The following is a 114659-nucleotide window of genomic DNA, read 5'->3' as shown; positions in this document are numbered from 1 at the left end:
TGAGCAGGGTTTTGGAATAAGAAATGAAAGGAGAAAAATGTAATTTGATGGGTGTTGATAACCTATCTCACTTGTTTTATTAGATTAATAATCAAATAATTCTCCATAAAATTAGGTTTTAAACTGGATCAAAATGATTATTAATGTATCTTAAAATTTTAACCAAACATTAGATAAATGTTTGATTATTGATCTAATATGGTTTAATCCATCCAACCAAACACACCCATATAGTATAGATATTCTTATTGAATTTCACAAGTAGACACACACTCCAATCCAATTATTTTATTAACAAATTAACAAATTGATTATAACTTATATTTAACAATTTCATCCACAGCGTAACATTTAGAAGATATGAACTGTTAAGTACTATATTTCATGATACGCAAACACTCAGCTTGAAAGAGACAATAATACAAAGTTTCCACTTATGATAAGATACAATAACAAGGCCGAATTCGACCAGTTTCCCAGCTCTGAGGGATATCTATAATATTTCCCAGAGAGCACAACGTCAACAAGAACTATATAATATTATTTGATGCACCTCTAATCTGTATAAACATTGGAGGTATTGTATCTGACAATAGATTATATCAACACTGTAATCTATAATTGAAGCCAACAATTTACATTATGAAAGAGAAGTTTTCGTGTTTCCAGAATTTTACTGACAGACATCAAGCACTGAAGCCCCTATGGAGAGAACTCCAAGAATTGGAAGGAAAACTGGTGCAGGCTTGAGCTGAGGCCTCTGCCATCTGTTCTATTTTCACACCAGCATTGCAGATATTGGCAATCGAGCGCATGTGCTTCATCCCATACTGAGACAGCGCTCCACAATGAGTCTCAAAGCTTCTAACCTGTACAAAAGATAACAATAGGATCATTTCTAGGATGTAGATCTAAGATTGACAGCTAGATGATCTACACAGAATTAATTATGCTAAATTTAATTTGTGTATATTGTTTTCGAGGGAAACGCCAGTCATTCGGAATTGATCTTTACTATCAGAGCAAGACCTGGAAAAGAACTAAGATGCACATCAATCAATAGAATCAAAGCGTTGATTCAGCATAACTGTTCAGAAGTATCAGAAAAAGTATTATTGAGTTGTCATTTTGGGTTACAGAAAAAGCAAACTACGCTTAGGGAGTGAGGACTTGAGAAGAACATTTTAACGGACTCCTGACACTCATAATTGACAAATTTTCTTACAGGGACATAATTATGATATTAAGTTACCATTGATCTGAGGCAATCCCAGTCATCAACAAGCGGCTGCCCAGCAGGTCGAAGGGTCTTCAACATTTGAGGACCCTTGTCAATTCCGAAAAGAAGTTTTCCAACAAGTTCGATACTGTGGTCAATATGACTTCGGTGTCCCATAGCTTCAGCCAGCTGCTTTTGAGCTGAAACTTTCCGAGCAGAGTCTACAGGAGCTTTGCGATACTGTCACAGGTGAATTGAGAAAAGCAGTCATAAAAACAATTATAGCCCGAGAAAATTATTCTTAGGTTCTAATCTTGCCATGTCTATTGGCTCTCACAGTTTTGGGCCTACCTCCTTCAATTTGTTACGAGTTGTACGCGTACAGATTGCTATAATTATATATCCATCAAATCCAAGTATAAAGGTAGGCACTTCAAGTGGCACAATTTATTAAATGATGGGCTTAACATTATTTAATCAGCTATTCAGTCATAACTGCAGCTTAATTGCTCTACAACAATCTCCAGATGTAGTCACAAAAAACAAACTCACCATGATAAACACATTCACTTTCACAAAAGTTGAATATACCTTATGCCAAAAATGTAGAAGATCGGCATCTCGCTGATCAACAGCTTTTGAAGATGGCCGAAGAGAATTTTCATCAACAAAAGTGAAATTATCATTTGCAGGATCAGTACCCAAGTATGTGTAAAGATTACCCACACTTAGCTTCAGATCACCATATTGCATCACATGGGAGCCATAGTAAGAATTCTCATTAGCAGTTCGTGTCTTAACCTGCACATATCAACATATATATTCATTCCAAAACGATACGAGGAAAAACACGGAACGTTTAGGATATGATACACAAAATATCATAAAACCAATTTAACCCCATATTTGTAACGTCGCATTCCTGAGATCATGTGAGTCCATAATAAAAATACATGGAAAGTTTGTGCACAGTTTTTGTATGAAAATGATGAGGAGTTCAACATTGTTCTATCAACCAACAGACTAGTTCGATTGTTTAGTCCCCCTTCCTAGTTTCTTACAGTTTATAGTAAGAGCACGCCCAGTGTGGCGTTTTTTAAAAAAAGAAAAAGAAAAAGAAACAAAGAACATACCAGTTCGATATGATTGCTCAATGTAAAGACAGTTTGGTGAGATCTTACCAGTTGATATTGTTGTCTTAAGGTTTCAGTCCGAAGGTTGTGGATATCACTGTTCATCGTCACAAAACGAAAATCAATAAAAAAATATAAAATATGACAAGTGGAATTAGAAGTAGGTATAGGTTCATTAATGGAACTGCTTTTGAGTGGGTAATTAGCTTCAGTAAAGTAGCCATTGAAAATGAAGGTAAACTTTGCTGAGTTTGCATATAAGCTGATGCACTTCAAGTTCAAGTCATACCCTGTCAACCATAGAAGCCCAAAAAGCAAAAATTAATGCATACCAGTCCTCCATCCAGGAAACACTATACAGGTCACCCAAGCAAGTTTCGTATTCTGGGGGAGGATTGGGATATTCTCCAGGGCAATAGGTTCCCCAGCTACTCTCTTCCGCATTTGATGCAGTGGTTGCATAAATATTCAGGCCTTCAGGAAGAAGACCCTCAAACATACTTCCAGATTCACAAGCTTCAAGGTAAAATACCTAAGAAAGTAGATATATCAGCTGTGCAAGATCTTTAATCTCGCTCAACAGGTAAACATGAAATAAAATCCAGAATCGTTACCAAGCTCCTATATGTTCCAGAGGCATGTTTCTGCTTCAAAACGTTGATCAGATTGTCCGCATATAGATAAGGAAATGTAGGCATCCCTGAGCATATAACATAGCACACCGAATAAGCAATCAAATGCTTACACAACATGCATAGTCAATGAATAAAACATGGAAAGAAGATATAGAAAGTGGTGCTATCAGATCTAAATACTGTAAGCTTAAGTTTTTCAAAAGTACGGTAAATATATGTTAATAGTAGCTCACTAACCAAGCACCCCAGGACCACCATGATCAGAATAGAATATGAATATATGATCATTTGGACCACTGTCGACAACCTTCCCGCTACCTCCTCTAACAGCAGTTTTATTCCCAAGAAGCACGGCAAAAAAGTTGTCCACAGTTACATCATCTCCAATATAATCCTGCCTCAGGAGAGTGAGAAAAGAGAAATAAATTTCAACTGTCACTATGCAAATTAGAGACACGGGAATAAGACAAACCTTTGGAACTCCCTTATAGACATCCTCACCATGAGGACTGTTAATGATGACCCCTGGCCTTGGGTTTTCTACATTGAAAGCAATGTCATCATACATGAAAACCACAATATTTTCATCCTTGAGACCACCTTTTTTTAGGATTTGATATGCATGGCATACATCAGCCTATCACAAATGTAAGGCCTAGTATCAGTGCCAGTTGACTGAAGGAACATCAAAAAGTCAAAATGCATATCCTGAACATAAAGGGCTTCATTTTTTCAAGACATATATCTTGAAGCTGGACTGCATAGTACTGGTAGATGTATACTTTTCATAGTCACTTTATTTTCTTCTTCTTTGCAGAGTAGATAGAATATTTCTTTTGGTATTAGAGCATCCTAATCTTCAAGTAGAGTTCCATCATCAACTTTAATTTTGCTTGGCTATTATTAGCCTGTAATTACATTCTCTTAATAAATAAAAGTATACTTTAAATTTTCCTATTTACACTTATTTGTGAAGGTTGCTTCGCACATGGTTGAAGTTAAAACAAAAATACCAATTGACATTCCCCTAATATCCCCTACAAAAATCAATCAATATGAAAAATAAAGATGCTTCGAGAAAAACGTGTTCACATGAGATCATAATTGACTAGGAATTTTACATTTAGTCGCAAATGGCCTATATCATTTAGAATATATATACAATAGATATATCTTAAACATAGGAAAGTTTTGTAACATATAGAAAATGAGCTTCTTCCCTGTGCTTCTCATCTCTAGTCCCTCACATTCTAGTTTGTGTATCATTCCCTTCCCTACTATTCACCTTTCTTATCTTCTTTCTTTATTTTTAAGAAGCCTATTGCAGACACTCATTTGAAGAGTGTGGTCACACAACACGATCGACTTAGACGGTAATAATGGTGTGTAACAAGTAGTTTATTGAATAGTTTAGCTCGATTGCAAGAAATTAAGCTCAAGCTCATTGAGTTTTGTATAGAGGAGCAAGCATAAGCTAGAGATTGGTCCATGAGTTGGCTCCCTAGTCCAGATTATGTTTAACGAAATTTGTTCATGAACTTATTAATAAGCTCGGATCATGGGTTTGACAGGCGAATTTGAACTTGAAGCTAATGGATGCATTCATGGACTTTATACATAAAATCAATATTCGATTTACTTTATATCACAAAAATATCGAAAATGTTTAAAAATGATGATTAAGCTTGTGCACGTTCCAAGCCCCAGCCACCCATAGACAATTCCTCAGCCGACAAGAGACTGGTGGAAAAAAATCATGTGGTCAAGATCCAAAAAACAATTATGTTGTTCAGCGGGGCCCACCTGAGTAAAATCCCAGCGAGCTAACCGCCACCCAATACAAAACTAAATACTAGTAACATATGTGGACATTCTGCTTATATTACAATGCTCCAATTATTTACTGGTACGTCAATATCTGGCAAATTAGATTATCTATCATATACTTCATTTCATAGATTATTAGAGTTAAATTTTGTAAAACCTCTGCGAAGAATCGAAGCTAAGTGAAACAATACTTTTAAGAATGGAAAACATATATAATTATAATATAAATATCTGAAAATCTAACACGCTAGACAAAATTATCGCGAATTTCATAAGAAAAATAGAAAGGGAAAACAAAAATTAATAATCACAGGTCATTAATTCATAAATTCGGAGCTCAAATTATATACAAGAATCTTTAATATATTTTGTGTAGATGAATAAAACCTTATAATGAATAAAAATTAAGCAATTTAAGAGGGCCGTAATCACCTGATGGCGGTAATTCCAGTAACCAGAGGATCCGGCCAACAAGACAGCCCACCTGATCCCCACGGAATCGTCCTCAGCTCCGCCGGTTACGTCGAAGAATACGCGTGCTTCCTCAGAGGGAAGCACGATAAAGCCATCCCGGGCATCGGCGATGGCTACTATGGAGAATAAAAGGAGGTATAGCGCACAGGCGGAGCGATTCGTCATGACTGCTCTTGCGATGATAATACAAGGAGCCCGATAATCTTTACTTTTGAAATAAAAAATAATTATTGGTATTTCACAAACAATATACTAAAACAAATAAGTAAGTGATAATAAATCCGAACGGCTGAAATTATGAGTGGGTCTCATGTAAGACCGTCTCACATATCTAAATTAATGAGACGGCCGATATTCATTTACAATAAAAACATTAAAAAAGAATTGATCCATTTGCTGATACTACAACAACTACTACTACTGCTGCTACTCTATACTACACTGGATAAAAGATTTTTGTCTGATTTAATTAAAAAAAAAAAATCAACATATATAATAAGATATAATAATATATTAGTTGGCATATTAGTTTATTTTAAAATCAAAAGCTCCTTTCCCGGACATGAATTGTCAGAGTTACTACGAAATTGATTTATAAAGAATTCAATGCTCTCTTGAAGATATTATTTGTCAGACAAGTTTTTAAAACCTAAAATTTTTATTCGATTTAAATAATAGAGAGACGTGTACCAATTGATAGCCATATATATATTATGTATTTCCTAATTAATTGAATTGACATATTCATCGTGTCTAAGCACTCAAGGGTGTTTTTATTTCGGTAAATTTCCAAAAAAATATCTCTGTCAATGTTTCAATTAAAATTCAGTATCTAGCCATTATTTTTTAGAAATCAGTACCTGACAGATCTATATATTTAGTTTTAACTACCCAAAAAATAAACTTTACATTTTTACCCTTTATTATTTAAATAAATATATTATTTTATACACAAAAATTATATTATTTTTCTCCATTTAAAATATAATTTTAACAAAGTATTGTTTCTCAATTATCATGGAATAAAAGTAAATACTTATTTTGACATACCAAGTACCTATTATGGGGTTTCAGATACTTGATTTCGCTCTTTGAGTACTCTAAATATATAAGAAAATACTATATTTTCGAGCATTCACCATAAATTCAGTCATTGTTGGTCTTTTCATGAAAAATGCATTAAGATGACTTATTCATGTCATTTTATTTTTTTAAAAAAACATAGGTCATCACTCATCATGAAATAAGATTAAATATTTATTTTCACTTAAAAAATGCTTATTTTGGAGTTCCAAATGCTTGATTTTATTCTTTGAATACTCCAAATGTGTAAAAAAAATACTGGATCTTCGAGCCATCACAATAAATTCAATAATTGTGGGTATTTTCATTGAAAATACATTAAGATGACTTATTCATGTAATCTAATTTTTGAAAAAACACAGTTTCTCACTCATTGTTAAATTAGAAAAATTACTTATTTTGATCGATAAAATACCTATTTTCGGGTTCCAAATATTTGATTTGGCTATTTGAATACTTCAAATGTGTAAGAAAATACTTAAGTTCCAAGTAATATTAAGTGACTTTTGATTGTGTCATTTGTGAAGTTAAAATGTGATACTTAAATTGGTACAAAGAGTATCTGATTAAAGTATATAAATACATGATTTTACCCCGTAAATACTCATATCCAACTATTTGAGGATGCCAAAATATAATTTGAAGTTAATATTAAGTGACACCGATGATGATATTCGTAAAGCAAAAATGTGATGCATAAATTAATACAAATAATATATAATTCGAGTTCACAAACACTTGATTTTACCTTTTAAATACTCAAATTCGATTGAGTATGTCAAAATATATAATTTGAAGATAATATTGAATATTTTTTGATGATGAGATTTGTAAATAAAAAACGTGCTACCTAAATTGGTACAAATGGTACCTAATTTGATTTCACATATACTTGATTTTACCCTTTTAAGGCTAAATTTTGATTATTTTGGGATATAAAAAAATATAGTTTCAAGTAATATTGAGTGACTTTTGATGTGTCATTTGTGAAGTTAAAATGTGATACCTAAATTAGTACAAAAAATATCTAATTCGAGTCTACCTATACTTTATTTTACTCCCTAAATGAGAAATATTTTAATTTGAGTTTTCAAATACTTGATTTAGTAAATGAGATACTCACAATATGTATTAAAATACTGGATATTCGAATAAGCAACGTAAGTTCATCAAGTGTTGGTATTTTTTTGGAAGATATATTTAGATGACATATTTATCTCATTTAATAATTTAAAAAAAAAACAAATTCTCAACTAATCATGAAAATTTTAAAGTACTTAGTTTTACTTGAGAAGTACCTAATTTGAGTTTGCAAATACTTGATTTCGTAAATGAGATACCCATAATATGTATTAAAATACTAGATATTCGAATAGGCAACGTAGGTTCACCAAGTATTGATATTTCCATGGAATAAGCATTTGGATGACATATTCATATCATTTAATATTTTTTCTGTAAAAGAAAAAACTAATTTCCAACTAAGCATAAAATTTTTAAAGTATTTGTTTTTATTTGTGAAGTACCTAATTTGATATTGTAAATATTTAATTTGTTACATGAGATACTCATAATATGTAATAGAATACTGGATATTCGAATATGTATCGTAAGCTCACCAAGTGTTTATCTTTCCTTGAAAGTGCATTTAGATGACATATTCATCTCATTTAATATTTTTTTTGTGAAAAAAAAAACAAATAACTAAGTATTGAAATTTTAAAATACTTATTTTTACTTGAGAAGTATATAATGTGATACCTAAATTAATACAAATAATACCTAATACAAGTCCACAAATATTTGATTTTACCATTTAAATACTCAAATTCGATTATCATTTGATGGTGTCAATATTGAGCTTTGAAGATGATAAGTAAGTCTGAGTGCTCAAATCGACGTTCGTATATAGGAGAATGTAAACGTTGTTTCGGTAACCTATAAACGTCGTTGATCTTGTGTATTTATAGAAGTCTTGAATCCAACGTCTATATATGAAACGGCTTCTTTGACATCTGATAGGATCAGCTTTATTACCTAAAAAGGTTCCTGCAAAAAGCTTCAGAACAATAAGTCTTGTTTCATACCACATTTGGTAAAACGTATTAAATGACTTTGTTCAGCATTACTGATGCATTTAATACTCGTACTTGGTAAAGTAACGGTAGCATTTAATATATGACCGATAGGTTTTGATTTAGCAAAAGTCAAGTTTGCTTCTGTTTTTCTAATATGATAAGTACACGAAGAGTACTGCTCTGTTAAGACGATACGAGAACTTCTGTTTTTATATGTTCTTCTGGTTTACTAACGAGATCAACTGGTTTTGACTATCAACACCACAAAATTTTTTATATGTTTTTCCTTTTATAAAAAAAATGTTAAATGAGATGAATATGTCATCAAAATGCATCTTTCATAGAAAAACCAACACTTGGTGAACTTACGTTGCATATTCGAATTACATATTATGAGTATCTCACGTACCAAATCAAGTATTTGCAATATGAAATTATGTACTTCTCAAGTAAAACTAAATACTTTAAAATTTTCATGTTTATTTGAGAATTTGTTTGTTTGGTTTTTTTTTTTTACAAAAAATATATTAAATGAGATAAATATGTCATCCAAACGAACCTTCCATAGAAAACCAACACTTGATGAACTTACGTTGCATATTCGAATATCCAGTATTCTATTACATATTATGAGTATCACATGTACCAAATCGAGTATTTGTAAACTCAAATTAAGTACTTCTCATCCAAATGCATATTCCATGGAAATACCAACACCTAGAGAATTTATGTTTCATATTCGAATATCCAATATTAATATATATTATAAAGATCTCATTTAGGAAATCAAGTATTTTCCAACTCAAATTAGGTATTTCTCAAGTAAAATTTAGTACTTTAAAATTTTCATGCTTATTTGAGAATTTTTTTATTTACAAAATATATATTAAATGAGATGAATATGTCATCCAAATGCATCTTTCATGAAAAGCCAACACTTGGTAAACTTACGTTGCATATTTGAATATTCAGTATTCTATCACATATTATGAGTATCTTCTATATCAAATCAAGTATTTACAAACTCAAATTAGGTACTTATCATCCAAATGCATATTCATGGAAATACCAACACTTGGACTCTTTGAGAACTTACGTTGCTTATTCGAATATCCAATTACGACATCAAGTATTTGACAACTCAAATTAGGTACTTATCAAGTAAAACTAAATAATTTAAAATTTTCATGTTTATTTGAGAATTTTTTTTACTAAAAAATATTAATTGAGATAAATATGTCATCCAAATGCATTTTTCATTGAAATACCAATACTTGGTGAATTTACTTTGTCTATTCGAATATCTGTTGCGTGTTTTCACTACCGCAAGTATACGGTGTCAAGTTTTAGTACTGTATGAGTACAGATATCGATCCCACGAGGAGTAATTATTCAAAGTTGTATATTAATTACCATAATTGACATAGCTCAACTTTATTTAGACAAATCGAATGGTTGGTTTGTAATCAAGTCAAATAAAATAGTAATTACTGTAATTCTAGCACGCCGAATAGAATTCACTGAAGAAATAAATCTAGAGATATGATTTCGTCTGGCTTCTCCTATGCTAAATCGGCATTAACTGACATGTTATTAAATTGCATCGCATTTATAACCAAGAACTCGCCTTGTTTCTACTCCCTCTGTCGAGTGATAAATAGAACTGTATTACCTATTACCGATTTTAATATGTCTATTCAAAATCAAGCAACACGTAATAAATGCAACCAAGGTCCTCTTATGGATTCGTCAGAGTTATACGTCTTTTGCACGTTATAAATATCTAACGATGTGATTTCTCCTGTCCTAATTTCAATCCCCTCTTTCGAGTGTTAGATTTTAATTATTCAATCAATCGAATTATGGCCAGTAATCCTGTAGTGACCCGTTCCAGAATCACCTACTAGTCAAGAACTAAGCATACAACTAACTTAATTAATTATAATCAGAGATAACAGCGGAAATATGGCCAACAATAATAGTTATACAACCCAAACGAAATCGAAGTCTAGACTAACTCAAAATGAAATATCCAGTACAACCATATCGAAATCAAATGGAAAACACTGAAAACTAAACCAACCAGCTACTCAACGTCCTCCTCCTGCTCCTCCTGAGCCATCCAACCTGAGGCCTGCCCCGTGGGAAAGGGGTGTCCAAGAATAAATAAAACCGAGGACGTGAGCGATAAGAACGCCCAGTACAAAAATATGAGTATACAAACCTATATGAAATGCACATGCTATGATATGATACCAGGGTAGTCAAGAAACAGGAATCACAAAGGATCTCAAAATGCTCAGTCTAGAGGCGCCAAGTGGATAGTGCCGCGCGGTCCAACCTCTGGGTCACTGCATCCACTACAAGACAGACGTGGACCTAAAATGTCCCGGACCACCGAAGCCCTCCCGACCCGTCGGCCACTGTGTACTCTCGGTGTCCATGCGTCCACAAGACAGGGCTGAGCGGCCCCAAGATATAGCTTATCTCGAAAGAGATACAGCTCAACAGTAAAGGCTATCTCGAAGGAGATACGGCTCAACATGATATGCAATATGCATCATAACTCGTGACATAATAGCATGCATCATATGACATATAACAATGCAGCAAATACTCATGCAACACATATATGAATGTATACTCAACCAGGATATCTCGGATAGTACTTTCGTACCTCTATCACAGCAAGCCTAGCCTTACGCAACACCGCTAATCAGGTTTAGCACAAGCCTACGCATCAAAAGCATACTCAATCAATACTACCATGCTCGACTAGCAAAACCAGTACTCCCTAGTACTACCAAAGGTTTAGGGTTTACCTTCGTCCGTCGACAGCCCTTTGATGTCGATTGCCTTGAAACTCAGGCGCCGCTACGCTACTACTCCTGGCAGCTCTTGGCTATCGCTCGACCAACAACTAACCCTAGAAACCTTCCAAACTCTCCAAAATGAGAGAAAACTCAAGAAATTGGCAAGTCAAAATGAGGAAATCCGAGCACTATTTATAGGCCATGTTCGGATCCTCCGAACAACACTTCGGAACGTCCGAACGCTACGTGTCCATTGGCTCTTGACAGCTCATGATCGGATCCTACGATCATACACTTTGGACCGTCCGAACATGCATGGAAAATGACGTGTCGATCAACACTTGACACCTATGATCGGATTCACCGAACTACACTTCGGATCGTCCGAACTCTTCGGTGCTTCCGAACCCTCTTCGGTCCGTCCGATCATGACCATAGCCAAAATTACATCTTAAACCTTCTTAATCACCATTACTCCGTTAATTACCCAATTTGGAATTCGGGCTACTACATTCTCCCCCCCTTAAAAGATTTCGTCCTCGAAATCAGGCATAGAGAATGAACAAAACGAAATAACAACATCATTAATACATCTCAATTGTTGTTGAATACAACTGATACTATGATTACAACTGAAAACACAAACTTATACAAAGCACAACTCAAAAGAGCTCTGGATGCTCCGAACGCATACGACTCTCTAACTCCCAAGTGGCTTCTTCAGTGCCTCGACGCTGCCACTGCACTAAGACAAGAGGAATGATCTTATTCCGCAACACCTTATCTTTGCGATCTAGAATCTGAACTGGTCGCTCCACGTAAGACAAATCCGTATCAAGTTGAACTTCAGATGGATGTAAGATGTGCAACTCATCTGCTACATAACGTCTCAACAAGGATACGTGGAACACATCATGAATACTTGATAGGTACGGCGGCAACGCAAGTCTGTAAGCTAAATCTCCCACACATTCCAGTATCTCGAATGGACCAATAAATCTCGGAGACAGCTTACCCTTGAGACCAAATCTCAAAATCCTGCGAAAAGGCGAAACTCGGAGAAACACCTTCTCACCTGGTTGAAAATGAAGAGGTCGACGCTTTGTGTTCGCATAACTAGCCTGTCGATCCTGAGCAGTCTTAATCCGCTTCTTGATTACTGCAACCTTATCTATAGCCTGCTGGACTAACTCCGGTCCCTCTACCTGTCGTTCCCCGACTTCATCCCAGAATAATGGAGTACGACAACGTCGCCCGTACAACGCCTCAAATGGTGCCATACCAATACTACGATGATAGCTGTTGTTGTACGCGAACTCAATCAAAGGCAAATGATCCTGTCAAGCGGGTCCGAAATCCATAACACAGGCTCGCAACATATCCTCAAGCGTACGGATAGTCCTCTCTGATTGACCGTCAGTCTCCGGATGATAAGCAGTACTCAGACTCAGTGTAGTACCCAAAGCTGACTGGAAACTACCCCAAAACCGTGAGGTAAAACGAGGATCTCTGTCACTAACAATACTGACAGGCACTCCATGCAAACGTACAATCTCCTGAATGTACAATCGAGCCATACGATCGAAAGTGAAATCACGATTATACGGCAGAAAATGAGCAGACTTGGTGAGTCGATCCACCACTACCCAGATAGCATCGCTGTTCCTCGAAGATAATGGCAAGTGAGTAATGAAATCCATCGTAATATGCTCCCACTTCCATTCTGGAATAGGTAAGTTCAACAACAATCCTCCCGGTCGACGGTGCTCTGCCTTAACCTGCTGGCAAACTAGACACTTGGAGACAAACTGATACACGCTGCGCTTCATCCCTTTCCACCAAAACCGCAGCCTCAAGTCTCTATACATCTTGTTGCTTCCTGGATGAACACTTAACTTGCTTCGATGCGCCTGAGACAATATCTCGTCCCTCAAAGTGTCATCCTCTGGTACTACAACCCGATTAGATAAGCACAGAAGACCATTGGACTGATAATGAAAATTACTATCACCACCAACTAACCGAGCTAATCTCTGAGTCTTGAGATCAGACATCTGAGCTTCTCGAATCCGAGTGAACAAATTGGGCTCAGATAAAATGGTAGCAACACGAATGCTCTCCATACCTTTCCGATGCTTGAAGTTAAACCCCAACGAGCAACTATCCTGGATGGCACTAGTCATAGCACAAGTCTGAAGTGCAGAGGCTCTCACCTTGCGACTAAGCGCATCAGCTGTGAGATTCGCAGAACCTGGATGGTACTTGATCTCGCAATCATAATCCTTCAGCAAATCCATCCAACGACGTTGCCTCATGTTCAACTCAGCCTGAGTGAACAGATATTTCAGACTCTTATGATCAGTAAAGATTTCAAACCGAACACCGCTGGCGCATTCGTCAATCCGAATGGCATAACTAGAAACTCGTAATGCCCATAACGAGTACGAAATGCAGTCTTGGAAATATCATCATCTCTGACTCTCATCTGATGATAACCCGATCGCAAGTCGATCTTGGAGTAAACAGAAGTACCCTGAAGCTGATCGAACAAGTCATCAATACGGGGTAAAGGGTACTTGTTTTTTATCGTCACCCGATTCAGCTGGCGATAATCAATGCACAACCGCATCGATCCATCCTTCTTCTTGACAAACAAGACTGGAGCTCCCCAAGACGAAACACTCGGGCGAATATAACCCTTATCAAGAAGATCCTGCAATTGCTGCTTCAGCTCTCTCATCTCTGACGGAGCAAGACGATAGGGGGCACGAGAAATCGGTGCAGTCCCTGGCATTAAATCTATGCCAAATTCCACCTCTCTAACCGGAGGAAAACCAGGAATCTCATCTGGGAAAACATCAGGAAATTCGCAAACCACTGGAATATCCTCTAGACCAACACTACCTGTGGATGAATCAATCGCATAGATGAGGTAGCCTTCCCCGCCCGACTCTAAAGCACGACAGGCTTTCAGAGCAGATACCACTGGCATCGGAGGTCGCGCTCCCTCACCATAGAAAAACCAACTAGAGCTTTCAGTCGTACGAAACTGAACAAGCTTCTGGTAACAATCCACAGTAGCTCGGTAGGTAGTCAATAAGTCTATACCCAAGATACAATCAAAATCTTCCATCTCTAGGATCATAAGATTCGCAGTCAACTCGTTACCCTCAAAATCTAAGGGACAACCCATCACTAGACGCTTCGCTAACACCGAATGACCCATCGGAGTAGAAACAGAAAGAATGACGTCTAGAGAAACATAGGGTAACCTATGACGCTTAACAAATCGTGCAGAAATGAAGGAATGAGAGGCTCCTGTATCAATAAGAACAAAAGCAGGAATACCGCATAAATGAAAAGTACCTGCTATGACTCTCTCCGTCTCATCTGCAGCCTGATCCTGGTTCAGCGCAAAAACCTGACCTTGGGCACGAGGTCGAAGATTCGAACTACCCACTGCCTGACCCTGCCTCCTCTGCTGAACAGTCGTCTGAGATCCAGAACCGGATCCTGCTCCACCTCGCAACTGAGGACAATTCTTCTTAATATGCCCCATCTCTCCGCACTGATAACAAGCTCCTGCGGCTACTCGGCATTGCTCCGATGGATGGTTCTTCCCACAATGCGCACAAGACTCCTTCTTCTTACCAAAGCGGAAAACACCACTAGATCGAGATCCAGATCCAGAAGAAGATGAACCAGATTTCTTGAATGACTGAGATCGAGGCCTCAAAGTACTCGGAGGTCTAGAAGAAGAAAGAATAGCCCTACCACGCTGGAGACTGATCTCTGCCTGGCGACACCGGTTCACTAACCCATCATAAGAAGTAGGATTATCACAGACAGTGACTCGATCAAAGATCTCCTGATTAAGACCCTGGAGGAAATGATCATACTTGGCCTCAGAACTGCCACTGATATGAGGAGCGAAGGGTAACAACTCAAAGAATTTCTGCTGATACTCATCAACAGACATACTCCCCTGCTTAAGGTTCAGGAGCTCAATCGTCTTGGCTTGGCGAAGGGCTGGAGGAAAGTACAGCTGCATGAAAGCTGCACGGAAATCGACCCAAGTCACCCTACCTTGGGACTGGACTATCGGCGCAGAAGTTGATCGCCACCACTTGCGCGCACGGCCCTCGAGAAGAAAGCTAAGGGTCTCTATCTTCTGCTCCTCGGTGCACTGAAATGCACGGAAACAACTCTCCATGCGCTCTAACCAGTCCTCAACATCATCGGGAGTCTCACCACCAACTAAAGGCTTAGGCCCCATCTGAATAAAACGATGCAAATCGAAACGCCTAGGACCATCCCGACGATGACGATGCTCACGATGACGTCTATGATCGTCCTGGTCACCCCATCGACCTACACTCCCCTGACTACTCCCGTCATCAAAATGGTCAGCCATCGCTACAAGATAGAATAGGGAAAATGGTAAAATGGTCAACGGAAATCCCAAAACAGAATCTATATCCCAAAATCATACGCATGCTCTGATACCATAAATGTAGTGACCCGTTCCAGAATCACCTACTAGTCAAGAACTAAGCATACAACTAACTTAATTAATTATAATCAGAGATAACAGCGGAAATATGGCCAACAACAATAGTTATACAACCCAAACGAAATCGAAGTCTAGACTAACTCAAAATGAAATATCCAGTACAACCATATCGAAATCAAATGGAAAACACTGAAAACTAAACCAACCAGCTACTCAACGTCCTCCTCCTGCTCCTCCTGAGCCATCCAACCTGAGGCCTGCCCCGTGGGAAAGGGGTGTCCAAGAATAAATAAAACCGAGGACGTGAGCGATAAGAACGCCCAGTACAAAAATATGAGTATACAAACCTATATGAAATGCACATGCTATGATATGATACCAGGGTAGTCAAGAAACAGGAATCACAAAGGATCTCAAAATGCTCAGTCTAGAGGCGCCAAGTGGATAGTGCCGCGCGGTCCAACCTCTGGGTCACTGCATCCACTACAAGACAGACGTGGACCTAAAATGTCCCGGACCACCGAAGCCCTCCCGACCCGTCGGCCACTGTGTACTCTCGGTGTCCATGCGTCCACAAGACAGGGCTGAGCGGCCCCAAGATATAGCTTATCTCGAAAGAGATACAGCTCAACAGTAAAGGCTATCTCGAAGGAGATACGGCTCAACATGATATGCAATATGCATCATAACTCGTGACATAATAGCATGCATCATATGACATATAACAATGCAGCAAATACTCATGCAACACATATATGAATGTATACTCAACCAGGATATCTCGGATAGTACTTTCGTACCTCTATCACAGCAAGCCTAGCCTTACGCAACACCGCTAATCAGGTTTAGCACAAGCCTACGCATCAAAAGCATACTCAATCAATACTACCATGCTCGACTAGCAAAACCAGTACTCCCTAGTACTACCAAAGGTTTAGGGTTTACCTTCGTCCGTCGACAGCCCTTTGATGTCGATTGCCTTGAAACTCAGGCGCCGCTACGCTACTACTCCTGGCAGCTCTTGGCTATCGCTCGACCAACAACTAACCCTAGAAACCTTCCAAACTCTCCAAAATGAGAGAAAACTCAAGAAATTGGCAAGTCAAAATGAGGAAATCCGAGCACTATTTATAGGCCATGTTCGGATCCTCCGAACAACACTTCGGAACGTCCGAACGCTACGTGTCCATTGGCTCTTGACAGCTCATGATCGGATCCTACGATCATACACTTCGGACCGTCCGAACATGCATGGAAAATGACGTGTCGATCAACACTTGACACCTATGATCGGATTCACCGAACTACACTTCGGATCGTCCGAACTCTTCGGTGCTTCCGAACCCTCTTCGGTCCGTCCGATCATGACCATAGCCAAAATTACATCTTAAACCTTCTTAATCACCATTACTCCGTTAATTACCCAATTTGGAATTCGGGCTACTACAAATCCAAAAGCATTAATCACAAGAAATCACAAATAAATACGACGAATTAATTAGATGAAAAGTTAAAAAGTTAATAACATATCAACTAAGACTACATCAATCTCTAGAAAATGGAATTAGTTCATATTCGTGATTAAGTCAATACAAAACCTGTTTGTAATCATAAAAAACGTAAAAGTAGGAAACCGAATTAAGAACGTGTTGGCGAGAGGTGGAAGTGCGTCTCCGTGTCCGGATTCAGCGTCTTCTATCTTCGTTCTTCGCGTCCCGTACTCCTTGTGCTCTCGCTTTTCCTCTTTTTTTTTCTCGAGTGGTATGACGGCTGTGCTCCAATATTTCCGAATGCCCTTTAAGTCTGCGCGAAAACCTATTTTAATTTCAGACGTCGCGCCACGCGCATATGCGCGGCACAGACTCGCGCATATGCGCGGGTCTCCTGGAGTGGGCTTCCTTCTTGCGCGCATATGCGCGCCATGAGCGGCGCATATGCGCGCTGCTCTCTGGATGGGTCGCGCATGTGCGCGACCTTGGGTGGCGCATGTGCGCGATGCTGTGGACTCGCCTGTTCTCTTTCTCGCGCATATGCGCGCCATGAGCGGCGCAGATGCGCGCTGCTCACTGTATGGTTCGCGCATGTGCGCGCTTTGGGAGGCGCATGTGCGCGGGTGCTTCTGCATTCCATTGCTCGCTTGGCTCACATTTCTTCTACTAGGCACCATTTTCGCTCCTTTTCACGCCCTTTCAGTGGCTTCACCTAGGTTCCTGCGATCACACCAAAAATAACAAAAAACGCATAATTCCGCCCGGAAAGACTAACATCTATATGAAATATAGGACTAATATAAGTGCATAAAATGCACTTATCAAATCCCCCCAAACTTAAACTTTTGCTAGTCCCGAGCAAAAATAAAACTAAAAATAAGACTGCAGACTCAAGCAAGAAATAAGCACTAACAACTATAGTCATAGATATGCAAAAAATGACAGTGGCCTCAGATTCATTTATTTTTATGTGATTCATATTTACTTGAGAGTCACGTGTGTGTGGTATGTCAATGTTTATCTACCTCATCGAATGCTCAAATAGATTCACAGTGCCAAATCGCCTCATAAACTTAAGAAGTCCTCAGTTCGGTGCACTTTACACTTCATTAAAACACACATTTACTTACACAGATCACAAAGGACTTTATTGGTGATTGTTTGGCTCAAAAGATATTCATCACAAGTATACCAAAGCTAAAGTCACACAATGAGATGCTTACAGGCAAATGATTAAAGTCTATACTTATTAACTATGTTTATCAGGTATCCATAGGCTTGATTTGAAAAACTTTTCTCCACTAGTATATTGGATAAATGTGACAAGGTTAATAGGTCTTGTAGGCTTGTAACGTTAGGCTACGGCTCATGGCTACAAAAAAAAGTGTGGGGATCAAAATTTGAGAGAAATATTTGAATTCATCACTTTCACCCATTTATTGTTTTCTTTTCATTCATATCCATCATTTCCCACGTGCTTTCTTTCTCACCACTTTTGATTCATTCTTTTCATTGTTTTTTTTTCTCTCTTTATTTTCCCTTTTCTTTTTTTATTTCTTTTTTTTTTTCTTTGAACTCCTTTCTGTACATTCAATTTTTCTCCTTTTCTTTTCAAGGAGTGTTTGAATCATTCCAACACCAATGAACTTATTTCTCTCAAAACTTAGGTAGGATAATAAGTGTATAAGCTTCATTAGGTAGTTGTTTTGGGAAGTAGAATAAATACAAGTGGGGGCTAATTGTGTGTCATTGACACACACCACTTGATTTTTAGCAAGCTCAAAATGGGACACTAGGGATATTTCATGTTCGTTAGGTAGGCTCGAAGGCTTGAACGGTTCCAAAGATCGCCTAAATCATTCCTATGTCACATATTATCCGTATTTCGCCTCGAAAAGTGTCCAAACAAGTTCTGGATTCCGTCAATCCATTAGTCAACTCATACAAACCAGTCACATGCAATTTTCAATCAAAAGGATATATGATATAGGTGCACAAAGAAAAGTTAAGCATCTCAAAAATTTATTCGAAGCTCGATGAGCTAATAATTGATAATGAGCAAAGAATATAGGCCCCAAAGATATTGCGAAAGAATGCCTAGATCATTTCTGTGGTCGCAAAAGTGTCAGTTAATGTCATGTAAGGGTTACTAAAATCAGACTTCTCTTGTTTAATTGGCATCACAGGAACGCAAATAGTCTCTGAGCACCAACAATATCAACAAACATGACAGTGCAATAAAATGTGACTCCCAAGTAATAACGAATACATTCATGCTTCAGACTCTCGATTTTATTTTCATCATCGGCCTCACAATAGCTTATCCATGACTAGTCCTAACAATTCTAACATGTAATGAAAATAAATAAATGATATTTTTGTTTTTTTTGTTTTGTTTTTTTTTTTTATAACTACAAAAAAAATAAATGAACATCAAAACCAAAAATTAAAGCAGAAATTCAAAACAATCAACTCAGATCGACTCATCTCAAATCAAATAATCAAATCACCCCCCTAAACTTAAAACATGCATTGTCCTCAATGTATAATCAAGAAAAAACGGGACAAGCATACCTCACACGACGAGCGTCAGTGCTCGCCGTCATCATCATCAACGTCCTCATCCATGTGCTGGGGTGGGGCCTGCGGTGGAGGTCCTGGATACTGTGGTGGTGGATACGGTGGTGGCCAAACAGGTGTCTGGGGAAACATGGGATCATATGGACCTAAAGGCGGGAACCGCTGAGCAAGGACGGACGTGAAGTCCATCATATAACCCATGGCATAGTCTGTGCGGTACTGAAGCGAATCCAGCACCTGGCGCTGCTCAACTAGTAATCTCCTCTGATCCTGCATCTCAAGCTCTAGTCGTCTCAATGTGTCTCCCCTGCGCTGTCGGCCCCCCTCAGGTGGTGGTGGCAGTGGTTGAAGCGGTGCCTGTGGCAGGTCCTCGTCATCTGAATCAACGGGGGGCATATAAGGCGCAACGATGGGAGCCTTCGGTTTGAGAACTTGCTCATCGGGCGACCAAGCAACTCCGGCATGTCTGCATAGGTCGGTGACAATGTGAGGGCATGGGAGGGCGACCGCGGCTAATCCTGTGCCTGCTCTCATGATCGAGCCATATATCAATCTTCCCAAGTTCACAGATTTGCCCATCAAAATCGCAAAGACAAGCGCGACCTTGTCTTTGGTTACGTCGTGGTAATGTGAGGATGGGAGCACTCGAGCCAACACGAATGACGTCCACGCACTTGCATTAGGAGTCATCTCGGATTTCTTCAGTGAGATTGGACCACTCGCGCTCATCTTCCATACGGCGCCTGCCTGACATACAGTCCGGATTACCTCTGAATAATCGACCCCATCGTCTAAGAATGCACTGTACTCGTCCTCTTCAAGGCTCGGCATCTGATATATCGTATTTATCGTCTGAGAATCAAACGATACCAATTTTCCTCTCACAAGTACCTTTGAGTCATCATGCCGTATCCGCAGATTGGCATAGAACTCTCTGACGACAGAAATCACAGCGTCAAAAGGTGGTTGAGCAAATTCAACCCACTGTCTTCTTTCCAATTCTCGCTCAATAAAACCACGTAACGTCGATAAATTAAATCCCCTCTCTGGGATAATCGACCGAGTCATCGAGTTCTCGTACACCTGTTGAGCTTCTTCACTCCAAAATTTGTGCGAATCAAAGCTCAAAGAGGACGAAGCACCCTTCTTTGATTTCTTCTTTGGTGCCATGTCAATTCAATGATCAAATGCTCACAACAACACAATAACTCAACCAACAAACAGAAACCACAATCGAAGCTAATCGGACCCCCAATACTCAAACAATATAATTTCACTAACCACTAATCCAACAAGCAATGCACGTACACCCACTCACAAAATACTTCAATTTAGAGCATCCACTACACACAATCTCACCAATTTCACATATAGATTTACACCAATGTTAAGATTTGAGTCAAATAATCCGGATAAATTCTTGAGTTCACAAGAGGGTTACTGAAAATTGAAGTGTGGTTGGCTTTTAGAGGAAGGGCGGCGGCGGCGGGGCGGTTCGACGGAGTCGCGGCGGCAGATATGCGCGCTGCTCTCTGGATGGGTCGCGCATGTGCGCGACCTTGGGTGGCGCATGTGCGCGATGCTGTGGACTCGCCTGTTCTCTTTCTCGCGCATATGCGCGCCATGAGCGGCGCAGATGCGCGCTGCTCACTGTATGGTTCGCGCATGTGCGCGCTTTGGGAGGCGCATGTGCGCGGGTGTTTCTGCATTCCATTGCTCGCTTGGCTCACATTTCTTCTACTAGGCACCATTTTCGCTCCTTTTCACGCCCTTTCAGTGGCTTCACCTAGGTTCCTGCGATCACACCAAAAATAACAAAAAACGCGTAATTCCGCCCGGAAAGACTAACAATCTATATGAAATATAGGACTAATATAAGTGCATAAAATGCACTTATCAATATCCAATATTTTAATACATATTGTGAGTATTTCATTTACGAATTCAAGTATTTGCAAACTCAAAATAGGTATTTCTCAAGTAAAACTAAGTACTTTAAAATTTACATGCTAAGTTTGGAATTTGATTTTTTTTAAAAAAAAAAATTTTAAATGAGATGAATATGTTATCCAAATACACCTTTCATGAAAAGACAAACAATGACTGAATTTATGGTGATCGTTCGAAGATCCAGTATTTTCTTACACATTTGAAGTATTTAAAGAGCCAAATCAAGTATCTGAAACTTCAAAATAGATACTTTATATGTCAAATAAGTACTTAATCTTATTTCATGATGAGTGAAGAAGTATATTTTTTTAAAAATAAAATGACATGAATAATTCATTATAATGAAGTTTAAATGAAAACCCAATAATGATTGAATTTAAGGTGATTTTTCAAAAATATAATATTTTTTTACACATTTGTAATATTCAAATAACACAATCAAGTATCTGGAACCTCATAATATGTACTAACACTTTGGTAGATGGAAAACACACAATTAATTTGGTGGGTAAAATTATATCTTTATTTAAATAATAAAAGGGCAAAAAAGTAAATTTATCTTTTTAGGTAGTTAAAACTAATTTATAGTGTGTGTCAGGTACTGATTTGTAAATAAAATCATTTAGGTACTGAATCTTAAAGTAAATATGGACAGATATATTTTTTTCAAATTTACCCTTTTTATTTCCTGATTAAGGTTTATTTATTTTTTTTAGATTACATATTCGTTCATCATTATAAAATGTGTTCTTTAAATTGAACTCATTCAAAATTGAGGCTATATATTTCAAACGACATTATTTTCGTGACTTTGAATTTCACAACAGTCGTTAAAAAAACATATATGCTTAAATCAAGTAATTTCAAAATCACCTAATTTTAATTCATCCGAACAACATGATTTATGATTTCAAATCTATCCAACAAGTTTGTATTTGGATGTGGCTTATGGGAATTTTATTCGAATACGTATTCAGAGAAAGAATTTGAAATCATTTTTAATATTGACTCGAGTTTGAAATGCTTACTCAAAAAATAATTAGTTAATTGAGAATTTAAAATCATTTTTCTATTAAAATTTTCAAAACAAACTAATGAATTTGTAATTATAAACATGAAATCTTTAATTTTATTTGAAATCCTTGATCAAAATTAAACACAAGGAATAAAATTTAACGTATAGTTACAAGTTATTTTTGTAACATAGGCGTGTAGAATTAATAATTTTCTTGACAATGGAACATGCGAGAATTGAAAGTGCTTTATTTTGTGGGCTCCCATAATTTATTAATTGTACATGAACAAACTATCTAATAAAGAACCCAATAAATTTATCTAATTAATTATGGGTTTCCAAAGTATTAAATAAATTGTTATGGTCCACCTTATGTATAGAAACTCGGGCCAATTAGGCCTTCTATGACGAGTTCAAGAATGCTAAGGTTATATAAGGTTATGATCTCCAAGGTACAGAGAACATAACACAGAATACATACGACACACGTATTCTAGATCTCTCTCCTTCTCCCATCAAATGCAAGAATAAGGTGGTCGATTATTTGTTGTCTTGGAAGATCCATAACTCTGACGCTAGATCAATCAATGGATTCTGGTACGTGTTTACTGTTATTCATATTTTCTGATAATTCGACATGAATTCCTGACGTGTTGTGACATATGGATTTAATCACATGATTTATAGATTTATTTTATTAAATCTCCAACAAGTGGTATCAGAGCCACATTTATGTTGAATTATGAGAATTTTTGTTTATAGATGGATCGAAACAGAAAAGTATATTTTATTCTGAGATCTGAAACGATTTTCTTGTCTGTAAATTTTTTTTGGATTCAGGTCCGATTTTTTAAATTTTCTGAATTTGGATCTGAATTAATTCATGTTTTTTGGATCTACTATTTTCGAATTTTACATCCAAAATTCAGATTTATTTTCGAATTTTTTTTAAAAAAAATCGGATATTCGAATTTTTCGAATTTTGGGAGAGGCCGCCGGATTCAAGGCAATCGGGTGTTCGACGGCCAATTCCCGACTGTGAATTCTTAGCCATTTTTTTCGCCACACGATGGCGCTCTATAATCCTCAATAAATCAGCCATATAAGCCTCTGTACTGATCGTATTTGTGACCTGAATCTCGGAAACCCTAGGCGCGCGAATTCGCTCTGGTTTTTGAAGATTCCGATCGATTAATGGCAGATTGTTGGTTGGATATGGTAGGGTAGTGGTCGGCCTTTGTAAGGAGATTCTGGGTCATGGTCGCCATCAACTGTTTCGGCAGGAGGAGCTAGCGGCGGCGTTTTTTTTGTTGGGATTAGGGTTTAATGATTTGGGAATTTGGGGTTAATTTAAGGCCTTGTTTGATTATTTAATTTTGAACCAGATTTTACAGAATTTTGACCATTTATTAAATTTTGACTTCCACAATTCTGATTTGTGAAATTAAATTAGACATTTTCAAACTTTAATGACATGAAATAAAATTACTATGGAATTATTCCTTATTTACCGTCTTTGTTTATTTCGATAAAATATTTGTGGATGCATAATTATAAGGTGTACATATTTTATTTATTGCATATTTGGTCTTTATGTTTTATTTGGCCCGATAAAAGTAAATTAAATTTTCTTGTAAAAATTTAAGTTAAATTAATAATTTGGTTAAATTTAAATTACATGTTAATAAAATGATTTTTGGATATATGTAGATATCGTTCAAGTTCAAAATAAATTATGTTTCAATTTATGTGAAAAATAGTCGGCCTAAAGGAAGACTATTTTTTGGCCAAATTTCAAACACAATAGATGATTTTAAAGTGCATCTAGATCTAGGCGAAAATTAATCGGCCCAAAGAAGATTATTTGTTGGTCAGATTTTAGATTCAATATATCTTTTTCAAGTGCATTTATATCTATGCGAAAATTAGTCGGCCCAAATGGAAATTATTTTTTGCCTAGATTGCCGTCTTAAATAAAATTGTGTTTATATTTATGCAGAAAATAATCGTCCCAAATGAAGGTTATTTTTTGGTCAGATTATAAGCACATAATTATGTGGTCTTAAAACGTGTCAAAATTATGCAGAAATTAATCGGCACAAAGGAAGATTATTTTCTTGCCAGACTGTAGACACATTATATGATATTAAATTGTTAAATTTATGTGAAAAGTGAACGACCCAAAAGAATGTCATTTTCTGGCCAAATTTTAGCACAATATGTGGTACTAAATATGTGATAATTTCGGATTTATCCATGCATGCAATTATCGGTCCAAAGAAAGATATATTCTTGGCCGAATTTATTATCAATATTTATTAACCATGATGTTTGAGGGCACCGCTTACAAATTGTTATATTTTTTTCAAAAACTCAATATCAATGTTGTGCTAGGTATTTTTTAATGGGCCCACCACCAACATGCTTATATTATGTGATTTATTTAATTTAAATATATGCATATGGACTATATTTTATTATGAGTTTTTTGTTTTATTTTGTTATAGCATCTTCTATATCTGTCAATCTGAACAACATTTCAGTACTTAATGGCTCAAACTTCAAGAAATGGAAAAGCATGTTATGATAGTGTTCGGCTGCATAAATTTAAACTATGCGTTAAGGGAAGATCGCCCCGCACTTTTGACCAGTGCAGGAACTGCTGATCAAAAGGGTTCTTTGGAAAAGTGGGAGCGATCAAATCGCATGAGTCTGATGATTATGAAACATTTCAATCCAGATACTATAAAGGGTGCAATTCCTGAAGAAAATGATGCCAAAAATTTCCTTACTCAAATAGCAGATTTTTTCGCTGCAAACGAAAAGGTCGAAACAAGTTCTATTCTGAATAAACTTGTCTCAACGCGGTACAAAGAGAAAGGGAACATAAGGGAGTACATAATGGAAATGTCAAATTTTGTGACTCAACTAAAAGCATTCAAGTTGGAATTGTCGGAAAAGATAGTCGTGCATTTAGTCTTGATCTTTCTGCCTGCACAATTTAATCAATTGAAAAAAATTTATAATACCCAGAAGGAAAAAGTGGACTTTGAATGAGCTTATTGTTCAGTGTGTTCAGGAGGAGGAGAGATTGAAACAAGATGTGATTGAAAGTGCTAACTTGACATCTAACTATCAAGGTAATTGCATAAATAAGAAAAAGAAATGGAGCAATAAGGAAGAAAACTCTGAGACTTCGCAGCATATAGAGCAACAGAAACAAGATAAAGTGATCACTTGTTTCTTTTTCAAATGGACTGATGGGCATGTGAAGAAGGATTGTCCCAAATACGCCAATTGACGTGGAAAGAAAGGGTTGCCTAAGGATCCGATTGCCAACTGATGGTAAAAGATACATCTTATGGAAATTATAATAAAATTGTTGGTTTCTTTTTTTAAAAGCTTTATTTAGGAACTGAGTTTTTTTATTTTTTTGGTATTTGAAAAACGAAATTTGATTTTAGTTTCGTATTTGTACAAATCAATGTTTTTCTTTATCAATGTGGTATTTCCAATTTTTCGAAATTCAAATATGTTTGATATGAGTTCCTTGATTGATAAGCTTGATAAATTGAACATCAATATTTTAAATGACAATGACATTATGCATGCATGAAATTTTGAAATTAAATGCAAATTAATTTTGTATGTTGACTTTAGTGGGAGTAAGTAAATTGGACAGTCAATATTGAGAATAATATATTGCTGTTTATGTCCACATATATGATGGTATAATTTTATAATGTGGTAATCTCATTCAGATTTATAGAGAACATTGTTTAGATATTGTGAACAACATTAGAATATTGGGCAGATATATAAGAAACCCGACGTTGGATTATTAATCGGGTTATGCGGTACATAAAGTGAACTAAGGATTTTATGCTCACACATCGGAAATATGACATTTGGACTCCGAATAAAGTTGCGGGATTTTATCACCGGTATAGATCATTGGTCTAAGAAACCATTGATGATCAATTGTGATAATAAAGTCGTTATATTATATTTAAATAATAACTGAAACTTGTTAAAGTCAAAAGATATTGACATGAATTTTCTAGTTGGAAAGAAATAATTCAGAGTGGTTGTGCGTCAATTGATCATGTTATTGCAAACTCTATAATTGTGGATGCGTTTGTCATGGGTTGGTCACCCAAGATTTTCGGGCATATGACACATATTGGTGTTAAAATAATTTAGATATGATAGAAAAACAAATACAATCTGGATTTTGAGCTCAATCCAGTTTTTGCAAATAATTTCACAAATACAAATTTAAATACCATAGGAAAACAATTAGATAGGATAGAAAAAGAAATACAAAAACAACCCACAAATAAAACGGAAATTTCGAATACAGATAGTAAACTCAAAAATCCAAATTTTAAACCATATCAAATAACTGAAAATAGTGTTAAAAATATTAAAGAAAATAATTCTGAATTTATAAAAATAATACAAGATAAATTAAGTAAAATGGTAACAACAACCAGTAGTTCAAATCAACCAATGGATCAAACTGCTCCTGAAACACCAACATCTAATCTTAGAATAAATTCCTTAAATCATGATTAAGATATTAATGAAGCTTTAGAACAATTCCAAATCCTACAAATAAAATCAATCAAATAGATTGGAATCAATCTTGACAAAAGTTACAAATTATCCATGCTCCAGATTTAGGAATAATAAAACCGATAACACAATCTCGTTTTAATGTTTCTTCCGTTTATGATTGGAACATAGATGGAATGACTGCATATAATATTCTTAGTATTTTACAACAAATGACTATGACAGAAAATACCTATAAAACTCAAAAAAATACACAAGATAGAATCATAGCCGAACTCCTTATAGCTGTTTTTTGGCCAAATTAAGGTTGGTGGGACAATTATCTTACAAATCAACAACAACAAGATATTCTAAATTCTATAAAAATGATGAAGATGAGATATCAATTTTAGATGAAGATGAAAATCCCCAATAAGATGATGTACCTACTTTAGTTCTTTTTAAAGTGTTTTCTTTACAGAAAATTTAATATTTAATTTTAATTTTTGCGTAATAGTTTATTTATGAATTTTAGTGTAGTATTTTATTTATGAATTTTAGCGATGGTTAGTATATAAAGTTTTAAATGTTAATTATGAATTTTGTTTACATGTCAAATTTTAGAAGTAGATGATCTATTTTAAGAATGAATTCAAATAAAACGTATAAAAATAATTTTTTTCGAGAGAATAGATATGCATTTTAAAGTTGATATACAATGTGATATATTTCCGTTGATTGTATGAACTATTTATTTATTATTTTGTCTGAATTCAATTGAATGCGCTATTGGTTAAGTGAGAGATATAAAAAGCCCAAAACAGAAAATTTTGGTCCAACGCTATATGGCCCAATCATATAGAACCCACATCTCAAGCTGTGGGCTGTAACATCCCTTACGCATTGTTTTCCATACTCGCAGGTAGCTGTTGTTTTTCTCGTTCTCTTATTTTCTCTATACTTTCGTCTGTAGCTTGATTTTAAGTTTTCGGCTTTTTTCCTGGGAAAATTAGTCACTTCTATTCTGTTTTGTGGAATTCTGGATTTTGCTAGGGTTTATAATGATTTTTTCTGTGGCATGTGAACATATTTAATTTAATTTAATTTTTTTTATCGAGGTTTGCTTCTGCAAATTGTTAAATTTTACCTGTAATGGTTGCATCGATGAGAAAAATTATTACATCTGGCTTAATAATCCCTATAATGTTTTTTAATAATAAAGAAAATGTGCTTCCAAAAATATTCTTAATTTTTTTGCGCCTTTGGTCTTGAGATAGGTCGACTATTAAATTTAGCTGTATTGCGAATGTGAATTGTTCCCCAGGCTTGATCATTTGCAGAGGAATTTGACTATTAATGAAAATTAGGAGTAAAAATATACTTTCATTTTTGGTTTTATGTGGTGAATATCTGACTTTGAAACTTCCACAGTTTGCTGATTTCATGGAAGTAGGAGAGAGTGTGTTGGACACAATTTACGATGATGAATAGATATACATTTTAAAGTTGATATACAATGTGATATATTTCCGTTGATTGAATGAACTATTTATTTATTATTTTGTCTGAATTCAATTGAATGTGCTATTGGTTAAGTGAGAGATATAAAAAGCCCAAAACAGAAAATTTTGGTCCAACGCCATATGGCCCAATCATATAGAACTCACATCTCAAGCTGTGGGCTGTAACATCCCTTACGCATTGTTTTCCATACTCGCAAGTAGCTGTTGTTTTTCTTGTTCTCTTATTTTCTCTATACTTTTGTCTGTAGCTTGATTTTAAGTTTTCGACTTTTTTCCTGGGAAAAAATTGGTCACTTCTATTCTGTTTTGAGGAATTCTTGATTTTGCTAGGGTTTCTATTGATTTTTTCTTTGGCATGTGAACATATTTAATTTAATTTAATTTTTTTTATCGAGGTTTGCTTATGCAAATTGTTAAATTTTACCTGTAATGGTTGCATCGATGAGAAAAATTATTACATCTGGCTTAATAATCCCTATAATGTTTTTTAATAATAAAGAAAATGTGCTTCCAAAAATATTCTTAATTTTTTTGCGCTTTTGGTCTTGAGATAGGTCGACTATTAAATTTAGCTGTATTGCGAATGTGAATTGTTCCCCAGGCCTGATCATTTGCAGAGGAATTTGACTATTAATGAAAATAGGAGTAAAAATATACTTTCATTTTTGGTTTTATGTGGTGAATATCTGACTTTGAAACTTCCACAGTTTGCCGATTTCATGGAAGTAGGAGAGAGTGTGTTGGACACAATTTACGATGATGAATAGATATACATCTTAAAGTTGATATACAATGTGATATATTTCCGTTGATTGAATGAACTATTTATTTATTATTTTGTCTGAATTCAATTGAATGTGCTATTGGTTAAGTGAGAGATATAAAAAGCCCAAAACAGAAAATTTTGGTCCAACGTTATATGGCCCAATCATATAGAACCCACATCTCAAGCTGTGGGCTGTAACATCCCTTACGCATTGTTTTCCATACTCGCAGGTAGCTGTTGTTTTTCTCGTTATCTTATTTTCTCTATACTTTCGTCTGTAGCTTGATTTTAAGTTTTCGGCTTTTTTCCTGGGAAAAAATTGGTCACTTCTATTCTGTTTTGGGGAATTCTGGATTTTGCTAGGGTTTCTATTGATTTTTTCTTTGGCATGTGAACATATTTAATTTAATTTAATTTTTTTTATCGAGGTTTGCTTCTGCAAATTGTTAAATTTTACCTGTAATGGTTGCATCGATGAGAAAAATTATTACATCTGGCTTAATAATCCCTATAATGTTTTTTAATAATAAAGAAAATGTGCTTCCAAAAATATTCTTAATTTTTTTGCGCCTTTGGTCTTGAGATAGGTCGACTATTAAATTTAGCTGTATTGCGAATGTGAATTGTTCCCCAGGCTTGATCATTTGCAGAGGAATTTGACTATTAATGAAAATTAGGAGTAAAAATATACTTTCATTTTTGGTTTTATGTGGTGAATATCTGACTTTGAAACTTCCACAGTTTGCTGATTTCATGGAAGTAGGAGAGAGTGTGTTGGAAACAATTTACGATGATGAAGGTATTGAGGATGGCCAAGATGTTGAGATGCAAGATGTTGAAGAGGGTGAGTTACTTGAACCTATTTCAAAGGCTGAATCAGGAGTAAGCTGTAATGTAGAACCCGTAAATCAGTCTACGTATAAGCCATGCATAATTCTAGTATTTAAATTTAATTGACTTCATTGCATGATTATTTTAATGCATTTCTTTAAGTTAATTATTTTTTTATTTCATTTCAGTAGTTTGATTTTTCAGTTATTTCAGTGAGGCCGGACTGGAGTTGGAGTTTTGAGATAGAATTTAAGATTCGAGAAATATTTCCTGAAGTTAATTTAGCTAGCAAGTAAGTTCATTTAAGTTAGTAAGAAGGTTTGAGGATTTATTTTAATTACTTGAGGTGAATAAGAAATAAGTTCATTTAAGTTTCTTAATTAAATGATTAATTCACTAAATTAATTAAAGGATTAGTGAGGCTTTTAAGGGTTATAAATTTACTAGTTATAAAATAAATTCCCTTCATTTTTTAGTGATGAATTTTCGGCCCCTTAGTTGCTAGTTTATCCATTGCCAACTCAACACCTTTAACCCCTTCTTTGTATTTAATTAGTAGGATAATTATTTGATTTTTGGTTGCTCCATTTAATTAATCAACAAGCATTATCCTAACCTAGTCTAGCTAGAGAAATCGGCCATACCCATCCTTAATCCATTCAACCAATATTTGATAGCAACAAATATTCAAATTTCAAAAAGAAGGAGACTTGGTCATACCCTTTGTATCCCTTTAATTGTGGATCTCCCCTCACTATCTTAACAACCCTCTCCCATGTCCCTCACCACCGAATTCAGAGCCATTTTCAGTGTAAAAAACGTGAGTCTTAGCTAGAGAGAAGGAGAAAGAAACCGAGAGCAAAAGAAAGCAAGAGAAGCGTCCACTCCTCCGTGCCGCGTCGTCGTCGTTTCGTTCGTTTTATTTCAAAACGAAACCAGGTATGTCTAGATTTCTTTCAAACCTCAATCAAGTCATATTAGCAATTATTTTTCAGTACATGATCATGTTTTATTGAGCAAAAACCGAGATGCATGTCAAAACATTTTGAATCAAAATGCAGAATTTCGGCCCCCTCCCTCTTCAAGCTTCACGTTTTTCTTGTTGTTGTGGTTTCAGGTGGATGGATCGGTTCCAGGCTCCCAAGGCGACATCTATACATGTTCTAGCATGGATTAGGATCATGTTAGTCCAATGTTTCAGTCCCCATGATTGATGGAAATCGATAATGACAGCAGCTCTCCATCGGTGTCATTTTGAGTTTCATAGTTTCGGTTTTTGCTGTCATGAGGGATAGATCTGATCATGGCTGCCCCAAGGCATATAGCCATGGTTGGATCCCTTCCCTAGCATGTCTAAGACATGACTAAGTCGCCCTTTTGGTGGCTTGGTCCATGGTGCATCGGTTTTTAAATCAAAAGCAAGAACAACCCCTCCCCTCTCGGCCCTTCGGTTTTGGTACAGCATTTGTGTTTCGAGTTTGTGGAGTGGTATGGATTTTGGTTGGCCTAGGGCCCTTAGCCACGGTTCATACCATGCCCCTAGATGTCTAGATCATGCTATGGTCAATCAAATGGCCACTGGAACGACACGAGACAACAATCAATACAAAACACCTCACGCATACAAAGGTGTTCTCGGTTGGATCCTTCGGATGAGTTATGGTGTGATGCGAATTGTGGCTGGCCTAGGGCCCTTAGCCATGGTTCAAATCATTCTTTGGGATGTTGGTAAGGGTCTCTGGTCGGTGGTTCAAGCCCCAATGGCCGGGAGACTCGAAAACGACGCAAGAAGAACACATGTACAACTGCTGCATTTTTTGACAGCAACTTGCTGTGTTGGTTCGGAGGCTTGTTTGAGTTCTTGGTTGGCTTTTAGCCTATGGCCTTGGACTGGACAGTGCCTCATCGAGTTAGAAAGGTCGTGTTTTTGACCGTTTGTGATTCGGATCATTTTTGAGGTCGTACGAGAATTTACGGTGCGATGTGCCAAATTGGATCTCGAAGAGCGCTTCTTGTTTTGGCCTCCATTTCACCTAGGTTTTGACCCTCATCATTTTAGGAGCATTAGTTCATAATTTTAAGCATATTTTTAATCATGACTATACGTCGGGTCAGTGTTGGTTTAGTGTTGGTTCGGAGTCATGATTAAATACGAAGTCGTTAGATTTAATTGTCGTATTTTCAAACTTAATTGCATAGTTTGGTCAAGTATAAGCTATTGCATATTTTCATGGCATATTTAGGTTGCAGCGAGCCTAGGGACGATCCAATCCAGTTGGTAAAATTACAGGATTTTTCATTATGTCATTTAATTATATTACGTGCATGAAATAGGAAAATGCTTATTTTTGAGATTTATGCGATATTGCTTGTGGTCAATTCACTAGTTATGGGAGCACTATTATACTCGGTCGCCAGTGACCGATCAGTTCAGTTTGGTATCACCCGGTCGCCAGTGACCGGCCAGCTCAGTTAAGTTTTATACTCCCCGGTAGCCAGTTACCGATCAGTTCAGTTCAGTGCAGGGGCCACAGGCGTAGACCATAATCTCAACATAAAATTTTTACCAGTTATTTCAGTACAGGGCTCCAAGGAGCAAACATTTTTACTATGATTTCAGTTCAGTTATGCACGTATTATAATTGCTCAGTACAAGTTATTTTCAGTATGCCTCATGACCTGATATTTTATCTCATGCACATTTTACTTCAGTATTTAATCGTTACCTACGATATTTGCATGCTGAGTATTTAGGCTCACTAGACTTGATTGTTGTAGGTACTGATGAGGCCAGGGTCGAGGGTGGGGACCAGTGAGCCAGCTTGGGTCGGCAGTAGTGGCACCCGAGGACCTCAGTTCAGCATTTATTATTTTATTACGCAAACAATTTTTATCAGTTGTTGGATATTTTTAAATTGTTATTTTTGGCAAACTTTATTTTCTTCCGCTGCTATACTTTAAACATTGAACTTGATTTGTCAGTTGATTTTATGAATGAGGCAATCCATTTATTTTAAAAAGAAAAATTTTAATTTTTCCGCAAATTTTCAAGCAAGGAGTTTTAGGGCCTTTACATGTAATGTTGAAGTTAATCAGGTTTCCAACAAGAGGAATTCAATACGTAAGAAGAAGAAAAAGAAAAACAAGCAAAAGACAGACAACGATATTAGTCCATATGTTACTGATATCAACAGGTTTGAAACATTTTGAAGCAAGATTTTGTTCATTTTATAGTATCCCTTTGGCAGTATTTCTTTGTCGTATTTTTTTGGTTATCTATTGTCATTCATAGCTTTATGTTACACTATTTTTGTATGATATGGTGGCCTTAGAAGTTGCTATATCACTTATAGAGAGGAAAATAGAATTCTGTACCTTTTTGTGTTGATAAACGACACCATCACAGACGCAGACTGCTTCTTTATATTCTGGACATGTACTCTATAGTCCGCCTATTGACAAGGATTTATATTTTTTGATGCAGTGTTTTCTAACTTTGCTAGCTTCAAATTCAACATTTCCCTGTTTTTACGATTATTTTCATTTTTTGGTGACTATTTCCTTGGTATAAATATTTGTAGGTTTGTTTTAAATGCGTGTAAGCGTTTGAGAGAGAGGAAATCTTATCTTATGTATACTGTTGTTGGTGGTCTTTGCGTCTCTGCTTTGAGTGATCTCGTCAAAGAGGTAAGACTTTGTTGTGTTGTGTTGTTCTGTTGTACCACTTCATCTCTGGCCACCTATTGCTGATGATCTTCATTTTAAATTTACAAATTGTACTAAACTTGACTTTGACGGTTTGAACGGTGCTGTAGTTAGAGAATTTTGCTTGAATGATTTGCATGTTTATGATCTCTTAAATTGATTAAGTTACTTGAGGGAGTTATTGTAGTGACCCGTTCCAGAATCACCTACTAATCAAGAACTAAGCATGCGATTAACTTAATTAAAAACAATCAGAAATAATTGCGGAAAAGGCCAACAAACGATAGTTATACAACCCAATCGAAATCCAGAACAACTCGAACTAAAAGGAAATATACGGTACAACCATATCGAATCAAAAAGATACCGAAGAACTAAACCAACCAGCTACTCAACGTCCTCCTCCTCCTCCTCCTGAGCTGTCCAACCTGAGGCCTGCCCCGTGGGAATGGGGTGTCCAAGATAAACAAAATCGAGGACGTGAGCGATAAGAACGCCCAGTACAAAAGCATGAGTATACAAGCCTATATGAAATGCACATGCTATGATATGATACCAGGGTAGTCAAGAAACAGGAGTAACAAAGGATCTCAAAATGCTCAGTCTAGAGGCGCCAAGTGGATAGTGCCGCGCGGTACTCCTCTGGGTCACTGCATCCACTACAAGAACAGACGTGGACCAAAAATGTCCCGGATCACCGAAGCCCTCCCGACCCGTCGGCCACTGTGTACTCTCGGTGTCCATGCGTCCACAAGACAAGACAGGGCTGAGCGGCCCCACAAGATATATCTTATCTCGAAAGAGATACAGCTCAACAGTAAAGGCTATCTCGAAGGAGATACGGCTCAACATGAAATGCAACATGCATCATACAGCGTGACATAATAGCATGCATTATATGACATATATCAATGCACCACATAATCATGCAACACATATAAGAGTGTATACTCGACCAGGATATCTCGGATAGTACTTTCGTACCTCTATCACAGCAAGCCTAGCCTTACGCAACACCGCTAATCAGGTCTAGAACAAGCCTACGCATCAAAAGCATACCCAATGAACAATACTACCATGCTCGACTAGCAAAACCAGTAATACCAAAGGTTTAGGGTTTACCTTCGTCCGTCGACAGCCCTTTGATGTCGATTGCCTCGTAACTCAGGCGTCGCTACGCTACCAATCCTGGCAGCTCTTGGCTATCGCTCGACCGACAACTAACCCTAGAAACCCTCCAAACCTCTCAAATATGAGACACAACTCAAGAATTTGCAATGCAAAATGAGGAAATCCGAGCACTATTTATAGGCTATGTTCGGATCCACCGAACCTACTTCGGATCGTCCGAACTCTTCGGTGCTACCGAACCATCTTCGGACGCTCCGAACCCTCTTCGGACGATCCGAACCCGGTACACTTCGGACGGTCCGAACCCTGATCGGACGATCCGAACCTTGCATGACTTCCACGAGTACAGCCACCTGTCTCGGACGGTCCGAACCCACTTCGGATGATCCGAACTCTTCCACGTGTCCAGAACCCTTCCACGAAAATCCCAAAACAGAATCTATATCCCAAAATCATAAGCATGCTCTGATACCATAAATGTAGTGACCCGTTCCAGAATCACCTACTAATCAAGAACTAAGCATGCGATTAACTTAATTAAAAACAATCAGAAATAATTGCGGAAAAGGCCAACAAACGATAGTTATACAACCCAATCGAAATCCAGAACAACTCGAACTAAAAGGAAATATACGGTACAACCATATCGAATCAAAAAGATACCGAAGAACTAAACCAACCAGCTACTCAACGTCCTCCTCCTCCTTCTCCTGAGCTGTCCAACCTGAGGCCTGCCCCGTGGGAATGGGGTGTCCAAAATAAACAAAACCTTAGGTTTTATGACATCATTATCATAGACTAACCATGCTGCTATCATCTTTGACTACTTTAGTTCTAATCAGAGTCATGCTCATGGAAGACTCTAATCAACCATTTTGGAAAGAAAATTCCTAACAGGATTACCAACTTTTTTACGAAAAAAGGTTAGAAATAAAATTAGGGACGGTTATAGAATAAATCTAGAAAGTGACATTTAGCGACGGTTTTATTAATAACCGTCGCCAACTAAATTAAGCGACTCGGGACGACCACTGCTATTAGCGACGGTTTTATATAACCGTCGCCACTAGCGACGGTTGTTAACAAAGTGTCGTCGATTCAGATCGGCGATAGTTTGTAAAAACCGTGGCTATTGGCGATGGTTTGTCTCAACACCGTCGCAAAGGGCGACGGCTATTGCAAAAACCGTCGCTACGATTCTCTATATACCGAGGTTCGCGAACATTTTCTTCAGCGATTTTCGCCTTTCTTATCTGGTAGTAGCGAAACTCTGTCAATTTTTTCGCAGTTCCGGTTTTTATTACTTTTTTACTAACATTTTTCCGTATTCATTTTGTAGATTTGCTCGTCGGTGTGATCTTCCAGCGTTACGTGGATCTGCATATCTTCGCGCAAGTCAGGTTTTTAAAATGTTTTCTTTACAGAAAATTTAATATTTAATTTTAATTTTTGCGCAATAGTTTATTTATGAATTTTAGTGTAGTATTTTATTTATGAATTTTAGCAACGGTTAGTATATAAAGTTTTAAATGTTAATTATGAATTTTGTTTACACGTCAAATTTTAGAAGTAGATGATCTATTTTAAGAATGAATTCAAATAAAACGTATACAAATAATTTTTTTTGAGAGAATAGATATATGATAAGTGCATTTTATGCACTTATATTAATCCTATATTTCATATAGATTGTTAGTCTTTCCGGGCGGAATTACGCGTTTTTTGTTATTTTTGGTGTGATCGCAGGAACCTAGGTGAAGCCACTGAAAGGGCGTGAAAAGGAGCGAAAATGGTGCCTAGTAGAAGAAATGTGAGCCAAGCGAGCAATGGAATGCAGAAGCACCCGCGCACATGCGCCTCCCAAAGCGCGCACATGCGCGAACCATACAGTGAGCAGCGCGCATATGCGCCGCTCATGGCGCGCATATGCGCGAGAAAGAGAACAGGCGAGTCCACAGCATCGCGCACATGCGCCACCCAAGGTCGCGCACATGCGCGACCCATCCAGAGAGCAGCGCGCATATGCGCCGCTCATGGCGCGCATATGCGCGCAAGAAGGAAGCCCACTCCAGGAGACCCGCGCATATGCGCGAGTCTATGCCGCGCATATGCGCACGGCGCGACGTCTGAAATTAAAATAGGTTTTCGCGCGGACTTAAAGGGGCTTGGGAAATATTGGAGCACAGCCGTCATACCACTCGAGAAAAAAAAAGAGGAAAAGCGAGAGCACACGGAGTACGGGACGCGAAGAACGGAGATAGAAGACGCTGAATCCGGACACGGAGACGCACTTACACCTCTCGCCAACACGTTCTTAATTCGGTTTCCTACTTTTACGTTTTTTATGATTACAAACAGGTTTTGTATTGATTTAATCACGAATATGAACTAATTCCATTTTCTAGAGATTGATGTAGTCTTGGTTGAACCTATGTTATTGACTTTTTAACTTTTCATCTAATTAATTCGTCGTATTTATTTGTGATTTCTTGTGATTAATCTTTTGGATTACTGGCCATAATTCGATTGATTGAATAATTAAAATCTAACACTCGAAAGAGGGGATTGAAATTAGGACAGGAGAAATCACATCGTTAGATATTTATAACGTGCAAAAGACGTATAACTCTGACGAATCCATAAGACGACCTTGGTTGCATTTATTACGTGTTGCTTGATTTTGAATAGACATATTAAAATCGGTAATAGGTAATACAGTTCTATTTATCACTCGACAGAGGGAGTAGAAACAAGGCGAGTTCTTGGTTATAAATGCGATGCAATTTAATAACATGTCAGTTAATGCCGATTTAGCATAGGGGAAGCCAGACGAAATCATATCTCTAGATTTATTTCTTCAGTGAATTCTATACGGCGTGCTAGAATTACAGTAATTACTATTTTATTTGACTTGATTACAAACCAACCATTCGATTTGTCTAAATAAAGTTGAGCTATGTCAATTATGGTAATTAATATACAACTTTGAATAATTACTCCTCGTGGGATCGATATCTGTACTCATACAGTACTAAAACTTGACACCGTATACTTGCGGTAGTGAAAACACGCAACAAGTTTTTGGCGCCGTTGCCGGGGAGTAAACTATTTAATTGCATATTGATATCATTACTAATTAGTCTTTACTTTAGTTTAGACTTCATTTTATTTTGTTTTCTTTACTTTGTTAATCTATAGTCTTTTTGTTTTGCAGTGCATGCGAAAATATCAAAATCCCGACTTGCTAATTTTTGATCCTGAGATCGAAAGAACTGCCAGGAGATTAAGGAAAGCAAGGAGAGACGAAATTAAAGCAATGGCTGAAAACAGAGACAACCAGAATGAACTCCCTAGAGAGGTGCCAATCCGAGAACATTTCCGTCCTATCATCAACGCTCACTACTCTGGAATAGCTCGCGGAACCATTGCTGCTAACAACTTCGAGCTAAAGCCCGCACTCATTAACATGGTTCAACAGAACCAATTTGGAGGAGCAGCCACTGCAGATCCCCATCTTCACTTACGAACTTTTCTGGAGATCACGGATACGGTAAAAATGAACGGTGTTTCTGACAAACTTATTCGATTGCGCCTTTTTCCGTTTTCTCTTAGGGATCATGCAAGGAGTTGGCTTCAATCTCTATCGCTGGGAAGTGTTACTACTTGGGCAGATTTGGTTACGAAGTTTTTGTCAAAATATTTTCCTCCTGCTAAATCTGCTCAGCTGAAAATAGATATCACCAACTTCAGGCAGAGAGAATTTGAGGTATTATATGAGGCGTGGGAGCGATACAAAGAGTTACTTAGGAAGTGTCCGAATCATGGATATGCAGATTGGGTACAAATCGAGCTATTTTACAATGGTTTGGATGGGCCGACTAGAGGAAATGTGGATGCTGCCGCCGGAGGTACTATTTTTTCTAAAACACCTGATGAGGCTTATGATTTGCTTGAACAGATGACCATCAACAGTTATCAGTGGCCGAGTGAAAGATCTGGATCAAAGAAACCTGCTGGAGTGTATGCCGTAGATCCGATTACATCACTTACTGCACAGGTTTCGGCATTGACTACACAAATTGCAGCGATGAACAAAGCAAGCCAAGCTACGTCTGAAGTAGCACTGGTGACTGCTGAGGAAGAGCCAGTTATGGAGGAAGCTCAGTACATCAACAACCGTGGCTTTGGAGGTTATCGAGGTAATCCTCCCCCTAATACTTATCATCCAGGTTTGAGGAATCACGAGAATTTCTCTTATGCGAACAACAAGAACGTGTTGAATCCTCCACCGGGGTTCAATACACAGAAAGGGGAAGGAAAGCCATCTTTTGAAGATCTAGTGGGCACATTCGTGACTGAGTCTGGAAAGAGGATGGCGAGAACTGAGTCTCGTCTTGATAACATGGAGACACACATGGGTAATATGGGTGCAACGATGAAGTCCTTGGAGACACAGATAGGGCAACTAGCCAATGCTTTGAAAGATCAGAATCGAGGGCAGTTTCCCAGCAATACCGAGGTGAATCCTAGGGAGCAGTGCAAAGCTGTCACATTGAGAAGTGGTAAGGAAATTGGCATCCAAGAGCCGACTGAAGAGAGTGTAGAGATTCTTGTTGAGGAAGATGATGGAAAGTGTACAAGTGTTGGAGAAGAGAGAGTAGAAGAACCTGAGAAAGTACTTAAACAGCAGCCTTTACCGAAGGTAAATCTTCCATATCCACAGAGGTTCAAGAAGAAAGGGTTAGACGATCAGTTTGCGAAGTTCCTGGAAATTTTCAAGAAAATTCACATCAACATCCCATTTGCCGATGCATTGGAGCAGATGCCCAATTATGCTAAGTTATTAAGGATGTGATGTCCAAGAAGAGGAAACTTCAAGAATTCGAGACCGTAAAGCTGACTGAAGAGTGTAGTGCAATACTTCAAAGGAAACTACCCCAGAAACTCAAAGATCCAGGGAGTTTACTATTCCTTGTGTTATTGGTGGTTCTAGAGTAAATAGAACTTTATGTGATTTGGGTGCTAGTATAAATTTAATGCCTTTTTCTATTTACAGGACTTTGGAGCTTGGCGAGGTGAAACCTAGCACTATCACTTTGCAGCTGGCGGACAGATCACTTACATATCCACGAGGGATAGTAGAGGATGTGCTGGTAAAGGTAGACAAATTCATATTTCCTGCTGATTTTGTTATATTAGATATGGAAGAAGACCAGGAGACTCCGCTTATCTTTGGAAGGCCATTCCTAGCTACCGGGAAGGCATTGATTGATGTGCACAAAGGCGAGCTCACATTGAGAGTAGGTGGAGAAGAAGTCGTTTTCAACATCTACAACACCATCAAGGGACCCAATGAGGTAAGTACTTGTAATAGCATTGATATAATTGATTCATGTGTATCTCATGTTGGTGCAGGTAGGATGACAAAGGACTCTTTGGAGAGATGCTTGTTGGAATCAGCTTCTACACTGGATGAAGATGATTGGGACGTGCAAGAGGAGTTACATGCTCTCAATACACTACCTAAGGAAAAGTGTGATAACCAACTTGAAGAGTTACTTGAGGATGCAAGTAAAGAGGTACCAAAAGCATCTCCTGTATTGAAAGATTTACCGAGTCACTTGTGCTATGCTTTCCTTGACGAGGGGTCATCACATCCGGTAATTATATCTTCTGCTCTTACTAGTGATGAGAAAGATAGGTTGTTAAGGGTGTTGAGAGAATTTAAATCTGCTTTGGGATGGACAATTGCTGATATAAAGGGAATTAGCCCTACTGTTTGTATGCATAAAATTTTGATGCAGGAGTCCTATTCCCCCTGCGTTGATCATCAGAGGAGGCTTAATCCTGCCATGAAAGAAGTTGTGAGGGCTGAGGTATTAAAATTGCTAAATGCTGGTGTTATTTATGCTATATCTGACAGTTCATGGGTGTCACCAGTACAAGTAGTGCCCAAGAAAGGGGGAATAACTGTAGTCAAAAATGAGAATAACGAATTGATTTCAACTCGTCCAGTGACTGGTTGGCGAGTGTGTATAGACTACAGAAAATTGAATGATGCGACTAGGAAAGATCACTTCCCCCTTCCCTTTATTGACCAGATGCTTGATAGAGTAGGTGGTTATCATTATTATTGCTTTCTAGATGGCTATTCAGGTTACAATCAGATTGTTATAGCACCGGAGGATCAAGAGAAGACTACCTTCACTTGTCCCTACGGTACATTTGCTTTCAGGAGAATGCCATTTGGTCTCTGCAATGCACCTACTACTTTTCAGAGGTGTATGATGGCCATATTTTCTGACATGGTCGAAGAAATAATGGAAGTGTTTATGGATGATATTTCTGTGTTTGGCTCATCTTTTGATCATTGTTTGCAGAATCTAACGCTTGTTTTGCAGAGATGTCAAGCGAAGAATCTAGTGTTGAATTGGGAGAAATGTCATTTCATGGTCTCCGAAGGGATTGTGCTTGGGCATAAAATTTCAGCTAGAGGGATAGAAGTGGACAGAGCCAAAGTTGTGGCAATCGAAAAGCTCCCACCGCCGAAAAATGTGAAAGGAATCAGAAGCTTCTTGGGACATGCCGGGTTCTATCGTCGTTATATTAAAGATTTTTCTAAAATTAATAGACCTTTATGTAATTTGTTAGAAAAGGATTCAACATTTATTTTTGACGATGATTGTTTGCAGGCGTTTAACAGGATCAAGGCAGCACTGATCTCTGCACCCATCATGATAGTGCCTGATTGGAAGGAGCCCTTTGAGCTCATGTGTGATGCTAGCGACTATGCTGTGGGAGCAGCATTGGGACAAAGGCGAGACAAGATGTTTAAAGCCATCTACTATGCGAGTCGTACACTCGATGCAGCCCAACAGAATTACACAACTACTGAGAAAGAGATGCTAGCAGTGGTGTTTGCATTCGACAAATTTAGAACATATCTCATTGGCACAAAGGTAACGGTTTTTACTGACCATGCAGCTCTTCGTTACTTGTTTGCCAAAAAGGATGCAAAGCCCAGGTTGATACGATGGATACTCCTACTTCAAGAATTTGACTTTGAGGTCAAAGATAAGAAAGGTTGTGAGAACCAGGTGGCTGATCACCTGTCACGACTAGAGCTGGAAGAAAGAATTGAAGGTGGAGCTATCAACGAGTCGTTCCCAGATGAACAACTTTTCAAGGTAAGTGTTGCACATCCGTGGTTTGCAGATATAGCTAATTTCCTTGCTGCAGGAGAATTACCTTCAGATTTAACGTATCATCAAAAGAAGAAATTTCTTCATGATGCCAAGTTTTATCTGTGGGACGATCCGCTCTTGTTCAAGAGATGCGCTGATCAGATAATCAGACGATGTGTAGCAGAGGAAGAGGCGGGTATGATTCTAGAGCAGTGTCATTCCTCACCCTACGGTGGACACTTTGGAGCATCTAGAACAGCAGCTAAGGTATTACAGTCAGGTTTCTATTGGCCTAATTTATTTAAAGACAGTTATACTTTAGTCAAGTCATGTGATAAATGCCAAAGAGTTGGCAATATTTCTAGACGACATGAATTACCACTAACAAATATTTTGGAGGTGGAACTTTTTGATGTCTGGGGTATTGATTTTATGGGTCCATTCCCATCTTCTTTTGGTCAATCTTACATTTTACTTGCTGTTGATTATGTGTCAAAGTGGGTGGAAGCAATCGCCACCAGTACTAATGATGCTCGAGTTGTTGTTAAGTTTGTCCACAGGAACATCTTCACAAGATTCGGAACGCCTAGAGCCATTATCAGTGATGAAGGTACGTATTTCTGTAATAAAATTTTTAACTCACTATTGGCCAAATATGATGTGAAGCACAGGGTGACACTGGCATACCACCCGCAAGCCAATGGGCAAGCAGAGATATCCAACCGGGAGATCAAACAAATCTTAGAAAAGACAGTGAAGACAAACCGGAAGGATTGGGCGATCAAGCTAGATGATGCATTATGGGCGTACAGGACTGCATACAAGACACCTATCGGGATGTCTCCTTATAGGTTGGTCTTTGGAAAAGCTTGTCATCTCCCTGTGGAACTGGAGCACAAAGCATATTGGGCTGTGAAAAAGCTAAATTTTGATAAGGGAGCATCGGGCGAACGACGACTGCTGCAGCTGAATGAGATGGAGGAGTTTAGGAATGATGCATACGAAAATGCAAAGATATACAAGGAAAATGCCAAGAGATGGCATGACAAGCAGATTCTTCGCCGACTTTTTGAACCGGGGCAACAGGTGCTACTATTCAATTCTCGATTGAGGCTGTTCCCTGGTAAGCTAAAATCACGATGGTCTGGACCATTCACAGTGGAAGCAGTGTACCCACATGGGGCAATTGAGCTAAAATGCAAAAATGGTGAGAAATTCAAGGTCAATGGTCAGAGAGTCAAGCATTATTTTGGAAATGAAGTGCGACACATGGATAACATCCCACTGGGAGAACCAAAGTAGACTGAAGAAAGTCAGGCTGATGACGTTAAACCAAGCGCTGTGTGGGAGGCAACCCACAATTATTTAATTTTTGCATTCGTCTGTTTTTAATTATTTTTTTTCAATTCTTTAGTTTATTAATTCTAATTTTCTTGATTCAAATATTGAGTTGCATTGTGTTATTTTTGCAGGTATTCAAAAAAATAAATAAATAAATAAAGGGATCGAAAATTTATGAACAGGAGCATGGCGCACATGCGCGATTTATTTTCGCGCAAATGCGCGAAACAGGCAGTGGGTATGGCGCATATGCGCCATTTATGAACGCGCACAAGCGCGAATTTTCCAGCAAGGTCAGCGCATATGCGCCACGTTGTCCGCGCACATGCGCGTAATTTACAGAGAGTTTTGCGCATATGCGCCAATCAGGGCGCGCATATGCGCCACATCCAGCATTCAGGCCTGAAGCATCCGCGCATATGCGCGCGTCTAAGTATAAAAAAAAAAGGGGGGGCCGAGATCGCGATTTCAGAAAACAGATCACACCAAACCCTCACCGCCCCGCCTTCGCACAACACCGCCGTTCCTCCTTCAACCATGCTGCCGCCGCGACTCCGTCGAACCGCCCCGCCGCCGCCGCCCTTCCTCTAAAAGCCAACCACACTTCAATTTTCAGTAACCCTCTTGTGAACTCAAGAATTTATCCGGATTATTTGACTCAAATCTTAACATTGGTGTAAATCTATATGTGAAATTGGTGAGATTGTGTGTAGTGGATGCTCTAAATTGAAGTATTTTGTGAGTGGGTGTACGTGCATTGCTTGTTGGATTAGTGGTTAGAGAAATTATATTGTTTGAGTATTGGGGGTCCGATTAGCTTCGATTGTGGTTTCTGTTTGTTGGTTGAGTTATTGTGTTGTTGTGAGCATTTGATCATTGAATTGACATGGCACCAAAGAAGAAATCAAAGAAGGGTGCTTCGTCCTCTTTGAGCTTTGATTCGCACAAATTTTGGAGTGAAGAAGCTCAACAGGTGTACGAGAACTCGATGACTCGGTCGATTATCCCAGAGAGGGGATTTAATTTATCGACGTTACGTGGTTTTATTGAGCGAGAATTGGAAAGAAGACAGTGGGTTGAATTTGCTCAACCACCTTTTGATGCTGTGATTTCTGTCGTCAGAGAGTTCTATGCCAATCTGCGGATACGGCATGATGACTCAAAGGTACTTGTGAGAGGAAAATTGGTATCGTTTGATTCTCAGACGATAAATACGATATATCAGATGCCGAGCCTTGAAGAGGACGAGTACAGTGCATTCTTAGACGATGGGGTCGATTATTCAGAGGTAATCCGGACTGTATGTCAGGCAGGCGCCGTATGGAAGATGAGCGCGAGTGGTCCAATCTCACTGAAGAAATACGAGATGACTCCTAATGCAAGTGCGTGGACGTCATTCGTGTTGGCTCGAGTGCTCCCATCCTCACATTACCACGACGTAACCAAAGACAAGGTCACGCTTGTCTTTGCGATTTTGATGGGCAAATCTGTGAACTTGGGAAGATTGATATATGGCTCGATCATGAGAGCAGGCACAGGATTAGCCGCGGTCGCCCTCCCGTGCCCTCACATTGTCACCGACCTATGCAGACATGCCGGAGTTGCTTGGTCGCCCGATGAGCAAGTTCTCAAACCGAAGGCTCCCATCGTTGCGCCTTATATGCCCCCCGTTGATTCAGATGACGAGGACCTGCCACAGGCACCGCTTCAACCACTGCCACCACCACCTGAGGGGGGCCGACAGCGCAGGGGAGACACATTGAGACGACTAGAGCTTGAGATGCAGGATCAGAGGAGATTACTAGTTGAGCAGCGCCAGGTGCTGGATTCGCTTCAGTACCGCACAGACTATGCCATGGGTTATATGATGGACTTCACGTCCGTCCTTGCTCAGCGGTTCCCGCCTTTAGGTCCAGATGATCCCATGTTTCCCCAGACACCTGTTTGGCCACCACCGTATCCACCACCACAGTATCCAGGACCTCCATCGCAGGCCCCACCCCAGCACATGGATGAGGACGTTGATGATGATGACGGCGAGCACTGACGCTCGTCGTGTGAGGTATGATTGTCCCGTTTTTTCTTGATTATACATTGAGGACAATGCATGTTTTAAGTTTAGGGGGGTGATTTGATTATTTGATTTGAGATGAGTCGATCTGAGTTGATTGTTTTGAATTTCTGCTTTAATTTTTGGTTTTGATGTTCATTTATTTTTTTTTATGTTATAAAAAAAAAAAACAAAAAAAAACAAAAATATCATTTATTTATTTTCATTACATGTTAGAATTGTTAGGACTAGTCATGGATAAGCTATTGTGAGGCCGATGATGAAAATAAAATCGAGAGTCTGAAGCATGAATGTATTCGTTATTACTTGGGAGTCACATTTTATTGCACTGTCATGTTTGTTGATATTGTTGGTGCTCAGAGACTATTTGCGTTCCTGTGATGCCAATTAAACAAGAGAAGTCTGATTTTAGTAACCCTTACATGACATTAACTGACACTTTTGCGACCACAGAAATGATCTAGGCATTCTTTCGCAATATCTTTGGGGCCTATATTCTTTGCTCATTATCAATTATTAGCCCATCGAGCTTCGAATAAATTTTTGAGATTCTTAACTTTTCTTTGTGCACCTATATCATATATCCTTTTGATTGAAAATTGCATGTGACTGGTTTGTATGAGTTGACTAATGGATTGACGGAATCTAGAACTTGTTTGGACACTTTTCGAGGCGAAATACGGATAATATGTGACATAGGAATGATTTAGGCGATCTTTGGAACCGTTCAAGCCTTCGAGCCTACCTAACGAACATGAAATATCCCTAGTGTCCCATTTTGAGCTTGCTAAAAATCAAGTGGTGTGTGTCAATGACACACAATTAGCCCCCACTTGTATTTATTCTACTTCCCAAAACAACTACCTAATGAAGCTTATACACTTATTATCCTACCTAAGTTTTGAGAGAAATAAGTTCATTGGTGTTGGAATGATTCAAACACTCCTTGAAAAGAAAAAGAGAAAAATTGAATGTACAGAAAGGAGTTCAAAGAAAAAAAAAAGAAAAAGAAAAAAGAAAAGGGAAAATAAATAGAGAAAAAAAAACAATGAAAAGAATGAATCAAAAGTGGTGAGAAAGAAAGCACGTGGGAAATGGTGGATATGAATGAAAAGAAAACAATAAATGGGTGAAAGTGATGAATTCAAATATTTCTCTCAAATTTTGATCCCCACACTTTTTTTGTAGCCATGAGCCGTAGCCTAACGTTACAAGCCTACAAGACCTATTAACCTTGTCACATTTATCCAATATACTAGTGGATAAAAGTTGTTCAAATCAAGCCTATGGATACCTGATAAACATAGTTAATAAGTATAGACTTTAATCATTTGCCTGTAAGCATCTCATTGTGTGACTTTAGCTTTGGTATACTTGTGATGAATATCTTTTGAGCCAAACAATCACCAATAAAGTCCTTTGTGATCTGTGTAAGTAAATGTGTGTTTTAATGAAGTGTAAAGTGCACCGAACTGAGGACTTCTTAAGTTTATGAGGCGATTTGGCACTGTGAATCTATTTGAGCATTCGATGAGGTAGATAAACATTGACATACCACACACGCACGTGACTCTCAAGTAAATATGAATCACATAAAAATAAATGAATCTGAGGCCACTGTCATTTTTTGCATATCTATGACTATAGTTGTTAGTGCTTATTTCTTGCTTGAGTTTGCAGTCTTATTTTTAGTTTTATTTTTGCTCGGGACTAGCAAAAGTTTAAGTTTGGGGGGATTTTATAAGTGCATTTTATGCACTTATATTAGTCCTATATTTCATATAGATTGTTAGTCTTTCCGGGCGGAATTACGCGTTTTTTGTTATTTTTGGTGTGATCGCAGGAACCTAGGTGAAGCCACTGAAAGGGCGTGAAAAGGAGCGAAAATGGTGCCTAGTAGAAGAAATGTGAGCCAAGCGAGCAATGGAATGCAGAAGCACCCGCGCACATGCGCCTCCCAAAGCGCGCACATGCGCGAACCATACAGTGAGCAGCGCGCATTTGCGCCGCTCATGGCGCGCATATGCGCGAGAAAGAGAACAGGCGAGTCCACAGCATCGCGCACATGCGCCACCCAAGGTCACGCACATGCGCGACCCATCCAGAGAGCAGCGCGCATATGCGCCGCTCATGGCGCGCATATGCGCGCAAGAAGGAAGTCCACTCCAGGAGACCCGCGCATATGCGCGAGTCTGTGCCGCGCATATGCGCGCGGCGCGACGTCTGAAATTAAAATAGGTTTTCGCGCGGACTTAAAGGGGATTGGGAAATATTGGAGCACAGCCGTCATACCACTCGAGAAAAAAAAAGAGGAAAAGCGAGAGCACACGGAGTACGGGACGCGAAGAACGGAGATAGAAGACGCTGAATCCGGACACGAAGACGCACTTCCACCTCTCGCCAACACGTTCTTAATTCGGTTTCCTACTTTTACGTTTTTTTATGATTACAAACAGATTTTGTATTGATTTAATCACGAATATGAACTAATTCCATTTTCTAGAGATTGATGTAGTCTTGGTTGAACCTATGTTATTGACTTTTTAACTTTTCATCTAATTAATTCGTCGTATTTATTTGTGATTTCTTGTGATTAATGCTTTTGGATTACTGGCCATAATTCGATTGATTGAATAATTAAAATCTAACACTCGAAAGAGGGGATTGAAATTAGGACAGGAGAAATCACATCGTTAGATATTTATAACGTGCAAAAGACGTATAACTCTGACGAATCCATAAGAGGACCTTGGTTGCATTTATTACGTGTTGCTTGATTTTGAATAGACATATTAAAATCGGTAATAGGTAATACAGTTCTATTTATCACTCGACAGAGGGAGTAGAAACAAGGCGAGTTCTTGGTTATAAATGCGATGCAATTTAATAACATGTCAGTTAATGCCGATTTAGCATAGGGGAAGCCAGACGAAATCATATCTCTAGATTTATTTCTTCAGTGAATTCTATACGGCGTGCTAGAATTACAGTAATTACTATTTTATTTGACTTGATTACAAACCAACCATTCGATTTGTCTAAATAAAGTTGAGCTATGTCAATTATGGTAATTAATATACAACTTTGAATAATTACTCCTCGTGAGATCGATATCTGTACTCATACAGTACTAAAACTTGATACCGTATACTTGCGGTAGTGAAAACACGCAACAATATACACTTTAAAGTTGATATACAATGCGATATATTTCCGTTGATTGAATGAGCTATTTATTTATTATTTTGTCTGAATTCAATTGAATGTGCTATTGGTTAAGTGAGAGATATAAAAAGCCCAAAACAGAAAATTTTGGTCCAACGCTATATGGCCCAATCATATAGAACCCACATCTCAAGCTGTGGGGCTGTAACATCCCTTACGCATTGTTTTCCATACTCGCAGGTAGCTGTTGTTTTTCTCGTTATCTTATTTTCTCTATACTTTCGTTTGTAGCTTGATTTTAAGTTTTCGGCTTTTTTCCTGGGAAAATTGGTCACTTCTATTCTGTTTTGGGGAATTCTGGATTTTGCTAGGGTTTGTAATGAGTTTTTCTTTGGCATGTGAACATATTTAATTTAATTTAATTTTTTTTATCGAAGTTTGCTTCTGCAAATTGTTAAATTTTACCTGTAATGGTTGCATCGATGAGAAAAATTATTACATCTGGCTTAATAATCCCTATAATGTTTTTTAATAATAAAGAAAAGGTGCTTCCAAAAATATTCTTAATTTTTTTGTGCTTTTGGTCTTGAGATAGGTCGACTATAAAATTTAGCTGTATTGCGAATGTGAATTGTTCCCCAGGCTTGATCATTTGCAGCGGAATTTGACTATTAATGAAAATTAGGAGTAAAAATATACTTTTATTTTTGGTTTTATGTGGTGAATATCTGACTTTGAAACTTCCACAGTTTGCTGATTTAATGGAAGTAGGAGAGAGTGTGTTGGACACAATTTACGATGATGAAGGTATTGAGGATGGCCAAGATGTTGAGATGCAAGATGTTGAAGAGGGTGAGTTACTTGAACCTATTTCAAAGGCTGGATCAGGAGTAAGCTGTAATGTTGAAGTTAATCAGGTTTCCAACAAGAGGAATTCAAGACGTAATAAGAAGAAAAAGAAAAACAAGCAAAAGACAGACAACGATATTAGTCCAAATGTTACTGATATCAACAGGTTTGAAACATTTTGAAGCAAGATTTTGTTCATTTTATAGTATCCCTTTGGCGTTATTTCTTCGTCGTATTTTTTTGGTTATCTATTGTCATTCATAGCTTTATGTTACACTATTTTTGTATGACATGGTGGCCTTAGAAATTGCTATATCACTTATAGAGAGGAAAATAGAATTTTGTACCTTTTTGTGTTGATAAACGAACACCATCACAGACGCAGACTGCTTCTTTATATTCTGGACATGTACTCTATAGTCCGCCTATTGACAAGGAATTATATTTTTTGATGCAGTGTTTTCTAACTTTGCTAGCTTCAAATTCAACATTTCCCTGTTTTTACGATTATTTTCATTTTTTGGTGACTATTTCCTTGCTATAAATATTTGTAGGTTTGTTTTAAATGCGTGTAAGCGTTTGAGAGAGAGGAAATATTATCTTATGTATACTGTTGTTGGTTGTCTTGGCGTCTCTGCTTTGAGTGATCTCGTCAAAGAGGTAAGACTTTGTTGTGTTGTGTTGTTCTGTTGTACCACTTCATCTCTGGCCACCTATTGCTGATGATCTTCATTTTAAATTTACAAATTGAACTAAACTTGACTTTGACGGTTTGAACGGTGCTGTAGTTAGAGAATTTTGCTAGAATGATTTGCATGTTTATGATCTCTTAATTGATTAAGTTACTTGAGGGAGTTATTGCACTTACACTGCAGTGCGATGCAAGATTTACAATCTAAAAATGGGATAAAGTGCGTTTGATAAAAAGCTGACTTAGCCGACATTTGGCTTTCTCATTACAATGCAACGCGTTTTTTCTACATGGTTCCAAAACTTGTTTTGGTGACAAAATGATGCACGTGAATATTAGAACTTATCCCTATTTGGATGAACTTTGATATGTGTTTACTTGGTGGGGCAGCGTGCTTTAGGTTTTATGACATCATTATCATAGACTAACCATGCTGCTATCATCTTTGACTACTTTAGTTCTAACCAGAGTCATGCTTATGGAAGAGTCTAATCAACTATTTTGGAAAGAAAATTCCTAACAGAATAGGGACGGTTATAGAATAAATCTAGAAAGTGACATTTAGCGACGGTTTTTAGGTTTTATTAATAACCGTCGTCGACTTAATTTGTTAGCGACGGTTGTTTAAAACCGTCGCTCATAGCGACGGTTTTGTACAAATATATCCCGTCGCTAATAGCGACGGTTGTTAACAAAGTGTCGCCGACTCAGATCGGCGATAGTTTGTTAAAAACCGTTGCTATTGGCGACGGTTTATCTCGATACCGTCGCAGAGGGCGACGGCTATTAAAAAACCGTCGCTACGATTCTCTATATACAGAGGTTCGCGAACATTTTCTTCAGCGATTTTCGCCTTTCTTATCTGGTAGTAGCGAAACTCTGTCAATTTTTTCGCAGTTCCGGTTTTTATTACTTTCTTATTAACATTTTTTCGTATTCATTTTGTAGATTTGCCCGTCGGTGTGATCTTCCAGCGTTACGTGGATCTGCATATCTTCGCGCAAGTCAGGTTTTTAAAGTGTTTTCTTTACAGAAAATTTAATATTTAATTTTAATTTTTGCGCAATAGTTTATTTATGAATTTTAGTGTAGTATTTTATTTATGAATTTTAGGGTTAGTATATAAAATTTTTTAAATGTTAATTATGAATTTTGTTTACACGTCAAATTTTAGAAGTAGATGATCTATTTTAAGAATGAATTCAAATAAAACGTATAAAAATAATTTTTTTTGAGAGAATAGATATACATTTTAAAGTTGATATACAATGCGATATATTTCCGTTGATTGAATGAACTATTTATTTATTATTTTGTCTGAATTCAATTGAATGTGCTATTGGTTAAGTGAGAGATATAAAAAGCCCAAAACAGAAAATTTTGGTCCAACGCTATATGGCCAAATCATATAGAACCACATCTCAAGCTGTGGGGCTGTAACATCCCTTACGCGCTGTTGTTTTTCTCGTTCTCTTATTTTCTCTATACTTTTGTCTGTAGCTTGATTTTAAGTTTTCGGCTTTTTTCCTGGGAAAAAATTGGTCACTTCTATTCTGTTTTGGGGAATTCTGGATTTTGCTAGGGTTTCTATTGATTTTTTCTTTGGCATGTGAACATATTTAATTTAATTTAATTTTTTTTATCGAGGTTTGCTTCTGCAAATTGTTAAATTTTACCTGTAATGGTTGCATCGATGAGAAAAATTATTACATCTGGCTTAATAATCCCTATAATGTTTTTTAATAATAAAGAAAATGTGCTTCCAAAAATATTCTTAATTTTTTTGTGCTTTTGGTCTTGAGATAGGTCGACTATTAAATTTAGCTGTATGGCGAATGTGAATTGTTCCCCAAGCTTGATCATTTGCAACGGAATTTGACTATTAATGAAAATTAGGAGTAAAAATATACTTTCATTTTTGGTTTTATGTGGTGAATATCTGACTTTGAAACCTCCACAGTTTGCTGATTTCATGGAAGTAGGAGAGAGTGTGTTGGACACAATTTACGATGACGAAGGTATTGAGGATGGCCAAGATGTTGAGATGCCAGATGTTGAAGAGGGTGAGTTACTTGAACCTATTTCAAAGGCTGAATCAGGAGTAAGCTGTAATGTTGAAGTTAATCAGGTTTCCAACAAGAGGAATTCAAGACGTAAGAAGAAGAAAAAGAAAAACAAGCAAAAGACAGACAACGATATTAGTCCAAATGTTACTGATATCAACAGGTTTGAAACATTTTGAAGCAAGATTTTGTTCATTTTATAGTATCCCTTTGGCGTTATTTCTTCGTCGTATTTTTTTGGTTATCTATTGTCATTCATAGCTTTATGTTACACTATTTTTGTATGACATGGTGGCCTTAGAAGTTGCTATATCACTTATAGAGAGGAAAATAGAATTCTGTACCTTTTTGTGTTGATAAACGAACACCATCACAGACGCAGACTGCTTCTCTATATTCTGGACATGTACTCTATAGTCCGCCTATTGACAAGGATTTATATTTTTTGATGCAGTGTTTTCTAACTTTGCTAGCTTCAAATTCAACATTTCCCTGTTTTTACGATTATTTTCATTTTTTGGTGACTATTTCCTTGGTATAAATATTTGTAGGTTTGTTTTAAATGCGTGTAAGCGTTTGAGAGAGAGGAAATCTTATCTTATGTATACTGCTGTTGGTTGTCTTGGCGTCTCTGCTTTGAGTGATCTCGTCAAAGAGGTAAGACTTTGTTGTGTTGTGTTGTTTTGTTGTACCACTTCATCTCTGGCCACCTATTGCTGATGATCTTCATTTTAAATTTACAAATTGTACTAAACTTGACTTTGACGGTTTGAACGGTGCTGTAGTTAGAGAATTTTGCTTGAATGATTCGCATGTTTATGATCTCTTAATTGATTAAGTTACTTGAGGGAGTTATTGCACTTACGCTGCAGTGCGATGCAAGATTTACAATCTAAAAATTGGATAAAGTGCGTTTGATAAAAAACCGACTTAGCCGACATTTGGCTTTCTCATTACAATGCAACGCGTTTTTTCTACATGGTTCCAATACTTGTTTTGGTGACAAAATGATGCACGTTAATATTAGAACTTATCCCTATTTGGATGAACTTTGATATGTGTTTACTTGGTGGGGCATCGTGCTTTAGGTTTTATGACATCATTATCATAGACTAACCATGCTGCTATCATCTTTGAACCCTTTCCGACTTATCTCGTACTGCTAACTAATGAAAAGTATTAGAATCTGTCACTAGTACCGTACTGTTTTGGTAAAACCTGGAATTGCCCCTTGGTATTGTGATTAAATGTGAGATTCTGGTTAACCATCTTTTTCTACAACTTTTAGGGATATAGTCTACTTCCTTCCCCCTCCTTAGTTCTGATTCTCAGTATTGTTTTCCCTCAATCGCAGATTCTTTTGGCTGAAGATTTTCTTGCTATTGTTCTCCTGAAACTTTGATCTGAGAATTGAGATAGCTTCTTGATTAACGACTCATAAATTTTTTTATGAAGGTTGATATTTTTGAGCTTATAACCTGTGAATGGCTGAACATCACTATTGACCTTTCGGTTTTTTCAAGATCTTAGTTCTCCATATTGATAGGATTATTATTAGTTTCCTTTTTCTCTGACTTTTTTTTTTATTTCTCACGCATCACTGAAAAAAAATGTTACATTGAACATGAACGTGCAGGTTGATGCCATTCAGGCCTGTGGAGGTCAGAAGACTGCTGATGGTGGCCGTTTTCGTAATGGTGGTGGCATATTGTGGAATATCATCAAAGCTCGTGATCCAAATGCTTACAAAGAGATCATGAGAAAGGGGAAAGAATTTGAGGTGCACTTTCTACACTTGTATTCTATTTATTTATTTGACCTTTTACATATGCACTCACTTTATGTGATTCAAGTACTAAATTGCTTGCTTAAAACCAATTTCTTCATCACTATTCCTACCGGTTTGCCATTGACAATATTTGTATTTTATTACGGTCTAATCATGATTTATCTGTTTGTTTTCCCTCGTATATCTGCAACCAATACATGCATCACATAGACTATAATCGAGTTAGTAACAATTTGGTATGATACTTGTTGCAGAAGCAATTCAAGCAGCATCATCAAAATAAGCAAGCACATGCACAACAATCAGAATCTTCTTCTGAAAGAATGGTTCTCAATACCGTTAACCAGATTAAACCCAAGATATCGAATGGTCTGGAGCTTTTGTCACATGATCAGAACCAGCTTGAACAGTCCTCTACCGAAGAGAAACGTACGTCTGTTCATAATCGAATACGAAGGCCAGTTACATACGACGATCTTCTCGAAGGAGAGGATCCCAAAGATGGATAGAACTTGTGATCGAACCATTTTAATTTGAAAGTCCGTGAACTTCATCCGAATCCTCTTTCTACACCTTTTTTGGGAACTAGGTCTATTAGTGTTGATTATTTTCCTTTTCACGCCTCTTGGATGGAGGAATGACCAGAAACATGAAGGTTGGCTTAATGCTTGTTTCTTCATGTATTTCAATTTTTTGGGGTTATACTATGATGATTCTCGTTACACTTTCTTTTGTTTTTAAAAAAATTCTACTTTATGCATGTGTACATGATCCTAAAATAGACGCCAATAAACTATTATTATTATATAATCGTTTTTCATCTTTCAAAAACATTACAAACACCAGCAACGACCAATATTCACTTCCAACTCTATCTTACTGTCATAGAGTACGTTTCAGGTTCTAATGAGCAAGTTTTGTCACACCCAAGTGACCAATGGACGATAATGAGCTAGAGAACTAACTATGCATACTCAAGAATCTGAACTCTCAAATTTTATCATGCATTCATCTTATCCAAGAAGAGGCAAATGACAGTGCAGTCATCTCTCTTTGAGTTCGGAAACCTACGTTTCCATGTAGCAATTGTTGCATCCACCACTGACTTTGCTGCTACCTCTTCGCTATGTGCAGCAGAAACTATTGCAATAACATCTTCGTTACTTAATACGTCCCACACCTGAAAAAAAAAGTCACAAATTTGGTAAATTAGTTCAATTATATTTCGATTTATATCATCGTGACCGTGATAACTTATACATAAGGTTTTATATGATATGTGGTAGAAAGTAAGAACCAACAACTTTTTGATACATTTTTAATGCAGAAATTAGTTTTGTATTTTGGTGGGTTTTTTGTTTTTACCCCATCACTGGCCAGAACAAGAAACTGATCATTTGGAGATAAATTGATAAGAGATATCAGGGATTGCAATTATGCCATGGTACTTGAGCACAAAGTCTCCAAAAGCTCGCGACATGGCAAGGCCTGGAGAGTCATCATGAGGAAGCCATACTCTCTGAATATGCGGTACTTCTTTCAGTTCCAGTACTCTGCCGTTGCACTTCCTTATTCGCTCAGCTTCGGCTGGAAAACAAAATTTTTATTTGGTAAATATTAGCATCGTTGATACACAAGCAGAACCGTGTTGCGTAGATATTTTCGGGGAAATTCTGTCTAGCATACATCTTTAGATCGATTCAAGGGTGTTTACTGGATCGAAACCAAAATGTCTACGTTGGCAAAAACCTACTTTTTATTGGGTTTCTTGGTTTATATGCATTTATTTTTTTTTATCATTTCTATCATGGAAAAGAATCTTACAGGGTAATCCTGGCTTGAAATCAGTAGTTAACTGAATCGCCGCAATCCCTTTCTCGGTTTTTGTTCCTAAAACTGCCCTCGAATCGCCTAAATTCGCAATAATTATATCTTCACCCTGTAGGGGGGAAAAAGGGAATACCATGTAATTCCTCCAAACATTAATCAAATACCTCTAATTTGTCCTACGCATTCAGATAATATTTGTTTACAATACCTGTTGGACAGCAACAACGGCGGTAGTTCCACTGCAAGAACAGTCCAAACTGTCAAGAATCTTGACTTCCTTATCCATTGCTTTGAATGCACTCAAACATGCCTCTTTCCATTTAAAGAAATTCTTAGTTGGTTCTGATTTATCATAGATCGTTTTGAGCAATATTTGTTGGAGACGAGGCGATCTTTGCTATGGCATTTCTCTGGTTTAGCAGCAGAGAAGGTAACCTGTTTCTCACTAGCTTGCTTACCATGTGTCCGTTTTTTCCATGTCCATCAAAAACTCCACAAAATGCTCCATCTTCAATGCCATAGCCCTGCATAAGTGCCACGAAGTTTAGTATCGCTCCAGCGTTCAACTAAATTACACCATATATTCACCTGTTAATTAGGATGGATTAGAATCTCATTTGATAATATTAAAATCTTCACAAATGGGATTAGAGAATCAACAGCCTCTCAAGTCTCAACAAACTGTTCAGTTCAAACTATATGTATTTGAAAACATGTTATAAGACTGAAAATTCCATGTATCCAAATCATCTTTGGAATATACTTAAATGAGAAACCAGTGGACTAGGCGATCGAACAAAGACAATCTTCCCCTGTAACATACAGAATTTTCATGGCCATAAGAATCATCATGTATTTCTGATGAAGAAACAGATGCACAGATTCCCATTTTTTGTTTTTTCAACGCTCGAAAGTTTTCTTCTTGTGCATATACTTTAGAATCCAACAAATGGAGGAGAAGGCCCCATATATAGGGAATTGTGGACCATGGAATATACAGATTTGTATACTTGAAAGAGTGCTAGTGGCATTTAATAAGTTTAAAAACCCAATCTTTTTCAATAATTGATAGTTTTTAATTATTTATGAGTAACCCGAGATTCATTTCAAAGGGCATCTTAGGTGTACTTGTGTAGGATTCATCAGTTTGGGGATGTAATAACCACTAGTACTATTTAGTTTGATTTTATAAAGTTTGGAAGAAAAGCTCTGGCCAAGCTTTAGAAAGTGATCCTGTTTTAAATTCGACAATCTTTTGAAAAATTATGATGAAAAAATAAATAAGATAAGATATATATTTTAATCAGAGACGTGTTGTGAATTGTGATAAAGATTTCGTTAATCGATGCATAAAAAGATTACTCGATTCTCTGTTATATATTTATTACATGTTGGTGGCTAGTTACGTTTTCATTTGAAATAATTAGTGTTTTTATTTAATAATAATAATATAATAATTCGACCTTGCATCACAAAAACGGATCTATGTATGTATAGTTTGGCTCCAACCAATTGAATAATTAATTTCATCTAATTAAGCCGACTCAGTTTAATTTTAATTAAGATCTAAATAAAAATCCGATGAAAAGGTCTTAACGAATACGAAAAATCCATAGTTGGAATGGTGAACGTTGACTTTTTTTGCATTTTCTGAAACGAGTGAGTTTCATGTGATATCGTCTCACGGATCTTAATCTGTGAGACCGCTTAATCTGTGAGACGGGTCAACTCTACCCATATTCATAATAAAAAGTAATACTCTTAGCATAAAAAGTAATACTTTTTAATGGATGACCCAAATAAAAGATCTGTCTCACAAATATGACCCGTGAGACCATCTCACACAAGTTTTTGCCTTTTGAAAAATGAAAACCAAATCCTAAATGAAGATAGATAGATAGGCTTTCAAATCTTTGGAAAGTGGCGACTGATAACTACAAAAATTTGATCGGTAAAGATAAGAAATATATTTAAAAATAAAATAAAAATTGAAATATGACAAATTCAGAATACAGATTCCTTCCAAGCACACAATCTACAGAATACAGATTCCTTCCATTTGTATAATCTCTTCTTTAAAGACGACATTCTTATTACATCCTAAATGGACTAGCATGCGCCACGACTTGTTTCAAATATGGGACTAGAGATTTGAGGCACTCTTTAAAACGCACACTATTTTAAAGTTGAACATACAACATACAAGCCTCCACGGTGAATCAATTCCAGACCATCTCATACAAAAAGCAATCCATTAATGCAACAGACTTTTAATTCTCCAAATAAGATAACACACTGAACCTGAGTTCAAAGATTCCTTTCATTCAATACCAATTTAACTTGGTTGACAACAAGGATAGCAACGATGATGAAGTTACAGACGACAAATTTACAAGGCCAAAAACATAGTTTCTAGTGACGTGATGAACTAAAAACGTTGATAGCTCATGCCATAACCCAAGACGGCAAGACCTCATCATATTAGCTGGATACAACTATATTATCATCTGTTGGAGCTGATTCTGCAACGGGAGACTTCTTTGTCAAAGATTTGGGTAAGTCTACATCATCTTGCATGCAACGCTGCTGTGGATGGGACAGAAGCACACACATGTGACGGAAAAGAGCTCGCGTCAGTCCTTGACCACTCTCAAATATGTATCCCTCGTACTCACTGATTCGTTCAAGGGCTTCCACCAGGGTATCATACACTGTTTGTGGGCAATTATCGGGTCCTGGTTTGTCATGCAGGTACATAACATCCAAGGTGAAGATTTTTTGAGATGTTGGCAGCTGGAATTGCGGCGGTGTCGATGACCTACAATAGAGTAAGATCTGAAATGGCATAAAACATGTAGAGTGTTAGCATGTAATTTTTGTTATAGAAAATATAGAATCATATAATACTATCAGAGAAGGTGTCTCTGGTTTGCTTTATCCGCAGTTTCTATTACAATTGGTTGAGTAGAGTAGTTAAATAAAACGCGTATATTGCTGATATCATTTCAGCAAAGCATGTGTTGTGAGGGGTGGAGCCGGGTTTGAATTTTGAAACACTCTCGATGAGGTCATACAATAAGTTTTCTGAGAAAAGTTAATCCCTCGTTATAAGTTTAGAACATACAGCATGGACATGTAAGAAGAATATACTAGGAAAGGTCACTAATAAAATTTCCGATAAACCACAAACCAAAGCAGGTGCAGTCATATAATATGGCTTGCAGGGAAATATTCCACCATTGTATGTGATGAACTAGATTGTTAAAAAGTACGAGAAAAGTTAAATTATTGTTCCTAACCACTCGGAAGATCCGATTCTGTGCTCGAGATTTCTTTGCTTCATGTGTCGATACTCTAAACAGTTGAGTCAGATCTGCATTGCTGGAAGATGAATCTACCGAGATTGCCCTTAGTGCTGCAACTGCGGAGCCAACGTCACTGCTAAACTCCTTTTGAAGCTTCACAAACAAAAATACGAGTTTTATAGTACTAAAAAATAAGCTTCACTGCTAAACTCCTTTTGATGCGGGCATAAGTTCATTAGGTAAAAAAACAAGTCTCAGAGCACCAAAAAAAAGGATAAAATCACAATGAATACACATAGTAATGACCAACACACACTTCATAGAAGTATAATGCCCAAAAAACTTCTAAAATCGTGCGGGGTCAATTTGAAACTACTGAGCCCCTCTAAGAGAGAAAACAATATTCTTCCTAACCCGAGCTTTCCTAGATAAATATTTTCCTCTATGTTCACCATGACAATTCACCCGAGCTTCCAATTAATCCTAGATAAATATTTTCCTCCACATTCACCATTAAAATTCACCCGAGCTTTCCTACATATTGCACTTTAGAACCATTATCTAAATTTCATCAAATGTAATTCAGCAAATATAAAAAAAAATATCTGGTAGAGCCAACGAAATTTCAACTTTCAACAGCTCAATAGCAACATATTGCCTCTTTAAATAACGAGGAACATGCCCACAAAAAAAAAAAAACTGAATAGAGCTCACAAATCACCGAGAAAGTCAAGATCTTTACACTTGAGTACATGAGTACATTATCACCACCCACTCCACTCACAATCGAACCGATTCACATTCTGGAAAGTTGTATGATTAGCAACGAACCAACCTCAATTTTTTGGTCACTAATTTATAAAATCTAGATTTTTGCTTCAATTCAAAGAATTACGCTCGTGTTAGGACAAGTATGATATAAGTTAGATTTAATGCTAGAAGAAGGAGACATGCGAAAATTGAGAAGGGAACGAATACCCAATAAGTGGATTTTGCAAGGGCGGCAAAAGCAAATCGATGATCGGAGTTAATAGTTAACTTAGCATTAATGAACAAAAGTATCGCCTGCTTTATGGAGTCCAATCTCGTATACGGCCGCCCATTCGGCCCGTTCACCTTCATTTCCACCATGGTTTCTGGGCCCACGTCGATGCAGAAGAGTATGTCCTCACTCGAAAATACATCCGAAGGTAGTGTGAATCCGCCGCCGTGAAGGGACGGTGACGGCGGCGCTGCCGTGGGTGAGGCGGAGGTTTGGCCCCCTGTGACATCCATGCGTCTGTTTCTGTCTGACCTTTTTCTTTTCTTAGTTGGATCAAAATCGGGGCGTCCTTTTTTTAGTAGTTATGATATATTTTTAGAAAATGTAAAATCTATTTAGAAAGAAATGCAAAATCAATAATGTTCTATTTCAACGACCAAGTCTAAACACTAGATAAAAAAGAAATAGATTATAATTATAAAAAATATATAGAGTAGATCTCTTGTGAGATGTTATCACGAATCTTAATCTGTAATCCTACCGATATTTACAATAAAAAGTAATACTATTTTGCGAAAAAATAATATTTTTTCATGAATAATACAAATAAGATATCCGTCTAATAAAATATGATCCGTGAGACAGTCTCACAATTTTGCTCAAATATATTCATTTTTACGAGCAGACAACACACCAATTTTGTTAAATTATTAAAAAAGAATTGTTAACTGTATTTGATTTAAATAGAATTTGAAGAACTTGAAGAGAAAAATGGGTTTGGAAGAGTGGTGTGGACTGACATCCAAATCTCCTCCTATTATTGGGCTCTCTCTTTGGCCCAAATTGCCTCAAGATGTTCAAATGGATATGTGAGCCTAGATTTGGTCAAGGAAAGATTGAAGAGATATTTTTGAAACAAAGGCAATTAAATATATTATGCAAAAACTAAAGGAAGGAAAGAGAATATGAAATTTCAAAACACAAGTTGGATGAATATTGGAGAACAATGTGACCCGGCCCGGCCCGGCCCGGCCCGGCCCACGAGCACATACATTTACTTGTACTGGGACAAGCAGCTGCTTCAAAAATGGCAGACAAGCCAAGCAGAGCGTTGCTATTGTACGGAGACGGATTAGCTGGATCGATTGGCCCCGATCACACTCACCTCCATTCCTTTGCGTCGCGGGCCTGTTGTGGCTTCTTGGCCCTCCCTCATACTCCTCCTCCAGGTCCTGCTTTAAGATTTCTTGTTTTTATTTCATCCGCCTCTTTTATTTTCATTTGTTATATTAATTGATCAAGAATAACCTAAAAATTGAAAATTTCTCCTGGATCATGTACCTCTGAAATATCGAATTGGGTAGAAGACATTTTTCTGAACATATTGTAAACATGTCGAGGCTTTCCTTTCGTCTGTATTTATTCATTCTCGAGAAATTCTTATTTCGTTTGTTGTTCTACAAATTTACTTGGAGATTATATTGCAGGAAATGAGGATGCGAGAATAATTAGGGAGTTTTTGGAGTTGCTAGATGCAAATGAAGCATTTGACAATGCGGTGAGACACTAAGACTACTCGAGACTGCTGTTTTATATCAGTACTGAATTTTACCAGTCCTTGCAATGATCACATAGGTAATGAAGCTACAGTGCCTAACAATTCCTTTTATGATGCGCCAGGATGCAGAAGTGTTATTTGAACATAAATCTCAAGAAAAGTGTGAATGCCTGACCATAAGAGAGAGGTTGAGTACTCCATTCAAATTCCTTCATCTAGCAATGAAATGTGAATTTGTCTTTATTTTTCAGTATAACGCAAAACAAAAAAAAATAAAAAAATAAAAACCTTGTCCCCTGGAATTCACCTCTTGGTATTCGATTTCAGGTTCATGGGAATGAAGGCTGCTGTGATCACTGACAATTTCAGTTTGAAAATTATTGGAGACAAACTTGGGTTAACCGTGTTCCAATGGAAGGAACTATGCAAAGACAGTCATTCTCAGGTCGGGATGCCGGATTTAGCCTCGGGAATACTGGGATTGCTTGGATTCGAAGAAGGGAAGACATTAAACACCAGCCAGTTTGATCTAGTTTTTGCGCATATTGGTGCAAACAAAAAGATTCTCGATTCAAAAGAGATTGAACTTGTAAACAATTTGGCTGGTGAAGTAACGAAAATTGCAGTATCTGGAATCAATATAAATTCTCGTTTGCACATGTCTATTATAATGAGCTATGGATCTGCCCTTGGGGATGACCTTTTAAATTTTTCCTTACCTTGTACTGATTCCATAGCATGTAGAGAACTTTCATCGGTAGCCCCTCGCCAAAGTTACACAGTGAAAGGAGGAAAACCGAGGGAAAATTTTAGGTGAGTGAGATATTAGCGAGTTTCTTATATTATTTCCTGAGCATTAGTTGTTCATATGATAAAATTATTTACAGGCACCACTACCCCATGCTGCTTGCTCAGTTTCAGAATGCCGTGACTCGCAAGGATATGGTGGAGATGTTTTCTTTTAGAGATTTTGAAGCGGTACATAGCAAACTTTCTTTGGATGTGGGCACTTAATAAATTTCTGATTTGAATTAAAATTTGAATTCGTTCAATGCAGAATGGAGGAAACCTCGTTATACCTGCTGATAGATTATTACATGAAGTAGCTTTCAAACTTTGGAAGTCTCCAAAGTATGGAGCATAAATGTTGGTTAGGTATAAAGCTGTTGCAGGTAACAAACATAAGACATGAGCTACCTCGCTATCTTCACCTCTAGAAGGCCTTCAGTGTTTTTGGGATATTCTGCTGATCAGATTTTTCTCTTGTTTTTCATTTCAATTCCAAATAAATGTCTTATGTTTAAAGCGTATTCTTAGTAACTTTATGTCTATCGGAATCCTCTCACGACTGTGATTTGACCTCATACTTTACCAGTTTGTTTCCTTTTCATCACAAATCACCAGGTTTAGGTGCCCTGTAAGAATTGAAAATCAAAAGTTTCCAAACCTGCTGTAACCAAGTTGAAAGGGCAGACCTTTTTTCTATTTGGTGGGACATGATTAGATTGGATTTGAATCCCCTTGAGCTAGCTTTTGAGATAGAGTTAGACCAAGTACATGATCTTAATAGATTCAATGTCTTTTCTACTTCTTCGGAAGGACAAAATATGTATGTTGTGTTGTTTTTAAGTTTAACGGTGCCACGGTGGAACATATCTTTACACTACAATAATATTTGTTTGTATCAGTCAAGAAACAAATGATCAAATAAACATAATTTTTATCAGCTGGGATGAAATTACCAGAAGTAGGCTCAAAATGTAAAAAACTAACCCCCTGTTATGTAAAAGACTGACGAGAGTGGGGGAATAAGAAATAAGCAGTGATTGATTATGATAAAATAAAGTTGCTATCAGCAACAATTGTATTACTGATATTGAGTGTAACAGTGAGTATTTTACACCTGTTATGTACGAGAAGAAGACAGAACTGAACCCAAGAATTCTTCAAAACTCTCATGCAGTGGCTGCAGCCGCTTCTTCAGCCATCTGTGATACCGGAAGGAGAGTGCAGATAAGGTTGCGATCACCGTATACATTGTCCACACGTCCTGTGATGCAAAACAAAATTGTCATAAAGAGATTACACAATTTAGTTGTAGAACTCAATTATCTGAGAAACAACTGCCACGCCCCAGGACCCACAAGTTCATTACCGATGATCGGATATGTGGGATGGGATATCAATATATTGTTTTACAAATTTTAAATCATATTTATACTATCATGTTCACGGTGTCCTCATACTATATAATGCGTATTGAATGCATTTGAAATTTAAGCCAGAATTAAAAAACTTCTATGCATCAGGCATTTGACCATGGATGTAGTCCTTAGGCCCCCGAACATCATATTTGTTTCATATTGCATTATCTCTCTTTGCTCTCTGATTATTGTTCAGATGTTAAAAAAGAAAGAAAATAAAACCACAAAACTGGAATCAGAAAAGACCAATAGCTTCTGGACACACCTGTAGTTGGCCAAAACTTTGCGGTTTTGAGCCATGCAGCAGGGTAAGCAGCGTATTCACGTGAATATGGTTTAGTCCAGGTATCGGCCATGAGCAATGATGGTGGATGAGGAGCCCCCTGGAACAACGTATACCATTGAAAACCAGTACCAACAAACAAATCAAGAAGCTGATATATAAAACTGGATCCCTTTGTCATAAAATCCTAAGTTTCAACAATACCTTGAGAACATTGTCGTGGATGTCAGCTTTTCCTTTCTCAATTAGTGAAATTTCTTCTCTGATGGAGATAAGAGCATCACAGAACCTGTCAAGCTCTGCCTGTAAATAGAATGAAGCAAATTAAGAATCCCAAATGTGAAAGATGTTTGTTTGGCGACAATGATGCTTAAAAACTTTTGCTTCACCTTGCTTTCACTTTCTGTAGGTTCAATCATGAGTGTACCAGGAACGGGCCATGACATTGTCGGTCCATGAAATCCATAGTCAATTAGACGTTTTGCAACGTCTTCAGGCTCAATTCCGGCAGTGTTCTATGGCAAAAGATTGCCACTTTAAATAAGAAATTAAAGGGAAGCTTTAAATGGATGAAGATGATGTACAAATACTATCACCTTAAATCCTCTCAAATCTACAATGAACTCATGGGCAACTGTCCCATTGACGCCCCGGAAAAGAATGGGGTAATGATCCTGTTAGCCAAAAAGGAGTTTAATGTTAGTTGAGATATATTAGATGCAAGAATGGGTTCAAGAACCAGAGACCTCCAACCGTTTTGCCATGTAGTTTGCATTCAAGATAGCTATCTTAGATGCATCGGTTAACCCCTTTGATCCCATCATGGAAATATAAGTGTATGATATGGGTAAAATGAGAGCAGAGCCCCAAGGTGCGGCAGAAATAGCACCAAGGGGCTGAGGTTGAGGCGGTGCTGGTATACCTCCTGTGGGTATCTGCATTTATCATTTAAAAGCATGTGTCAACGATGAGTGAGAGGAGAACCAAGACAGGGGCTGAGGTGGGACCAATGAGTGGGTCAGGTTTTGGATGCGAAAACATGTATTTTCAAGAAAAAAATCACACTTAAAATTTAGAAAAAAATTGCGTCACAATGACATATACTGATACATAATGAATTTTTGCTTACCACAGGATGTGAAGGTAGAAATGGTGCTAGGTGCTGCTTCACCCCAATTGGCCCCATACCAGGTCCACCTCCACCATGGGGAATACAGAATGTTTTATGAAGATTGAGATGGCAAACATCGGCACCGATAAATCCGGGGCTTGTCAAACCAACCTATTTAAGCACAAAAAAGGATTGAGCAAGTCTTAAAAAACACACCATCTTTTTTGGCAAACATGGGAAAAGTTTAATAATAAACTGAATAGTAGTCTTAGCTAACAACTTAAGCATTGCGTATGTGCGCAGAAGAATGTTAGGCTTACAGTACCTGAGCGTTCATGTTAGCTCCATCCATGTAAACCTGTCCACCATTGTCGTGAATTATTTTGCATATTTCATCGATGCCTTCCTCGTAAACTCCATGGGTTGAAGGATAGGTAACCTGAATTCAGGCAGAAAATGTATCAACACTAGCCATACGAAAATTACAAAGAAGCACATTGAGAGAACTGTGAGAATGATGGTTTATCCACACCATAAGAGCAGCCAAGTTCTCTTTATTTGCTTCTGCTGCTTTCTGTAGCTCTTCAATGTTAATATTTCCCTTTGCATCAGTTCCAACTGCAACGATTTTCATACCACACATGGCAGCACTTGCAGGGTTTGTTCCATGTGCCGACACTGGGATGATACATACATTTCGGTGGTGGTCTCCTCTCGACTATATAAAAATTTATCCGGCGTGTTAAAGAATGTCACTGATATCAAAAGTAAGGTCGAGCGCATATGAAATTTCAAGATTGACATTGTAAACTGTCGTAACATTTCTAATATCTCATGGAGGTAGCCAAAAATACCATGTGATATGCCCGGATGACCATAAGTCCAGCATACTCTCCAGCAGCACCGGCGTTGGGTTGTAGAGAGAAGGAATCAAACCCAGTAATTGTGCACAGCATTTCACCTAAATTTTTGAACATTTCCTGAAAGAAGAATATAATATGAATTGATATAACATAAAAATTGGCGCGTATGAAATTCCACTTGCAAAGACAAAGATAGAGGGATGTCATAATTTAAATAGTTTATACTAACTTGGTAGCCCTTGGACTGCTCGATTGGGGCAAAAGGATGAAGGTCTGCAAATGCAGGCCAGGTGACTGGCATCATCTCTGTCGTTGCATTCAGCTTCATCGTACAGGATCCCAATGGAATCATGCTGTGGCACAACGATAGATCCTTTGATTGAAGCCTATGAAGGTACCTTAGAAGCTCATGCTCTGTGTGGTACCTACAAATGCAATGTAGACGTTAGATTATCCCTTCAAACAATGATCCCCATGATCAACCTTTTGGCCTTACGAGTTGAATATAGAGTGAGTCAGGTATGGACTCCCCCTGGCTAGCCCTGAAGGAATCAGATTTTGAATCTCCTGTGCGAGAGACTCAGCAGTAAACGTCACCTGTTAATCATGATTATCAACCTCACGTCCTAAACTAAAGCTTTAACCCTCCTAGAAAGAAACAAGCATCAGACTTACAGGCTTCCCACAGGCAAATGCTTCAAACAGCTTGTCCACATCTTCTAAGGTAGTTGTTTCGTCAAATGAAACGGTGATCTGAGTCATAAAGGGGAAGACCATTTGGAACTATACCTATATATCAAGAGACACAAAGATTAATTGCGTGCTTACAGTATTCTTGTCGACAATACGTAAGTTTATTTCACTCTTGCAAGCGGCAGTGGCAATGGCCTTTGAGTCTGCAGATTTGACCTTCACAGTGTCGAAGAAGGGAAGGCTCTGGACTACTACAGTCCCAAGCTTTTTCAATCCAGCAGCAAAGGTTGCAGCCAGTCCATGGACCCTTTGGGATATAGTTTTAAGGCCTTCTGGTCCATGGTAAACAGCATACATAGCAGCCATGTTTGCAAGTAACGCCTACATGAACGGAAAAGGATATATTCAGCGTAAATATTTGCTGCTATACTTTCAGTAGGAATTAAATATAGAAAATTCATTCCATCTATGAGCTGAAGTAGTGTTGTATGCTCCTATTATCTCTCAGTTTGGCATTTAGAAGCAACTTCAGTGAAGTTGAAACGCTGGCAATGTTCAAAAAGACGAACAGGATATGAAAAAGATTATACACAGAGAAATCTTGAAAAAGCAAAGACAAGGCAGACGAAGATCACACACCTGAGCAGTGCAGATGTTGCTTGTAGCCTTGTCACGCCGAATATGCTGTTCCCTCGTCTGCATTGCCATACGAAGAGCAGGCTTTCCTGAAGAATCAACACTAACACCGATAATTCTTCCGGGCATCATTCTCTTATACTCTTGGGAAGTAGCCAAAAAAGCGGCGTGTGGGCCTCCATAACCCATCGGTACACCAAACCTTTGAGCCGAGCCAACCGCAATATCTGCACCCAACTCGCCTGGTGGCTTCAACAGTGTCAAAGCCAGCAAATCAGAGGCCATGACAACCTTAACCCCATTGGCATGAGCATTCTTAATGAACTCCCCATAGTCCAAAATCTCACCCTCAGTCCCCGGATACTGAACCAGCACCCCGCAGACATCCCCCGACTTATAGTCAATCTTGTTAACATCTGACACAACCACCTTAAGATCAAATCCATCAGCTCTAGTCTTGCACACATCGATGGTCTGCGGGTGACAATTATTAGCAATAATAAAAGTTTTCTTCTTCCCCTTCTGAATATTGTTACACATAGCCATAGCCTCAGCAGCCGCAGTCCCCTCATCGAGCAAGGAAGCATTCGACATGGGCAGAGCAGTGAGATCTGTCACCATCGTCTGAAAATTTAATAAGGATTCGAGCCTCCCTTGTGCAATCTCAGCCTGATAAGGCGTATACTGAGTATACCACCCTGGATTCTCCATTATATTCCTCAATATTACGGGGGGAACATAAGTATTATAGTATCCCATTCCAATATATGACTTAAAAATCTTGTTTTTGGATGCCAAATCTTTCATATGTTCAAGCATCTGTGCCTCTGTCAAGCCCTTGTCAAAAATAGGCAACGTCATCTTATCAATACGAATAGATTTAGGCACGGTTGCATTGATGAGTGAATCAAGACTATTGAACCCCACAGATTCAGCCATCATGGATTGCTCCTCCAGCGTTGCCGAGTTATGGCGGCGGGGAAAGGTGTCGCTCGGTTTCAGGACCTCCATAGAAATGGATCGGGTGCTCGTGTAATGCAGCAAACTCCTCGGATTCGAAGCGGAAACTTTAAAAACATTGCTGCCACCGGGTACACCATTCGGAGATAACGAGGAGACGTACCTGGAGGATTTGTACATTGATACTGGGCTGGTTGATCCGCCGCCGCGTTGCTGCTTGGATTCTGAAACCAAGCGTTTGAGAATGGCCCGGTTCACCAGTTTGCGAGCGCGCTCCATTTTTTATGCAGATTGTTTATCTTAAGATGGAAAAACACCCCAACAAGGGATGGAGGGTGATCACCAAAGCCTAGCTTTGCCTTTGGAACTCTCTATGATGTGAAGAGAGTTTAAAAAAGAATTATATAATAGTGATCTGATAGTGATAATGGATGGGGTGGCTGAGGTGAGGTACTCACCAGCACATGAAGGCCTAGCAGAACCGGAGAAATTCAAGATTCGGTGGTTGATGGTATAAATTGCTGCAGCCAATGGTTTTTGGTAAAAATCCAGCCTTTTGTGAATCCACCTCTATTAGTATATGCCCAATCGGAAGGGCAAAGAGATTGAGATTCAATGGATCAAAATGATTCTCTTTCACTCTTGGCTTATCTTATTTTGAGTGGCAATAAAATAAAAAAGTTAAGATATTCATCATGTGATTTTTTAAAATCTTTCTTTTAAAGGTGCTCACTATTTGTTGTAAAATTATAAGACTCAACAAATAAAATATTACAACTTGAATTGACTCCGGAAATTATGTGTGTAATTGCGTTCGAAAACAAAATTATTTACATAGTTAGACAAAAAGTTACTACTGTACCAATAAAGAATAATAACCATATTTAGTAATACATAAATGAAATTCGAAAGATTTTTTCATAAAAGGGTGGATATTGCGATTGGATACAAAAGCTTTTACCGCAAAATTAATTTTTTTTTTCTAAATAAATTATGTGCTAGGTTGTGTTTTTTCCCAAGAACTTTTAAAGAACCAAGAACCGCCAAATATTTTATTTGGATATTCTATAGTTTCTGATTTTTTTAATGCCAAATAAGTAACTACATTTTTTTTTATATTGAAAGATTGAATGACAGTAACTGTTCCCAAGTTGGTTGGTTGCTTGAGAATCAATGAGGGGAGTTGGTGAATCATGTCTTAGTGTGGGGCCTTGCCTTGTGATACTCTGAAATCTAGGCCAGGTTCCGTCGGCAGCCTTTGGATTAATTTCTTTAAAAAAAAAAAAAAAAATTGAAAACTTGGACTAAATACATTGTGATTTGTGATCTCGCCTTTAAGCCAAATGTATATTCTCTAGATGGGTAATAGTTATTGTCAAGACTTATTTTGACTCATTAAGTCAATCGGAGGGCTTAGATTGTTTATGTCTGTAAGTTGATCATCCAACGGTTGTGACACATAATCTTGGAAGCCAACAGATTAAATTTGAGGATGAGTTAGTTAAAGTCGGTTGACAAAGAAAATTTTCTTCTTCTTCTTTGTGGATATTCTCTTGAAACAGAGCAAGAAGTCTTCGTCCATTTTTCTTTCTTCTCTTCGAGGTTCTTGAGTCTGGAACTGGGAAGCAAGGAGACAAAGCACTCTATATATACAAACTTGGTATAAGTATATAGATTTGTATTGAGAGCTCGGTGGTGTGGTTTTTGTGAGAATTGTAATCTTGTATAATTCATTTGTTTAGAAGATTCAATTGAGTGTTTCCAGATCCTTGGATGTATGATTGATCTCAATCCGAACTATGTAAATCCGTATAATGTGCTCTATTATTTTTCATTGCAATTTCGTTTGAGTTTTTTTTTTTTTTTTTTTAAATCTCAACACTTATACAGATAGCATTCGCAAACGTAAATTTATAAAACAAAAATCTATAAGTATCATACCTCTTAATTATTTATAAAGATCGAATAGAAGAATATATGCGATATATTTAGGAATGCAATTGAAACCTAAAAACTAGCAGTGAAATCCTACATGATTACCCAACCCAATCAATCTAACTCACATCATGGAATTGAAGGGGGGTATTAGTTATTGTCATCGCAAAATCTGATATCGTCCAAATCAAAAAATGGAAGACAGAACAAGTTAGGCCCATAACGCAAGCAAAGACATCATTGCGGCACCTATGAACAAAGCAAAATATGACAACACTTGAAGCCTTAATTTGCAGCTCATTCTCTTGATCAAGAAATCAGTAGCAATCAAATCCACCAAAGCCATGCAGATACTGAGTCCACCACTCCTTCGATAACAACAGCTCGTAGGCTGTTAGAATTATAAATCGAGGAAATCCCGATCCCCACAGCAATCCCTATGGGGGTTTGTCAAGGCAAAAAAGCATGCCATTAATGTCGAGTGAAGGGTCCTAAAATGAGCCTGTGAAATGCAGCCTCCTAGAGCAAAGCCCTCGAAGAACTGATATAATGAAAGTGCTCCAATCAACGGTTTAACTGTACACGGGCTGTGTGAAACTCCAAGGGATAGACCGATTATCACAGAACGTGACACAATCCCAAGTTCTAAAACCTGCAAAAAATAATCTCTCTCAGATGCGAGGAAGTTTGTATCGACTCATGAAATGACAACTATTTTTCTTGTCATAGATCTTAAAAGCCTCCTAGTCATACGGATGACGGTGGATAGATTCATGCATATTCCCAAGTCCGCTGACACCCCTACAGAAAATTGTGAATTAGGAAATTTATGAACCAAAATTTCTGGGGGAAAAAATTAGAAGGTGCCGGAAAGCGGTCATTTCATAAACCAAAACAACTGCTGGTGAGAACAATCCTATGGGTGAAATTTGTTTTATAAAAAAAAGATCATAAGTATTTCCATTTGGTTTGGTAGGGGCTAATTCCATACCTGTGAAACAACGTGTCTACTTCCCCTGTCATCGTTTCCGTGTCCAATCCCATGTGAGGGGGAATGACCGTGTGAATGCTCTGGAATACGCCCTTCACAGGCTCCCTCTTCTTTGTGACTGGCTGTGTCCGTGATGTGCCGCATGTGCATGCATTCCAACGATGTGCATCGCACCGCCTTCTTCTTCTCCGAACACTTTACTGTTCCACCCCCTTGGCTCCACTTGAATGATCCCTGATTCAGATACCGTGTCTAACAAATCGGACCGAGTAACAATGGGGCTTTGCCTTTCCTGTTTCCTCGCATAGAACTGAGTACCGATAAAATCAGCTAATAATGTGGCCAATGCAGCCATCATTGCAATAAAACCAGAGAATGGAAACTTGGACCATGGTATTTCCGGAAGACAAGGGCTTGTCAACGATGAAATGGCATCGGGTAACATGTGGACAAATCCTGTGGTGAGGATTACACCGGCGGCGAATGCTTTGGCAGTTACAAAGAGGTTTGAATCAGTTCTGAGGAACCGGCGTTTCTTGCCGAGTAGAGGAATGGCCACACCACAGACTCCCGCAGTAAGAATGGCTGCAATCGCCACCATTTTAAGGATGAGAGCATAGTCTGCGTCCCGACATCCTTCCGATTCCTCGTCTTGAGGGCCACATACGGTGTTGGACATGGATTGAGAAAGCTTTTGTTGAAATAAGTATATTCAAACCCCCGAAGAAAAGAAATAAGGAGAATTAAACTTGTGTGAGAGGCAAACAATTTAGATAGCTAAGCATGGAAATTTTAATTATCGAGGGGCGGACCCAGAAATTCGGAGGGGCCGGCCCACTTGCGACTTTATAATAATAGCACATAAAATTTCAAACGTTTTCGTCTTAGAGAGGGCCATTGCATTAACCCCTGTGCGTTCAGAACACTATAATTATTGGAATTAGTTCTATGAAAAAAAGCATATAAATTTTGGAACTTGGGTAGATCAAAATCAATAAACAGAATCCCTGAGATGAAATTGAAAATCCGGACAATTTGTGTGTTGCTCATAAATAAAAAACGGGAAAGAGAGCACATATTTAGCTAAACTGAGAATTCCCAAAGAGAAACAAAAGATGTAAATTAAGAGACAGATTTTCAGCAACATTAACGAATCAGCAACAAAATCAAAGCTATGGAATGAATCCTATACTTGCCACAAACACAAAAGAGTGTCCACAAACAACATACATCCGGTAACATAATAGCATTCACGAGCAAAGAAACTGTATTTATGCTGAATAATAATGTCAACGAGAAACCATGAATTCATGTATTTTGAATGCTGATCGTCCCAGCTCTGAGCTTAACACATAATGCTGATAAGGAACGGGATAATAGCACAATAAACCTTCATTGGAATAAAATTAATTAAATTCAGTCCAAAAATACTTCAAACGCAAACGACTAAGCTAATTAACTTCAACGGATATGAAAATTCAACCAAAATCAAAACTTTTCACCATGAAAGATGAAGAATGGAACTTAAATGGCATTATAAAACAGTCAAAATGGAGCTATTCACACGACAAAAAATTCTCTTAAATAATCCCCATTTCTTGACCTCATGATAAAATGCAAAACCGAGAATACAAAGATCAATCTTTTTCACGTATCCAGAAACTTTCAGGAATGATTTACCCGAGTAAAACCGTATGTTCCCTCTGATATTCCCACTCCAGAGCACCGACGACAAATCCTACAGAACAATCACGAAAATTCCCAACTAATAATGGCAGAAAGATCTTATTTTTTCATCTCAAAATAACCCAAGAAACAGTGAAATGAAACCACTCTTAATCGCAACGAAAGAGAGAACCTCGAGAAATGACATGGCGTCAATCAAACGAACCTCTCGATTTAGTTCCACCGTTATTGGAGTTTCGTGTTAAATTCAGAAGACTACCGACACAAAGCCCGAAACACTGGGTGAGTAAATAGAATCGATATGCCTGAAATGAAATCGTGGGAAGGAACAAAATGGGTAATCCAGATCAGAAAAAGAGGTCGACACTTTTGGAACCAAAGGATTTTTGTGATTATTCGTTCATTCTTTTAGCTTCTCATTTGATTCAATTCAACTAAATACCATTAAAACTACTTCATTCATCAAATTATCACACAAACTCGAAAGTCCGTTTCACAAACTAGTGCATACAAAAAATTATTATTTTTTTAATATAAATATCATCAAGTCAACTCGATAAAATATAATTAATTTATAAATGAGAAAGTCAATTTAAAAACAAATAGTAATGGATGTCGATATGCACCGGATATATAAATCTCGGATCAACGAAATAACATGCAAGTTATACACTAGTAACATAAACCATAAACACTCTTGTACTAAATTAGTTATTATTTTTTTTATCTGGAAGAGACATTGGTAACAATTAGACTTCAAAATAGCTTTAGGGTGGGTGGGACGCGGGAGTACCCTGAACAAACTCAAAATTTATGCTCTTTGGAGGATATCTCACGTTGTTGATAGAGTGGCATCTTATTGATCGATTAAGCTGAGCCCTAACAAATACAAATTGATGAGTCAGCCACCCCGTAAATTTCTTGAACTTTAACAGAAAATATAGGGTTGTTTCGATCGACCCACCATGGACAAAAGATCTAGCAGCTATGTTATGTGTAAAGTGAAAGGAAGATGCCACACCATTGGATTTAGCCACATGCTTCCTTGCCTTCTTTCTTGATGCATCCTGCAAAAAATTCCCCCTACCATGCCTAGAAAATGCAAACTCACTTAAGCTGATCATAGAAAGACACCTTCGATCCAAAAAAATTACCAAGGATGAGAAAGTGCATGATGAGCAATACAATGGACCACCATATTTGCAACACGGCTAACATGTGTTCACGAATGAAAATTAACTGAATAAAAGAGATAATAAATCTCCTTGATAATGATATCATCATCCCCACGATTATCTGTGGATGAAGTCACCGCTTGGAAGACAAAAGTGAAATTCGAGAAAACCAATACTTTATCAAAACGTACATGAATCGTCAAAAGAAGGTCATAATAGATGGCATGAGGATCTTGGACTATTTATTCTCATGAATAAGCTGGCTAATCTAGCTTTCTAGATTTCTTCAAAATAAGGAACAACCCAATCAATTTTAATCGGTTGCCGAGGTTTGGACGAATCAAGTTTCCAACGACAAATCTCTTTTCAGGTTGTCCAAACAAACATAGCAAATGAATCAAACTCATCACAAAAAAACAGCCCTGAATAAAGGTACTCGTATGGGAATGGGAACTCCCACTTCGATGTTTTGCTGTCCTGTCCCTATCATCACTACTTTTAATTAAAATCCAACACCCATCATTTTCTATTTTGTCCATTTGTCTACAAAAATCTACCCAATTTTTATTAAACGGCTCCATCAAAATAAAAACAAATCTCTTAACAAAAAATGTTGTAATTTATTATGAGAAATTATTCCAACTTTCTTATGTTTTTGAAAATTTTATAATCTCATTGTTCTTTCGATTTCAATTATAACTAAAAAAACACCATGATTAAGAATGCTTAAGAAGATGAACTGCAACTGAAACCTTCCATCCCACTCGGGATTTTCCCATAAAAAAATTTCAAAATCCACTACAAGCCAATATGTTTTTTTAAAAAATTCAATTGGTTAAATTGCATGGGCAACAAGTTCGGAACTCATAACCGAACATAATATCGTACAGTTCTCAAATCAGACAAATAGAAAACGGCCGAAGTGCGGGGAAAGAAATCTGAATTTGATTGATTCTAGTAAAATTAAAAAATGGAGTCTGTATTTCCTAAAAAAAGAATTCGGTATGAATATCCACCAACATCAATATTTCATAATAAAAAAGGTCTCTGGGTTCAAATATCAATTTACGTTTCATTAATGCTAGCTTAAAAAATCCAGGTAATAAGTTTTAGGCAACCATAGCTTCTTACACTTTATTTTTGGGAGATACCAACTCCACCCACCACTCCCATTTTCTTTTACCACATCCAAATTCTTCTCTCATATAACATCTTTATCTTTCTCAAGAACCAAACTTTTTCAACAGAGACAATGCTCGAAGAATCTGACTCTGCATCTGCAATACCTTCTTCAATATGGGCATTCATGAACAGCTGGTTCACCCCCACTGTTCTTTTTGTACTCCTAAATCTCATGATAGGTACTATAACTCTTACCTCTACTTTTACCACTCAAGAACAACCTCAAAACTTGCAAGAAAGTTCATCTCAAAATGAAAACAATCAGCCCAAAATCTCCAAGTCAACCTCTTTTCTCCAGCGTTTGAAATCTATCAATTTTCACCCGCACTTCACATCTCATGATACTCAAAATTTGTCTATTAATCAAAAATCTAGCACAGATTCCACCAACCAGTTTCAAGCTCAAGTTTTTGAAACACAGTCCCACTATTTTTTCCAAGAAAATCCCCTAGAAAATCTCGAAACAACCTCCCAGTCACAAGGTGGATTCATTTTCGAACAAGCCCATGTACAGAATCCCCTAGAAACGCAAACCCAATTCATTTTTGAACCGAAAGATTCGAGCTTGGAAGGTTTTAAACCTGCCCATGAAGAGAAAGGTGAACAAACTGAGTGGCAAACCATGGATGAAATTTTCAGTCACCTACAAGGCGGTCAGTTTAGCAGGACTAAATCAGACACGGAACCTGCTTCCGCCAAGATCCCGGCCAAACTCCCTGCAAGAATGAAGAAATCGGCCAGTTTGAAATCCCCTTTTCGTCATCTTGAAGAAGAGGACATTGTCGAGGGGCGGAGGCCGGCGACTGTGAAGGAGAATGGGAACGCTAAAGTGTCAGACGGTGATGAAGAAGTGGATGCAAAAGCTGATGATTTTATCAACAAATTTAAGCAGCAGTTGAAGCTTCAGAGGCTGGACTCTATTATCAGGTACAAGGACATGGTAGGGAGAGCCGCAGGAGGGAGGTAAAAAGTGTATCTCGATATGTTTGGGGTTGTTTTGTAATTTTGGATAAATACTGGCACTAGGTTACTACTACTCATGTGAAACACTCTGTCACCGGTCGATTAGGGGTTGTTTTGGGATTAAATGAAAGTTGTGGGTTTGATTTGAATGATGAAAGTTATATTTGGGGGAACTGTGGAATCCGACGCACTAACCCCATGTGGTTGGGTGCCTTTTTTTGGGTTGGTTTTTATTCTTAAGTGGCAATACATTTTCACTCGATAATCTTATTTACTTACTAATTTGTGGATTACAATGATATTTATAAAAAAAAAACGTGTGAGACGAGTTTTTAACTTGACCAAAATTATGAAAAATTAATGTTTTTTTTATGTAAGATACTATTTTTCAGGACAAATATTGTTCAGGTCGACGTGTTTTATGGATATAGACCCGTGAGATGGTATTACAATAAACCTACTCAATAGTTTTTATTGTACATCGATAGTATTATTGAAATTTGAAAGTCGTGGTCTCGACCAGATGTATACATTTTGGACCTTTTTTTCTTTTATTCAGAATAGTTTTTAATGTAATAAACCTTGGATTAAGAGTAAACGACAAGATTTAATGGGCTATGGTGATATCCCGAGGAGGCTCGGGTCATGGGTATCAGATGATCCCGGGCCATAGACCAGTTATGAGAATTTTCGGGTCAATCCGAAAAATAGTCGGGCAAATCTATGCCTGAGACATCATCTCCACGGACTATTAGCAGCCAAGCATATACCTCGAGCTACCAGAAGCCCGTGCTTCCAAACAAGTTCTCGGATAGTGGTTTTCTACCCGGGTTACCTTGATAGTAGCAACGCACTCGAGTGCGCAAATATTCGATATCTAACTTTGGTAATCATTACTGTCAGAATCACGTTGATTTGGCGTGTTAGATATGTTATTAGAAAGTAGGGTATAAGCAATCATCTTGCCATAATTAGTAAATGAACACTGAAAATAAGGCCATCATTGACTTTCTTGCTATAAATATAAGGTTTTCTCAAACTTTAAAAATTCATTCACTTACATATTGCATATAACATTTATTACAAGATTGTCAAGCCCTTCACTTACTTGAGCATTGGAGTGGTCATACCGGAGAATCATCCAGTGCCCATTAACGTTCTTTTTCCTTTGAGAGTGCGGGTCCAGGTGCTCGGGCAACCATCTTCATCTCATCAACTCGACACGGTGTAATCGCCCACTAAGCTCGCACCCAATTCACCCAGTCATCATCATTGGCACCGTCTGTGAGAAGTCTCGATATAAGACGTTGATCATGGTTTCCACAAGAAAATTCACGAGACGGGATAATGTCGGGAAGGAGTCCTCTGACTCGGAAGTCCTTCAGGAAGGTCAGCTTCAACCGACCTTTGCATTAAATCAAGAGAAACTCACTCAAATCATAGCAACAGTCGTCCATAAAGCTGTAATGGAAAAGTTACCCCCTGGTGACAATCGGGCACAACGTAAAGAAGGGGCAGGAGACAAGTCTCGCTCGCCAGGATTCTCTAGGGCCCCTACTATGGCCAAGGAGCTAGAAGAATTGAGAAAAAAAGTTAAGAAGCTGGAAGGACAAGATAGATCTTCGTGTGTTCCCCGAGCCTAGCCGAGAGGATGCCCTTTCTCTGCCCACATTATTAATGGGCCCTTGCCCGCCCATTTCAAGTCGACGAACATCAGGGAGTACGATGGCAGTTCTGATCCAGATGAACACTTGACTCGATTCAAAAATATGGCCATGTTGCAGTGTTATGTCGATGAGATTAAGTGTAAGACCTTTTTAACCACGTTGGTAGATTCTGCACAATGATGGTTCAACATATTGAAGCCCTGGAGTATACGGAGTTTTGAAGATTTCAAGAGGGTCTTTTTACATCATTTTAGTAGCAATAAGAGATACAAGAAGACTGCTTTCAGCCTGTGTGAAATCAAGCAAGGGCGAGATGAGTCACTACGGGGTTACATCCACAAATTTAACAAGACGGCACTGGAAGTACAATCCTATGCCCCCGAGACGAAAACTACTGCCTTTACACTGGGGTTTTAAGAAGGTGATTTCTTCAGGTCATTAATAAGGAGATTATCCCGGGATTTCGAGGATTTTTTGTCCCGGACGAATAAATATATCAACATGGAGGAGGTGCAGAACCCGAAAGAGGGAGGTTGGGAGAAGAGAAAAAGGCAAGAAGAACGGGCCCCTAAAAGAAGTTCTTTGGGGCGTTTTTCTCATTTCGCCCCCATGAAGAATTCAAGGAGCCAAGATGTTCATCTTTGTGATATCATACATTATCCACACAATAATATAATGAAATTAAAGCCTTAAGTCAATTTTTATTTTAAATTAGACCACATCAATTTATGACTTATTTGAATAATGACATCTAAGCATTTATAACTGCAGTTATGACCCCTAAAATTCCAACAATCCCTCGCTGAGCCATATGCAATCTTATAAATGTGTTAAACTTGATGGGCTCAAAATTTTTGTCATCAGAATCATATGATTTCTTAAAAAATCTCGTCCATTAATTATATCGACATAAGATCAATGCAGTATTGTTGTCCATATCACAACTAAGCCATCAATATGATCAAATGACATAGATAAATGATGAACGCGTGGCATGAAAATTATATGCAAAATGATCTATTCATGTCAATTTTCAATTAGTCTTTCTTTACGAAAGTGAGATCAAAATTTTAACCTCGGTTAGAAAAAGCGTAAAGTAAATAGTGAACTTCATTTCTGATTAAAAAAAAATCCAAATACATAAGCTTGAACAACATAATTAAACATAACATGTATAGTACAAACTCTCACTAGATCTAGACTTCATCAAACTGAATTACAACCATATGAGTAGTGTGCTCATGGAAAACATTGGGTGTCAAAACCTCCGTAAAATAATCCATTATCATGGAGTTTGTGCCTACATGTTCTATCGAAATCTGTCCACTTTGTACTCTTTCTTTCAAAAAAGAAAAAAAATTGATGTCGATGTGCTTCGATTTTGTTGAACTCTTATTGTTGTTGGAATACAATACAACTGATCTATTGTCACCAAACAATTTCAATGGTTTATGAACTCGTTCTAGAATATTCAGACCAATGACAAAATTCTTCAACAACATTGTATGATTAGATGCCTCATAACACACTATAAATTTAACCGCCGTGGTGGAGGAAGGTATTAGTGCTTGTTTGGCACTTCTCCAAGAGATAGCTAAGCCAAGAAAAAGAAATACTTAGCCTTAAGTGGATCTCATGATATCTTGGCTTAAAGCGGTAGTCTGAAAATCTTATGATCTCGAGACTATTCAACCTCTTATATGTGAACATGTAATCATTAGTTCCCTTTAGGTATCTCATTACCCTTTTGGATGTTTTCCAGTGATCTATTCCTGGGTTGCTTTAATATTTGCCCAACATTCCAAAAATATGTGCAATATCCAAACGCATACAAACTTGAGCATACATAAGACTTCCTTCAGCCTAAGCATGTGAAGTCTTTGACATTTCTTGAATCTCGAGACTTCCTTTAGGACATTGTTTATGACTAAATTTCTCTCATTTTGCGAGCAGGGTTTACTTAGCTACATGTCAAATCTTTTAAGCACTTTAACGATATAGCCTTTTGTGGCAATGCAAGAATATTTCGATAACGATCTCGGTGTATTTAGATTCCTAACACAAATGAGGCGTTACCAAGATCTTTCATTTCAAAATGTCTAGAGAGAAATCTCTTGGTATTGTTTAACATACCTCTATCGTTTGTGGCAAGAAAAACGCCATCCACTATAAAACTAGAAAGATATACTTACTCTCACTGAATTTATGATACACAAAATCATCCACTACATTCACCTCAAAAGAAAATGAGATAATTATTTGATGAAACTTGTGATACCATTGACGAGAAGCTTGATTTAACTCATAAATAGAAAATAAATGACAAATCTCATATCAAGATACCTGGTGCAATATAAATATCAAGTCACTAGATATTAATATTATTTACAAGTGGTACTGTGAGGGCCCGTTATCCTAATCACGGTTTATTAACATGCAATCTTGATTAATCAGTAAACAGCGGAAAAGTGAGTTAAAAATTTGCGTTTTGGCCTATAAAAACTTCGGCATGACCTTCCTGTAAATAGGACATACCACAAAATCAAATACTCAAAATAAACAACATGTGCCCTCAATAAACACAACAGCATACACACGTGCCAGCCAGACACGATCATGACATATACAAATCAAAATATCATAGAGCCGACAAGGCTCGATAATACCATAATACAATCCTCCAAATATAAACATATAGTATCTGGGAGACAGCAACACCACACAGTACCTAAACACAACTGAGCCTACTCTCAAGGAGCTCTGGTACTTCCCGAGGCTTCCTCTCGAGCGCCTGAGGTCGAACCACCTGTACCACCTGTCATGTCCACACACAAAAGACACGACAGCCCCCTCTCGGGGGTCAGTAACCCCAGTACGAGACATCAAGAAACCACGATATATGACATAGAAATGCAATGATGCCATGCATGAATAGGTGCAAGATATCAGGATATCAGGAATCAAATGATCGATATCAACAATCATACATATATGCTCGAGCTGGTCCACGACTCAGCGGACCCGTCCACGACTCAGCGGACAGTGTCTGGGGATATGGCTTCACACTTGATGCCAGCAACTACCTAAGTCGGACCGAATCAAGGTAGCCAAACATCTCCAGAACACCATATCATATCATATATATAACGGATCTCAACCGAAATATAACTGGATCTCAATAACAGATAGGCTCAATATGATATGTTCAGTGGTATTGATGTGTCTAACGAAAATAAAATGTGTGTGAACCAAAGAAATATTTTATTTTATTTTGCACATCAATTACCAACTGATAATATGCGAGTCAGCATATAATATCACATAAATCAGCAAATAGCAAATAAATCATACACAGGATCATCAGATACCTCTGTCAGACATCGTGAAAATAACTGATCTCTAAGTACCTCAACTAATTTATCAGTAACTTAAATCCTCAAGAAAGTCCTGGAATTGCCAACTCAGACAAATCACCTGAATATTAATTTAAATGATCTTATTATCATATAAAAATTCCAGAACCATTTAAATTCACTAAAAATCCAATTTCAACAATTTAGGCATTTTAAATTTCTAAAATTCCAAAAATGCCTAAAATCAATCATTTCTATTTTATCGTCGCAAAATATTCTTTTCAGCTTTAAATGGCGTTAACTAATATTTAAGCGACTACGATAAATTCTAGGTTCATCAGATAATACCTCCAACTCGTACAATTCTGGAACCTACAACAATAACCCAATAATTAATCAATAATGATACAATATTTGAGTCTAAATTAAATTAAATTCACATTGGCAACGATTCGCACCGATACAACTTGTACCTCCAATAACAGTGGCTAAAATCGAGCCTAAACCGAAGCTCACCGGCAACAGGCGGCAACTCGCCGGAGAAGATGACCGGAATCACACATAAAAACGAAGCCGATGGGTCGTTCTCGAAAATTTACAAAAGTGGTATCAAAAGAAAGCTTACGAACAAAACCCCTCAATCAATTTTTAGTTTTGAGCGACGGAAGACGTCGATTTCAACGGCGAAACCGGCGACGCTTTTTGACGGGTTTCTGGGAATCGCGTTTTTATCTAGCAAGAGTGGTACCAATGGATAGCTCTCGTCAAGAGCTTTCCAACCTTATATTTACTTGAATTTTTCGGCAAACGGTACGGCTACAATCGGCGGTCAAAGTAGCGGAAATGGTGAAGGGGTTTCGGCAGAAAGTTACGGGAATGGGATGAGAATTCGTGTGTGTTTATAGGTGTAGTGTGTGTGAGAGAGTGTATTATAATAGAGCAATGATACCTTGCACACCTCTTCCCTACACACCTGTGAGCGTCTGGCTACGTGGCACGTCCACAACCACATAAAATTTTTTGTTTTGTTTTTTTAAAAAAAGGCTGATCAATCATGCACCGCCACGTAGGCGGTGCTCATGATACCCTGCACACCTGGTGTGCAGGGTAACAAATTCGTGTATATATATATATATATATTATGCAATGTTTATCTTTTATCATTTCGGAGTTCGAACCTCGAAATTTGACCCGGTCTATTTTATTTCAACTCTTGTGTGCTACAAAATTTAAATATACATAAACACACAATTTAATTATTTGGCTTAATTATTTTAAATTCCTCAATTTAAAATAATTAATCTTAATAATCGCCAAATAACATATAATTAAATCGGGTCATTACAGGTACTGTTGTTGTAACAATCAAATCTTAACGCATGATAAACAAGAAACTTATCTTTAGACATATTTAATATTTTCATGGAAAAATAAGCAAATAAAATCTTATAATTTTTATATTATTTATTATCACATGTAAATGAATCACGTTTTCAAGTGTGAATATTATTATTATTACAATATCTTCCTTGAGTTGTCGGGAAAATTTTCAACTATAAGTAATAAGTAATGGTAGTGAAAAATCGATTATTCAGATTTGATTAAACACAAAAACTCCCGTATGATTTGGTTTTTTTAATAAAAGGATCTGAAATTATGGAGTGGAGATCTTTTATGATTTTTATTTTATTATATTACATGCAATCTTGAGATCTCGTTTTAAGTCTCACAATTTGAACAAAGATGATTTTCTGTCAAAAGGTGATAATAATAATAATGGGAAAAAATATGCTACAAATTTTGAACATTATTATTTAATAACTGGGTTTTTGTTTTTTATGACGATTAAATCCGTAATCCTTACCTAGTATTTCTTATTATCCATTTTCATGGTAATAGCTATTTTCCACATAAAGCATAATAAAAATTATGGTCATCTAATAAATAACTGTTACTATTATATTATTAAGAAAATAATAAATGAAATGAACAAAAGGTGATTGTTCAACCATTTGATAATGGGCCAACAATAAAACTACCACAGGCCCAGCCAATTCAAAGTCCAATCGCTTAAGTTACATGCCCACGCTATGACCATCCAAACACTTTGAAAAACTCGCTTGTTTTTTGCTATTTTGGGATTTGGACCGCATTTCTTGGAATACTAACAGCTGTGTCCATTCCATTATTAAAGCATGTATGGACAGTATGGCAGAGGGAAGAGCTGAGATTTTTTGGATCTACTCGTGGCAAAACACATCACATGAACCAAGAATCTTGACAAAGTGTCAAATTCCAGGCTGTACGGGATGGAATAGGTTTGTTTTTTCGCATATGGTTAACTCTGTCAATTGCTATTGTACCAATAAAAATGCATGCAGCCAGACTAAAAAACTAATCTCACACCTGACAACTAAATTACTTGTTGCTGACTTACTGTGGTAGCTAAATTTGATTGCTCAAACTATTCTTCAGAGTTTAATTTGAGCATCGAACTCAACCAGATAGTCACCCTCTAGCCTACTGCATTAAAAGTAAGAACTAAGGAACCCATATTACATATGATAAATTGAGAAATGCGCTCTTCCAAGCAATCAAGATCAGACAGCATTCACTACTTATTGAAACAAACATTTGAAGCTCTCAAAGTACTGAATAAAATGTTCAACATTGTTCCACAAACAACATTCTAGAAAATATGGAGACAAGAAAGAACATCACTTGTCATGCTTAAAAATTGCTCAAGAAACAATGCAAGCCAATTGTGAGATATGCATAAATAAATGTGGACAGCATTCTCTGGATTTAACCGTGAGTGTTGACAGCTTCCCAGACTAGATTTTTTGGAACTGGTTTGGAGAAATCCCGAGCCTGCAACGCAGCATTTCTAAGTGTTTGGATAGTCATGGCATTCGCCTCCAAGAACGATGCACTGTTATAAGGCAATCCATGTTTCTTGCAGAGCTCCTTTACAAAGGGCGCGACTTTCCGGAGATGGCATCGAGGCAATCTAGGGAACAAATGATGTTCGATTTGGAATTGCAATCCACCGTGGAACCAATCCATCCAAGACGAGCACGATATATTGAGAGTTCCAGTTGTTTGCTTTTCGAACCAATCTTTTCCATTAGGCAATCCAAGATAAACATTAGACGAGAAATGGTTCAAACAGAACTGAACATGTTGAGTAGACGTAACCGTGAAACTCGCTAAGACAAATATCACCCTTTCACCCCAACTGGGCAAACAAGAAACAAGCAAAGGGTACCAAATCCAGAACACCAGTAATCCTAATAGCTCCTGCCCTCTATTGGGCACTTTTCTCTTAGATAACAACAAGAAGATTGATTGTGCATACAAATTAATCCTAGCAAAACACATCACAGGATAAAATGTCCAATGCTGATAGCTAACCAAGAATCTTGACAAAGTGTCAAATTCCAGTTTTCTCTCGTAAAAGCAAGAAGTGATTGAGTTAAATAACCTGGAAGACACGGCGAAGAATGGGATGTGTTGAAGATCTGGATCGTGATCGAGGCTGTTGCAAGCGATGTGGTGAGCATTATGGTTCCATTTCCACCAAGCAATGCTGATTCCTGCGAGGCAATTCCCAGACAGAACCTGGGCAACTCTGTTGAGTTTTCGAGTCATCATCACTTGATAATGACCAGAATCATGCCCAATCCAACCACTCTGAATCCAAAGAAATCCCACCAAACCACCACAGAGTAAATGCAACAGCACACCCTCAGAGAAAATCACTCCACAAACACTCACAGCAAACAGCAACGCCATAAAACACATTGAAATCAAAACCCCGTGGCCCTTCTTCTCGAAAAGCCCCATTTTAGAGAACTCGTACACTAGTTTTCTGTAATCCTTGGACACTTCGGACACAGAGTAGTCTTCCAAGTAAAACCCGTTGAAGAATTTGTCAAGATACTTCCAGGCTGTGCCTGGATGATAAGCAACAAATGCATCAGTTGCATCTAGGCCCGCAAGATTCAAGAGCGGTAACTCGCCGCCAGGGTGATCTTTCGCCCATTCTGAAACATCGTATACTTTCCCTTGAATGGAGATCCAAAGATCCCCTCTTTTGTTGTGTGTTTTGAGCTCATCTGATGTAATGTACCTTTTCTGGACACCCATTTTCCACTGAAGATGCAAGAAAGTGAAAGCAAGAGAGATGGAGGAGAGAGTGAAAGATCTGAGGAAAAAATCCTTTCCTTTATCCCTTCTCCCCTTTCTCTGGTTGAGAAAAAGATGGGATTTGTTGCCCTTTTTATCTCATCGAAGTGAGGTGAGGGAGAGATCGAGAATCTGATCCCAAAAAGTGTGTTTCTGTGTGCGTGAAATGAAGAGATAAAAGGAAGAGCTGCGGAACTGGTTATAAAAGAGAAACGGCATTTAATATTTATTATATATATTATTGCCACCTTTCTATTCTTTTTGCACATAAATTCACATGGGATGTTTGTTATTTCTTGATATTTTAAAATAAGAATGTTTTATATACGCGTCGTCAATTTAAATCAATCAAATGATTGTGTGTCTGAAAATAATATTTATTAGAAAGGACGTTATGAATATTATTATTATTATTATTATTATAGAATGGGAAACTGTGTTTTGGATCCCATTCCCACGAATATAAGCATGACAGTAACAGTATATCCTTTCTTCAGTTCTTTCTAGCCAAACTCAGCGTGCTTCTCAACTCCCTATGATTCTGGAAGTAGTGAAAGTTGGCACATGTAGATGTAAATATATATATTATTTAAATTTCTTAAATAATCTATATACGAATCTTAAACAAGAAGACAACGGAAATATAACCAAATAAAATGGAATTTGTTTTCATTAGGAAGGCCTTCGTCAAACGCAAGCATGGAATGGAGTCCGCTGCGTGCAATCATTGAAGCTCGAGTTTCAATGTTTATTTTTACACCGAAAAACAGAAAAGAAACAAAGATTTGATGAACCACGATACAAAAATGACACATGTTATGATTTTTAACATAATTATCTGAGTAGTATTTCAAATGAAATGAAACCAATTTCATTATAAAGCTAATGCATAGCACTAAAACTTTTATATTTTGAGTTTTTCCCAAATCCATTTGGAAATAAGGACAAAAGCATCCTGAAGTGTGTTGTGTGCATTGAAGCTTCTGCACTGACATATTTTGGGAGAATAGGCATAACTTTCGTGTCTGATGTCCAAATTGAGTGAAGTCAATGGCAAATGAAAGCAAAGATATAAATATACAATTTTCATGTTGATCACTTTTGCTAATTCAAAGTGTAAAATAGTGTTCTGGCAGAATAAGGCGCACACCCGCACAGGATCTCGCTCACCTATGCGCTAAGCTTTGTCAAACTTCTTTCGGACAGCAACGGGCGTGCGGCTGCGCCAGATCTAGTGCACCTGCGTGCACCGCCTTAGCTGCACACGATTTAAGGTTAATAAGAATGATTTTTTCAGAATATATCTTCCATTTCCTCTGAAATTTCGAAAGAAAAACAAAGAAATCAAGTTCTATCATCCGAATCTACCTCGAAAACGTTGTCGAAACTCAAAACTATGTTTGGCATTATGTAGCTATTAAAAACATAGTCATTCGTCTATGATTGATTGGTTAAGATTTGGAATTTAATAACGCTTTGCCGACGCTCATACAGATATTCTCTTATACTTGACTGAGTCTGGTATGTCAGCTCGAACAGTGATTTGATAACGATTTTATTGGTTCCGATATATGCTCAGCGGATTGACATTTGACTCGATATCTTCATGACATGCATGCATTGCATATCATATATCATTGTTATATATTTATTATAGTTGTTCCATACGGAGCGTTTGCTCACCCTCAAAGAAAGCTATTGTTGTCTTTGTGTGTGGACAATAACATGTACTCCATGTTATCATGAGATCGGAGAATGTACTTTTGGAAGTCACATCTGAATTGAAGTTGAGTAGTATATCCCAATGTATACATGTATCTATATACCGAGACATGTCCCGAAACTATGAGTTATTTGTATGTAGTTGATTTCAATCATTTGCGGGATTAATTTATGTTTTGATATGTTTAGACAAGACTTTATGATATACTATTTTTATTATTATAATTATAGTTGAAACATTTTGTGCTAACTGTAAAAAAAAAATTACTCGTTTTTCGCTGTAATTAATTAACTATAATCAAATTGCATTGTAATAACGATTATGAGTTAAGCCTTCACAAATCTCGTCGATGAAAGGTGACCTCTTTTTGCAGCAGCAAAAAGAGATCTCACCCTATAAGCTCCAACACCAACAAACATTTCTTCAAATTCACTTCCACTGCGAGAGGAAAATGGCACACCAGCTTCTCCAGCTATAGCCATTGCCAACATTATCTTCCAGTGTCAGGTGGGCCAACCAGTAGAACACTTTTTGGAAGCTTTCCACCTAGACGGGTGAAAGGCTGCAATGACAATCTAGCTAAAGTGAGAATCTATATAATTCTATTCCTTTAGCAAAACCATACACAGGAATTGGTTTAGGAATTCAAGAAAGAAAGGACGACATTGGATGAAGGTATGACGGCACAACTTGCATTACTTTCAAGTTATGTATTTTCCCCAAAAAAATAGTCCGAACAAACCCCTCATTCCAGTGCTAAATCCGTCTGCCCTCGACCAAACCCCTCATTCCAGTGCTAAATCCGTCTGCCCTCGACCAAACCCTTCAAAACCGCTTTCTCCCATCGAAAAGTTCAAAAAAATTTCGCAAATGTAGGCAGAGACTAGGCGGCACTAGGCAGATTCCACGGTATCAAGAGACTTGTAATGGTTTTCAGAATAAATTTCAGCCCAAACATCGTTAAAATCCAATTGAAATTGGTTCATTCCTCCTGCTTCTTCGGCTAAAGACGAGACATGATAATAGGCAATGGAATATAAATCAAAATAAATAAAAATATTATCTTTAGGGTCGGATTTAATTCCTTGTGTGTGCAAAAAACAAAGAAGATAAGAGTAGTGTATTCACAATTGCAAGCCAACAAATCGTAGTTTTAATTAAAAAAATTAAAAGCAGAAACCTATAATTCTTTCTTATGTCTTTCTCATGTCTTGTTCTGGTTTAATTTGACTTTCAAAAATGAAAATCCCAAAAAAACTCTAAATGCCTAGACCCGCTTGCCGTCTAACACCCTTTCGGTGTGGTCTGCTGTGGTCGGCGCCACCCTCTTAACCCGAGTTTTAAAACACTGGCCATATACCAAACTTATTTAAACGCACAAGGTCTAAAGTCAAATCCCTCGGCATCGTGTTAAATGCTAGTCTACTTAAACAATTGCCCTGAACCAACATTTAAAACCGCATGATGTTCACAAGTACTCCATTCTTTTGGCGTGTATTTGAGGGTTTACAAAACAATAAACCCACAAAGGCAATACCTTGGGATCACGAAGATAGTAGACAATTTCTTCCAGTTCAGATTTTGCCTCATCAACTCCCTTCACGTCACTAAACTTTGTATTTGATTCCATACTAGGCTGCACTTCTTCATGTAAACCAAGCCCCGTAAGAAAAGTGAGAAGAATATTATTTATAATTTAATTAGAGAAAAACTGAATCATAGGGCAATACCTTTGCCGATTCCTCCATCCTCAATTAGAGTCCCAATACCAGAAATTAAAAGGAATGACAAACCCAAAGCACGGACAGTCCACCACAACTGCTCTTTGAAGTGCCCTCCTTCTGCGGTCACCATATGTATAGGCGCATTTGCAGTACACAGAATTCCTTCTTTGGAAGATTTCCCCAAATTTCTAAAAGCTTAAAGTGCTCCAATGCTTTCTTTATCCACTTGCGAGCTAGTAGCACCTGAGATCCTTACATAAAAGTTCAGTCAAAATATAAGTTTTCAAGGGACAAAACAAAATCTGTAACCACGGAAGAGGAGTTACAAAACAATGGGAAGTAGTTCATTCGATATAGCTATACCGAGGTAGGAATATATTCATCAAAAAACACGTCTTACAATTGGAAAAAATTTTCTTTTTGATCCTCACCTCAGTTCAATGTTTTGAGAAGCTAACTTTCATGAAGCCTATCAACCTTCACCAAAGCCTTGACATATTCAGCAAGAGCTGCGGATTAGAGTGTAGCAGAGGTTCGCTCTCAAACATCCTTATGACTGACTCTGGATCATTTCGACGATATAGCTCCTTAAGATAAGCAGTGTCACTTGATCCATCTGTTTCACGCAATCTACGAGCTAGACTGCCAAAGTTTTGGGCCTTCCAATTGAATCTGCTCCTAGAGTACTAGAAAGTTTGTGCACCACATGAGAAAACAAGAGAGTGATAAGCACGAATGTGTATAATAGGCAGGAACATAATGTAATCAAGGGAGTAGCATGACATTAATGAATATTCTATGATAAATCGATCATGTTAATCATGAAGCAAATATGACCACAAAATAAAGATGCAGTAGATTAAATCAATTTCAAAGTGCATTTGGAACAAAAGAGGTGAAAGAGGGACTGCTAGAACTTAAAACACACAAGGACATGAATGGGTTTAATAACCTACAGACCTTTTCACCCTTGTCTAGGACTGTCACGTTCCGATCAATCCCAAGTGTTTCCATGACATGCCATGGCCTTGTTCAGAATGAGGAGACAATGTTTATCAAAAGATTTCATCAATGCATAATTAATAAGTAAAAGTATCGCTATCGCTAGTTTAAACAGAGCTTTGTGGGAAAACGTGAATGCTTTCATGAGCTACAAAAGATGTGCATTTTGACACATGCAAGCTATGTATAAAAAGTTAATTGGCTCATTCTAGGCCAAATAATATTTAAATATTCAACTCTTATGCTAGTTCAACCAAGTTCATGTTACCCACACATGTTATGAGATATAATCATCATAAAACACATTCATCGTTCAGTTAGCACAGCCACGCATTAGTAGCATGCCACAGAAAATCAGAAGAAACAAATACTGGAAAACAAACTTTAAAGAGTAAAAAATCATCAGAATCCAATTGAATCGAAATCTATCAATTTAAAATGGCTACACTCCATGTGCTATCATTCGCCAAAGTCGTGAAGAAGAAAGTATCACAATCATTTTGATAGAAAAATATTAATAAATTTACAAGGAGTTGAACATAGATTTTTAGCTGGGAAAGAAAGGGTATGTAGCACATCCTCTAGCATATGGTGAAGTTCTGTAACTTCGGGCAGCTAAATTGCTAAATTGCCTCAGTTAACGTTGTTGCCTTTTACCTATAATAGGAATGCACAGGGAATCACTAAACAAGAGCAGAGCAGTGAGTGAAAGCATGCTGAATCTCAAACATCCAAACGATATATGTGATTACGTGGTCATTTCAATGGATACAAGCAACAAATTGAATATTAAATTTCCAAAGAACAAACACATTTAAATGAGAATTACATTGAAGTTACAGGCAACAGAGCATTATGACAATCTTTCTTTTCCAAGCGCCAAAACTGCCACAATAAGAACCACTTGAAACCAGAGAACAATATACCAAAAAGGAGAGATAGGAGCCCTTACTTTCAAATGACAACTACCTCTTCTTGCTGCGAGGGCGCTCCCGGATAATAGTATCCAGGTCTCTCCTCAGCTCAGTAATCCGTGAAGCAGCCTGACCTCCTCTGCTCGCGTAGTTCGACCCACGCTTGAGTGTCAAAACCAAGCGGTGGTTGTTTTTCCTTGGCTTATCGACAAGGAAAAAAATATACTGATTAAATCAATAAAACAAATCCAATGTACTCATCCTCCAACACAACTGTCTTTCAAAATAGCCAGATTTTAAAAATTCATGAATCTAAAACAATCGATTCAGGTAAAGCTACAGACTTTACACAAAATAAAACAGAACCCGGACAAAAATCACAACTTGACACGGGAAACGCATAAAAAATTTCAAGACTAGGGCTTTCGAAACCGTGCAATTAGTAGGGCTAAAATCGAGGAAAATCAAATCAATCCCATCTAAAATAAGCATTAGACATGAGATTTAAGTGATTGAAAACTTGGCAACTGACCTGATAGAGAAGACGTTGCAACGCCATGTTTATCATTTCCAAACACGATCAAAAAATAAAAATAAAAAAATAGAGGGATTTCGTAAGGATTTCAAAACTACAACTTTTATGTGACAAATTGCGAAAATTTGAGGTGAGAGGTGATCGGAAATGGGAGGAGCTATTCGTGGATCCGCGAAACCCCAGAAAGCGTGTGAATAATTTAGGAACTACAATTCAAACAAAATGTGGGGCCTTAACTCCTAATCGTTATTACAATGTAATCTGATTAGGGTTAATTATCTACAGCGGAAAGCGACTTTAAAATTTCTTTACGACGAGTCCCAAAATATCTCTTCTATAATTTAAATACTAAAAATAGTATCTAAATTCAAATCATAAAACACGCCCACACGAAATCAAAACCAATCACATACAAACATCTCATATCCTCGGGACATGCCCCGGTATATAGATACATATACATATATACTGGGAACAAGACATAAACATAAAACCTCAGCCCAAGCTGTGGCTCCATCCAGAAGTACCCTCTCTGGTCTCCTGATATCCTGGAGTACCTGCCATTGTCCACACACAAAGACAACAACAGCCCCCCTTGGGGGTGAGCAAAGCTCCGTATGGAACAACCAATCATATATACCACAGATATCTAAACAATGATATATGGTATGCAATGCATGTATGTCGTGGAGGTATCAGGTCAAATGCCCATCCACTGAGCACATGTCAGAATCAATCGAATCGCTATCAAATCAAATCAATGCTCGAGCTGGCACACCGGCCGATATGGGAATACACATATGACAACGTCGACGAAGCGTCGTCAATCCCACATCTCATATCCAATCATATGGGATCACAATTGTCTATGCTTTACGGGTCATATAATACCGGCATAGCGATTGTGTTCACAAACCCCGGAATCCAATCAAATCATATCAGGGTATCCAAGGATCATAGCTCAACGTGCATGTCATGTATCGATGTATGCATAAAATGATGTGTGTTAACAAAACATTTATTTTATACATCGATACTCCAATCTCAATGTCATGTATGCCACATCAAATCATCAAATAGGCACATAGACACGTATTCCAATCCAATCCAATCAAATCAATCCAATCATATATCATATAATACAGATACCTGTCGTATGTTACCCGGTCGCAACATACCTCAATTCTTCGTTCCAATTGATGTAGCCTGAAGATACTGATATAATACTTGATCTACATCAATAACATATTCATTCCAATCAATAACACGCTTCAAAACCATTAATATGAGTTTCAAATATTATTTGAAACTTCAAAATTCATATCAAATCAAAATCATATCATAATTCAAGTCCGACTTCGAATACGAGTTTATTGTCGGATATTCTACTACATATCAGAAATTCAACTTCAAATACATAATATTCCAGCACCTTGATATTTAAAGCTGATGGAACTGGAAGAAAATTACCTCAGTCAGAAGCCCTCAACGCGCAGATCACAAATATATAATTCGTTTCGCGTTTAGACAGCGTTTCGAAGTCGAATCAGACGAAAGAAAATGAAAATCTCTCGTGTTCTCTCGAAGCTACGTAAATGAAATGAAGAATTCGAACAGCAGAAATCATTCTTATCTTGCCACCGCTCTCGCGCTCGGGCGGTAGAATTCTCGCGCCCGAGCGCGAGACATTCTATCCCCGAGTTTCATTTGTGCCGCGCTCGAGCGGTCGAAAGTTACCGCTCGGGCGCCGCATGTTCTGCCCGAACATCACCTTCCAGATATCCTGGCGCTCGGGCGGTAATTTTCTACCGCTCGGGCGCCACACGTTCTGTACAAAAGATTGGTTTTGTATTAAATTGGCGTCCGGCCTCTCAAATCAATTCATACCACCTCAATTCATATACAATATTCGTTTTTCAATCTCATTTCTCAATTCATTGTCACGATATACATCAATATACATAATCCATGACAATTTCATTAATTATCGATAATCATACAAGATTTGCGATAATACGATACACGGTCCTTACACAAAATTTAAAAAATGGTGCAAACATATTGTAGGTAAATCGATGGACATTCAAAACTAATTTGAGGAATTGAACCTGGACCGGGTGACAGGATCGGTACTTTCATCCAGTCTCCGATCATCAAGCTCAGCTTTCCAAGTTCATTCGAATGGCAAACCAGGCAAGAGGTGGAACGGAGCCTTCTCCACGTGTCAGAAATACATGGACACTTGCCGAGTGCTATTGAGGAGCTTATAACCATGGAATTCACGAAACTATGTACTGTTGTCCAATATTTATACCGAAAGAGGTAATTGCGGTCTCTAAAACAGCGTTTGATTCGATGATTATGTGTACCTATGGGTGGTATAAAAGAAACATGTCTTGTTTTTTTTTGTTCAATTAATTTCGTTGACGGATCCTAATTCAGGAATTTTATATTAATAAATAAATATTTTGTTCTATAATTTTATTATGAAGTTCGTAATTCTAAAAATCAAGTCTTTAGAAGGTTCTAGACCATTTCCGAGATTTGTAGCCAGCTATCTTGGAAAGGCAGCACTAGGCCCACTCTGAAACCTACTGACAAATCCAAGAAATATCCAAGAAACGTTAAAACTTTGTTCTCCAAATTTCCAGAACTTTCGTTCCCACTTGTCACACCCTAATAAAAGTCACTCTCACTCACTGGAAACCACAAAACCCAACGAACTCAAAATTCAATTCTTTTTCGAAGAAAGTTTCGATCTTGAAGGCAATGGAAGGCGTCAAAACTAAATCAGAGGGGGAGCGCGACACCATCAGCGGCGGCGTTGGTGGTGCAGACTCGTCGTCGTCATCTTCTTCGCCACGACCAATGGAGGGTCTGCATGAAATGGGCCCACCTCCATTCTTGATCAAGATCTTTGAAATGGTTGAGGATTCTTCAACTGATTCGGTGATTTCTTGGAGCAAGACTAAGAACAGCTTCATTGTATGGGATTCTCATAAATTCTCATCCACTTTGCTTCCAAGACACTTCAAGCATAGCAATTTCTCTAGTTTCGTTCGCCAACTCAACACATATGTGAGTTTCTTCAAGAACTAGGTCTCAAATTTTTTCTTGCCTTTTATGTTTACTACAATCGTTGCATACATTCCCATAAATCATTCTGTAAGTTCTATTGGCTTGCGCTTCTCCGCTTAGTTTGATGTTCTGATGAATCAACATGTGCAACACATATATTTTTTTAAAGCCAACACGTGCTACATGTTCATTACTTGGTGGTTGAAACCTATAATCTTTTCCTTGAGCTATTGGATAAGACTATCGTTTTTTTTTTTTTTTTTGCAATGAAAGATTCTCACAGGCCTATTTACCAGTGTGAGTGAAAGTTTAGTTCAATGCGCTGGCAGGGAAAAAAAATTAAATATTTGCTTGATTTGATAATTTCCGATGCTTGCAATGGATTTTTTGCTCTGGTTCTGATGTTAATCAGTTGGAAGCACATATAGTGTGAGTTTTACGATGATACTAAAATATTGAAATCTGCAGGGCTTTAGAAAAGTTGATCCAGATAGATGGGAGTTTGCCAATGGAGGGTTTTTGGGAGGACAGAGACATCTCTTGAAAACCATCAAAAGGAGGCGAAACCAGGTGCAAAGCAGCATTATTCAACCAAGTGAAGGTTCTTATGTAGAGTTGGGTCTATATGGAATGGAGGAAGAGGTTGAAAGACTGAAAAGAGATCGAAATCTTTTGATGGGGGAAATCTTGAAGCTTAAACAACAGCAGCAAAAGTCTAGGGACCGAATCTTGGAAATTGAAGAAAGGATACACTGCACGGAGGCAAAACAACAGCAAATGATGAGTTTTCTTGCCAAAGCCTTTAGTAGTCCAGTGTTCCTGCAGCAATACTATGACCAATATTCGCAGAAAAAAGATCCAAAGAGAATAGAAATTGGGCAAAAGAGGAGATTGACCATGAGTCCAAGCGCGGAGAATGTTCAAGAAGACCAAGATGAGAAGAAGTTTCAAGATATTGAACTGGAAATGGAAACATTTCTTTCCGCTGCAATGTTTGATGGGCCTAGCAGTGGTGAAAAGGATGCTTGTGCAGAGAAAACTCCCTCCACAGGTGTTGCAAGTTTAAATCCTACCACGGAAGAAATATGGGAGAAGTTGCTTGGTGATGATCTTACAGTTCTTGAGTTCGCTGAAGAAGTCTCTGCCGTTGATAAACAGACAGACGTAGCTGTGGAAAATTTGGTTCCTGAAACTCCAGAGTGGGATGAAGATCTACAAGAGCTTGTGGATCAGTTGGAATTTCTTTAATTGGAGCCCGGAGATGTTATTTTCTCCAAGAATGTGATGTGTTTTTTGGCCTCGACGCTACTTTTGACGGTTCCCACACTAGGTATGGTGTGGTGCATTTTCAATTCTGAGCATCGATGTGCCTTTATAACTATATGATATGCTTCTTGTCTTCTTTTGGTTTCAGGGAACGTGAGCTCGGTTGGAGGCAAACAATTAATCGAACTCTCTGTATCCTTTTCTTAGTTAAATTCGGTTGTGTTTTTGGTCTTTATATTTTCCAGGCGAAAGTGTCGATGAGCTCAATTCTGTCTTTCCATTCTTTTTCTGCAGATGCAGGTACTAATACAATAGTTGTGAAGTCTTCAAGAGGAAGAAAACGGCTTGAATGCTTCATTCTTGAAACAATAGCTAGCTCTGGATTGATTTATTTCTAAGACGAATCCTACTGGTTGTTCAGGGTTATCAATGAACTCTAAATAATTAAGGTTAATTGTGAGTACTCTTGCAGCAAAAATTTGATGGATCGGTAGTATCATTTATTTCTTGCAAATTTTGTCCAGGACAATTATCGGATTGGGTTCAAGCATGGGTGCGGCTGATCTGCATGTGCTTGATGTTTTTTCAATTCTTGCTTCAATTTCTTTCTTTCCTTGGTTTCTTCACGCTTTCTTTCTGTCTTTTCATCACAATTCACACATTTTATCAACTAACTAACTAACTAACTAACTAAAATATGGTCGTTACCTGAACTCCTACAAACAAACACAAGACGCATAATATTATCACTCGAGAAATAAAAAGAATCCAAGTTAAAACTAATAAAATAGAAGTGCTTGCAGAAATTCATGAACTCATCAATCTTATACTAACAAATCTTGATGTCAAGAAAAATAACAAACTTACTCTTATTGCTCAAAACAAAAAAACTCTCTTATTTTATCTAACATTTGTTATTAAAATAAAGTTTATTATCGGCAAATAATATATTTGAATCTTATCTAAATTCAAACGATCATATCTCTCATTAAAAAGTTATTATAAAAAAAAAACAAAAATCATATAAAAATAATCTTTATAATTTTTTTTATTAATTTTTAAATACTTTACACAAGAATTTTTTCTTATGTATGCACGCAATTCATGACAAGAAATGCAATGGTGTATATATCTACACCATATATCTATCTATATCATTTTATAACACATGAAGGGCCTATAGTAACTAATTTTGTGGTCAGTATGTAATGTTTTACAAACCAAAAATATCTCTATAAAATTATAAACATATTTCAACTTTATTTAATAAAATAATATCATAAAATTCTATTTTAGTTTTTTTTGAACTATAACTACATGTCTCAATAAAATATTCTTTTATTTTTATATATACTATTGAATTTTTAAATGATAATTATATCACATTTAACATTAAAAAATATATAAGAAACTATTTTAAAAAATTTCAGTTTTGATATATCCGCAGACGTTTTACAAAAATATTATTTAATAACAATAAATTAATATGCATGCACGCAATGCAAGATATGCTAGTATATATAAATAATAAACAGTGTGTGTATTCCATTACTAGAATAAAATGTAGTTTTATATGACTATCTTATAACGTTAAAGATATTATATATTAATCAGTAGAAATAAAATTAAACTAATTGAAAATGTGCAATGAATTTTAATTCAAGGAATATAATACATGAAACTATAAGAGAAGCACAATGATTTTTTTATTTAATTAAATTTATGTTTGCTAAATTGATAAAAAAAAAAAAAAAAAATACTCTATAAAATATGAATTATACATCTTTAAATTAATAAGAGTTCATGGTCCAATATTATTAATCTATAGAGCTTTACCCTTTATTAGGGAAAATAATTTTTTTTATCCACTAATTATTTTATTTTAATAGGCCAAAAATTATTCTGGTAGAGTCGATATATATGTGTGTGTGTTATTTGTATGTACTCGATAAACCCCTGGCTAATGCAGTAGTCTATAAACCACGATAATCCGGTAAATCGTATTAAACAAACTCTGTGTAACATGCTCGTCTAAAAAAATGTTGGTGGGTGTTGATATCTTTGCCGTACATGAGGTGGAGGAACAAATAATTAAACCTATTAAGATTTTGAATCATTTGAAGCGCTTTGTTGCATGAGAAAGTGGCATAATTCCTTGGGTTAATGTGTCATATATATTCTATTGAACGTGATAGTGTGACATTATTTCTCAAGTTTTGTCTGAAACTAAAAATAAGCCATGCATTTCGAAGCCTTTGTACGTACTGATTCATCCATTATCCAAAAAATGTTGTACAAAGAATTTTGACACCTAATGAAAATAAATATTTATCCCTAAACTTGCACTGATCATTTCCTTGATGACAATTCTTAGTTGCGTGCCCCTAACCTTGGAGGAACTGAATCTTGGTCTGCGCGTGAAGTTTGCCTTGATAAAGACAAAACACTGGCGGCGTTTTTCTTCGGATGGTACGCTGAAATCCTGTTCCCATTTTCATCGTACAATATGGTATCTTCGTCTTCATCCGTAACCCTACATTTTTCCCCCAGTATAATCGTCTTCTTCCATATTGAGTCCTCGTGTTTCATCATCTTCTTGTTGTTGCCAGAATCCTCCCGCCGCGACGCCGTCAGAACCTTCATGCTCAGACTCGAAGTGAGCTTCGACAATGAGGAGTTTGATCGGCTGTGATGGTGGTGGCAGGAGGCTGCCCTCATGTGGTGCTGCCTCCCAGGCGGTGGTGGGATTGGCTGCAGATTTTGAACCTCTTCTTGATCGGAGAGTGGTGGCTTGGCGGTGCTGGGCCGCTGCTCCTCTGGGGAGTCCCATCCTGCAGACGATTCCTTCACCGGGGAGGAGTCGAGGTATTCTGTTTTCGGTGTTTTGGACTGGCTGTGTGGTGGAGTTTTCTTGCCGGTAATGGCTCCGCACAGGAATGAAACTGCATCAAAAAATTGTTGCAAGATCAGTAATCGATGAGATTATGCATAAGTTATTCATGATTATATATTAAATTGTAAAATGATTGATTGTAGCTTTGATGGGCATTCACCTAAATCAATTTTTCTTCCCATAAGGATAGAAATTATTTTCTACAAATTTTCAAAAGAATGAACTTTATTCTTTTCTTTGTTTGGCTTTCGGTTTAACATGCGTATCATTTGGTGTTATTGCTTTTCTTCTTAATCCATTCCTTAAATTGCTTGAATTAAGGATTACCATTATAACAAGTGGTGGCAAAGATCGTTCCGTTTGGCAATGTTTGGTTCTAGATTAGATTAGAATTGAATTTGTGTTTGTGTATAGACTTACATAATCGATATTAATATTCAAATAATGTTAGAACTCGAGGGAATTTTACTTTTTATTAATAGTATTAATATGTACATGTACACATTATATATTTAAAAACATAGATATTATTATTAGTCTTATAGTTTTTAAATAAAATAAAATATTTATAAAGCAAAAATTTCTAATTTAATTTAAGAGTTTTTATAATATCTCAATATTGTATAAATACTAGATATAACAATAAAGACAGAGTGAATAGAAGAGGATTGCGCTTGATATTTCGTGAGAACAAACTTGTCCTCTCAGCCAGATAGCATCGTGCGCGAGGTATATTATATCTATTTGATGGATGGAATAGAATAGAATCAAGTTGAGGAGTTCAAATCTTCTTTTTTGTGTGTGCCGTGCATGGAAAACTTGTCCTCTCAGCCGTGTGTTTTTTCCAGCTTGTAACAAACGCCATATGACCTTCAATAACATTTCCATAGAGTGGACGTGACATCAAAGATTACTAATCACAATGAAGCGAAGTTTTGGTGTAACCAAAAAATTAAAAAAAAAAAACTAAAGCCAAGCAAGTCATTAATATGCTAGCTAAATCGTACCTTTAATAAAAATTAAAACATGAAAACAAAGATAGTTCCAACATCCAGGCACTGACAGTTTTGAAGACCGCTTTACATTCAAGAAAATAGCATGCCACCACACGAATCGAGTAATATCGTTTGTGCCAATATCTTCATTGTTTGGAGGTAAATCTTATCGTACACCTCCAAATCACCGCTCTTCTCCCTCAGATGGTAAGGGGAAAGGAAAATGTGCAAAATGGATTTTTAGAATATGAGAGTCTGGTTTATTGTCATCAAATTTGTAACCTGCGAGTCCAATTGCTTATCATGGCATGAGTATGGGCATCCATCGTAAGTTTAGAAAAGAAGACAAACATGACATTGAAAGAACCGATTTCTTTAAAAATTAATTAGAGATTAGATGATGAAATCTGATATTTGAATTCATGAAGTGCGTCTGAAGTAGTTGAGTTAAACACGTGCGATATTAAGTCGACCATGAATTAACCTCATTCACATTTGAGTGTTTTTTTTCAACTTAAGAGGTCCATGGATCATTTGCCCTATAATAAAACAAAATGGTTGTGATTAAGCTCTAACCTTGAAGGGCTTCCAGAGCAGTGAGTGCGCACTTCACATCAGTGAATTCAACAAAGCAGAGCACCATGGCCTTGTCTCCGCGCTGCCAACGATGGGGAAAAATAGCATTGATGTCAATATAGATTAATACAGACATAGGCCTCTCTTTTAAAATCCAGTAACAGAGTTTATGGCGTGTCCTGATATCCTGATACAGGATTAAGCGAGTGGCAAACTTACACGTCTCGGCTCCTTGTGAACAACTCTAAGTTCCCTAAATCCAATAAATGGCCGAAAAAGATCTATTAGCGAGTCAAGGAACCTGAGACTGGAACCAGTTGAGTGCTTCAATTTCTACACACACATATGTGTGTGTGTGTGTGACAGAGAGGTTTTTAAGTATAGCTACCATAAGAACACTAATGAATAATACGAGATGGGAAAAATGCCAAAATCTGATCAGGATGTTAGCTGTTTCATAAAACGAGGAAAAGCATGAACAGTATGAAAAAGCAAGGATACGTCCTATTTCTCTTCTTGTACAGTCAGTTGGAAGTCCGTCTACAAACAGAACATTTGATTGTCCACCTGAAACAGGAGGACCGTCAGAAGTCCTCACAGAATCGGGCCTTTCATAATTCACATTGGGGATGGCAGGACTAGTGCCCGAAGCAACATCTCTACGGTGGCCTAGAAAATTTGGATCATCAAAAGAATTCAGATTGCCTCTAATGCTAGCTCCAACAGTCAATACACTGGCACCATGCTCAGAACGAATGCTAGAAATATCCTCGATGCCAAGAGACCCAGTACGAGATGGTAAGATCTAAATCCGAAACAAAAAACACCAATTATTCATCATACGTACTCAACATACAAGAAGGTGCTTACAAGACGAGAAAAAACTCACATCTTTTTGGAGAAAATCCAAGGAATCAATCTTGGGGTTATATTGATTATAAGCACTCAGTGTTGACTGTTCGGGCAGTAAGTAACCCGGAAAGCTTGGATTCGGGATGCTCCCTGTCATTGCAAAACTAAAAAACTACAGGGAAACAATATATGATAAAAATAAAAAGCAAAAGAAGAAAATAAAATAATATTCACGAGGTAATTACAGGCCACACAAGTTCAGAAAAAAATCATGAGCGCAGAAAAACTTTCAAATTCCTTCCTTATTGCGCATAACTGGCTATCTCATCTTGGCATTAGCTTACGAAATTCTAGAAAAGTCTAGTAATTTGCTGTTCACAACAAAAAAAAGTTTTTTTGCAAAATTTTAGGCCCGACAAAATTGCAATAGCAGATATAAATTGTGCAGCAACAACTCCAACTCTATCGCCTCACTTTGCCATGGTCTATGATATATCAGTGATGGTTCTTTGTATTACTGTCAAAATACGGTAATAAATGAAGAGGAAGCACAAACCTCTATCGAACGAAACGGGAGGAGGAACGGAGGCACGAGGGGCGGCGGCGGCGTATCTCCAGTAAGGTTCCGCCATTCCAATAACAAGCAAGAAATCAAAAAAAAAAAAAATTGGGCTCTCTCGAAATATTTGGGCCTTTTGTAGAATTTTGTAACGAAATTTTATTCCTGTCTAAACCAGTAATTTTATTACGAGTGTATTATTTATTGTGCGACAAAATCAGTATTTTATACTTATTTTTATATTTATATCATCAAACTCAATATGTTTATTTTCGTAAAGTTGATTATTTGTCAGGACTACCGATTTCTAATTTCTCCTCATTTTTAGAACTTCTTCTAATTTTTTTTTATATCTTTTTTGTGACGTTTTTATTTTAAAAAATAAAATTTACCCGACCCATTTTAACTTTTTTATGATATATACCTAACGATACTGGCTAAATTAGCATTCTTTACTCATTTTTATGTTTACATCATAAAACTCAATATTAGTATTTTCATAAAGTTGATTATTTGTTAGGGATGATTTCATACTATATTTAGGAGGCACTATCCCATGATAGATCAAGGGCTCAAATTTAGCCACATATATATTGGGTCCACTAATTTTTTTTTTAAAATCACATATGTGTGTAAATCTTGTCCATCCAAACCATGTGGAGGCACTGCTTCCACATGTAGCATCGAACCTACCGGGATGGACGATGGAAAAACAAATTATTTGTTTGGCTTACCAATTTCTAATTTATCCTCGTGTTTAGAACTTCTTCTCAAATTTTTATATCTTTTTTGTTAACATTTTTTATTTTAAAAATTAAATTTACCCAGCCCATTTTAACTTTTTATGGTATGGACGTAATGGCATTGGGATAAAATAGATTTGTAACTTAATTATTTAAATAAAATTAAATTTTACCCATTATATTATGAGGAAAAAAATTCAAATTTCAAATCCAAATATAATAGAGGTATAAAAAAGATAGTGAGACATCTTCGAATTTTGTTGTCATATAGATTTGCTGAGTTTTTACTTCTAATTGAATTTATATTGTTCTAATGGATAATTAATTATTGATAAAAATAAATTTATAACTTAACAATTTAAGATAAAATAAAAATGTTACCCATTATATTATGAGAGGAAAATAAATAAATTCAAAGTTCAAATATTATAGAAGTATTAAATATTAAAAGACATTCAAAACTTAAATTCAAATCAATGATTAAATGGAGTTAATATCGAGTTAAAATATGGACAAAAACTTGGGTGAAACGATCTCACGGGTCGTATTTATGAGACAAATAATTTATTTGGGTCATCCATGAAAAAATATTAATTTTTATGCTAAGAGTATTATTTTTTATTGTGAATATTGGTAAAGTTGACTCGTCTCACAGATAAAAATTTGTGAGATCGTCTCACAAAAGACCTACTCATATTATATATATTTCAAATCCTAAATGTTAAACTTTGCATTTAAGCACACTTGCTTAAAGGATTCGAAATTAGTTGACAAATCTAGAATTTAATTTCAAATTCAATTTAAGTGTATAAACAATCCAAAGTCAAGATTTTATATTTTGTAAATTTGGATTTTAAGCGTTGAAACTAAAAATTTGTTTGTAGAACTAAATTAGAAAGAAAGAATATGAAGAAGAATTGATATTTTTTTTTTAAAAAAAACAAATAAATAAGAGAGAATCATATTTATAGTGTTCGAGAAACCTTGAATGAAAGAACAGACTCTACATGAAATTAATGACACCATTTCTCTTGACACCATCTTGTAACAATTCACTTGGTTGGTCGAAGAGACCAAGTGACTGAACGTGCCACAGACAATCACACGACAATTGAATATATATATAAATTTATATACACGTAATTAATTTCTCATTTTACATTAATGGGTAATCGAGACATAATACAAAACAAAAAGTGTTCTTGCATTGTTTTCGATTTTGATTTTTTAATGTATTTAAAAAAATAATATGACACAATTGTTGTATCAAATTCCCAAACAAGTCCAGTCCACTATAAATAGAGAAGCCCAAAAGCATGACCTCATCCGAAACCCTACTGCGGATCTGAACTGAAAAATGGCGAGCAGCACCTCAGAACCCGCGACTTTGAGAAAATCCGAGGAGGACGACGACGAAGACTCCAAGCCATCTGCCGAAGATGAAGATACTGGAGCTCATGTTGCCCCCATCGTCAGACTTCAAGAAGTCTCCGTCACCACCGGTGAAGAGAATGAAGATGTTCTTCTTGACTTGTGAGTGATCTACTACTACCATTTCAAGTGAATTTGTAAGTTTTTTTTTTTGTAGATTGCTTCAGGTTGCTTGTATTTTAGGTGATGGATGCTAAGATGTAGGTTTTTGAATCGATTGATACAATGGTATGAAATTTCAAATCATTTTTTTTTGGTTTCTACCGGAAACTATTTTTGGCTGTTGAACTCTCCGATTCATTAGATCAAGGCTTATTTTCTATTTTTTTTTGGTGTTCTTTCCTCTGTAGAGTAGTGATTCTGTGTGATCATCGATCTGGGGCAGCCAAACTAGTTGTGATTGATAAATTTATAGTTAGATGAAGTTCTATTTGTTAGGAGCTTGGCTGCACTCACTAGTGGTTATAAACATTCTGGCATTTCCTTTATTTCATGTTTTGTGGAAAATTTATTGAATAACTAATTGACTGCAGCGGAAACAATCTTTTATGTTGGTAGGAAAGCAAAATTGTATAGATTTGACAAGGAGGGCAACCAATGGAAGGAGAGGGGAGTCGGCACCGTGAAGCTTCTAAAGCACCAGGAGACTAGTAAAATTAGGCTTGTCATGAGGCAGAACAAGACTCTAAAGATCTGCGCCAACCATCTTGGTTAGCTAATCATATACTTACATTTGTTTATCTAGTTGAACTGTATGGCTTTATGTTTATATGACGGGATATATACTTCTCATATCCATGTCGGTGGTGTTAAAATGATGTTTCCAAATTTATATAATTTGTGGAACTGTTCATGTCTTTATTGTTTAAAGAAGCATGATATCTGCTTAATAAGGTGGTGCGTATACCTAAGTCTTAGGTCCGTTTACCTTTGTAATTACAGTGCTGCCCTCATTGTCGGTGCAAGAGCATCAAGGGAATGACAAATCATGTGTATGGCATGCTGCTGATTTTGCCGATGGAGAGCTAAAGGAGGAAACTTTCTGCATTCGTTTTGCATCTGTGGAGAGTGAGTTAATTTTACTTTACCTATAACATGATTTATTGCGGTTTTCAAACTTGCAAGTCCAAGCCTGGTGCAGGGCATGAGTTTTTCAGGGGTAGCGAATCTTCTTAGTAGGTTTCACTTTAATTACTTATAGAGGCTATATTCAATTATTTCCTGTTCATCGTTGTGTTGTTCAATACGGAAATACTAGCTATTTAATTGTCTATGGTGGTATTGGGCTAATCTTATGGTTGGAAATGTTCATTTTCAGCAATGAAATTGCCATCATCTTTTGGCATCTTCAACTAAACTTTGCAACCTTTTCCAGATCCCTATTCCTGTGAATTGTTACGATTCCATCGGATATTTTTTCTGTTTACTTGTGGCGGTTTATTTTTCCACAATTTTAATGGTTGTTCCGTGTATAAATATCACTCATAGTAAGGCATACAATTGTCTTTTTTTATTATCAAACTTGCATTCCCCAAGGTTGTTGAACCTTATTCTTTGATTTTAATTGTCCCCATCATTGTGTAATCGTCTGCTGGTAGTTTGAATCAAGCATTGCCTCTGTGCAATATGTACTAGGCTTTCATCGGTATTTTTCTTGTCCAGTGCTGCTAGTTCTGTATTTAGTTTTTCATACCCTGACCATTTCATGATTATTTCAGATTGCAAATCTTTCAAGGAAAAAATTGAAGAAATCACAAAATCTCAGGCAGAAGCTGTTGGAGAGAGTGCAGAAGCCGTCACTGCAGCCAATCTTATTGAAAAGTTGAGTGTTGAGTCGAAAGAGAATGAAGAGAAGAAACCAGGGGCCAAGAAAGCGCCTTTATCTGAGGAGGAGAAAAAAGAACTGGATGAGTAACATGAAAATTTGGCTACAAGGAGTGAGATCTTTGATTTTCTCGTCTGGATTTTTACCGAGCAGGGGTTGAACTTTGAGGCATGCTTTATTAATTTGAATAAACCCAATATCAGATGTCAGATACCGAATTAATTGAGTGTGCAGACTTTTGGCTTGGTATGTTTGTATATTTCTAATTGGTGTCAATTGTTGTGATTTGAGTTCAGGGTCTGGGTTACATCTGAATGAGTCCATTTTCTATTGCTTTAAGCGGGGCATATCAATCTAGAATATTTCTATATCCACATATAAACTTTGTCAGAGCAGCTTCACTGATATTTGTTTTTGCTCCCAAGTGATTTGCAGTCTTCTGAGACCTTGAACTTTAAACCGTGGAACAAATGATGAGGCAGATTCATTTAGTTGGCAACGCCAGCTTGGGCTGATAATTTATTAGCCTCCGTTATCGTGAAGCATCAAGATTTAAGACTATAAAGGTTCTTCTGGTTGGATGCTTTGGCAAATCTGAACAAAAGTTTTGTTGTCTTCTTCAGACACATGATATTCCCAACATAAAATTCATTGCCCAGATTATAAGAAAAATAAATCCGGCTAGTTAGTAAAACACAAGCACCTGTTATAGTCACCAAGTTTATACATTCAATCTCCCAGGATGGATAATTAGAAGTCCGCTAAATGTATGAACCAGAAACTTCTGCCCCAAGAAAGAACAATTTTAAATTTCAAATGCCAACCTGGGCAGCCAGAGCTAGTCTCGCACACCACTCTCAATACCTTTGCACAATTTATCTAATCATAAAATCATGTTCATGTCCTACAAATTGATGCATTTGATACTGTATGTACACTTGAATGATATAGCTCTGCTGAAACATGAAGTTGGGGCGAGAAGCCTACAAATATACTGGCATACGCCGCCATTGTTTGTGAAGTTTTTCTGATTTCTTAATCATGGGGTTTATTGTTATGGATACATCATCCATTGATGTGAGCATCCGTCTGTCAGATTCCTCGGTTGTTTCTTTTCTCACTCGGGTTTCCTTAAAATCACCTAGAAGATATAGGTATCACCGAATTAGATTCCAAATTAAGAAAGTGTAGTCAAATTGAATGTCTCTAAGAAATGCCTCACCAAAAATGGTATCAATCGATGGCCTGACTTGGTAATGTGCTCCTTGTATGATCTGCAGTATTTCACAGCTTAATTGAGACCATGAAAAGTTATGATGTACTCTCACATACTATTAGCAATCTAACTCTTTTGGCAGAAACATGAACTCCAAAATACTGGTGGGTCTCTATATTTTATCGAAGCAACATGATAATGATGTACTGCACCTACTTTTTAAGATAAACAGGGAAGTAAGAAGCCTCTAGAATCCCACCAGAGTAAGAGTTTAGATGTTCAGTATTCAGCTCAGGCGGTTTACAATACGTAATGAATAAAATTTTCAGAGGCCAAAGCTCAAGACACTCATCAAATTGTACTGTACTTTGACAGTAACAACGGTATGCCAGATGTTCCATCAAATTTGCATATTTAATATTAGTGCTGAGGGATGTTCACTTAGATCACAATCATGTTTACACATAAAATAACTAAACTACGGTAATGGAGGCCACATATCCGGTTTGCTTAATCAATATGAAGCACATAATCTACAACAAGTATCCGGCAAGTACAATAGTAACAAATCAAAGAAAATGCAAGAAGAGGGAAACACCTAAGCCATATCTTGCTGGTGTTGAAGTATCCCAGCTGTTCAAATAATTAACAAGGATATTTCAAAGGGACAACAAAACACAATGAACTCTTCAAAGTTATAAAAAGTGGATGGCTTCAAGTTGCTACTTAGCAAACATACCTAAGTTATGCTCGAAATGTTGTTAAACATATATAATATATTATAATAAGAAGGCCATGGCTGCCATGATAGCGAGGAAGAATAGGAATAAAAATTGGAGCATACTTCATCAAACTTCATTAAATTCTGGGTGTCCCATTCTCCGTTAACCTCTGGCTTAAATACCGCTTCCATATCATAGAGTTTATCCCATTCAGTATCTGTGAACCGACACAAATTAATCGGTGATGTTAAGAAAGAAGAGAATACCGAAATATACCTTTATGTGGGCTACTCAAGCCTAAGAGTAAACTACAAATGAGAGACTTAATTTGGTGTATCTTCTGGAAATTTTTCTCCAATGTACAATCTGGAAGCCATTACGAGAGAATAGATTCAAAAGTAATCCTCAACTTTTAAAAAATATGTTATTCTTATCGATTGTTGATCTGACTCTGACACGTGCTCAATTAAGTCCATTCAAATCTTACACAGGAATAGACTACTTTACATCTTTTCTAAGAGCTGAAGTAAACACACAACAAATTGCTCATCGATGGTCCATTTGTTAGAGTAGATGTCCTACAAGTCAACTGTTGACTAGGGATTTTATTGACTCAAGTGTAATAAACAATCTTTATTTTAATATAATTCATTATTTCATGGTTTGTTAATTCTTTATCTGTATACCCATGTTATCAAACATAGATAAAGACCTTGATCATACTTTAATACAAATGAATCGTAATTCGATGTTGAAACTCGTTTGTAAATACTGTATGATCTAAATTCGTTCCTAGTCGATTCAGCCGCCTAAAACATGGATAAAGGTCGCTTGAGCTTGAGACTAGCATCTGTGATGTTGTGTACTGCGTTTCTTGGTAAGGGCATGGAGATGTCCAAACATGCAGATGGGTAGTCATATGATGATTATACCGAACAACCCTCCCTCGGACTTTCCAAGTGGTTCTCATACATCGAGAGGATAAGTCCGTGGTTATGATTGTATACCATTAGTCCTTATGACCCGAGACAACTCTGAGGCTCTATATGCTAGGGCTGTGCTTTGACTCGTTTACCGGCTCCAGGAGAGTCATCAGGTGGCGAGGTTGGGTACAGTCGCGACACATATAGGAGCCAGTGCATTGTAGTCGGGGATTCACCGCTCACCTACGGGTGTGGATATCCTATGTGATCTGATGTAATAATAGTGCATGGAATCTCTGGCCAGAGTATGAGATGTACGTTGGAGAAGGAGTTCTCCAATAGTACACGCGATGCCACTATTATATGTAACACATAGTTATCGAATTAATATGCAACCCTCGATGAACCAATGGTTGCAGATTCGATCGGGATATATGAGATGAAGGGACCGTACTGTACGTTAATCATAATCGACTGGTTCTTGCAGGCACTATCAGTGATACCTAGGGGATCATGGGGCGATGCTACTAGACGCTCCTACCATGATCCGATGGGTGCAATCAGAAATGAGTTCTGACATTCTTGATCAAGGTGTTGATGAATAGAATTGGGCTAACTAGGGTAAGCCCGAATAAGAATAAATGTTATTCTGAATCACAAGGAGTTGTGAACCCACGGCTAGCTGTATCCCTGAACCATTGAGGGTCACACAAGTACTGGATTGTTTGTTCCCGTAGAGAGAATAAATTCAAGAAGTTGAATTTATATTATATAGTAAATTCAAGGAGTTGAATTTATGATAAATAAATTTTGAGAGAATAAATTCAAGTAGTTGAATTTATAAAATGTGATAATTTAATTTATTAAACTCAAATGTTGGGTTTATTAAATATTAAATTTTGGAGGTGATAAAAATTCAAATAGTTGAATTTATAATTTAAATAATAAATTCAAATGTTGAATTTATACTGTATTTAATTTATTAAGCTCAAAAGTTGAGTTGATTAATTAATAAATTAAATATGGTGGGTATTATGTTTAATGGGCTTGTAGGAGTACAAGTCCAACATAATAAATAATTAAAGTTTTAATGGGCTTTGATTAAATTAATTAAACTAGTTGGACTAGCTCAATTAATTAAATCAAACCCATTAATGTTAATTATGTAATTAGGGTTTAATTAATTATAAATAATACATATAAAGAAAAAAACCCTAGCCCACCCACCTCACAACTTCACGTGAGCCTCCATTCCAAAGTGAGAAATTCGGCCACCTTGATTTATGGTTAGGGTTTGAGCCGTCTCTCAATTTTTCTCTCCTATGCAAAAGTTCTTCTAAATTTCTAGTGCAATTTAGAAGAGGAACAAATATTCTAGTCGTGGACCTAATTAGAAGAATCGAAGAAAGTTCGTAGGGAATCATCAAGAGCTAATCCGTTCATACCGGATCAGTTGGAGCCAAGTGATTTAATTCACAAAGGTATAATTTTCAACTCCCTATGAATGTTTTGTTAAAATCATACGAGCGTCCAAACAAATTTTGATTGTCAAAATAAATAAAAAATTTTAAAACTTCCGCTGCGTTTGGGCGTGTAGAAAACCGGATCCAACAGTGGTATCAGAGCCAGGTTTTCTGAATCGTATGATTTAAATTATATTGAATAATTTGTTTCTAACCACACAAGAAAATTTTCAGAAATATTGATGCACCATAAAAATTAAATTTTTCGGAAAAACAAAAAAAAAAAAAAAAATTTCGCGATCTGCCCGGAACTGTTCCGGGCAGACCCCGCGCAGGGCTGCGCGCGCAGCGCGCAGCGCCCTGCGCGCAGGAACGCGCAGCGCGCGCGCGCAGCGTGCGCGCGCAGAGCGGCGCAGCGTGCGGAACGTCCGCACGCTGTGCGCCGCACAACGCGGCGCAGCGTGCGGAGCGTCCGCACGCTGCGCGCGGCGTTGCGCGCACCTGTGCGCGCCTGCGCGCACAGGTTGCTGCCACTGCCCGAAACGTTCGGGCAGCGGGCGGGCAGCGGGGGCGACGACCCGGGATCGTCTCGGGAAGCGTGCAAAATTGATGGGCTTGAATTGTTTGGGCCCGGGGTGCAATTTTCTGATTTTTCAAAATTATGGGGAAAATTGATATTTTTGAAATTGATTCAATTTTTTTATTTTGGAAAATTAATTTTTGGAAAATTAATAATTTTCTTGTAAAATAAATAATTAGAATATGATTTTAATTATTTATGGTAAAAATGAGTTTTATAAGAAATCAATTATTATTGATTTAATTGGAAATTAAATAAAAGAGTTTATTTAATTTATTAAATTTTTTAATAATTGTGGTGGTTAGTGATAAAATTATTAGATATATGATTTATCAATTAATTAAATTGTTTAATTAAATTGATGTTAATATTTGATATTAAATGCATGAAGGATGATCGAGAGCCTTGACCAATGTGTTAGGTGTATGTTAGGATATTTTACTGTTTTTATTCAATTTTATAATATTTGATATTATTAAAGTGGGCCTGGTTTATGGCCCGTTCCCACCCCCATGAGATGTATCCCTTATGTGCCATGGCTATTCAAATGTAATAATTAGAAATAGTGGGAGATCAAGACTGGAAGATGGTGGGCCCGATGATCAAGATGAAGACATGTAAAATATTGGAAGCTTTTGTAATAAGTTGCATTTGCATCCCTGCATTCACCTAGGTTTGGACCTGGATCCATGTATGGCTCACATGGATCTATTAGTGTTGGCAATCGATCATCCTTATTTATTGTTGAATGTCATATTATGATATATGTGATATATAGTAGTATGCATGTATGTATATTATTATATAATATAGTTGCATGAATCCGGCAAACATACAAACTCGTGGCACGCGATTTTCAAATAAAATGATGAGACAAATTTTTTTAATTAAAATCCCTCATTTTGAATATGATTCAAAATTTATATCAAACCGAATAAGTAAAAATTAAAAGAGTTTAATTTTTCCTTGCCTTCCATCAACCGTGGTTGCATGTTGATCGCTACCCGCGGACAGTGTCTGGCTCATATTATTGGGGAGGCCTGTACGCCGGAAAGCTGTGACTTCCACCGGACATATGATGTGAATTGAGTGGAACTCCCATGACTTCGGCTCATATTATTGGGGGAACTCATGGCGACCGTCCACTACAATTCAATATTGATGGGTTGGTTTGACACGTGAAAATAAACGGCGTCATATTATTGGGTCCTTATTAAACGTGAGGCAAAACACGCGGAGGTTGCATAGGGATGCAATTGGACTCTACCTTTTAGAAATTATAATTGGCTGATATTATTCGGGATTATAATTGGCTAATTGGACTCTACGTGCCTACTAAAGAAATACGATTTCCCTTTTTCATCAGAGGGTGGTGGAAATGTCAAAATAGTGGGAGGGTAATTTATAAAATGAAATCCATATTTTATATCTTAGAATTATTTTAAAATTATCAGTAACATTTATCTGTTTTCATTTTCAGTATATATACGATGTCTACTCGTAACCCGCTTTCAATCATTCTCGATCAAAACAAATTGACTGGCCCTAACTATAATGACTGGTTTCGAAATTTAAAGATTATTCTGAACTCGGAAAAGATTCTGTATGTGCTTGATAAGAAGCCACCGAAGGAAGCACCTTCAAATGTCACTCCGACTAAATTGGCTGAGCTTGAAAAATGGTGGGACCATGACATTCAAGCTAAGAGCTACATGTTGGCTTCTATGTCGAATGAACTACAGAAGCGGTTCGAGGAGGCTGTGAATGCTGCTGACATTCACTTACATCTGAAAGAATTGTATGCTGTACAAACTCGTTCAGAGAGATATGCTGTTGTTAAAGAACTCATGACTACACGCTTGCGAGATGGGGCTTCGGTCCATGAGCATGGTGTTAGGATGATTGGGCTCATCGAGAAGTTGGTGGGACTCGACTTGGTTATCCCTAGTGAGCTCTCGACTGATATTCTCTTGCTGTCTCTGCCCTCTTCGTTCGATGGATTTGTGGTTAACTTTAATATGAATAAGCTTGAGGCCACCCTTGAAGAGTTGGTCAATATGCTTACTAGTTATGAGGCCACAATCAAAAAGGATAAGCCTGTTTTTCTAGTGGGTTCTTCGTCCGGCACGAAAAAGGGAACCCCATACAAAGGCAAGAAGCGTTCTGCCCCTCCAAAGAAGAACAAGCCTAACAAAAAGCCATACAAGAAACCTAATCCGGGGCCCACAAAGCCTGACAAGTCAGAACAAATCTGTTTCCACTGCAACAAGCCTGGACACTGGAGGCGTAATTGCGCGGAGTATCTTGCCCAGAAGCGTTCTGGCCATGGTATGTTTTATATTGAAGTTAATGTTTCTATTAATTCCTCTTCTTGGGTATTGGATACCGGATGTGGTTCTCATCTATGCAATGATTTGCAGGTGATGGGAAGAAGCAAGAGGCTTAGAGATGGTGAGACCTTTCTAAGACTAGGAAATGGAGCAAGAGTTGCTGCTACTGCCATTGGAGACGTTACTTTAATTTTGGACAATAATTTTAAGTTATTTTTGAGAGATGTTTTATTTGTTCCTGAATTGGTTAAAAACATTATTTCTATTTCTATGCTTGATAGGGATGGTTATTCTTGTGTTTTTGCTAAAGGTGTTTGCAATTTATACAAGAATGAATGTTTGATTGGAACTGGAGAATTAACAAATGATCTCTATAACTTAAAATTGAAAGAGATTCCTTTAAACAATGTCCAAGCGCATACGAAAACAACAACAAACAAAAGAAAAATAGAAAATCCAAATCCCGCACAAATGTGGCACGCTAGACTAGGTCATATTTCTCAAAGAAGGATGCACAAGCTAGTGGGAGAAGGCATGTTTGACTTGTCAGACATAAATTCTCTACCTACTTGTGAGTCCTGTCTAAAAGGAAAAATGACTAAGACTCCATTCAATGGAAAAGTAGAACGTGCACATGGTCTATTGGATTTGATCCATACAGACGTTTGTGGCCCGCTAAGTGTTAGCACAAAATTTGGGCATTCCTACTTCATTACCTTTACTGATGACCATTCGAGGTATGGGTATGTTTATTTGATGAAACATAAATCTGAAGCATTTGAAAGGTTCAAAGAGTTCAGATCTGAAGTAGAAAATCAGCTAGAAAGAAGTATTAAGGCACTTCGATCTGATCGAGGTGGAGAATACTTGAGTGCTGAATTTTTGGGTTATCTAAAAGAGAATGGGATTCTCTCACAGTGGACTCCACCAGCAACACCACAATTGAATGGTGTTTCTGAACGTCGTAATCGAACATTGATGGACATGGTTCGATCTATGATGGGATTCACTGAATTGCCTACAATGTTTTGGGGTTTTGCGCTTGAAACTGCGGCAATGTTGTTGAATAATGTCCATACTAAAGCAGTGGATAAAACACCATATGAGATATGGATGGGGAAACCTCCCAAGTATTCTTACTTGAGAATATGGGGATGTCCTGCTTATGTGAAGCAGACAGTGGGAGACAAATTGGATAGTAGATCCACTTTGTGCTACTTTGTAGGATATCCAAAGAATTCTATTGGATATTATTTTTATCATCCTAA

General features: G+C 37.3%; 15 protein-coding genes, 2 long non-coding RNA genes and 1 pseudogene across 41 annotated transcripts; 7 read left to right on the top strand and 11 right to left on the bottom strand.

Moving 5' to 3' along the window:
• Positions 1–417: 417 nt before the first annotated feature.
• Positions 418–5509, bottom strand: LOC140831957 (vacuolar-processing enzyme-like). Its single transcript, XM_073195687.1, is given in 10 exon segments — positions 418–733; positions 735–869; positions 1253–1459; positions 1811–2020; positions 2401–2449; positions 2685–2884; positions 2967–3052; positions 3225–3381; positions 3460–3624; positions 5247–5509. Coding segments are annotated over 10 exon segments (1476 nt in total). The 5' UTR covers positions 5454–5509; the 3' UTR covers positions 418–673.
• Positions 5510–29892: 24383 nt separating this feature from the next.
• On the top strand, positions 29893–34336 carry LOC140831531 (uncharacterized). Of its 2 annotated transcripts, none has more exons than XR_012117892.1 (3): positions 29893–30500; positions 33598–33681; positions 34069–34336. It is a non-coding gene; the product is annotated as an uncharacterized lncRNA (long non-coding RNA). The 2 variants fall into 2 exon arrangements; XR_012117891.1 differs by having other exon boundaries at positions 33584–33681.
• A 2233-nt stretch (positions 34337–36569) lies between these two features.
• Positions 36570–51074, top strand: LOC140831956 (uncharacterized). 2 transcript variants are annotated; one of them, XM_073195686.1, is made up of 3 exons: positions 36570–36718; positions 49834–50099; positions 50488–51073. In XM_073195686.1, the coding sequence occupies exons 2-3, from the start codon at positions 49846–49848 to the stop codon at positions 50654–50656; spliced, it is 423 nt and encodes a 140-aa protein (XP_073051787.1). In that variant the 5' UTR covers positions 36570–36718; positions 49834–49845; the 3' UTR covers positions 50657–51073. The 2 variants fall into 2 exon arrangements, with proteins under 2 accessions (XP_073051787.1, XP_073051786.1); XM_073195685.1 differs by lacking the exon at positions 36570–36718 and adding an exon at positions 49103–49324 and having other exon boundaries at positions 50488–51074.
• A 465-nt stretch (positions 51075–51539) lies between these two features.
• Positions 51540–55198, top strand: LOC140831955 (uncharacterized). Its single transcript, XM_073195684.1, has 5 exons — positions 51540–51633; positions 52585–52850; positions 53239–53344; positions 54324–54467; positions 54731–55198. Exons 2-5 carry the CDS (start codon positions 52597–52599, stop codon positions 54983–54985), a joined length of 759 nt encoding a protein of 252 aa, XP_073051785.1. The 5' UTR covers positions 51540–51633; positions 52585–52596; the 3' UTR covers positions 54986–55198.
• Positions 55199–55296: 98 nt separating this feature from the next.
• Positions 55297–57056, bottom strand: LOC140831954 (probable protein phosphatase 2C 72). Its single transcript, XM_073195683.1, is given in 6 exon segments — positions 55297–55656; positions 55842–55884; positions 55886–56063; positions 56301–56415; positions 56515–56662; positions 56664–57056. Coding segments are annotated over 6 exon segments (837 nt in total). The 5' UTR covers positions 56837–57056; the 3' UTR covers positions 55297–55476.
• Positions 57057–58466: 1410 nt separating this feature from the next.
• Positions 58467–60956, bottom strand: LOC140831953 (uncharacterized). The gene is made up of 3 exons (XM_073195681.1): positions 60590–60956; positions 59606–59764; positions 58467–59141 (listed from the first exon to the last, which is right to left on the bottom strand). Exons 1-3 carry the CDS (start codon positions 60884–60886, stop codon positions 58788–58790), a joined length of 810 nt encoding a protein of 269 aa, XP_073051782.1. The 5' UTR covers positions 60887–60956; the 3' UTR covers positions 58467–58787.
• Positions 60957–61598: 642 nt separating this feature from the next.
• LOC140831951 (uncharacterized) lies at positions 61599–63654 on the top strand. 5 transcript variants are annotated; one of them, XM_073195677.1, is made up of 7 exons: positions 61599–61822; positions 62081–62151; positions 62229–62338; positions 62479–62964; positions 63039–63129; positions 63209–63323; positions 63556–63654. In XM_073195677.1, exons 1-6 carry the CDS (start codon positions 61681–61683, stop codon positions 63293–63295), a joined length of 987 nt encoding a protein of 328 aa, XP_073051778.1. In that variant the 5' UTR covers positions 61599–61680; the 3' UTR covers positions 63296–63323; positions 63556–63654. The 5 variants fall into 5 exon arrangements, with proteins under 5 accessions (XP_073051778.1, XP_073051779.1, XP_073051777.1 ...); XM_073195678.1 differs by having other exon boundaries at positions 61600–61817; positions 62079–62151; positions 63209–63654; XM_073195676.1 differs by having other exon boundaries at positions 61602–61822; positions 63209–63654.
• Positions 63655–63987: 333 nt separating this feature from the next.
• Positions 63988–69486, bottom strand: LOC140831950 (glycine dehydrogenase (decarboxylating), mitochondrial-like). 2 transcript variants are annotated; one of them, XM_073195675.1, is made up of 16 exons: positions 69360–69486; positions 67945–69272; positions 67441–67686; positions 67288–67365; positions 67109–67209; positions 66842–67037; positions 66604–66729; positions 66282–66467; positions 66075–66188; positions 65768–65920; positions 65385–65573; positions 65235–65312; positions 65028–65153; positions 64843–64941; positions 64621–64738; positions 63988–64201 (listed from the first exon to the last, which is right to left on the bottom strand). In XM_073195675.1, exons 2-16 carry the CDS (start codon positions 69178–69180, stop codon positions 64107–64109), a joined length of 3141 nt encoding a protein of 1046 aa, XP_073051776.1. In that variant the 5' UTR covers positions 69181–69272; positions 69360–69486; the 3' UTR covers positions 63988–64106. The 2 variants fall into 2 exon arrangements, with proteins under 2 accessions (XP_073051776.1, XP_073051775.1); XM_073195674.1 differs by having other exon boundaries at positions 67945–69458.
• A 1398-nt stretch (positions 69487–70884) lies between these two features.
• Positions 70885–73357, bottom strand: LOC140831948 (zinc transporter 4, chloroplastic-like; annotated as a pseudogene).
• LOC140831949 (uncharacterized) lies at positions 73113–75943 on the bottom strand. 4 transcript variants are annotated; one of them, XM_073195672.1, is made up of 5 exons: positions 74880–74991; positions 74350–74605; positions 73719–73818; positions 73508–73565; positions 73113–73217 (listed from the first exon to the last, which is right to left on the bottom strand). In XM_073195672.1, coding segments are annotated over exons 1-5 (498 nt in total). In that variant the 5' UTR covers positions 74882–74991; the 3' UTR covers positions 73113–73135. The 4 variants fall into 4 exon arrangements, 3 of the variants coding, with proteins under 3 accessions (XP_073051773.1, XP_073051774.1, XP_073051772.1); XM_073195673.1 differs by having other exon boundaries at positions 74535–75943; XM_073195671.1 differs by lacking the exon at positions 74880–74991 and having other exon boundaries at positions 74350–74637.
• Positions 75941–76837, top strand: LOC140831840 (uncharacterized). Its single transcript, XM_073195565.1, has one exon. The coding sequence runs from the start codon at positions 75941–75943 to the stop codon at positions 76835–76837; it is 897 nt and encodes a 298-aa protein (XP_073051666.1).
• A 4218-nt stretch (positions 76838–81055) lies between these two features.
• On the bottom strand, positions 81056–82775 carry LOC140831530 (uncharacterized). Of its 2 annotated transcripts, XR_012117890.1 has the most exons (4): positions 82312–82775; positions 82202–82225; positions 81908–81974; positions 81056–81315 (listed from the first exon to the last, which is right to left on the bottom strand). It is a non-coding gene; the product is annotated as an uncharacterized lncRNA (long non-coding RNA). The 2 variants fall into 2 exon arrangements; XR_012117889.1 differs by having other exon boundaries at positions 81056–81974.
• Positions 82776–84381: 1606 nt separating this feature from the next.
• On the bottom strand, positions 84382–86250 carry LOC140831945 (acyl-lipid (9-3)-desaturase-like). The gene has a single exon (XM_073195666.1). It carries the CDS (start codon positions 86000–86002, stop codon positions 84659–84661), a length of 1344 nt encoding a protein of 447 aa, XP_073051767.1. The 5' UTR covers positions 86003–86250; the 3' UTR covers positions 84382–84658.
• Positions 86251–87915: 1665 nt separating this feature from the next.
• Positions 87916–94312, bottom strand: LOC140831946 (ATP-dependent zinc metalloprotease FTSH 5, mitochondrial-like). Of its 13 annotated transcripts, none has more exons than XR_012117975.1 (7): positions 91443–92109; positions 91320–91375; positions 90449–90515; positions 89920–90166; positions 89495–89739; positions 89302–89408; positions 87971–88326 (listed from the first exon to the last, which is right to left on the bottom strand). XR_012117975.1 is itself a non-coding variant. In XM_073195669.1 (5 exons), the coding sequence occupies exons 3-5, from the start codon at positions 89616–89618 to the stop codon at positions 88747–88749; spliced, it is 252 nt and encodes an 83-aa protein (XP_073051770.1). In that variant the 5' UTR covers positions 89619–89739; positions 89920–90174; positions 91443–92109; the 3' UTR covers positions 87916–88746. The 13 variants fall into 13 exon arrangements, 3 of the variants coding, with proteins under 3 accessions (XP_073051770.1, XP_073051768.1, XP_073051769.1); XR_012117971.1 differs by having other exon boundaries at positions 87977–88326; positions 89920–90174; XR_012117977.1 differs by lacking the exon at positions 91320–91375 and having other exon boundaries at positions 87986–88326.
• A 333-nt stretch (positions 94313–94645) lies between these two features.
• LOC140831944 (heat shock factor protein HSF30) lies at positions 94646–96839 on the top strand. Of its 2 annotated transcripts, XR_012117967.1 has the most exons (3): positions 94646–95017; positions 95486–96347; positions 96432–96836. XR_012117967.1 is itself a non-coding variant. In XM_073195665.1 (2 exons), the coding sequence occupies exons 1-2, from the start codon at positions 94709–94711 to the stop codon at positions 96263–96265; spliced, it is 1089 nt and encodes a 362-aa protein (XP_073051766.1). In that variant the 5' UTR covers positions 94646–94708; the 3' UTR covers positions 96266–96839. The 2 variants fall into 2 exon arrangements, 1 of the variants encoding a protein (XP_073051766.1); XM_073195665.1 differs by having other exon boundaries at positions 95486–96839.
• Positions 96840–98583: 1744 nt separating this feature from the next.
• LOC140831529 (uncharacterized) lies at positions 98584–99428 on the bottom strand. Its single transcript, XM_073195279.1, has 2 exons — positions 99337–99428; positions 98584–99225 (listed from the first exon to the last, which is right to left on the bottom strand). The coding sequence occupies exons 1-2, from the start codon at positions 99356–99358 to the stop codon at positions 98654–98656; spliced, it is 594 nt and encodes a 197-aa protein (XP_073051380.1). The 5' UTR covers positions 99359–99428; the 3' UTR covers positions 98584–98653.
• Positions 99429–100046: 618 nt separating this feature from the next.
• On the bottom strand, positions 100047–102316 carry LOC140831528 (nuclear speckle RNA-binding protein A-like). Its single transcript, XM_073195278.1, has 6 exons — positions 102156–102316; positions 101637–101749; positions 101249–101552; positions 100967–101028; positions 100748–100829; positions 100047–100453 (listed from the first exon to the last, which is right to left on the bottom strand). The coding sequence occupies exons 1-6, from the start codon at positions 102229–102231 to the stop codon at positions 100356–100358; spliced, it is 735 nt and encodes a 244-aa protein (XP_073051379.1). The 5' UTR covers positions 102232–102316; the 3' UTR covers positions 100047–100355.
• Positions 102317–104197: 1881 nt separating this feature from the next.
• On the top strand, positions 104198–106496 carry LOC140831943 (ran-binding protein 1 homolog b-like). The gene is made up of 4 exons (XM_073195663.1): positions 104198–104434; positions 104891–105042; positions 105275–105400; positions 106051–106496. The coding sequence occupies exons 1-4, from the start codon at positions 104259–104261 to the stop codon at positions 106245–106247; spliced, it is 651 nt and encodes a 216-aa protein (XP_073051764.1). The 5' UTR covers positions 104198–104258; the 3' UTR covers positions 106248–106496.
• Positions 106497–114659: the final 8163 nt, after the last annotated feature.

This window comes from Primulina eburnea, chromosome 5 (genome assembly GCF_022965805.1).
Source record: "Primulina eburnea isolate SZY01 chromosome 5, ASM2296580v1, whole genome shotgun sequence".
Lineage (NCBI taxonomy): Eukaryota > Viridiplantae > Streptophyta > Magnoliopsida > Lamiales > Gesneriaceae > Primulina > Primulina eburnea.
This window is presented reverse-complemented; position numbering and strand designations above follow the sequence as displayed.

Excerpts from the sequence above, each read along its gene's own strand:
- LOC140831951 (XM_073195677.1), top strand. The coding sequence starts at position 61,681 with ATGGCAGACAAGCCAAGCAGAGCGTTGCTATTGTACGGAGACGGATTA. Across the intron at positions 62,152-62,228 it reads ATGAAGCATTTGACAATGCG|GTAATGAAGCTACAGTGCCT; the intron begins GTGAGACACTAA and ends ATGATCACATAG. Across the intron at positions 62,339-62,478 it reads TGCCTGACCATAAGAGAGAG|GTTCATGGGAATGAAGGCTG; the intron begins GTTGAGTACTCC and ends ATTCGATTTCAG.
- LOC140831945 (XM_073195666.1), bottom strand. The coding sequence starts at position 86,002 with ATGGGTGTCCAGAAAAGGTACATTACATCAGATGAGCTCAAAACACAC.
- LOC140831953 (XM_073195681.1), bottom strand. The coding sequence starts at position 60,886 with ATGGATGTCACAGGGGGCCAAACCTCCGCCTCACCCACGGCAGCGCCG. Across the intron at positions 59,765-60,589 it reads TTGCAAAATCCACTTATTGG|CTTCAAAAGGAGTTTAGCAG; the intron begins GTATTCGTTCCC and ends TTGTTTGTGAAG. Across the intron at positions 59,142-59,605 it reads AGAATCGGATCTTCCGAGTG|ATCTTACTCTATTGTAGGTC; the intron begins GTTAGGAACAAT and ends ATGCCATTTCAG.
- LOC140831946 (XM_073195667.1), bottom strand. The coding sequence starts at position 89,618 with ATGGTGACCGCAGAAGGAGGGCACTTCAAAGAGCAGTTGTGGTGGACT. Across the intron at positions 89,409-89,494 it reads GGATGGAGGAATCGGCAAAG|AAGTGCAGCCTAGTATGGAA; the intron begins GTATTGCCCTAT and ends GTTTACATGAAG. Across the intron at positions 88,327-89,301 it reads ACTATCTTCGTGATCCCAAG|CCTTTCACCCGTCTAGGTGG; the intron begins GTATTGCCTTTG and ends TTGTCATTGCAG.
- LOC140831956 (XM_073195685.1), top strand. The coding sequence starts at position 49,247 with ATGGCCCAATCATATAGAACCCACATCTCAAGCTGTGGGGCTGTAACA. Across the intron at positions 49,325-49,833 it reads ATTGTTTTCCATACTCGCAG|TTTGCTGATTTAATGGAAGT; the intron begins GTAGCTGTTGTT and ends AAACTTCCACAG. Across the intron at positions 50,100-50,487 it reads AATGTTACTGATATCAACAG|GTTTGTTTTAAATGCGTGTA; the intron begins GTTTGAAACATT and ends AAATATTTGTAG.
- LOC140831949 (XM_073195671.1), bottom strand. The coding sequence starts at position 74,637 with ATGATCAGCTTAAGTGAGTTTGCATTTTCTAGGCATGGTAGGGGGAAT. Across the intron at positions 73,819-74,349 it reads GATGCCACTCTATCAACAAC|GCATATCGATTCTATTTACT; the intron begins GTGAGATATCCT and ends ATTTCATTTCAG. Across the intron at positions 73,218-73,507 it reads GAACATACGGTTTTACTCGG|GTTTATTGTGCTATTATCCC; the intron begins GTAAATCATTCC and ends ATTCCAATGAAG.
- LOC140831950 (XM_073195675.1), bottom strand. The coding sequence starts at position 69,180 with ATGGAGCGCGCTCGCAAACTGGTGAACCGGGCCATTCTCAAACGCTTG. Across the intron at positions 67,366-67,440 it reads GTATTGTCGACAAGAATACT|ATCACCGTTTCATTTGACGA; the intron begins GTAAGCACGCAA and ends TTTATGACTCAG. Across the intron at positions 65,313-65,384 it reads ACATGGCAAAACGGTTGGAG|GATCATTACCCCATTCTTTT; the intron begins GTCTCTGGTTCT and ends TTTGGCTAACAG.
- LOC140831840 (XM_073195565.1), top strand. The coding sequence starts at position 75,941 with ATGCTCGAAGAATCTGACTCTGCATCTGCAATACCTTCTTCAATATGG.
- LOC140831944 (XM_073195665.1), top strand. The coding sequence starts at position 94,709 with ATGGAAGGCGTCAAAACTAAATCAGAGGGGGAGCGCGACACCATCAGC. Across the intron at positions 95,018-95,485 it reads TTCGCCAACTCAACACATAT|GGCTTTAGAAAAGTTGATCC; the intron begins GTGAGTTTCTTC and ends TGAAATCTGCAG.
- LOC140831529 (XM_073195279.1), bottom strand. The coding sequence starts at position 99,358 with ATGGGAAGAAAAATTGATTTAG. Across the intron at positions 99,226-99,336 it reads GGGAAGAAAAATTGATTTAG|TTTCATTCCTGTGCGGAGCC; the intron begins GTGAATGCCCAT and ends TTTTTGATGCAG.
- LOC140831943 (XM_073195663.1), top strand. The coding sequence starts at position 104,259 with ATGGCGAGCAGCACCTCAGAACCCGCGACTTTGAGAAAATCCGAGGAG. Across the intron at positions 104,435-104,890 it reads GAAGATGTTCTTCTTGACTT|GAAAGCAAAATTGTATAGAT; the intron begins GTGAGTGATCTA and ends TTATGTTGGTAG. Across the intron at positions 105,043-105,274 it reads GATCTGCGCCAACCATCTTG|TGCTGCCCTCATTGTCGGTG; the intron begins GTTAGCTAATCA and ends TTGTAATTACAG.
- LOC140831528 (XM_073195278.1), bottom strand. The coding sequence starts at position 102,231 with ATGGCGGAACCTTACTGGAGATACGCCGCCGCCGCCCCTCGTGCCTCC. Across the intron at positions 101,553-101,636 it reads TGGATTTTCTCCAAAAAGAT|ATCTTACCATCTCGTACTGG; the intron begins GTGAGTTTTTTC and ends TTTCGGATTTAG. Across the intron at positions 100,454-100,747 it reads TGCTCTGGAAGCCCTTCAAG|GTTACAAATTTGATGACAAT; the intron begins GTTAGAGCTTAA and ends TTGGACTCGCAG.
- LOC140831955 (XM_073195684.1), top strand. The coding sequence starts at position 52,597 with ATGGAAGTAGGAGAGAGTGTGTTGGACACAATTTACGATGACGAAGGT. Across the intron at positions 52,851-53,238 it reads AATGTTACTGATATCAACAG|GTTTGTTTTAAATGCGTGTA; the intron begins GTTTGAAACATT and ends AAATATTTGTAG. Across the intron at positions 54,468-54,730 it reads GAAAGGGGAAAGAATTTGAG|AAGCAATTCAAGCAGCATCA; the intron begins GTGCACTTTCTA and ends TACTTGTTGCAG.